The sequence below is a fragment of the Elaeis guineensis genome, chromosome 2, assembly GCF_000442705.2.
Source record: "Elaeis guineensis isolate ETL-2024a chromosome 2, EG11, whole genome shotgun sequence".
NCBI lineage: Eukaryota > Viridiplantae > Streptophyta > Magnoliopsida > Arecales > Arecaceae > Elaeis > Elaeis guineensis.
Window position 1 is genome coordinate 38,306,088 of NC_025994.2, and position 129,705 is coordinate 38,435,792.

The 129,705-nt window shown below is 42.6% G+C and overlaps 1 protein-coding gene across 2 annotated transcripts; it reads right to left on the bottom strand.

Annotated features, from left to right (window-relative positions):
- Positions 1-59,140: 59,140 nt before the first annotated feature.
- Positions 59,141-114,963, bottom strand: LOC105035030 (protein FAR1-RELATED SEQUENCE 5). Of its 2 annotated transcripts, none has more exons than XM_073251739.1 (5): positions 114,807-114,963; positions 112,365-114,642; positions 111,922-112,175; positions 60,416-60,563; positions 59,141-60,137 (listed from the first exon to the last, which is right to left on the bottom strand). In XM_073251739.1, exons 2-5 carry the CDS (start codon positions 114,490-114,492, stop codon positions 59,497-59,499), a joined length of 3,171 nt encoding a protein of 1,056 aa, XP_073107840.1. In that variant the 5' UTR covers positions 114,493-114,642; positions 114,807-114,963; the 3' UTR covers positions 59,141-59,496. The 2 variants fall into 2 exon arrangements, with proteins under 2 accessions (XP_073107840.1, XP_073107841.1); XM_073251740.1 differs by having other exon boundaries at positions 112,365-114,658; positions 114,807-114,961.
- Between the last annotated feature and the right edge of the window lie 14,742 nt (positions 114,964-129,705).

The following is a 129,705-nucleotide window of genomic DNA, read 5'->3' on the forward strand; positions in this document are numbered from 1 at the left end:
CCAAAACAAAACATCGACAACCAAAAATATAAAAATATGCAATGTTTGATTTTCTTTCTTTCCAAAGCTCATAGAGAGTTTTCTTTAAAATTGGTCTAATTAAAGCATGGTTTAATATATAACATGCCGTGTTAATTGCTTTCGTCCAAAAATATCTTGGGAGGTTGCTTTCACATAGCATAGTACGGGCTATTTCTTCGAGAGTTCTATTTTTTCTTTCTATTATCTCATTTTGTTGGGGTGTCCTAGGTGCTGAAAAGTTATAGTCAATATCTTTTTCATTACCAAACTTTTCAAAATCTTGATTTTCAAATTCAGTTCCATGATCACTTCGAATATTTTGAATTAAAAAATTTTTTCATTTATGACTTTTCGATAAAATTTTGAGAACACATGAAAAGTTTCATCCTTATGTGCCAAAAAGAAGACCATATAAAATGAGAGAAATCATCAATAATCATAAAGCCATATCATTTTTCACCTAGACTAGTAGTTCTAGTGGGTCCAAATAAATCTATGTGCAATAGTTCTAATGGCCTAGAAGTTGAAATAATATTTTTAGATTTGAGTGAGACTCTTGTTTGTTTACCCAGTTGGCATGCATCACAAATTTTATCCTTTTCAAAATTCAATTTAGGTAAGCCGGTAACCAATTTTTTTTTAATAAGTTTTGAAAGTGAATGCATGCTAATATGTGCAAGCCTATGATATTAAAGCCAACTAGTCTCATTAATCTTGACATTCAAGGCTACTAGGCATTGTATGTTTATTTTGGAAAGATCATTCAAATCTACCATATAGACATTACCATGTCTATGCCCAACAAATTTAATGCCTTCATCAATAGGACTAGTTACCATGCATAATGAAGATTCAAAAATGACTTTGTATCCTTTATCACAAAATTGACTGATGCTTAATAGATTATGTTTCAAACCATCTACTAATAAAATATTTTTAATATACTTGGAGAGAGTGATACCAATGTTACCTATATCGATGATCTTTCCTTTGTCATTGTCTCCAAAGGTGACCATCCCTCCATCTTTAGCATCAAGTGTGATGAATTGAGATTCATCACCAGTCATGTGTCTTGAGCACCCGCTATCAAGATACTATTTCTGATTTGTTTCATGGGATGCAAGACACACCTACATACAAAAATCAAGTTTTGACTTTAGGTACTCAAGTATTCTTGGGTCCTCTTTGGTTAGTTACAATGGTTCCTTTTGGAACCCATATTTTTTTCACATTAGAATTTTTAGATTTGTTAGAAAAATATGTATAGAATTTGTGTCCTACTTTACCATGTTTAAAGCAAGTAATATTTAAAAACTTGTTGCATGATGAGTTTACAAAAATATTTTTCAGAAGTTTTTATTTCTTTAAAGGGTTATATCTAAGACCGACTTTATCGTAAATGGCCTTTTGATTGTCAAGTACCATTTGAAGTTTATTTGAACTTAAAGTGAATTTTTCAACCATTGATTTTAACTTGACAATCTCATTTTTTTTAAGTTCAGATTTTTTTGAGACATGATTGATTTTTTATTTGAAATAATCTCATTTTTTTTAGTAAAGATTGATTCTTTGATTTTAATTCTTTGTTCTTTATCCCTAGCTTTTTTAATTCATCAATTAGATTATAAAATGCTTCATGAAGTTCTTCAAAGGTAAAGTCATTAGGAGTTTCAGTGTTTACCTCATTTTCATGTGCCATAAGGCACAAGTTGACTTGTTCATTTGAATCTTCTTCTTTGGAGCTTGACTCATCACTTCCACTCCATGTAGCCATCATAGCCTTTTTCTTGTACTTCTTGGGACTCTTCTTAAGTTGTGAACATTCAGACTTAAAGTGTCCTGACTTCTTACATTCATAACAAATAAGGGGTTGCTCCTTATCCTTCTCTTTGCTATATTCTCCTTTTATAGGTGGCCTCTTCCTCATTCCTTATCTTCTTTTCTTCAAAAACTTCTTAAACTTTCTAATAATGAGGGCCATTTCTTTATCCTGCTCTTCATTTTTATATCATCAGATTTCTCATCAAGTTGAGCAGTGGATTTAAGGGCGATTATCCTCTTCTTTTTGATATCTTCTTCTTGATATTGTTTCATGCTTAGCTTGTGTGTCATTAACGATCCTAGAAGCTCCTCCAAGGGTAAGATATTCAGATCTTTAGCTTCTTGGATTGCGGTCACTTTGGCCTCCCAAGTTCTTAGTAAAGACCTAAGAATCTTTCTCACGAGATCACTATTAGAATAAAACTAATCAAGATTTTTTAGACCATTAATAATATCAGTAAAATGAGTAAATATTTCAGTTATTGATTCATCATGCTCCATTTTAAAGAGTTCATATTTATGCACAAGCATGTTAATTTTTGATTTCTTCATTTGATTAGTTTCTTCATGAGTTACTTTTAATCTATCCCATATTTTTTTGGCTGACATGCATGTTGAAATATGATTAAATTCATTAGCATCTAGAATACAATATAAAATATTCATGGCTTTTGCATTAAGTTGAGTCATTTTCTTGTCAACCTCATCCCATTCTTTTTCGGGTTTGGTGATTCCACACCATCAATTATTTTAGTGGGTATATGTAGTCCATTTACTATGATACTCCACATATCATAGTTAAGTGCTTGAATAAAGATTTTTATTCAAGCTTTTTAATAGGTATAATTTGACCCATTGAAAAATAGAGGTCGGTTTGTGAACTGCCCATCGACTAGTGAAGCACCAACTTGAGTGGCCATAGATCTTTAGCTCTTTGATGGTTAAATCAAAGTAAGACTAGAGCACCGAGCTCTGATACTATTTGTTGCCCAGCTATGCAACTCAAGAGAGGGGGTGAATTGAGTTTTTAAAAATTTAAAATTAATTTAGAACCACAAAGATTAAGTAATAAAAGGCAAGTTAGTTGAAGTGAGTGATTTAAACAAAGTAAAGATATTAGATGCAAGAGTGTAAGAAGGAAAAGAAAATAAGATAGAGAACAAGTAAGCACACCACAAACAACTAAGATTTATAGTGGTTCGGTGCCAACCTTGTACCTACATCCACTCTCCAAGCTCCTACTTGAGAATTCAAATCTACTAAACCATATTCAACAAGAATACAATGTCGGTACCTCCGATTCTAGCTATCCCAAGCTAGAACACTTATTTTTCGGGTACAAACCAATCCAATACAATCCGATTCAAGATTCGGATCAACTTTTCCGTATTTTGAAATCCTTCCAAAATTAAAGATCAAGTCAAAACAGAGTATGTAAGTTAATCACACGAAAATATAAATTTGACTCCTTTAATGAGCAAATAAAACTTTAAATACACTTTACATAATAAGAAGGAAGCTTTTCTGATTTCTCTTAAGGTGGTTGAAGACTTGAATGAGCTCTTGAGGGGTTGGTGAACTTAAAATGAAAGCTTCTTAACTTCGAGAGAGCTTTTTGCGTAGGGCTGAATTGAATGCTTGAAATCCTCTTCAAAACCTTATTTTATTTCCTCCTTTAAGTGCCTTTTATAACTTCACTTGATGGTAGAGAGTAATCTGGATAGTTTTAGAGCCGTTGGAGATCATTAAATGAGTATTAAATATACCAAAATGAGCTGAAAAACTAACCGTTACGGAGTTTTTTCATCACAGGGGTCGACTCATAGGGTCGACCCATACACATGAGTTGACTCATGGGGTCGACTTCTATGGTACAGAACAAAAAATGACTGTTCTGTAATTTTGGCGTACACAGCAACAGAGGTCAACTCATAGAGTCGAATCGTGCACAGGGGTCGACTCATGGGGTCAACTCAATTGAGTGTGCCAGCCAAAAAATTAGCATGCTGTTCAGCTCCTTTTGACATGAGTCGACTCATGGGGTTGACTCAATTTTATAAACATGATTTTCTTTCAAAATACACATCCAAAAATATTGAGATTGCCTCCAAAAGATCACAAATCTTCTATTCTTGTTCTTAAGGCTTTCGAGTTAGGACTTGATGAAATTATGATTTTGCCCCTGAAAAATAATAAATTTTTTTTCAAGTTAAAATCATTAGTAATCTTCTCAAATGCTTTGTAATCATCAAAATCAATTCAAGAAGCAATAATATCTTAAGATTTGTCCACATTGAGCCATAGTGAAGTCCAAGATGACAAACGGAGTCCAATAAGTCCAACAACAGCCCAAACGGAGTTCAAATGGCAAACTTATGCATGGAGGAAGCTGAAGCAGCCTACGGGCCGATGGAGGCCAACGGTGGTGCAACCAGGCCTAGCAGCACAGCCCAGCATTCAGACGCACAATCGTGGCCCGGGCCCAAGTGGGCACACGAGCGGGCTGGCCCATGGGCGCATGCAACAGCATGTGTGGACAAGCCCAACATCATAAGGCTCATGCAGACCGATGGTTTATGGTGATGGGAGCATAGTCCACATGATGGGAAAGCTATTTCCTATGCACTTCTCACGATCCATGATGGATCGGATGCATTTCACATGCATTTCCCTGGGTGTTTGCATGATCTGACTGACAAGACTTGACCTGGAGCGGTGATCCAATGGCCAGGAAGCTTCAGGGGTGATCCAGCACTGTTCTGGAGGGATCTGGAAGTAGGAACATGTGATTGAATGGCTAGGAGGGCTTGCAGCATGGAGCAGACAGCATGCTTCTCTAGGATTTGGGTTTGGTGGCTATAAAACAAGCCTGAGGCCTGAGAAGGACTGGTAGAGAGAGCCATAGAAAACCATGTGGCACGGTGTGTTCGACCGAGGACCAAGAGCAGCAGCAAATCGAGAGGAGTCGTCAGAGAGCAGAAGCAGGGATGCTTCAGGCCGACTGTCAAACAGCAAACAACGGTCGCTTCAGAGGTTCAGGAGGTCTTCCTAGAGAGAGAGCTTTTGTGAGGGAGAACTTCTTGTAAGAGAGAGATTAAGTGTACGCAGGTTGAGGGTGCGATCTTCTTGTGTAATTTTTTTTTTTCATAGTGAAGCTTGCATGCCCTGTGGAGATGAGCCTTTTGGCTGATCTACATATTTGATTATTTTTGTTTTATTTCTTTTTTTCCTGCTGCGACGTGTAGTATCCAAAAAGTCCCATGGTGGTGGTGTCCTAGCCAGACATCTCCAACAGTCCAAAAAAAATTTGGATTTACCATGTGCTAGCATGGTTTCCTAAACCCAATAGGATTTCTCAAATTCAAACTCAATAGAACCTCATGAGCCCAATTGTATGATCCTAAATCAAATCTCTTATTTTATGACCCCATAGGTTTATTCTATCTAGTAGTAGGATATATCGTGATTTCTATCAACAATATCATTGAAACTCCTTTCAATGGGATGGAACCCCTTCCAATTCAGCTAGTTCAAGATTTATTGATCATCAGAATAATTTTCAATTGGTCCTACGATCCATCAATAACACCTAGCATTATGTAATGACAACCCAGTAAAACTAAATAGATGAACTTCTAGATGCAGTTGTCGTGTGGTCTGATTCTTCTATCATGAGTTTCGGTAAGACTTAGATCATGGATAACTCGTCAACCTAGTCTTGTCATATGTAAGATAAAATCAATCTAAGTTCTTAGTGAATTTTCATAGAAACTTCTTTTCATTATTCACACTTGCCATGGTCATGAACTTTTGAACTTAGTTTCATGATCCTCATAAGACTTCTTCCTAACTATCAGGGTTGATAGATCCCATACAGGTGCACACCTTATGAAAAAAATATTGGCAATTCTATGCATGTAATTTTAAAATTTTACAGCAGACCTTGATAGATTAAATAATTTAACCTATATTACATGCACAAGATCTAATCTAAACTACCATACCAAAATCTATGATATGGTTAAATATGAGATTAAGATCTAAAAAAATAAAAATCTGCATCGATCATATCGATGCTGTAGACTAGATCTAACCCTTAGATTAAATCAAACCTGATCTAATGAGTTTAGAACTCTTTGTCGAAGTGTGGGTTACTGATCTCTGTAAGTGTATTGGATAAGAGTTCATTGAGATTGCTCCCAGCCATATAAAAGTGTCTGACCTGTACAGATCGTCCACACAAAGAATAGATGCTGATCAGGCTCCTCGAAAGTACTAGCTCACAAGAATCTTTGAAGGCTGATCTTCTTCTTCTTCTTTTGATCTCTTAGATGCTCTAGAGAGGAAGAAGAATTAATGGAGGGAAAGAGAGGAAAGAGCTATGTAGAAGAAACAACTTTCAACTGATTCTCATATGGAGCATCCCAATTTTTGTCAATTTATGTGATGGCGTGAGAAAGAAATCAGATCTTTCTCATGCCAAGCAACACCTAAACATATAAAGGAAAAAATCATTTGGCGCCACCCATCTTTCCAAACAAAACACATCTCTTTCCTTCTTATCTTCTTATCTTTGTTTGGATCAAATTCAAATCAGGAAAGAGATAAGGTCCATGACTCATCAAGAGTGCTGCCCACCCCTCTCTGTGCCCTCCTTTCTCACACACAAAATTCTCATGCAAAAACTATTTTTGTGTTAAAGAAGTTGGCGTGGGACCTAGGGCTTGCGCAAGGGAGCGAGTCCTAGCTGGTTGGGACTCTTCATTTTCAATTTGATTCCAAACTAAATCAGATCTGATTTGAACCTAATAAGAGAAAGAAACCAAATCTAATTAGGAACACAATCACCTCAATAAATTCCTAACCAAATTAAGAATTAACTGAATTTAAGTCCTGATTAAATCAGGAACAAATTTTCTTTGCAATTAAGCTGGATCTAATCAAATCTAATCCATGTCAAACTGAATCCAATTCAATTAAACTTGATTCAAACCTTTTTGCTCAATCAAATTGAGTCAATTAGCAATCTAATTATTAATAAATTCTTTATTAACAGTGTTGGTGCAAAAATCCGCTTGCGCCAGAGAAGCTGGAGTCGAGGAAGTCGCGGTCGCTGTCGGGACCTGCAAAGGAAGTCTAAATCGAAGGTGGGGTTGCTCCGACAAGACCCTCCGACGCTCAAATCAGTTCTCTGCCTCAACAAGAATGGAGTGCTCGAACGGAGAATTTAGCAAAGTTTTTTAGATAAAAAAGATGAGAGCTCATAGAATAACGTATCTGGGGTCCCCTTTTATAGGCGGAGGGGGTAGTAGTCTGATAGCGACATCCGTAACCGTCTGGCAGTGAGCTGCCCAGGGTCAGGCGGAGTTTGTTGTGAGGAGTAGTGGAGTGGACCCGTGGCTATCACCGGGGTGTGCCACGTGGAGTCAGTTATGGGGAGTGGAGCGACGTTCGCTGTCGTGACTCATCATGGAGTGGTGGGATCGCACAGGATCCGCCGTGGGGAGTGGAGCAGTGTTGTCCGTTACTGTGATCTGCCAGGGAGTAATGGAGCCGCGTAAGGCCTGCCGTAGGGAGTGGGGCAGAATCGTGGCCGTTACTGTGGCCTGCCAGGGGGTCCAGACTTGTCGGTCGAAGTTCAGTTGGAGTCGGTAGTGAGGTCTGATATCCGTAGGAGTTTAGGCGAGGTCTACCTGCAGTTGAAGTCAAAGGCGAAGCCAGGCTCCCGTAGGAGGCCGGGCAAGGCTTACCGGCGGCTGATATCCGGTATCCGTAGGAGTTTAGGTGAGGTCTACCTGCAGTTGAAGTCAAAGGCGAAGCCCGGCTCCCGTAGGAGGTCGGGCAAGGCTTACCGGCGGCTGATGTTGAGGACGGAGCCCGGCTCCCGTAGGAGTCCGGGCGGAGTCTACTTACGGTTGAAATTGTTGGCGGAGTCCGACTCCCGTAAGAGTCCGGACGAAGTCTGTCTACGGCCGTTGGAGTCGAGGATGAAGCCCAGCTCCCATAGAAGTCCGGGTGGAGTCTCCCTGCAATTAAAGTTAAAGGCGAAGTCCGGCTCCCGTAGGAGTTCGGACAAGGCTTACCAGCAGCTGGTGTTGAGGATGGAGCCCGGCTCCCATAGGAGTCCGGGCGGAGTCTACTTGCGGTTGAAATTATTGGCGGAGTCCGGCTCCCGTAGGAGTCCGGACGAAGTCTGTCTGCAGCCGTCGGCGTTGGCGATGAAGCCCGGCTCCCGTAGGAGTCCGGGCGGACCTCCTGGAGCTGATTCTGCTGAGGACTTCGGCTGTGGATATTTTATACCCAACACCAGTCCCCCTACTTCGAGTTTGAATTTTGAACGAAGGAAGTACAGAGAGGGATGGGCACAGCCGAAATCGTCCCCTTGAATCCTGCGCACTGCCGCCCCCAGATATTTTGGCATTAAATGTGCGCGCGCTGGAGTCTTTCCGGATCGGGGCGACCTAAAGAGTCTTTTCGGAACTCCCGCTGAAACGTGATCCCAAGCGTTGCGCTACAGAAATTTGCGAACAGTCAATCCTCGATAGCGGCGAGTGGGACACGTGGCATGCACCAGTTGGCCTAGGGACACCCGCCATCATAACTGTGCTAAGATCCACTGGCTATTTAAACCCTCTACTCTTCCTTTGGGGCTCCATCCTGCCGAAAGGACAGCATATTTCTTTCGTCTGAGAGCCTAACTATTCAGCCACTTCCTCCGCACCAGCCCTCGCTATCTTCAGCCCCTCGATTCTTCTCTAAGGGGATCCCACATCATGCCCTCCACTCTGGAGGCCATCCTCGAAGGGATGTATAGGGTCTGGAGGAAGGCGAGGAGGAGAGCAGCGGCCGGTGAGTTCGCCGGTCATCAAGTGGCCGCTGAGGATCCCCGTCGTTTCAAAGGGGGCTCAAGGAAGAATTCCTTCAACAACAGGGGTTTAACAACGGGGGCCGCCGGTAAAGGTATTCTGTCCGAGAATTTCGGAGTAGCAAGGCGGGATGATATCGGTCAAGAGGGCAGAGCTGTCGTCACAAGCTGTGGCGGGATCCTTGATGTCGTCGTGGCCGTGGGACCAGAAGCGGTCGACGTCGATGGTGGGGCAGTAGAACTTGTTGCGGGGACGGTGGGAGTAGTGCATGCCAACCTTGCCGGAGCATTTTGGATGGCGGCTACCACGGAGTATTCGGTGATGATGCATATTTCTGGTGCCACCGTTGCCTCCAGGGTGACTCCGGTTCTTCTTGAAACAGGTCTTCGTCGCCGCTGCCGTTGCCCTTACCGTCCCCGAAAATCTATCCCATCCTTTTCCCCTGAGGTTGGGACTTCGGAGGTGGAGCGAAACAAGGCGGGGCGAAAGCCGATGAGCCCATCACACGTACTGGACGACGCGGCTGGGAAGAGAAGTTTGCAGCTTGAAGTGGCCTCCGGTGCATCCTTTCCAAACCGTGTTCGCGAGACTTGCAATGATGTATACATTTTTTTTTTTTTTGGGCCACCGGGTCTTGTAACGTACATCCTGTCAGTTGAAAAATGAAAAGGAGATTTTGTTACCTCGTCTGCATCTTGTATCGGGTAGTCGTCTGTCGAACTTCTTTATTCTTCTTTTTTCTCTCTTCCTTCTTTTCTTCTTTTCTTTCTCACGTCGTCCCAAGGTCGTCGATGGTCTCTTTTATTCATGTTGGATTGTTATTTGCCGAGCTCCTTTTCGACTTTTACGTCGTTTGAAGATACCTGGTTGTCATTTTCCCGTCAATGGCTGTGGGCTTGCTTGGGGCCAATCGGGCCTGGGGTCCCTCCTAGGGTTTGAGTTCGGGGATTCGAGCTTCTGTCACCCTAAGTAGGTTGTCCTGTTTTGTGTCGAAAACTTCCTCAAAAGTTGGGACTCCCTGTGGGAGCCCCCAGTCCTTGCGGTGACAGAGTTTTTTGTACCTCGATCGCTGTCCGTTTTCCAATCGTAGCTGTCATAGTCCATTGCCTTCCTTTTTCCTTTTCGCTCGGAGTTTTTCTTCGCTGAAGTCAAGGCGAAGTTCGGCTCCCGTGGGAGTCCGGACGGAACCCTCCTGTGATTGGAGTCACGGGCGGAGCCCGGCTCCCGTAGGAGTCCGGGCGGAGTCTTTCTGCAATCAAAGTTAAAGGCGAAGTCCGGCTCCCGTAGGAGTCCGAATGAATCTTACCGACAGTTGACATTGGCGACAAAGCCCGCTCCCGTAGGAGTCCGGGCGAAGTCCCCCTTGGGGTCGGAGTCGTAGGCGGAGCCCATCTCCCGTGGGAGTTCGGGCGGAGTCCGCAAGGGCTAATCCTGTTGAAAACTTCGATCGTGGGTATTTTGTACCCAACACTCTCCCCATCCGGTCTAAATGGAATCGGGCCTTCGACTTTGCTTTTCTCCCCATCCGGTCTAAATGGAACCGGACCTTCGACTTTGCTCAAGTTAGGGCGAGGTTCTCCTCCTGTCCCTAACAGGGCTGTGGGGGCTCATATGGGCGTTGTAAGGCCTCTCCCCCCATCCGGTCTAAACGGAACCGGGCCTTCGACTTTGCTCGAGTTAGGGCAAGGTTCTCCTCCTGTCCCTAACAGGGCTGTGGGGGCTCATATGGGCGTTGTAGGGCCTCTCCCCCCATCCGGTCTAAATGGAACCGAGCCTTCGACTTTGTCGGGACGACGTTTCTCTTTCGCTTCTGACACGGTTTGTGCGAATTGTTTAAAGACGTGCAGGTATGCAACCTTCAATTAAAATAAAGTTACTGGTAGTACATCCGTAAGTTTTCTGAGTTCCACGGTCGCGGGAGGTCGGCTCCTCCGAGTTCCTTAAGATAATAAGTTCCTAGCCGGACTACTTCTTTGACTTCATACGGTCCTTCCCAGTTTGGGGCGAGTTTCTCCCGGTCCTGAGGTTGCGAGACAGCAGCTCGTCGAAGTACTAGATCTCCTGCTTTAAAGGTTTTGTTCTTGACTCGGGTATTGTAATATCGAGCAACTTTCTGTCTGTAGGCTGCCATTCGAACCTGAGCTATCTCCCGTCTTTCTTCCAGCAAGTCGAGGTTGGCTCTAAGACCTTGCGAACTTTGATGTTCGTCGAACGCCACGACTCGTGCTGACGGGAGTTTAAGCTCGATTGGGATGACAGCTTCCGTACCGAAGGCTAAAGCGAAAGGGGTCTCCCCCGTAGGTAGCCTCTGAGTAGTTCAATACGCCCACAACACATGATAAAGTTCGTCCGCCCAAGTTCCCTTCGCTTTTTCAAGCCTTGTCTTAATCCCCTGCAAAAGGGTTCTGTTAGTCACCTCAGCTTCGCCGTTCGCCTGGGGATGGGCTACTGATGTGAAGTTGTGGGAGATGTTTAGATCTTCACAGAATTCGGCAAATTTTGCTCCCGCAAATTGTCATCCATTATCAGTGATTAGGGTTCTAGGCAGACCGAACCTACACACGATCGACTTTCAGATGAAATCTTGTACTTTTGCTTTGTGATTTTCGCCAGTGGTTCGGCTTCAACCATTTGGTGAAGTAGTCGATCGCTACAAGAAGGAACTTCCTTTGCCCAGACGCCATGGGAAAAGGGCCAAGGATATCCATCCCCCATTGTGCGAAAGGCCATGGGGCACTCAAGGGTGTGAGCTCGGTGGGGGCTGTCTCTGGACGTTGGCGTATCTCTGGCACCGATCACACCTTTTGACGTATTCAACAGAATCATGATGCATCGTTGGCCAGTAATATCCTTGGCGGAGCAGCTTGTGGGATAAAGATCTAGCCCCCAAGTGGTTTCCGCAAACTCCTTCATGCACTTCCCACAATGCGTAGTCAGCTTCCGAGGGCCAGAGACATTTTAAAAGGGGTAAAGAGTATGATCTCTTGTACAGTTTGCCCTCATAAAGGAGGTATCTCGAGGCTTGATTTCGGAGCTTCCGAGCTTCTTTCGCATCCTGGGGGAGGACTCCATCTCTGAGATAGATTATCAGTGGGTCGATCCAGCTGGGTTCGTGGTCGATCTCCATCACGGGCCGTGACTCCTCTGTACTCGGGTGCTTCAGAACTTCAAAGAGAACACCTTTGGGCAATTCGGCCAGAGCCAATGTTGCCAGCTTGGAGAGAAGGTCGGCTCTGGTATTCTCCATCCTCGGAATCTGTCTAATGTTGAAGCTGCCAAAGGCGGGAGTAAGTTCATTTACCTTCTCAAGGTATTTGGTCATACTGTCTTCCCGCGCCGCATAACTCTCGCCGACTTGTCCCACCACCAGTTGGGAGTCACTGCGCACCTGGAGTTGACCTATTCCCAGCTCTTTGGCGATCCTTAATCCTGCGATCAGAGCTTCATACTCCGCTCCATTGTTCGTTGTGGGGAACTCGAAATGCAGGGCGTACTCTGCGATGACTCCCTCCGGACTGACCAAGAGCAGGCCTGCACCTGCGCCCGACATGTTGGAAGATCCGTCCACATAGAGGGTCCAAAAGTGATCGGGGGGATTGGCTTCTTCGTTGGGGGAGTTTGGTTGAGATTTCAGGTCATTAGCTTTGCTTTGCTCAGGTTCGGCCTCCTCTGGGATGGTGCACTCGACTATAAAATCTGCCAGTATTTGGGCCTTTACTGCTGGTCTAGGTCTGTAGTTGATGTCGAATTCTGTGAGCTCGATCACCTATTTTGCCATTCTTCCGGAGGTGTCAGCCCGGTGCAAAACTGCCTTGATCGGTGGATCGGTGAGTAGCGTTACGGTGTGCCCTTGAAAGTAGGGTCGGAGCCTCCGAGCTGCAATCAATAAGGCGTAGGTCAGTTTTTCTAATTTGGTGTACCTGGTTTCGACGTCCCTCAGCGCGTGGCTAATGTAGTAGACTGGTCGCTGGACTTTCGCTTCTTCTTTGACGAAGACAGCCGCGAGGGCCATGGGAGAGACTGCCAGGTATAAAAATAGTTCCTCTCCGGGTTCATGCTTTGCCAACAGCGGGGGCGAGCTAAGGTAGCTTCTTAACTCTTCGAACGCCTGTTGGCACTCAGAGGTCCAACAGAAGTTCTTCGACTGCCTGAGGGTTTGAAAGAAGGGCAAGCACCGTTCGGCCGACCTTGCGACGAAGCGATTAAGAGTCACTATCCTCCCTGTGAGGCGCTGAACCTCCTTGATCGACTTTGGGACGGTCATCTCCTGGATGGCATGAATTTTCTCTGGATTGGCCTCAATCCCGCACCCCGATACCATGAAGCCCAGGAACTTCCCTGAAGTTACTTCGAAAGCGCATTTAGTTGGGTTCAGCTTCATTTTATACTTTCAGAGAGCGTCAAAGGTCTCCTCGAGGTCGGCGACATGATTTTTGGAAGACTTGCTTTTTACGAGCATATCGTCCACGTAGACCTCCATATTTCGGCCGATCTATTCTTTGAAGATTTTGTTTACCAACCGTTGGTAGGTTACGCCCGCATTCTTGAGGTCGAAAGGCATGACCCTGTAACAGTAAAGGCTGCGATTAGTGATGAAAGCTGTCTTTTCTTCATCTTCAGATGCCATTCTAATTTAATTATAGCCAGAGAACGCATCCATAAAGGTGAGGAGCTCATGGCCTGAGGTTGCGTCCACCAGTTGGTCGATTCTGGGAAGGGGGTAGCTATCCTTTGGACAAGCCTTATTCAGCTTTTTGAAGTCTATGCACATCCTCCACTTGCCGTTTTCTTTTTTGACCAGAACAACATTGGAAATCCAATCAGGATAATTGAATTCCTTAATGAATCCGACCTTGAGGAGCTTATCCACTTCCTCGGCTATCGCCTTCTGCCTCTCCGGGGCATGACTCTGGATTTTTTCTTTCATCGGTCGATGCTTTGGATCGATGGCCAGATGATGCTCCATGACTTCTGTGTCAATCCCCGGCATGTCTGCTGGAACTCAAGCAAAAACGTCCGCATTCCTCCGTAGAAAGTCAATAAGACGCGTCCGCACCTCCTCCCCCAGGTTGGAGCCGATTAGCGCCACATGCTCTGCGTTCCCATCATTCAAAGGGATTGGTACCAGATCTTCGATTGGGCCGCCCCTTTCTTCGGTGAGATCATCGTGAGCATCTAGTCCATCGACGGGACAGGGGTCAGCCTGATCGCTTCTTTGCAAAGCGATGTTGTAGCAGTGTCTGGCTAGGGCCTGGTCTCCCCGGACCTCTCCGATCCCCTGGTTGGTGGGGAACTTCAACTTCAAATGGTAGGTCAAAATGATAGCTCGGAGGGCATTGAGGTCGGGTCGGCCAAGGATTGCATTGTAGGCGGATGGCGCCTTCACCACCAAGAAATTCACTAGAGCCCTGGATTGCTTTGGGTATTGACCCGCGGTCACAATCAAAGCTATCATTCCTTCCGTCGGAACGGCATCACCGGTAAACCCCACCAGGGGGGAGCAAATCGAACTCAGATGACCGCCAAGAGCAGACATTCTTGAAAAGGTGTCGTAGAACAAGATGTCGGCCGAACTTTCGTTGTCGACAAGAATGCGACGGACGTCGTAATTTACTATATTCAAGGAAACTACGACCGCGTCGTTATGAGGGAATTGGACTCCCTGGGTGTCTTCTTCGGTAAAGGCTATGGGTTCTTCAATTTTTTGCCGCTTGGGGGATACAGATGGTATGTTGGTTGCCTCCCGCTGGGATCCCCCGAAATGGTGTTGACGGAATCCGATAGAGGCCGATCGTCCGGCCACTCCTTGTCGACGACCATAGCCGAAGGTAGTTGTGCGAAGGCCTCACGAGAAGACATCAGATGAGGAAAGGAGGAGTGGGTGCCGGATAAGATGACCGGAGGTGGATCCGCTGAGCGCTCCTTTAAGAACAAGGGTACTGCGAAGGCACGCGCCCTTCCTCTAGCGCCAATCCTGTTGGTGCAAAAATCCGCTTGTGCTGGAGAAGCTGGAGTCGAGGAAGTCGCGGTCACCGTCGGGACCTGCAAAGGAAGTCTAAACCGGAGGTGGGGTTGCTCCGGCAAGACCCTCCGACGCTCAAGTCAGTTCTCTGCCTCAACAAGAATGGAGTGCTCGAACGGAGAATTTAGCAGAGTTTTTTAGATAAAAAAGATGAGAGCTCATAGAATAACGTATCTGGGGTCCCCTTTTATAGGCGGAGGGGGTAGTAGTCTGATAGCGACATCCGTAACCGTCTGGCAGTGAGCTGCCCAGGGTCAGGCAGAGTTTGCTGCGAGGAGTAGTGGAGTGGACCCGTGGCTATCACCGGGGTGTGCCACGTGGAGTCAGTTACGGGGAGTGGAGTGACGTTCGCTGTCGTGACTCGTCATGGAGTGGTGGGATCGCACAGGATCCGCCGTGGGGAGTGGAGCAGTGTTGTCCGTTACTGTGATCTGCCAGGGAGTAATGGAGCCGCGTAGGGCCCGCCGCAGGGAGTGGGACAGAATCGTGGCCGTTACTGTGGCCTGCCAGGGGGTCCAGACTTGTCGGCCAAAGTTCGGTTGGAGTCGGTAGTGAGGTCCGATATCCGTAGGAGTTTAGGCGAGGTCTACCTGCAGTTGAAGTCAAAGGCGAAGTCCGGCTCCCGTAGGAGGCCGGGCAAGGCTTACCGTGGCTGATATCCGGTATCCATAGGAGTTTAGGCGAGGTCTACCTGCAGTTGAAGTCAAAGGCGAAGCCCGGCTCCCGTAGAAGGCCGGGCAAGGCTTACCGGCGGCTGATGTTGAGGACGGAGCCCGACTCCCGTAGGAGTCCGGGCGGAGTCTACTTGCGGTTGAAATTGTTGGCAGAGTCCGGCTCCCGTAAGAGTCCGGACGAAGTCTGTCTGCGGCCGTTGGAGTCGAGGATGAAGCCCGGCTCCCGTAGGAGTCCGGGTGGAGTCTCCCTGCAATTAAAGTTAAAGGCGAAGTCCGGCTCCCGTAGGAGTCCGGACAAGGCTTACCGGCAGCTGGTGTTGAGGATGGAGCCCGACTCCCGTAGGAGTCCGGGCGGAGTCTACTTGCGGTTGAAATTGTTGGCGGAGTCTGGCTCCCGTAGGAGTCCGGACGAAGTCTGTCTGCAGCCATCGGCGTTGGCGATGAAGCCCGACTCCCGTAGGAGTCCGGGCGGACCTCCTGGAGCTGATCCTGCTGAGGACTTCAGCTGTGGATATTTTATACCCAACAAACAGCAAAGTCCCAGTCCAGTGGGTTCTTCTCCAGAGTTCCAATCCAGTGAGACTCTTCACTAGAGTCCCAATCCAATAAGACTCCTCAGCCATCAAATCAGATCGAATTTTCTAATGTATGTGATCCCATAGATTTGAACCTAAGTCGGTAGCATAGGAAGAACTTTCTATACTAATTGATGTAACCATCTAGCAATGGGATCCGACGTCCAGATAGATTGAAAGATTGCAAAGTAATATTCTAGAACCTACTGGTTTATGCTTATTGTATAATTTATCCCTTTGACCCTAATGCTCAAGATAACCTAGGGTTTAACTATCAATCCTAAAATAGTCGACCACATTATATTTCAACCTTTCAAATCCATCACATGGATTATCCTGATCAAGATTTTACGAAATTAAAATACACTGATGCATTAACTCCTACTTATTCAGGAGGGTCAATCCCATCTTGACTCACGCACCGACTTGATAAGTACTTGATTGCATCTAGAAACCTTCCATCACTGAATTAAAAATTCAAATGGGCCAACACTAAAGTATAGTGAGTTGCTTACAAGTCACCATGGTGATCTCAGATCGGAGAGATACTTATATTCATATCCTTCGTGAGCTACTCTTGACAGCAGAGTACTCGATAATTGAACATGTTCAGTGCGAATGTATTCCTACATTCTACCTACAAGCCATACCAATGTCTCCACACTTATTGATTAAGAGGACAACTAATCCATATGGCATACAATGACCTATACTCGATATCACTATCGTCCTATTAATAGCATATCATTTGGTCGTGAATATATTTTAAGGACTATATAATAAATCTTCTTTTATCGATTAAATATAGCCCTAAAGACTTCATCACAACATAGGAGTTCAAATAAGATGGATAAAATATGATAAAAAAATCAAATAACTTTTATTAATAAAAATTTATATATAATTTATAAATATGAGCACAATCATCAATAGACTGACGATTGACTTTGGGACATAATTTTCTACAACTTTCACTTTGATTAAAGTCAATCGATATAGTATCATATACCCATCTTCGACTTATGATCATCGAACTCTTTGATTTCGAGAGTCTTAATAAATGGGTCGGTCAGATTCTCCTTTCGATCAATTTTCTGAAGGTCGACATTACCTCAATCCACGATCTCTCAGATAAGGTGGTAACAGTGCAGATATGCTTGGTGTACTGATGGGACTTCGACTCCTTGACTTGAGCAATGGCTCTAGTGCTATCACAGTATAACAGGACAGGACCATCAATAGAGAGTGCCACTTTGAGCTCGCTAATAAACTTTCGTAGCCACATAGCTTCCTTAATAGCATCAAATGCTGCAATATACTTTGCCTCACAAACAGAGTCAACTACGGTGTGCTACTTGAAATATGTTCAACAGATTGCTCCATTGTTCAGGATTAAAATATATTCTAACATACTCTTGCTATCATCATGGTCTGACTAAAAATTGGAGTCGATGAACCCCACTAGTTTCAAGTCAGTTTCACCATAAACAAGCCACTGGTCCTTAGTATTTCTCAACTACTTAAGGATGGTCTTTATGACCTTCCAGTGATTCTCTCCTGTATCAGATTGGTATCTACTCACTACCCCTAGTGAGTATGCCACATCTGATCTTGTATATGTCATGACGTACATTATAGAATTTAATATCAAAATATATGAAATTCTACTCATACGCTCTCTCTCTTGAGGAGTTGTCGGACAATCCCTCTTCGAGAAAAAAATTTTATGGCCTATCGAGAGATAGCCTTTCTTGAAATTCTCTATGCTGAGTATTTCAGCATGGTGTCTATGTACGTGGACTGAGATAATCCAAGCAACTTTTTCGATCTATCTCTATAGATCTTCATCCCAAGAATGTAGAATACTTCTCCCAGATCTTTCATAGAGAACTGAGACGATAACCAAACTTTTACTCCTTATAATGCAGGAATGTCATTTTTGATTAAAAAAATATCATCCACATACACAATCATAAAGTTGCTTACCCATATGTAAATGCAGGGTTCTTCTCCATTTCTAATAAAGCCATATGTTCTGATAATCTTATCAAGATGTATGTTCCAACTCTTAGATGCCTGCTTCAATCCATAGATGGATCTCTGAAGCTTGCACACTTTAGACTCATCTGTGGATTTAAAATCTTTAGGCTGTATCATATACACCTCTTCTTCCAGCACTCTATTTAGAAAAATAATTTTCACATCTATTTGTCAGATTTTATAGCCCACAAACATAATCTGAATAGATTTGAGCATTATCATAAGAGAACATATCTCGTTATAGTCAATACCATAATACTAACGATAACCCTTGACAATCAAATGGGCTTTATAGGTCTCCATCTCTCTGTCTGCATCCCTTTTTCTTTTGAAGACCCTTTTACACCCTATGGATTTAACCACTTCAGGTGGGTCAACTAATATCCATACATCATTGACCTTCATAGACTCCATTTTGAATTTCATGGCTTCAAACCATTTATCAGAGTCGAACCTTTGCATTACAACTATATAGGTGATCAAATCCTCATTGTTCTCATCAAGTTCAATAGGATCTCCATCTCGGATCAAAAAATCATAGTATTTGTCTGTTTGACGTGATACTCTATCGAATCTCCTTAATGGTGCCTGATAAGTGATATATTTTTATATTTATTTTAGATATTTTTAGTAATTTATGGTGCTAACATCTTCTTAAAAATCTATTTCATTAATAAATTAGATTTTTTTATAAAATAAATAATTTTAAAAAATAAAATTAAAGCATATTTATGAAAAATATATATTAATTTAATTAAAAAAATTAAGCACAAAAATAATAAAGAATTTTTAAAAAATTTAATACATATTTTTTTATTTTTAAATAAAAATTAGAGCAAAAATCAAGCCAAAATATCCTAAAAATAATTTTTATAGCCTTCGGTGCATGGTGGACCGACCACTCGGTCCATAAAGTCAAGGCACGATCCATCGAAAACATTTCATGATCCACAGGCGCGGTCCACGGCAGGTGGAAGGTTTTGCATGATCCGACAGTCCAAATTCAATCTGAAGCAGATCCGACAGTCCACATTATTTATAAACTGAAAGGAGGAAGGTTTTGCACGATCCCATGCTTGGAAATTGATCTGGAGGTTGATCCAACGGCTGACAGCATTTCCGACTTGGTTAAGGAGATAAAAGGCGCCATCCGATGGCTAGAATTCAATCTGAAGCACGATCGGATGGCTGAGAGCGAATCTGACCATAAGAAAGATTTAAACAGTGGTTTTTGATCAGATATGGGTAGTCCAAATGTAATCTAACAACCAGAATTAATTTATACGAGCATAATATATTTTTTAAGGGTTTTAGGATCCCTTTTATGATCAAAAAAAGGTAAAAAATTATCTATAAATAGGAGGTCTGGGAATAAGTGAAAGAAGAAAAAAATTAGTAGAAAGTCAAGAAAAAATTAAGAAAAAAATTAGATAGGTTTAGGGATCCAAGGGGTAGAAGAATTGAAGCTGGTTCGCTCTATGGAGTACGAAAGAAGAAGGAAAGGTCATCAACCATCTTTTCGATGAGGCTGAGCTAATCAACTTCAGATCTTTGTTATAATTTTATTTTTATTTTATTATTTTTTAAATTTTTTGTACTTAAATTTTTATTTTAATTAATATAAAGTTTATTTTCTGGTACTTTAATTTTTTATCTTTTATTTTTTGTAATTAGATGTTAAGATCTAATTAGTAGATCTTAGTACCAATTTATTTTATGCTCGTTAAATTTTTATTATTTATTTTTATTATAAGTAGATGCTATGATCTAAATAGTAGATCTTAGTATCAGATTTATTTTTTATACTTTTAATTTCTATTTTCTGACTTAAAATTGCTTTCTTCGAAACTTTATTTTCTTTGTCTAAAATCAAAGATTTCAAATCAAAATCCTACCTTCTCTGTGGCTTTGACCTGACTCACTACTTTTTATGTATTTTTAATTTTTATTGAAGTTGAAATTAGATTGATAATCATAGTGTCCTAACGACAACATCATGATCATATCAATTTTTGACGCCATTGTCGGAGATCATATCAAATTTTTGATGTCATTGCTGGGGAAGGTAATAATTTTAATATTTAATTTTTTAATTTTTTTATAAATATAGCTTACTAATATTTTGATTTTTTTTTGCAAAAAAAAATTAAAAATTAAAAAAAAAAGAGGTAGAAAGCTTCCACTTTTGCTTAGTGAGATCAATCCTAATCCTAACCCTAACTATTTTTTTAGTATTAATTACTATTTTTTTTAAATTAACCTAAAATTTATCCATATAAATCTAATAAAAATCATATGACAAGAATAGAAACTTAATTGTTAGAAGCATTCATCATCTTAGATTTTCTTTTGGTGATCGCTGAAGACAAGGTAAGCTTTCAATTTTGATTAGTTTCATGCACCTAATTTAGTTGCATAGAACTCCTTATTTGAAATTGATTGTGCATATTCATCTCAAATCAATTTAAGGGCAACACCCATAACAAGATAAGGTGAAAATTTTATTACCCTTTCTTAGTCCAAAAATAACCGACCAGCATCCCGCATTAACCCAAACCTAACTAAAATTCAATAGACATTGGCCCCTAGGATCAATTGAGTTCAATTTGAGTATTGTGGTGAAGTCAAGTACAGAGTAAGTTTGGACTCATACTTGAAACTGGTGTCTAAGGCTAGAGGTTATAAAGGCTCAGCCTAAATAGACTCATAGTTATTTAATTTGTTCTGTTAGCTTACCTGGCCAATCTAATTAGTGTCTAAGGCAAGCAACGGGGAGACCCCCACAACCTCACCTCTTACCTAGCTAGTTGAAGAAAGTGAGGACAAACCCAATTTGTATTTAGGCTAAGCCACTCTACATCGAACTGTTTGGTCTAAAAAAAATCATAGGTGTCTAAGTTTAATTGTTTGCTAATTTGATTACAATTAACACTTAACGACAACTAATTATCCTCATCTTTTGTCTTTAGGTCTAAGGCTTTCTTAAGGATCTCACATTTAGAACTTCTTTCGTTCTTTCTCCTTTTTTCTTTCTCCTTCTTCTTAAAAAAAATAAAAAAAAAAAACTCAATCACATATTAGGGTTTGCACTGGTATATGCATGGTATAATTTTTTTATTCTGACCTAGTTGAACTCAATTTTAAAATTGAACGGTTGATCCATATTACACCTAATAATCAAATGACTAGAAATCCTGAAAACTACCTAGGCAGATGAAGAAATATTTTATTCCTTCTACCTATAACCCATCGATATTTTCATCATTCTATGGGATTAAATAAACAGACTCTAATCCTAAGGCCGCTTTGAACCTGCTAGCCCAAAAATTAAATAAAGTCGACCTTCTTATAGATAAATGCCTAGTCCTAGATCTACAATCTCCTATGCAATACACACCATCTTTCAATTATTAGGAGATTTGTTCTATCTGTGCTAGCCAAGCCCATCATATGAGTGAATGTCCTACGACTGCATAATTTTTATCTTTTATCCAAAAATAAGTTCAAACTGCCCAAGATTACTCCAATCCTATCAATGATCTGTTCTTAAACACATATAATTAAGATTGGAGGAACCATCTTAATTTTTCTTAGAGACCCCAATAGACTCAGGTCCAGACCCAAATTCTTTCTATGTAAAATTTTCTGAATAGACCCTAATACCAACACTATGCCTATAATAGTGGTCAGCCTAGTCAGCCCATCCAGCCATCCTATTATAATCAACCATCATACACACCTCCTCAATAGACCAATCTAGCCGACGATAGGTTTAGCCAACTTCAACAAATGATTATGATCCAACAGCAATCCCTCGCCAAGCTAGAAGCACAAATAGGTCAATTAGCTGAGTTTTTATGAGGAGAAAACTAGGTCAATTGCCAAATGAACCAATACTAAATTTTAAAAATGAGCCACCCATCCACCAGCCATCTGGACCTAGTCATCAATCCAATGTCTCAATTAAGAATCCTGAATTTGAAAGTGACAATGCAATTTTTAAGCTTAAAAATAATAAGATTCTTAAGGACCCATATCAAGATCAGGTGAAAGAGACTAGTACTAATGCTAGCCAAAAAGAAAATTTAGAAGAAGAGGTTAGTACTGAGGTTAACCCAATAGAAGAATCCGAGTCTGAAATTGTTACTGATCTGAGTAAAACAAAGGAAAGAAGAGAGCAGATGAGTTACCCGAGATATATTCACCAAAAGTCTCTTCAGTCCTAGAAGTCGGTTCTTCTGCTCTAGAATCATCACCTCCTCTAGAACTAAAATTATCTTTGATCACATCTATGTATGCATGTTTAAAATCAAGTGATACCCTTTCAGCACCCACTACTTCAAACTCAACTCCTAACCTAAAAACTCAATTCATGAGCATTTTAGAAGAACAAATAGGAGAAATTCTTAACAAACAAGGATCTGTGAATGGGTTTGTGAATTATCTTCTTAATATTAGAAAAATAAAACTGACAAAAAATAAAATTATGAAATATTTTTTGAAGATTGGTATAAAATACTAAAATTTATTATAGATCATCTTCTTAAGATTGGCAATCCAAAACTACTTGAATTTGTCAATCCAATATTTGATATGGGGTAGGTGAGAGAATTGATATGGTCTGACTGAAGATGGTAAACTTAGCACTTTCTGGGAGGCAACCCAGCTTTAGCTTTTTCTTTTGCTTTTGCTTTCTTTTATATTTTATTTAGGTTAATTGAGTCTTACTTAGTATCTTTTGTAGGGATCTGAAGACAATATTGACTGAGTTGGAGAGAGAATCAATTTTGAAAAGATTTCAGGATTAGGTGACATCTCTCCTTTTCTTTCTCTTTATAAACACCCTTCATTTTTCTACTCCATTGAGGACAATATCGATTAAGTTGAGGGAAAGAATAATAAAATTTTTTGAATTTTTAAAATTCTCAAGTAAGTTAGTATTTAGCATTTAAGTACCTGATTACACTTAAGAATCGAGCTAAACCAAGTATTTTTTAAAAAAAATTGATGTACAGACTAGAGAGTTTGTGAGATATTGAAGGATCAAGTATTAAGAAAATCTAATAAAGAGTTAAGTTTAGAACTTAAATAATTTTTTTTGAGCATTTCTAGATTTTTCTACTAGTATCGAAGAAGAGTTTACTTCTTATAGGCTTGTATAGGATAACTATATTATTTTTTATATATTAAAAAAAAAAGAATTTTCAAGTACTTCATACTGAGTAATCGGGCCTCTTTGCCTAAGCAAGCATTGAGTTTCACATCAAAAGGTATGAAGGGCAAAAAAGCTTGTTATAAAGCTAGTTTTAACTCGTAGCCTGTTTGATTCGAGCAAGTAAGTCCGAGGGATATTCTATATCTAGTATCCTAAAGTCATCTGGTTTGGGATCATTAATTGAAAACTCGCTACATGGGTTAAATAGAAAACTTAAGGGATTAAGACATTCAATAGCAGTACAACGTTAAAAAAAAATCAATCAATAAATAAAGGATGAAAGTAACAATATACTTATCCATATGAAGGTTAATAATTTGGAGATAAAGGTAGGAATAATTAGAAAAAGTTTAAAAAAGATTTAGTGTTCTTAGCTTAACTCTCATATTGATTAATATTAATACCCCAATGACATACCTCACTCACGCTCTACTGAACATCAGTGGCCCTTTCAAAAATTATTTGGTAAAATTTAAAATTTTAAGTTAAATTAGTACTTAATTCTAAATTCTTTCTTTACTCGAGAATGAGCAAAGTTTAAATTAGAGGGTATGATAAGTGACATATTTTTATCTTTATTTTATATATTTTTGATAATTTATGTTGCTAACATCTTCTTAAAAACCTAATTTTATTAATAAATTAGATTTTTTTACAAAAATAAATAAATTTAAAAAAATATAAAATTAGAGTATATTTATAAAAAATAGATATTAATTTAATTAAAAAATTAAGCACCAAAATAATAAAAAAATTTGAAAAATTTAATACATATTTTTTTTATTTTTCAAGTAAAAATTAGAGCAAAAATTAAGCCAAAATATCTTAAAAAATAATTTTTATAGCCTTCGGTGCATGGTGGATCGATCGCTTGATCCATAGAGTTAGGGCACGATTCATCGAAAATATTTCACGGTCCACAGGCACGGTCCATGGTAGGCGAAAGGTTTTGCATGATCTGATGGTCCAAATTCAATCTGAAGTAGATTCGACGGTCCATATTGGTTGTCGGTTGAAAGGAGGAGGTTTTGCGTGATCCAATGATTGGAAATTGATCTGGAGGTTGATCCAATGGCTAATAGTGTTCCCGACTTGGTTAAAGAGATAAAAGGCACCATCCGATAGCCAGAATTCAATCTAGAGCACGATCGGATGGCTGAGAGTGAATCCGACCATAAAAAGGATTTAAACAGTAGTTTTTTATCTGGGTGGTCCAAATGCAATCGAACGGCCAGAATTAATTTATACAAGTATAATATATTTTTTAAGAATTTTAGGACTCCTTTTGTGACCAAAAAATATGAAAAATTTATGTATAAATAGGAGGTAAGGGAATAAGTCTTGAGAGAAAAAAAAAATCAGTAAAAAGTCAAAAAAATTAGAAAAAAAAAATAGATAGATTTAGGCACCTAAGAAAAAGAAGAAGAGAAGTCGGTTCGCTCTACGGAGTATGAAGAAAGAAAGAAAGGTCATCAACCATCTTTTCGATGAGGCTGAACTGATCAACTTTAAATTTTTGTTATACTTTTATTTTTATTTTATTATTTTTTTCAATTTTTTGTACTTAAATATTAATTTTAATTAATATAAAATTTATTTTCTTGCACTTTAAATTCTTGTTTTTTATTTTTTGTAATTAGATGCTAAGATCTAATTAGTAGATCTTAGTACCAATTAATTTTATGCTTTTAAATTTTTATTATTTATTTTTTATTACAAGTAGATGTTATGATCTAAATAGTAGATCTAAGTATCGAATTTATTTTTTTCATTTTTAATTTCTATTTTTCATCTTAAAATTAGTTTCTTCGAAACTTTATTTTTTTTTCTAAAATCAAAAATTTTAAATCAAAATTCTGCCTTCTTTGTGGATTCGATCCGACTCGCTACTTTCTACATATTTTTAATTTTTATTGAAGTCAGAATTAGATTGATACGGTGTCCTAACAACAACATCACGATCATATCAGTGCCTCTACAATAGATTTTGAGTTTGACATCATCAAATTTGATTCTATGGGCTCACTAGATTGTGTCAGTTCTACCTATTGCACTTCCTCAAGTTCAACCTTAGAGGTATTAATTCCTTCCCTAAGAAATTTTTTTTCCAAAAAGATCATCCTAAGGCTGACAAACACCTTTTGTCCATCAACAAGATAGAAATAATACCCCTTAGTTTTTTTGGGATACTCTATAAAAATATATTTGTCAGACCTGGCTTCGAGTTTGTCCGTTTTCAAATGTTCGACATAAGTCGGACACCCTCAAATCCTAAGGTGAGAGAGCACACTGGCTTACGTCCTGTCCACATCTCATATGGTATTTTCCTTACAGATTTACTAAGAACCCTATTAAGTACATAGCAAGCCAACTCAAGTGCAATCCTCAAAAGAAGATCGATAGACTAGAAAAGCTCACATGGATCGAACCACGTCCAACAGGATTTGATTTCTCCTTTCTGACACACCATTGTATTGTGGGGTTCCAGGAAGTGTCCATTGAGAGAGAATTCTATTCTTCTCAAGATATGTCAAAAATTTACCAGAAAGATATTCACCTCCTCGATCTGATCGAAGAGTTTTAATATTTTTTTTCAATTTATTTTTCTACCTCATTATGGAGTCATTTGAATATTTCAAACAATTCAGACTTGTGTTTCATCAAGTAGACGTACCCATACCTAGATAGGTCGTTTATGAATGTAATGAAATAATGGTACACTCCTCTGGCACTAGTGCTCATGGGTCCACATACATTAGTATGTACAAGATCCAAAATATCACTGGCTCATTTATCTTTTCCAGTAAAAGGTGACTTAGTCATCTTTTCAAGTAAACAAGACTCATAGGTTGGCAATAATTTATAATCATTGTCATAAAGCATTCCTTCTTCAGCTAATCGTTCATCCTGTTCTTATTAATATGACCTACCTACAATGTCAAAGGTAGGCATCCAAGACATCAACTATTCTAGGATGTTTATTAGACGTCTATATTATATTAGGCCTTAATACAACATAAATATTATTATTCAACTGTTCGCGCATCATAGTAACACCATTCAAAATGATAGCATAAAAATTTTTCTTTATTGAAATCTCATAATTTGCTTTGACCAAAAGGCTTACAAAAATTACGTTCAATAAGAAGCTAGGACAGAAATGACAATCACTAAGAATAATAGAATAAGAATCAAATACAAGCTGGATAATTTTTAAAGCTAGAACTGGAATTAATCTTTCATCTCCAACATTTAGAAATCTCTCGCCATTTTCAAATCTCCTACTAATCTGAAGTCCCTACAACAAATTATAAATGTTAATAGAACTATCAATATCCAATACCCAGATCATTATATCAAAAATTGAGAAGTTGCAAGGTGTTATCATATAATTACCTTGTCCAGTAACCAATTACTTCTTCTTCGACCTATTTGGGTCAAGGGAAGCTATGTATTGAGGAAATTCTTCTTCCAATGATCCTGCTTCTTACAATAGAAGCATTCTACCTAACTTTGGTCGGACTTAAAATTGGACTTCTGGGTCTGACTTTCAGTACTTTGCACCTTTTTTTTTTCTTCCCTTTCTTAAGGAGACAATATCCATCTGAAAAAGATCCTTCCACCGCATTCACTGTCTCCTTGTAGAGCTGGTGATCCTTCTCAAAAGTCTATAGCAACTCCAATAGACTGTGATAGTTAACTACAAATTTTGTCATTCAAAAATAACTGAAAAATGATAGATAGGATTCGGGTAGGGAGTTCAAGACCGCATCCTTCTCAAGCTGTTCGTGCAAGAAAAAATCGAGCTTGCTCAGATGCTCGATCTGCTTGATCATGTACAATACATGATCGATGACTGATGCTCCATCATTCGAGCATTAAAAATGGCACAACTGATCTTGTGCCCCTCAATATCATTGGGAGGACTAAAAGACTTGTTTAATATCATGAGCATGTCTTCTGACTGAACTTTCTCAAATTTTTGACTGAACTCGTCATTTATGGCAGCCCGCATTATGCAACATACCATGGTGTGGTTGTTGAGCAATTTAAAGTAAGTATCTCGAATCACACCACGAGCATTAGGAGCAGGCTCCTCAAGTGCCAGATCTGTAAGGACGTACAAGATCCGCTCATGCTTCAGGACTATTTTTAATTTTTGATATCAATTATCAAAGTTGGGTCCCATCAATTTTTCACTGTCCAACAATGATCAGAGCGATAAGTTTGAGGCCATAACTATATAAAAAAATAAAATCTAATCAGTATATTAATTAATTAAGCTTAAAGATATAGACTTAGTCTAAAGGTTCTCCCACTAATTTATACGAATTGATAACCTCTATCTCCAATTCAAAAAATTACCTTAATTCTTTAGTAGGTACTAGAATCCACACAGACTGCACATGAGTCCGACTTTGATCGACTCAACCATGTGCATCTATAGGTAGGTTCTTTAACCAATTATTTCAACAAACAATTTCTAGCAATTGATTTAGCCCCAGATAATTTTTCAATTGACTTTGGTCTTCCCTGCAAGCCCTAGTTAAGTCCAACCATTAACATGATCATACTCAGAAATCCAACTACCAAATGATCAGGTCCAACTTTGGTCGGCTAACCTGACCACTTGCTATAGAGACTCGAATGAGTCATCATATTATGAATGATAATTTCAATAGTAGATGAGCACCAGACCTTTGGGCCTCCAATGATCATCATACTAATGGACCCATTATCACCCAACTTAACGAGAGGCTATGATTTAGTTATCACCATAACAATCTGAGACTTAATAATTTAGAAGATTTAATTTATAAATTTAGAGAAGAGAAGAGATCAACCAGTAAACCACAATCCTCCCACTGATTTCACCAAGTCATTGAATTGGATTAATGTCATGCTGGTTGAAATGGCATCTAGATTAGTCACACTGATCAACCTTAATGGTATGGATCAACTCGAATCATTTAGCGGTCTAATCAAAATATAATCCACCAAATTAGCCAAATAAGTAAGATCGGTGGAAGGGTATGCTAAGCTTGACTTAGACACCATCAAAATGATTAGGTAAGCTACTTCTAATTAAAAATTATCGATCAAAATGCCAAACTTATCTTAGATACCAATTGATTAATTAGTTTTGATTTGACTAGCCTAATGACTCGGGTTCAACCTCTGAGCCACAATCAAGATCCATTTGGTCTAATCAAAGACATAGACTTGACCATCTACAACTATTATATTGATTCTAGAGAAATTCTGATTTAATCTAATTCAATATTTGGTTAGATTTAATCAATTTCTCTACATGATCCATTAACTCTTTAATTTTAATCTTAGATTTAACCCAATTAAGAGGATTTGATTTGAGCTAATCCATGCCCCCATGTTTTATGCAATGTCATTAGATCTTAAATCATAATTCTAGATCCAATCGATTCTACACTTAATTCTTAATTAAGTTTAGCATCAATATGGGTTTAGGTTAAGTTTTTGAAAACTATTTCTCATATAAATATTTTTACATTAAATCATAAAATCTTTTAGATCACATCTAAATTTTTCATGATTTTAAATTAAAATAATTTTAATTATTAAGATTAGATATTATTACTTTTCTTTACAACTTGTATCACATACAATAAATTCTAAGATTTCAAGATCTAAAGTTTTACAGAAAAGTAAGTTTTTCTTTTCATGTTCTTCTTCATGGGACCTCACAATGGCACCCCTACATGCCATAAAAGCATCTCATTGAATGGAAGGAGAGGGTCATATAATCCTACTTGCTCCTATGACTGGACGGTCTGATGATTATCCAATCGAGTACTTTGCTACTCAGACATCTAATCTAACATATACAGGACTGATCAAATATCAGATTTGAAAATAAAACTTATTTAGATCTAATCTAAATAACATAAAATTAGATCTAAATATATATGAAATCATATCATGTCGAATGAGACTCTGATACCAATTGAAAGAAATATTGACAATTCTATGCATGCAATTTTAAAATTTTACAGCAAATCTGGATAGATTAAATAATTTGACCTATATTACATGCACAAGATCTAATCTAAACTACCATATCAAGATCTATGATATGATTAAATATGAGATTAAGATCTCAAAAAATAAAAATCTGCATCGATCATATCGATGCTGTAGACTAGATCTAACCCTTAGATCAAATCAAACTTGATCAAACGAGTTCAGAACTCCTTACTGAAGCATGGGTTTCTGATCTCTGCAAGTGTATCGCATGGATAAGAGTTCTTTTAGGTTGCTCGCAGTCGTACCAAGGTGTCTAGCCTCTAAAAATCATCCATATAAAGAACAGATGCTGATCAGGCTCCTCGAAAGTGCTAGCTCACAGGAATCTTTGAAGCTAATCTTCTTCTTCTTCTTTTGATCTCTTAGACACTCTAGAGAGGAAGAAGAATTAATGGGGGAAGGGAAGAGAGGAGAGAGCTATATAGAAGAAACAACTTTCAACTAATTCTCATATGGGGTGTCCCAATTTTTGTCAATTTGTGTGATGGCGTGAGAAAGAAATGAAATCTTTCTCACGCCAACCAACACCTCAATGTACAAAGGAAAAAATTATTTGGCACCACCCATCTTTCCAAACAAAACTAATCTCTTTTCATCTTATCTCTTTATCTTTGATTTGGATCAAATTTAAATCAAGAAAGAGATAAGGTCCATAACTCATCAAGAGTGCCGCCCATCCCTCTCTGCACCCTCCTTTCTTATGCCCAAAGTTCTCACGCAAAAACTATTTTTGCATTAAAGAAGTTGGCATGGGACCTAGGGCTTGCACAAAGGAGAGAGTCACAGTTGGCTGGGACTCTTCGTTTCTAATTTGATTCCAAATAAAATCAGATTTGATTTGAACTCAATGAGAAGAAGAAATCTAATCTAATTAGGAACACAATCATCTCAATAAATTTTTAACCTAATTAGGAATTAACTAAATCTAAATCCTGATCAAATCAGAAAAAAGTTTTTCTTGTAATTAAGCTTAATCTAATCAAATCCAATCCAAGTCAAACTAAATCCAATTCAATTAAACTTGATTCGAACCTCTTTGCTCAATCAAATTGAGTCAATTAGTAATCTAATTATTAATAAATTCTCTATTAACAATAAAGTTCCAGTCCAATAGGACTCTTCTTCAGAGTTTCAATCCAGTGGGACTCTTCACTAGAGTCTCAATCCAGTGAGACTCTTCAGCCATCAAATCAGATCGAATCTTCTAATGTGTGTGATCCTATAGGTTCAAATCTAAATCGATCGTATAGAAATTACTTCCTATACTAATCGATGTAACTATCTAGCAATGGGATCTGACATCCAGATAGGCCAAAAAATTGCAAAGCAGCATTCTAGAACTTACTGGTATATGGTTATCGTATAATTCATCCTTTTGATCCTAATACTCAAGGTGACCTAAGATTTAACTGTCAATCCTAAAATAGTCAACCATCACATAGATTACTCTGATCAAGATTTTACTAAATTGAAATACACTGATGCATTAACTCTTACTTACTCAGAGGGATCAATCCCATCTTGACTCATGCACCGACTTGATAAGTACTTAACTGCACTCAGAATCTTTCATCACTGAATTAAAAATTCAGATGGTCTGGTATCAAACTATAGTGAGTTGCTTATAAGTCACCATAGTGATCTCACATCGGAGGGATATTTATATCCATACCCTTCGTGCGTTACTCTTGACAGCAGAGTGCTCGATAATTGATCATATTCGGTACAAATATACTCCTACATTCCACCTACATATCATACCAATGTCTTCGCACTCCTTGGTTAAGAGAACAACCAATCCATATGGCATATAATGACCTATATTCAATATCGCTATCATCCTATTAAGAGCATATCATTTGGTCGCAAACATATTTTAAGGACTAAATGATAAATCCTCCATTGTCGATTAAATATAGTCCTAAGAATTTCATCACAACATAGGAGTTCAAATAAGATGGACAAAATATAATAAAAAAGTCAAATAATTTTTATTAATAAAAATTCATATATAATTTATAAATATGAGCACAATCGTCAATAGACTGATGATTGACTTTGGGACATAATTTCCAACATCCTATTCCTATAATAAATCTACTACAGCCAACATATACACCTCAAGATTCTGTATGACTAGAAGATCGAGTTATAGTGTAGTCAAACTCTAACAACCTCATTTGAATAGCCGAAGCATCGCAAGTTAAAGAATTATTCATACTACTGCAGCATCGAGTATGTCACAACGAGAAGGTAGATATCCAAGTGACTACTCATGCTCATCACGTTCAGCACCTTTGTTCCCTAACAACTGGCTACACTCTCACTCAATATCTCCACACTATAGATTCAAGACTCATCTACCTATAAGGAAGCGATTGGTGCACCAACCTATTCAAATCGATCACCATCTCCGTGATGATCTCACGATCAGGAGCAGTTTATGAGTTAACCACCAATGATATATACCTTAAATTCTCAACTGTTGAAAATATATATCATCATCTTGTTAATTCAATGGATGATTCATAGACACATTACACAATATGAATAGATAAATAATTTTATTTTATTAGTAAGTTAGGATTACAAACTATCCTTAGAATGATTACATGTGTCGGTCTAATTAGCTTCTAGTACATATATCTAACAAGATGGTGGCACACCTCTAGGGTTTCACCCCTTAAGATATATAAGGCCTATCTTCACATTCAAAAATATCATATCAAATCATACTTAGGTAGTAGAAGTAAAAGTAAACTTCTAATTTTATTGATTTAAATAAAATATAGTTCACCAATGTCTCATAAAGTTTATTAACATAAATCAAGATCAAAAGTTATTTAAAAAAATATATTTTCTAAGATTCTAAGTTCCTCGCTACTCAATCCCAATCCCTATATGGTCTTCTGGACCTGAAAAAAAAAAGAAGGAATGAGCTTGATAAGTTATCGTTATCTTTGAGGGATAAATATATTTAAATTTTTTTCTAGACATAGTAATGGACAATAATAGATGCATAAACCAACATAATTTTAATTTCAATACATGGCATGCATAACAATAAAATTTAAAATCCTCTATCAATCTTTGATGACTATGACCACGATTAGTTCCATGACAAGGCCCAAAACAGATCAACCCCTGAATATAGAACATGCTATTCATGAGCATGTACAAATAATCAGCCACACTAGCTAGGCCGAGAAGAAAACTAGCTCTGATTTCCATGGCCAAGATTAACCCCATAATAAGATAAAGAGATTAATCCTGAAATCAAACACGTGACGCATCAATATGCCAGCGATTAGCCCTAACTAGCTAGGCCCAAGAGGACTAAATCTGTCAGCCATTAGTTCTGACTAGCTAGACCTAGAAGAAACTAGTATCAAATCATGTGGCCAATGATCAATCTGTTGGAAAAAGTAGACGATTTCATGTATGTATTTCAAAAATTTTTGAAACAAAATACAGCAGAAGATAATTAGATTAATTATATTAATCTAACATATATATGATCTAATCATCAAATCAACTTACTCTAGAATCTATGACATGATATGTTGCATATAAAATCTAAAAATCAGTACAGAATAAAATCTGCATACATACATGAGAATAGTAGATCAGATCTACACCTATCTGAGTTCAGAACTTGATACCTGAGTATGGATCGATGATCGCCGCTGCTGAGAGATATAGTAAAGATGATTCTTACTGGTTGCTCACAGCCGCACATGTATCTGACTTCTACAGAAAGTCCACTCGAAGCTCTGATCTGATCGATCTTCTTGGGAATGCTAGCTCGCACGAAGACCATCTTCTTGACTGATCTGGATCCTTTCTTCAAATCTCTAGAATATTTTCAGAAGATTGACTTCTGAAGGAGATGAGGATGTGAAAGAAAGATAAAAAAAAATAATTTCTCTCTTATTTTTTCTCTCTTTCCAAACCCTGAGGAATAAAACCTAAGAAACCTAGGTTTTGCGCACACCCCAGGAGAGGACTCTCCTCTTTATTTTCACCATGAACTCACACCCCAAAACCTCCTCAACATGGAGAACTCCTTCTCTGGTCTCTTACATGCACAAGAATGAAATAAAACTCCTTTTTATTTCAATGTGTAAGGAGATTGGGATGAAGAGTCTTAGAGATGTTGGACTCTTCCATAGTTGTCGCACTTTCACAATTTTTCATGTGAAATCAGATCCTAGTCTAATTTTTCATGATGAGAAATCTTATTTTGTTATACAAAATAATAAAATAAAATAAGTGGGTGCAAGGTCTTGTAGATAATGTCAAACATTATCTTTTATGGTATCTAATTTCAAATATCATTTGAACATACCAATTAAAATCTGATCCTACCCAAATTTGGATGTGAGATAGAGAAGGGAAAGGACTCTTTAGCATGAAAAAATATCATACAAAATAATTTTTTGCATGAAGAAATATGACATGCAAAGTGGGAGGCACAGGGGAAAAAGAGTCCAATCCTATATGGACTCTTAATTTTCTTATTTGAATCCAAACCAAATCACATCTGGTTTAGCACAAATAAAATAGATGAAACCTAATCTAATTAAATTTATAAATTTTTAATCAAATTTTAATCAAATTAAAAATTGATTGAATAAAAGTTCTGATCAAATCAGGAATAATTTTTCCTTAGCAATAAGGTCATCTCATAACCTAATCGGGTCAAACCTAATTGAATCTAATTCAATTAGATTTTATTTAATTATCTTTGCTCAATCAAATTGAGCTAATCAATAATCTAATTACTAATTAATTTTTTATTAATTCATTAATACTTGGTGAATAAATTTAGTGCAACTTTTGCATAAGATTAACCATCAATCGAATTGATGTTTAAGTCATTGAACGATTCTCAATCACTGATCAACCATATGATCAGTTAGAAATTTTTTTTAAGTGTGACCCCATAAGTTCAAACCTAAGCTGGCAGCACAAGAATAAATTTCTGAACCAATCGATGTAACCATCTAGCAATGGTGACCTGACATCCGGATAGATCGAATGATGGTGAAGCAACATTCAAGAATCTACTGGCGTATGGTTACCGTATAATTCATCTCTTTGATCCTAATGCTCAAGAAGACTCAAGATTTAACTGTCAATTCTAAATTAGTCATCCATATTATATTTTAATCTTTCAAATCTATCACATGGATTATCCAGGCCCAGATTTTGCTAAATTAAAATATATTAATTCATTAACTCCTACTAATTCAGAGGGGTCAATCGCATCTTGGCTCATGCACCGACTTGATAAGTACTTAACCACATCCAAAAATCTTCATCACTGAATTTAAAACTCAGTTAGTCTGGCACCAAAGTACAGTGAGTTGCTTACAAGTCACCATGGTGATCTCAGGTTAGAGGGACACTTATATCCATACCCTTCGCGAGCTACTCTTGACAATAGAATGCTCTGTAGTTGGTCACGTTCAGTAATGATGTACTCTTACATCTTACTTGCATGCCATACCAGTATCTCCACACCATTTGATTATGAAGACAACCAACGCATATGGCACACAACGATCTACACTTGATATCGCTATCGTCCTAATAATAGTGTATCGTTTAGTCGTGAACCAGTTTAAGGACTACACGATAAATCTTTCTTTATCGATTAAAGTAATCCTAAGGACTTGATCACAATATAGGAGTTCATTAGAAGATGTAACTTTATAATGAAAAGATCAAATAATTTTTATTATTGATCAATTCATATACAATTATAATTAGCACAATCGTCAAACGATTGGCTTTAGGATATATTTTCCAACAACTCTCACTTGGACTAAAGCCAAGCAATATAGTATCATATATCTATCTTCGATTTATCATCTCAGAACTCCTAGATATCGAGGCTTTAGTAAATGATTGGTCAGATTTTTTTTTTGCATTGATCTTCTAAAGATTGACATCATCTTGATCCGATTTTCTGAATAAGGTGGTAACGATGCAAGATGCTTGGTAAGCTAATGAGACTTCGGCTCCTTGGTACGAGCTATGGCTCTGATGTTGTACAATACAACATAACCATCATCGAAGGATGCCACTCTTAGCTTGCCAATGAATCTTTATAATCACATAGCCTCCTTGCAAGCATCGAATGCTGCAATACATTCAGCCTCATAAATTGAATTGACTATATTTTTCTGCTTGAAATTTTTTCAGCAAATTACTCCATTATTCAAGGTAAAGATGTATTCCGACACATTCTTACTATTATTATGTCCAACTAAAACTGGAGTCATACTGTACAAGTTTTAAGTCAGATTCTCCATAATGGAGTCACCAGTCTTTAGTATTTCTTAAATACTTAAGGATGACCTTCCAGTGATTCTCATCTGGATCTTGCAGGTATCCACTCACTATCCTAGTGAGTATACTATATCCGATCTTATACATGGTGTTCATGATAGAATAAATTTTACTCATAAACACTCTATGTACATAGATTGGGATAACCTAAGTAGGCTCTTAGATCTATCTTTATAGATCTTCATCCCTATGATGAGGTATGATTTTTTCAAGTCCTTTGTGGAGAACAATGATAACAGCGAAATCTTTATTCCTTGTAATGTAAAGAATATCATTTCTGATTAAAAAAAATTTATTCATATACAAAACAAGAAATACACTCACAGGATTATTAATCCATTTGTATTTGCAAAATTTTTTTTCATTCTTCATGAAGCCATGCATTTTGATCATTTATCAAAATACATGTTCCAACTCTGAAATATTTAGCACTGCCTCAGAGAAAATATCTCATTGTGGTCAATACCATAACGTTGACAATATCCTTAGGCAACTATACAGACTTTGTAGGTCTCCACCTTCTCGTCTGCGCCATTCTGATCTTATTGAAGATCCACTTACACTCTATGAGCTTTATCCTTTCTAGTGGATCAATGAGTGTCCATACATTATTAACCTTCATGGACTTCATTTCAGACTTTATGGCTCCAAACCATTAATTAAAGTTGAACCTTTGCATGGCATCCATGTAGATGATCAGATCCTTATTGTTCTCATTGAGTTCAACAAGATCACATCCCGGGCCTAGAAATCAAAGTATCTATCTGATGGACATGGTACTCTATCGGATCTCTTTAATGGTGCCTTTACAATGGATTTCGAGTTTGATCTAATCAAATATGATTTTATGGGTTCATTAGATTGTGTCAGTTCTTCTACTTATCAAACTTCATAAATTCTATATTAAAGACATCAGTTCTTTCACCAAGGTACTCTTTTTCTAAAAAGAATACCAAATAATTTTTATTCTTTAGCAAAGTAGAAGTTATATCCCCTAGATTCTTTAAGATTATCCTATAAAATAATACATATAGGACTAAGATCCAAGCTAATTGATCAGTAAATACTTGACATGAAACAAACACTCCCAAATTCTAAGGTAAGAGAGTATCGGCTTACGCCTAGTCCATATCTCATATGGAGTCTTTGTGATTGATTAGTTTGAAATCTAATTCAGAACATGACAAGTAGTCTCAAGAGTATAACCCTAAAAGGAGACTGGCAGACTTGTAAACCCCATCATAGATCAAACTATGTTTAACAAAGTTGATTTCAATAAGAGAGAATCCTATTCTCTTCTAGATATGTCAAAAATTCATGGAAAGGTATTTTGCTCCTTGGTCTACTCGAAGAGTTTCAATGTTCTTTCCAATTTTGCTTCTCTACCTTATTAAGAAATTATTTGAACATTTCAAATGATTCAAATTTATGGCAAATATGTTCATAGATTTAATATATCAGTATGTATTAGACTCAAAACATCATTGGCTGGTTCACCTTTTTCAGCAAAAGATGACTTGATCATCTTACTGAGGAGATAGGATTGATAGATTGACAATAATTCACAATCATTGACTTCGAAAAGTATCTCCTGTTGATCTTATTCTTGTTTATATGATCGAGCTTAAATTGCCAAAGGTAGGCTTTCATGATATTATCTAGTTTAGGGGGTTTGATTAATGTGTACATTACACTAACAAACTGTGACCTTTTGTAAATGCCATTTCTTTAGTTGTCCACTAGGATTTTGGCATCATTCATAATGATATCATAAAAATTATTAGACATAGTGATAATCACTAAAATGATATTGTTAGAATTGAAAATAGACTCAACGATTCCTAAAATCAAGATTGAAACATAACTTCCATCTTCAACATTTAGGAACCTCTTACTATTTTCAAATTTTCTACTAACCTGAAATCATTGCAACAATTTGCATGGACTTTTAATATCCAATACCCAGGTAGTAGTGTCATAGATAGAGAAATCACAAGATGTTATCATATAAGTACCTTATCCAATAATCTTTTGCTGATTTCTTTTTCTTAGCTTATTTGGATCAAGGGACTCTGTCAGACTAGGTTAACCTTAGACTCTTTTATCAGTTCGGGCTCTTCAACCCAAGCACGACTCTTTTGCACCTTCTTTTCTTTCTCGAAGGATTATTGCTCCATTGAAGACACATCTTCAGAGGTGCAAAAGAACTCCTTCAACATTTGAAAGATTTCTCCTACTGAGCATCATCGAATTTACAACTAAATTCATGTTCTTCGCTGCTCTCAAAAAGTAACATACGGTGATACAAACATTTAGCCACTTCTGATAAGTGCCTTTGATCACACAAGTGTGTTGGACGTGGGAACATTAGGTGCTGGATCTGTAATCATATATAAGATCCATTGGTGCTCTAGAATTATTTGCAACTTTCGATACCGTCTATCAAAGTTGGATCCTATAAATAAGTTACTATCAAACAATAAATGGAGCAATGGACACCTAGTCATAACTGAAAGAAAAATACAAGACCTCTATGTTTATGAATTGATTAAGCCTAAAGACTTGGACTTCAGTCTAAAGGTTCTCTCACTATTTTAGTCAAATTGGTAGTCTCTACCTCCAATCCAAGGAATTATCTTAATTTCTTAGTGGGTACTAGAATCCACACAAACTGCATACAGGTCCGAGGATGGTTCGATCAACCCATATGCACCTATGGGTAGGTTCTCAATCAATTTTTTTTAAATAATTTTTAGTAATTAATTTAGCCTCATATTTTATTTTAGTAGGTGATGGGCCTCCACTGAAAGTCTCAATTAGGTCAAACCATTAACATGAACCTACTCAGTGATTCTAACTAATGAATGATCAAATCTGAGGATGGCTCGATCAATCCAACTATTCATCAAATAGTACAATAGAATCATCATATGATGAATGATAATTCCATCATTTAGAGAGAACACCAGATGGATGGCGCCTGCAATGTCAATTAGAAATAATAAACCCATTATCATTCATCTTAATGGGAGGCTATGATCTAGTTATCATCATAACCAGCTAATTTTAGGGATCTAATAATTTAGCAGATTTAATTTATGAATTGAGAAGAGAAGAGATCAACCAGTAAACCATAATCTTTCCACTGACTTCACCAAGTCATTGAATTGGATTAGGGTCATGCTAGTTGAAATGGCACCTAGATCAGTCATACTGATCAACCTTAATGGCATGGGTCAACTTGAATCACTTAGCGATCTAATTAAGACATAATTCATCAAATTGATCAGGTAAGTGAGATTGGTGGGAGGGTCTACTAAGCTTGTCTTAGACACTATTGAAATGGTCAAGTAAGCCGCTCTGAATTAAAAACCATCAGTCAAAATGCCAAACTTATCTTAGATATCAATTGATTAATTAGTTTCAATTTGATCAATCTAATGATTCAGGTTCAACCACTGAGCTACAATCAAGATCCATTTGGTCTAATCAAAGATATAGACTTGACTATCTACAACTATTGTATTAGTTCTAAAGAAATTTTGATTTAATCTAATTCAATATTTAGTTAGATTTAATCAATTTCTCTACATGATCCATTAATTTTTTGATTCTAACCTTAGATCTAACCCAATTAAGAGGACTTGATTTGAGCTAACCCATGCCTCCATGTTTTATGCAATGTCATTAGATCTTAAATCACAATTCTAAATCTAATCGATTTTATACTTAATTCTTTATTAAGTTTAGCATCAACATGGATTTAGGTTTAGATTTAAAATAATTTTAATTTTTTATTTTATAAATAATTTATGATAAATGTTATGCAAAAATTTTCTATTCTGAAATTGAGTCGACTCAATCAACATTGAGTCGACTACACAAGAGGACTGGGTCAACTCAGTTTAAAACTGGGTTAGCTCAGTAATTATGCGAGCATGATTCAAGAAGTTTCATATCTAAAAAATCTTGCATAATTCTAAAATAAAATCAATCATAAATAATCTTTTAGATCATATTTAAAATTTTTATGATTCGAGATTTTATTTTCTCATGATTAAAATAATTTTAATCATATAGTTAGATGTTTTATTTTTCATACAACTTTGTATCACATACAACAAACCTAAGATTTCAAGATCTAAAATTTTGCAAAAAATAAGTTCTTCCTTTTGCATTCTTCTTCATGGGATCTAATCACATTGCACCCCTACACGCCATAAGAGTATCCCATCGAATGAGAAGAGAGAGCTTTTAAATCTTCTTGCTCGTATGACTGAACGGCCTGGTGATCAACCCAATCCAAGTACTTGCTAATCGAATCATCTAATCTAATCACATATAATATATGTTTAAATTTAGATCTAATTTAAATTACATCAGATCTGATCACAACCTTAGATCACATTTAAATCAGATCATAAATATTACATACAATATATAAAACTAAATTTTATTAAATATCAGCACAAACTAGGATAACCTATTCACTGTAAGGGGTAAACCCTACAGCAAGACAATCTTATATCAGTTTGTGCGATCAACCACTAATCAAATTCAGATCTAAGATATCACATATCAGATCTAAATAAAATTCAAATTCAAATTTAATATGCACATATAATATGTCATAATGAATCTGACTCTGATACCACTGTTGAAAAAATAGACGATTTCATGCATGTATTTCAAAATTTTTTGAAATAAAATACAGTGAAAGACAACTAGATTAATCATATTAATCTAACATATATATGATCTAATCATCAAATCAACTTATTCTAAGATCTATGATATGATATGTTGCATATAAAATCAAAAAATCAGCATAGGATAAAATCTACATACATACATGTGAACAGTAGATCAGATCTACATCTATCTGAGTTCAGAACTCGATACCTGAGTATGGATCGATGATCGTCACTGTTGAAAGATATGGTAAAAATAATCTTCGCTAGTTGCTTGCAGCCGCACATGTGTCCGGTCTCAACAAAAAGTTTACTCAAAGCCCCAATCAGATCGATCTTCTTGGGAGTACTAGCTCGCACGAAGATCATCTTCTTGACTGATCTAGATCTTTTCTTCAAATCTCTGAAATATTTTTGGAGATTGAGGATAGACTTTTAGAAGAGATGAGGATGTAGAAGAAAAATGATGAAGAAATTATTTTTTTTTTCTCTCTTCTCAAATCCTGAGGAATAAAACCCTACAAACCTAGATTTTGTGCACACCCCAGGAGAGAGGACTCTCCTTTCTTTTTTTTTCACCATGAACCCATGCCCCAAAATCTCTTTAATATGGAGAACTCCTTCTCTGGTCACTTACACACACAAGAATGAAATAAAACTCCTTTGTATTTCAACATGTAAGGAGGTTGGGATGAAGAGTCCTAGAGATGTTGGACTCTTCCATAGTTGTCGCACCTTCACAATTTTCATGCCCAAAAGAAATATGGGATGCCCCAAAACTTATTTTTCCACATGAAATCAGATCCTAATCTGATTTTCCACAGTGAGAAACCTTATTTTTTCACACAAAATAATGGAATAAAATAAGTGGGTGCAAGGTCTTGTAGATAATGTCAAACATTATTTTTTAGGGTATCCAATTTCAAATCTCATTTGAATATACCAATTAAAACCTGATCTTATCCAAATTTGGATGTGAGATAGAGAAGGAAAAGGACACTTTGGCATGAAAAAATCTCATACAAAACAATTTTGTGCATGAAGAAATATAGCGTGCAAAGTGGGAGGCGCAAGAGAAGGAGAGTCCAATTCTATATGGACTTAATTTTTTTATTTGAATCCAAACCAAATCATATCTGGTTTAGACCAAATAAAATAGATGAAATCTAATCTAATTAAGTTTATAAATTTTTAATCAAATTTTAATTCAATTAAAAATTGATTGAACCAAAATTCTAATCAAATCAGAGACAATTCTCTCTTAACTATTAGATCATCTCATAACCTAATCGGGTCAAGCCTAATTGAATCTAATTCAATTAGATTTTATTTAATCCTCTTTGCTTAATCAAATTGAGCTAATCAGCAATCTAATTGCTAATTAATCCTCTATGAATTCACTAACACTTGGTGAATAAATTCAGTGCAACTTTTGCATAAGATTAATCATCAATCGAATTGATGATTAAGTCCTTAAACAATTCTCAAGCATTGATCAACCACATGATCAGTCAAAAACTTTTTTTGAGTGTAACACATAGGTTCAAACCTAAATCGATAGCATAGAAATAAAATTTTGAACCAATCGATGTAACCATCTAGCAATGGTGACCCAACGTCCAGATAGGTTGAATGATGGCAAAGCAATATTCAAGAACCTACTGACGTATGGTTACCATATAATTCATCCCTTTGATCCTAATGCTCAAGGAGACCCAGGATTTAACTATTAATCCTAGATAAGTCATCCACATTGTATTTCAATCTTTTAAATCCATCACATGGATTATCTGGACTCAGGTTTTGCTAAATTGAAATACATTAATACATTAACTCCTATTAATTTGGAGGGATCAATCTCATCTTAAATCACGCATCGATTTAACAAGTACTTGACTACACCTAGAAACCTTCCGTCACTGAATTTAAAACTCAGTTAGTCCGGCATCAAAGTACAGTGAGTTGCTTGCAAGTCACCGTGGTGATCTCAGGTTGGAGGGACACTTATACCCATACGTTTCACGAGCTACTCTTGACAGTAGAGTGCTTTGCAGTTGGTCACATTCAGTGACGATGTACTCCTACATCTCACTTGCATGCCATACTAGTGTCTCCATAATATTTGGTTACGATGACAACTAATGCATATGACACACAACGACCTACACTTGATATCACTATCGTCCTAATAATAACGTATCGTTTGGTTATGAACCAGTTTAAGGACTACATAATAAATCCTTCTTTATCAATCAAAGTAATCTTAAAGACTTCATTACAACATAGAAGTTTAATAGAAGATATAATCTTATGATAAAAAAGATCAAATAACTTTTATTATTCATCAATTCATATACAATTATAATTAGCGCAATCGTCAAACGATTAACTTTAGGACACATTTTCCAACACAATCATGTTGACTAGGCTTAGATCATAGTCTAACTAGAGAATTTTTTTCATAACCAACATACTCATTTTCATAATATAAATTTTTATATTTTATTTTTGAAAGTGAAAGAATATTTTTCTATTCAAATATTCATGCAAGTATAAAATCATGGAACATAGAGGTGTCATCATATTTAAAATTTACGAACATATCAAGTTAAGACTATGCTTGATCTATGATTTTGAATTTCATAAGATATGTATTTTTTCCAAACTTTTAATTTTTCTAAATACTATATTTTTTATATAATTCTTAAATTAAAAAATATAAAAATTTGTTAGGTAAAAAAAAATTCAAAGATAAATGAAACTTACAGTCGATCAGATCCAAAATTTTACTCTCTTCACAATCCAATGTCTAGATCCAATGCTCCTCTAGTCTAAATCAAATCCTTGGATCAGGTCAATTTCATTAATCAATAGAAAATTAGACAAATCAGGTTCGGTCTAGTCAACCAGTAGAGATACAAAGGAAAGAGTAATCAAGGTTTGATTTATTTGATCTAACATGACCAACAAAGGAAGGAGAAAGATGCTCAACCAAGGCTAAGTAGATTTTTAGACTGGATCCTATTTGATTTAGGTCCAATTAGGGGCTCGAACTTGGCGGTCTGAGTTGGTCATCAAGAGATCAATTTAGATCTAATCAAATTAGATCTTGATCAAATTCTCTCTCTTTCTCTCTCTCTCTCTCTCCTAATTCTCTCTCTCCCTCTCCCTCTCATCTTTCTTTCTTTTTCCATCTCTCTCTCTCATTCCCTCTTTCTTCTGCCCAAGATGAACTAGTGGCTTTCTTAAGGGAGAACAAAGGGAAGAAGAAGGGGTGGGGTTGGTCGTGATGCGACCAAGGCAATCAAGTAGTGGTGGCGCAACCAGAGCACTGGTGCTAGTGGGGTTCAGCAGTGTACAAAGAAGCCAAGAGAAAAGAGGGGTGTTGCCCTATGTGGCCTTGGTGGCAGCATCCCAAACCAAAGCAAAATAGGGGAAGGGGGAGACTCACTGGAGATGGCGGTGGCGATGGGTGGATCAAGGGTAAAATAGAGTATAGGGAGAAAAAAGAGGGGTTTTAGGCCATGGAACTTCGCTATGGCGGCACGACGACCATTGAAGAGGAAGAAAGGAAGAAGGCTCGATGCTGATCAATCGCAAACAATTAAGGGGATTTAAAAAGATTTTGAAAAGGATTTGAGTGGGAATAAGTTTGGCTCAACGACAGATCATGCCGACTATTGCAGCGACCCTAACGACCAATGGCCGTTCATATTAGCCTCGAGGAGTCTCTATCGACCACTTCTCCTTGACCTTATCACGTACATGGTGGGAGCTCAAATTATGGATTGCAGATGCAATTCCTCTGTTTCGACTCTCTCTCACAATTTTGGATAAAGTTGGCTAGGATCTGCCGACGTTGGCTGAAGCAGCTCAATTGAGCCATATTTCACATCACAGATAGCATTTTGCTATTTGTGCAGATGAATGGATGACAAAGACTTTAAGATCTATGCATGCAGATAGATGATTGAGTCCTAATAACTTTGAGATCTATGCTGGCAAATGAATGGCAAAACATAACGTGCTTTAAGATCTATACAAGTGGATGAATAATGAAAATGGGATGCTGTTGGTGCAAAAATCTGCTTGCGCCGGAGAAGCTGGAGTCGGGGAAGCCGCGGTCGCCGCCGGGACCTGCAAAGGAAGTCTAAACCGGAGGTGGGGTTGCTCCGGCAAGACCCTCCGATGCTCAAGTCAGTTCTCTGCCTCAACAAGAATGGAGTGCTCGAACAGAGAATTTAGCAGAGTTTTGAGATAAGAAATGAGCTTAAAGAATAACGTATCTAGGTCCCCCTTTTATAGGTGGAGGAGGCAACGGATTGATGGCGACGTTTGTAACCGTCTGGTAGTGGGCCGCCCATAGTCAGGGGAATTGATTGCGAAGGATAGTGGAGTAGACACGTGGCTATTGTTACGGCCTGCCACGTAGAGCCAGTTGCAGGTAGTGGAGCGGCGTCCGTGGCCGCTAGCTGTCAGGGAGTAGTGGAGTTGCGCAGCACCTGCCGCAGGGAGTGGAGCAGAATCGTGGCCGTTGACACAGCCTGTCAGAGAGTAATGGGTCCGCCGCAGGGGGTGATGGAGCCGCACGGAATCCGCTACAGGAAGTGGAACAGGATCATGGTTGTTATTGTGACCTGCCAGGGGGCGGACCTGTTGATTGAAGCTTGGCAGCGGTCGGAGTCCGACCTCTGTAGAGGTCCGGAAGGGGTCCTCCTGTCGGTTGGGGTCGTGGGTGGAGCCCGACTTCTGTGGGAGTCCGGGCGGAACCCTCTCGGAGCTGAAGCTGCGGGCGGAGTCCGACTCCCGTAGGAGTCCGGGCGGAGTCCTCTGCAATCAAAGTTAAAGGTGAAGTCCGGCTCCCGTAGGAGTCCGGACAGAGCTTACCAGCAATTGATACCGAGGTGGAGCCCGGCTCCCGTAGGAGTCCGGGCGGAGCTGTTCTGTAGCTGATGTGGAGGCGAAGCCCGGCTCCCGTAGGAGTCCGGGTGGAGCCATTCTGTAGCTGATGTCGGAGGTGGAGCCCGGCTCCCGTAGGAGTCTGGGCGGAGCCGTTCTGTAGCTGATGTCGGAGGCGGAGCCCGCTCCCGTAGGAGTCCGGGCGGAGCCGTTCTGTAGCTGATGTCGGAGGCGGAGCCCGACTCCCTAGGGTCCGGGCGGAGCCGTTCTGTAGCTGATTTCGGAGGCGAGCCGGCTCCCGTAGGAGTCCGGAGGAGCCGTTCTATAGCTGATGTCGGAGGCGGAGCCCGGCTCCCGTAGGAGTCCGGGCGGAGCCGTTCTGCAGCTGATGTCGGAGGCGGAGCCCGGCTCCCGTAGGAGTCCGGGCGGAGCCGTTCTGTAGCTGATGTCGGAGGCGGAGCCCGGCTCCCGTAGGAGTCCGGGCGGAGCCGTTCTGTAGCTGATGTCGGAGGCGGAGCCCGGCTCCCGTAGGAGTCGGGCGGAGCCGTTCTGTAGTTGATTCCGCTGAGGGTTCCGGCTGTGGGTATTTTATACCCAACACCAGTCCCCTACTTCCGAGTTTGAATTTCAAATGAAGGAAGTACAGAGAGAGATGGGTACAGTCGGAACCGTCTCTTCGAATCCTGCGCACTGCCGCCTCCAGATATTTTGGCATTTAATGTGTGTACGTCAGAGTCCGCTTTTTGGTGAAGGTGACCTGAAGAGTCTTTTCGGAACCCCCATCGAAACGCGATCTCCAAGCGTCGTGCCCAAAAATTTACGAACGGTCAACCCTCGATAGCGATGAAGGGGATAAGCGCAACACGTGGCACGCACCAGTTGGCCCAGGAAGACTCGCCGCCATAACTGCGCTAGGATCCGTCGGCATTTAAACCCCCTAGTCCTTTCATGGCTTCATCCTAACGCCCTTCTTTCGCCTGAGAGCCTTGCTTCCCTCGCACCAGTCCTTGCCTTCTTCAACCCCCCAATCCTTCTCTGAGGGTTTCTACACCATGTCCTCTACCCCGGAGGCTGTTCTTGAGGGGATTTTTAGGGCTTGGAGGAAGGTGAGGAGGAGAACGGCGGCCGGTGAGAATCTCCATCGTTTTAAAGGGGGCTCAGGGAAGAATTCCTTCAACAACAGGGGTTTAGTAATGGGGGCTGTCGGTGAAGTTATTCTGTCCGCGAATTTCGGAGTAGCAAGGCGGGGTGATACCGGTCAAGAGGGCAGAGCTGCCGTCATAAGCCATGACGGGATCCTTGACGCCGTCGGGGCCGAGGGACCGGAGGCGATCGGCGTCGACGGTGGGGCAGTGGAACTTGTTGCGGGGACGGTGGAAGTAGCGCATGCCGACCTTGCCGGAGCATTTTGGGTGGCGGCTGTCGTGGGGCATTCGGAGATGAGGCACATCTCTGGCGTCGCTACCGCTTCCAAGGTGACTCCGGTTCTTCTTGAAACAGGTCTTCGCTACTGCCGCCGTTGCCCTTACCTCCTCCGGAGATCTATCCCATCCTTTTCCCGCTAGGGTTGGGACTTCGGAGACAGAATGAGGCGAGATGGGACTAGAGCTGTTACACGCACTGGAGAACGCGATCGAGAAGGACAGAGATGGGAAGAGGAGCTCGTAGCTCGGAGCGGCCTCCGGTGCACCCTTCCCGAACCGTGTTTGCGGGGCTTGCGATGACGTGTATCTTCTTCTTCTTTTTTTCCTGACCCACCGAGTCCTGTAACGTATACTCTTGTTAAATGAAAAAGAGATTTTGTTACCTCGTCTGCATCTCGCATTAAATAGTTGTCTGTCGAACTTCTTCATTTTTCTTTCCTTCTCTTCGTCTGCATCACATCGTCCCAAGGTCGTCGACGACCTCTTTTGTTCATGTGGGGTTGTCATTTGCCGAGCTACTTTTCGGTTCTTACGCCGTTCGAAGATACCCGATTGTCATTCCGTCGACGGTTGCAGGTTCACTTGGGGCCCTTCGGGCCCGAAGTCCCTCCTAGGGCTTGAATTTGGGGGTTCGAGCTTCCGTTGCCTTCGGGCACTGTTTGCTTTCCTTTTTTGCTTGGGTTTTTTCTCTGCTGAAGTCGGAGCTAAGTTCGGCTCCCTTGGGAGTCCGAACGGAGAAGCCCTCCTGAAGTTGGAGTAGCCTGGCTCTCGTAGGGGTCAGGGCGAAGTCTTCCTGCAATCAAAGTCGTAGGCAAAGTCCGGGTCCCGTAGGGGTCTGGACAAGGCCTATCGGCAGTTACTGTTGTCAGCGGAGCCCGGCTCCCGTAGGAGTCCGGGCGGGGTTGTCCGGTGGCTGATGTCGGCGATGGAACCCGACTCCTGTAGGAGTCCGGGTGAAGCCTTCCTTGGCGTCGGAACCCGGCTCCCATAGGAGTCCGGATGAAACTTTTTTTGGCATCGTGGATGGAACCCGGCTCCCGTAGGAGTCCGGGTGAAGCCTTCCTTGGCGTCGGAACCCGGCTCCCTAGGAGTCCGGATGAAACCTTCTTTGGCTCGTGGATGGAACCCGGCTCCGTAGGAGTCCGGATGAAACCTTCTTTGGCGTCGTGGATGGAACTCGGCTCCCGTAGGAGTCCGGGTGAAGCCTTCCTTGGCGTTGGAACCCGGCTCCCGTAGGAGTCCGGATGAAACCTTCTTGGCGTCGTGGATGGAACCCGGCTCCCGTAGGAGTCCGGGTGAAGCCTTCCTTGGCGTCGGAACCCGGCTCCCATAGGAGTCCGGGTGAAGCCTTCTTTGGCGTCGTGGATGGAACCCGGCTCCCGTAGGAGTCTGGGTGAAGCCTTCCTTGGCGTCGTGGATGGAACCCGGCTCCCGTAGGAGTCCGGACCTTTCATTTTGCTCGAGCCGGCGTGAGGTTTTCCTCTCGTTATCAGCCTGGCTTGTGGGGGCGCGTTAGGGCGCTGTAAGGCCTCTCCCCCATCCGGTCTATAAGAACCGGGCCTTCGACTTTGCTCGTGTCAGGGCGAGGTTCTCCTCCTGTTCTTGACATGGCTGTGGGGGCACATTAGGGCATTGTAAAGCCTCTCCCCCCATCCGATCTAAAGGAACCGGGCCTTCGACTTTGCTCATGTCAGGATGAGGTTCTCCTCCTGTTCCTGACATGGCTGTGGGGGCACATTAGGGTGTTGCAAGGCCTCTCCCCCCATCCGATCTAAAAGAACCGGGCCTTTGACTTTGCTCAAGTTAGGGCGAGGTTCTCCTCCTGTCCCTAACAGGGCTGTGGGGGCACATTAGGGCGTTGCAAGGTCTCTCCCCCCATCTGGTCTAAAAGAACCGGGCCTTTGACTTTGCTCGAGTTAGGGCGAGGTTTTCCTCCTGTCCCTAACAAGGCTGTGGGGCACATTAGGGCGTTGTAAGGCCTCTCCCCCCATCCGGTCTAAAAGAATCGGGCCTTTGACTTTGCTCATGTCAGGACGAGGTTCTCCTCCTGTTCCTGACATGGCTGTGTTTTTGGAGGGATCATATCCAGTCATAATACATCCACGCTAGGTGGGAGGGGCACGTTAGCTAGAAAGAAAAGTAGATTCAAGGTGAAATAGTAAGTGATACATTTATAGTTTTCCCGCTTCTCCTTGAGGCCCTCCGGTGATGGAGTCGATGGTCCCGATGGGAGGCCGGTCCCCGGGCTGCTCCTCCCTTTTCTGCAGTTCAGGCGATGGGAGGGCTCTTGGCCGGTCTCCTCTACCCTCAGGCCTGCGGTGGATGAATCTGTCGAGTCGACCTCGCCGGATGAGCTCCTCGATCTCGTCCTGGAGCTGGATGCATTCTTCGGTGTCGTGGCCGTGGTCGCGGTGGTAGAGGCAGAACTTGTTGGGGTTCGCTTCCGGAATGTGTGCGCATCCTCTCCAGCCTAGGGAGCTGCTTCCTGACCTCCATTAATACTTGGGCCTTCGAGGCGTTGAGGGGGGCGTAGTTACGAAATCTCCTTGGTGGGGAGCCCCGCCGAACCCTGCGGTCCGGGCTTCTCTGCCAGCGTGCCCGGGGTGGGGTATGGGCGCTCTTATGTCCAGGAGGGGATCGGGAATACGGCCGGGCTTCCTTGGTCCTTTTCTCAACTGCGGGCTTACTCGAATCTCCCGCTTGACGCTCCCTCGCTGTCTCTTCGTCCTTTATTTTGAAGGCTTCTTCCGCTCGGGCGTATCCTTCAGCCCGAGCCAGTAAATCGGCAAAATCCCTGGGGTACTTCTTCTCCAGGGAGTACAAAAGATCGTTCTTCTGCAGGCCACCTTTCAGGGCGGCCATGGCAACTGATTGGTCCAAGTTCCGGACCTCTAACGCCGCGATGTTAAAGCGGTTGACATAGGTCCGTATGGACTCCCCTTCCCTCTGCTTGATGTTGATGAGGGACTCCGAACCCTTTCGGGGATGTCGGCTGCTGACAAAATGGGCCACAAATTGGTGGCTCATTTGATCGAAGGAAAAGATGGTACCCGCTTCAGAGCCGAGTACCAGTTCCTCGCTGCTCCCTTCAAAGTAGACGGGAAAGCCCGGCATAAGATGGCATCAGGAGCGCCGTGAAGCAGCATCATCGTTCGGAAGGCCTCCAGATGATCAACCGGGTCCGACGTCCCGTCGTAGCTTTCGAATGGGGAAGCTTGAAGTTCGGCGGGATTGGTTCCTGCATAATCATTTGGGAGAAGGGAGGATCAGTGCAAATATCCTCACCGTAGGCGGGGGGCGCGTGGCGGAGTTCTTCAATCCGCCGGTTCATCTCCTGGAGCCTCCGGTCCAGAAAATCCTCTCGACCTCGAGTCTCGAGGATCTTTTGGCAGAACGGGGGCAGGGATCTTCCAAGGGTGGAGTCGTGATCCGATTGAGGGCTCTCTACCCTCGAATTTGCCTTCCCGGGAAGGACGGGGCGGCTAGCCCAGGTGGCCCGCCCCACCGTCGGGTTCTGGCATTCCGGATATGCCCCTTCCGGATGCGCCGACGCCTGTGGTTGCTGCTGCTGCATTGCTTGTACGGCTTCGTTGAGGCCTTTGACCTGCTGTGCCAGCAAGTCAAACTGCTCCGCGCCGACCACCGCCGTCGGAGGGGGAGGAGGAGGAGGCTGAGAAACTGGAGGGGAGGCCGGAGCCTGAGATCTGGCCGCGGAGGCCGTAGACCGCCGGGTGGACGCCCTGCGCGGAGGCATCGAGTGTCGATCTCGCGAAGGGAGATTAGGAGTGGGTGACGGAGAGACGGTCGGAGGTGGCTCCGTTGAACACTCCTTTAAGAACAAGGGTGCTGCGAAGGTTCAAGCCCTTCCTCTAGCGCCAATCCTGTTGGTGCAAAAATCTGCTTGCGTCGGAGAAGCTGGAGTCGGGGAAGCCGCGGTCGCCGTTGGGACCTGCAAAGGAAGTCTAAACCGGAGGTGGGGTTGCTCCGGCAAGACCCTCCGACGCTCAAGTCAGTTCTCTGCCTCAACAAGAATGGAGTGCTCGAACGGAGAATTTAGCAGAGTTTTGAGATAAGAAATGAGCTTAAAGAATAACGTATCTGGGTCCCCATTTTATAGGCGGAGGAGGCAACGGATTGATGGCGACGTTTGTAACCGTCTGGTAGTGGGCCGCCCATGGTCAGGGGAATTGATTGCGAAGGATAGTGGAGTAGATACGTGGCTATTGTTACGGCCTGCCACGTAGAGCCAGTTGCAGGTAGTGGAGCGGCGACCGTGGCCGCTAGCTGTCAGGGAGTAGTGGAGTCGTGCAGCACCTGCCGCAGGGAGTGGAACAGAATCGTGGCCGTTGACACAGCCTGTCAGAGAGTAATGGGTCCGCCGTAGGGGTGATGGAGCCACACGGAATCCGCTACAGGAAGTGGAACAGGATCATGGTTGTTATTGTGACCTGTCAGGGGGCGCGGACCTGTTGATTGAAGCTTGGCAGCGGTCGGAGTCCGACCTCCGTAGAGGTCTGGGAGGGGTCCTCCTGTCGGTTGGGGTCGTGGGTGGAGTCCGACTTCAGTGGGAGTCCGGGCGGAACCCTCTCAGAGCTGAAGCTGCGGGCGGAGTCCGACTCCCGTAGGAGTCCGGGCGGAGTCCTCTGCAATCAAAGTTAAAGGTGAAGTCCGGCTCCCGTAGGAGTCCGGACGGAGCTTACCAGCAATTGATACCGAGGCGGAGCTCAGCTCCCGTAGGAGTCCGGGCGGAGCTGTTCTATAGCTGATGTCGGAGGCGGAGCCCGGCTCCCATAGGAGTCCGGGCGGAGCCGTTCTGTAGCTGATGTCGGAGGCGGAGCCCGGCTCCCGTAGGAGTCCGGGCGGAGCCGTTCTGTAGCTGATGTCGGAGGCGGAGCTCGGCTCCCGTAGGAGTCCGGGCGGAGCCGTTCTGTAGCTGATGTCGGAGGCGGAGTCCGGCTCCCGTAGGAGTCCGGGCGGAGCCGTTCTGTAGCTGATGTCGGAGGCGGAGCCCGGCTCCCGTAGGAGTTCGGGCGGAGCCGTTCTGTAGCTGATGTCGGAGGCGGAGCCCGGCTCCCGTAGGAGTCCGGGCGGAGCCATTCTGTTGCTGATGTCGGAGGCGGAGCCCGGCTCCCGTAGGAGTCCGGGCGGAGCCGTTCTGTAGCTGATGTCGGAGCGGAGCCCTGCTCCCGTAGGAGTCCGGGCGGAGCCGTTCTGTAGCTGATGTCGGAGGCGGAGCCCGGCTCCCGTAGGAGTCCGGGCGGAGCCGTTCTGTAGCTGATGTCGGAGGCGGAGCCCGGCTCCCGTAGGAGTCCGGGCGGAGCCGTTCTGTAGCTGATGTCGGAGGCGGAGCCCGGCTCCCGTAGGAGTCCGGGCGGAGCCATTCTGTAGCTGATGTCGGAGGCGGAGCCCGGCTCCTGTAGGAGTCCGGATGGAGCCTCTGTAGTTGATTCCGCTGAGGTTCCGGCTGTGGGTATTTTATACCCAACACCAGTCCCCCTACTTCCGAGTTTGAATTTCAAACGAAGAAAGTACAGAGAGAGATGGGTACAGCCGGAACCGTCTCTTCAAATCCTGCGCACTGCCGTCTCCAGATATTTTGGCATTTAATATGTGTACGTCAGAGCCCGCTTTTCGGTGAAGGTGACCTGAAGAGTCTTTTTGGAACCCCCGTCGAAATGCGATCGCCAAGCATCGTGCCACGGGAATTTGCGAACGATCAACCCTCGATAGCGATGAAGGGGATAAGCGCGACACGTGGCACGCACCAGTTGGCCCAAGAAGACTCGCCGCCATAACTACGCTAGGATCCGTCGGCTATTTAAACCCCCTAGTCCTTTCATGGCTTCATCCTGGCGCCCTTCTTTCGCCTGAGAGCCTTGCTTCCCTCGCACCAGTCCTTACCTTCTTCAGCCCCCCAATCCTTCTCTGAGGGTTTCTACACCATGTCCTCTACCCCGGAGGCTGTTCTTGAGGGGATTTTTAGGGCTTGGAGGAAGGTGAGGAGGAGAACGGCGGCCGGTGAGAATCTCCGTCATTTTAAAGGGGGCTCAGGGAAGAATTCCTTCAACAACAGAGGTTTAGTAACGGGGGCTGTCGGTGAAGTTATTCTGCCCGCGAATTTCGGAGTAGCAAGGCGGGGTGATACCGGTCAAGAGGGCAGAGCTGCCGTCATAAGCCATGACGAGATCCTTGACGTCGTCGGGGCCAAGGGACCGGAGGCGGTCGACGTCGATGGTGGGGCAGTGGAACTTGTTTCGGGGACGGTGGAAGTAGCGCATGCCGACCTTGCCGGAGCATTTTGGGTGGCGGCTGTCGTGGGGCATTCGGAGATGAGGCACATCTCTGGCGTCGCTACCGCTTCCAAGGTGACTCCGGTTCTTCTTGAAACAGGTCTTCGCTACTGCCGCCGTTGCCCTTACCGCCTCCGGAGATCTATCCCACCTTTTTCCCGCTAGGGTTGGGACTTCGGAGACAGAATGAGGCGAGATGGGGCGAGAGCTGTTACACGCACTGGAGAACGCGATCGGGAAGGACAGAGACGGGAAGAGGAGCTCGCAGCTCGGAGCGGCCTCCGGTGCACCCTTCCCGAACCGTGTTTGCGGGGCTTGTGATGACGTGTATCTTCTTCTTCTTTTTTTTCCTGACCCACCGGGTCCTGTAACGTATACTCTTGTTAAATGAAAAAGAGATTTTGTTACCTCGTCTGCATCTCGCATTAAATAGTTGTCTGTCGAACTTCTTCATTTTCCTTTCCTTCTCTTCGTCTGCATCACGTCGTCCCAAGGTCGTCGACGACCTCTTTTGTTCATGTGGGGTTGTCATTTGCCGAGCTACTTTTCGATTCTTACGCCGTTCGAAGATACCCGATTGTCATTCTGTCGACGGTTGCAGGTTCGCTTGGGGCCCTTCAGGCCCGAAGTCCCTCCTAGGGCTTGAATTTGGGGTTCGAGCTTCCGTTGCCTTCGGGCACTGTTTGCTTTCCTTTTTTGCTTGGGTTTTTTCTCTGCTGAAGTCGGAGCTAAGTTCGGCTCCCTTGGGAGTCCGAACGGAGAAGCCCTCCTGAAGTTGGAGTAGCCTGGCTCTCGTAGGGGTCAGGGCGAAGTCTTCCTGCAATCAAAGTCGTAGGCAAAGTCCGGGTCCCGTAGGGGTCTGGACAAGGCCTATCGGCAGTTGCTGTTGTCAGCGGAGCCCGGCTCCCGTAGGAGTCCGGGCGGGGTTGTCCGGTGGCTGATGTCGGCGATGAACCCGACTCCCGTAGGAGTCCGGGTGAAGCCTTCCTTGGCGTCGGAACCCGGCTCCCATAGGAGTCCGGATGAAACCTTTTTTGGCGTCGTGGATGGAACCCGGCTCCCGTAGGAGTCCGGGTGAAGCCTTCCTTGGCGTCGGAACCCGGCTCCCGTAGGAGTCGGATGAAACCTTCTTTGGCATCGTGGATGGAACCCGGCTCCCGTAGGAGTCTGGATGAAACCTTCTTTGGCGTCGTGGATGGAACCCAGCTCCTGTAGGAGTCCGGGTGAAGCCTTCCTTGGCGTCGGAACCCGGCTCCCGTAGGAGTCCGGATGAAACCTTCTTTGGCGTCGTGGATGGAACCCGGCTCCCGTAGGAGTCCGGGTGAAGCCTTCCTTGGCGTCGGAACCTGCTCCCGTAGGAGTCCGGGTGAAGCCTTCTTTGGCATCGTGGATGGAACCCGACTCCCGTAGGAGTTCGGGTGAAGCCTTCCTTGGCGTCGTGGATGGAATCCGGCTCCCGTAGGAGTCCGGACCTTTCATTTTGCTCGAGCCGACGTGAGATTTTCCTCTCGTTATCAGCCTGGCTTGTGGGGGCGCGTTAGGGCGCTGTAAGGCCTCTCCCCCATCCGGTCTAAAAGAACCGGGCCTTCGACTTTGCTCGTGTCAGGGCGAGGTTCTCCTCCTGTTCCTGACATGGCTGTGGGGGCACATTAGGGCGTTGTAAAGCCTCTCCCCCATCCGGTCTAAAGAAACCGGGCCTTCGACTTTGCTCATGTCAGGACGAGGTTCTCCTCCTGTTCCTGACATGGCTGTGGGGGCACATTAGGGCGTTGCAAGGCCTCTCCCCCATCCGGTCTAAAAGAATCGGGCCTTTGACTTTGCTCAAGTTAGGGCGAGGTTCTCCTCCTGTCCCTAACAGGGCTGTGGGGGCACATTAGGGCGTTGCAAGACCTCTCCCCCCATCCGGTCTAAAAGAACCGGGCCTTTGACTTTGCTCGAGTTAGGGCGAGGTTTTCCTCCTGTCCCTAACAAGGCTGTGGGGGCACATTAGGGCGTTGTAAGGCCTCTCCCCCCATCCGGTCTAAAAGAATCGGGCCTTTGACTTTGCTCATGTCAGGACGAGGTTCTCCTCCTGTTCCTGACATGGCTGTGTTTTTGGAGGATCATATCCAGTCATAATACATCCACGCTAGGTGGGAGGGGCACGTTAGCTAGAAAGAAAAGTAGATTCAAGGCAAATAGTAAGTGATACATTTACAGTTTTTTCGCTCCTCTTTGAGGCCCTCCGGTGATGGAGTCGATGGTCCCGATGGGAGGCGGTCCCCGGACTGCTCCTCCCTTTTCTGCGGTTCAGGCGGTGGGAGGGCTCTTGGCCGGTCTCCTCTACCCTCAGGCCTGCGGCGGATGAATCTGTCGAGTCGACCTCGCCGGATGAGCTCCTCGATCTCGTCCTGGAGCTGGATGCATTCTTCGGTGTCGTGGCCGTGGTCGCGGTGGTAGAGGCAGAACTTGTTGGGGTTGCGCTTCCCGGGATGTGTGCGCATCCTCTCCGGCCTAGGGAGCTGCTCCCTGACCTCCATTAATACTTGGGCCTTCGAGGCGTTGAGGGGGGCGTAGTTGCGAAATCTCCCTGGTGGGGAGCCCCGCCGAACCCTGCGGTCCGGGCTTCTCTGCCAGCGTGCCCGGGGTGGGGTATGGGTGCGCTTATGTCCAGGAGGGGATCGGGAATGCGGCCGGACTTCCTTGGGCCTTTTCTCAACTGCGGGCTTACTCGAATCTCCCGCTTGACGCTCCCTCGCTGTCTCTTCGTCCTTTATTTTGAAGGCTTCTTCCACTCGGGCGTATCCTTCAGCCCGAGCCAGTAAATCGGCAAAATTTCTGGGGTACTTCTTCTTCAGGGAGTACAAAAGATCGTTCTTCTGCAGGCCACCTTTCAGGGCGGCCATGGCAACTGATTGGTCCAAGTTCCGGACCTCTAATGCCGCGATGTTAAAGCGGTTGACATAGGCCCGTATGGACTCCCCTTCCCTCTGCTTGATGTTGATGAGGGACTCCGAACCCTTCCGGGGATGCCGGCTGCTGACAAAATGGGCCACAAATTGGTGGCTCATTTGATCGAAGTAAAAGATGGTACCCGGCTTCAGAGCCGAGTACCAGTTCCTCGCTGCTCCCTTCAAAGTAGACGGGAAAGCCCGGCATAAGATGGCGTCAAGAGCGCCGTGAAGCAGCATCATCGTTCGGAAGGCCTCCAGATGATCAACCGGGTCCGACGTCCCGTCGTAGCTTTCGAACTGGGGAAGCTTGAAGTTCGGCGGGATTGGTTCCTGCATAATCATTTGGGAGAAGAGAGGATCAGTGCAAATATCCTCACCGTAGGCGGGGGCGCGTGGCGGAGTTCTTCAATCCGCCGGTTCATCTCCTGGAGCCTCCGGTCCAGAAATTCCTCTCGACCTCGAGTCTCGAGGGTCCTTTGGCAGAACGGGGGCAGGGATCTTCCAGGGGTGGAGTCGTGATCCGATTGAGGGCTCTCTACCCTCGAATTTGCCTTCCCGGGAAGGACGGGGCGGCTAGCCCAGGTGGCCCGCCCCGCCGTCGGGTTCTGGCATTCCGGATATGCCCCTTCCGGATGCGCCGACGCCTGTGGTTGCTGCTGCTGCATTGCTTGTACGGCTTCGACGAGGCCTTTGACCTGCTGTGCCAGCAAGTCAAACTGCTCCGCGCCGACCGCCGCCGCCGGAGGGGGAGGAGGAGGAGGCTGAGAAACTGGAGGGGAGAACGGAGCCTGAGATCTGGCTGCGGAGGCCGTAGACCGCCGGGTGGACGCCCTACGCGGAGGCATCGAGTGTCGATCTCGCGAAGGGAGATTAGGAGTGGGTGACGGAGAGACGATCGGAGGCGGCTCCGTTGAACACTCCTTTAAGAACAATGGTGCTGCGAAGGTTCAAGCCCTTCCTCTAGCGCCAATCCTGTTGGTGCAAAAATCTGCTTGCGCCGGAGAAGCTGGAGTCGGGGAAGCCGCGGTCGCCGCCGGGACCTGCAAAGGAAGTCTAAACCGGAGGTGGGGTTGCTCCGGCAAGACCCTCCGACGCTCAAGTCAGTTCTCTGCCTCAACAAGAATGGAGTGCTCGAACGGAGAATTTAGCAGAGTTTTGAGATAAGAAATGAGCTTAAAGAATAACGTATCTGGGTCCCCCTTTTATAGGCGGAGGAGGCAACGGATTGATGGCGACGTTTGTAACCGTCTGGTAGTGGGCCGCCCATGGTCAGGGGAATTGATTGCGAAGGATAGTGGAGTAGACACGTGGCTATTGTTACGGCCTGCCACGTAGAGCCAGTTGCAGGTAGTGGAGCGGCATCCGTGGCCGCTAGCTGTCAGAGAGTAGTGGAGTCGCGCAGCACCTGCCGCAGGGAGTGGAGCAGAATCGTGGTTGTTGACACAGCCTGTCAGAGAGTAATGGTCCGTCGTAGGGGGTGATGGAGCCGCGCGGAATCCGCTACAGGAAGTGGAACAGGATCATGGTTGTTATTGTGACCTGCCAGAGGGCGCGGACCTGTTGATTGAAGCTTGGCTGCGGTCGGAGTCCGGCCTCTGTAGAGGTCCGGGAGGGGTCCTCCTGTCGGTTGGGGTCGTGGGTGGAGCCCGACTTCCGTGGGAGTCCGGGCGGAACCCTCTCGGAGCTGAAGCTGCGGGCGGAGTCCGACTCCCGTAGGAGTCCGGGCGGAGTCCTCTGCAATCAAAGTTAAAGGTGAAATCCGGCTCCCGTAGGAGTCCGGACGGAGCTTATCAGCAATTGATATCGAGGCGGAGCCCGGCTCCCGTAGGAGTCCGGGCGGAGCTGTTCTGTAGCTGATGTCGGAGGCGGAGCCCGGCTCCCGTAGGAGTCCGGGCGGAGCCGTTCTGTAGCTGATGTCGGAGGCGGAGCCCGGCTCCCGTAGGAGTCCGGGCGGAGCCGTTCTGTAGTTGATTCCGCTGAGGGTTCCGGATGTGAGTATTTTATACCCAACAGATGCTTTAAAATTTGTGTTGATAAATGAATGATAAAGAACAACTTATATAAAGTAAGAGTATTTTTATCTTTTTTCTTATTCTATTAATAGTATTGGGATCCAGATAGATGGCTGATGATATTACAACAAATTTAAAATTTTAATGACTAATTGGTACATTTTAAATTGTTAGTCCAAGTATAAATGGTCCAAACCAGAGCGGGCATCTCTGTAATTACAATATGAAAAATGCAAAGTTGATATTGCAGTTATTGGACATATAGGGAGGTACTTGCGAATTCATGCGAAATACAGAGGATTTTTTTTTTACGCTTGATAAAATGTGAAAGTAAAATGGCTTATTGACTGTTAGGGCTATAACATATAATGGTTCAACCTGAACAGAGCTAAACTTGGGGTTTAACAAAATCTAGTTTCAATTGAGAAGAAACCACTCTTGGAACACACCCAAGTTATAGCTGATTGGATTTTGGATCAGCCCAAGGTAACCCAAATGGGTCTAAAAAACTAAAGGGGAGCGAGTCTGAATTTTATCCCGAAAGACCTAAAATCCTTTATTTTAAAATATAAATTTTATTTAAAATATTTTTGGAATCAATAGAAATCACAAAACCATAACTACAGGTCTGGAAGGTTGAGTTTGAATTCTCACTCATTTCGCTTCCTGATGAGATTGGTGCAACCGTACTGTTGCCTCATTGAGCATGGCTCTAACAAGAGGCCCACTGCTCCGGGCTGCAAGGTCACGTGCCCATCTGCGATGATAGAGATCATGAACGGTTGATGCTGCGCAAGTTCCAGTTAGGCTGGAGATACGGACATCAATCCAACGAACTGGTAGGACTACATTCTAGTCTACTTGCACGATTGACTAGGTTTCAAAATCCAAAAATAAAATGGAGTGGTTGCATCCATGCCTAAATAGTTTGTGCCCAAATAGTTGGTAGAAGGCTGGATGATTGTAGTATTCTTATTTCCATTTGCTTGACCTAAGAGGTACGTTTTTTACAAGAGGGGTTAACAGCTGAAATGTTACTCAATAACATCCAAATGAAAAGGTGCCTTCCCTGGCTTCTCCCCATTGGTTCCTTTGATGCCAGTGGGATAGGGCAAATTTCCCATTCCACATTATCATGCCACTTGTAAATTTGTAGTGACATACCAGGTATTTGGCAGTAAATACATCTTGAAACATATCCCTATCCAAGCCATGGAGAACAGCCTAAAATGGCAACTGGCACCATAAAACTAGGGAGTTATTGCCAAATACAAGTCACTAGGTTCCACCATAATCCGGGCAAATAATATGCCTAAGTTACAGATCTGATGAGCACAGAAAAATCTGTATAACTATGAACAGTGATAAGCATTCAATATTCACAATGTGAAGCTTGGACCAATGAAACGAAGAAAAGAGAGTGAGAAGAGAACCGAATTTGGAACCTTCCCTGCACAAGGGGTTAGTAAGCAGTCAGTGAGAGATAAACAAAGAGTTTTAGCAGCAAGCTTCTCCGAGCATGAGTAGAAAGGATTTAAAAGCCCCTAGACGAGCATCCTTTTGGCCAACTTGTTCAACAATTCAACCTCCAAGTCACCCTGCTGCCCAACTCACACCAGGCCCTGCACCTGCCTCGGCATCGGAAAATTCCTTATCGTCCTCTGAATCTGTGAACTCCATTGCTCCTTCCTCCAATGTCTGGTCCTCACTGTCACCATCGGTTGCCATTTCATCCTTAAACTCCTTGTGAAGGACTGCCTGGCCACGTAAGTTTCCTGCCTCGCATGATGTCATGGCTCCACCAACACCTCCTTGAACTTGTTTCTCGCCCAGCAAGACCACATTAACTGTGTCACTTCGATCAACTGGCACAAAATGAACATTGGCTGCATGCCGGCCCAATGGTTTTGGTCCAAGAGGTTTTAAGCTGCTTGGCGAGAGCTCCCCTGCTCTGATATGGATGGCATTTTTAGACTGTACAGCTTTGATAATTGAAGCAGCATCAGATGGGGAGGCAATTCGGGCCCCTGCAGCTAGGGCAGCAGCACGAATCGAATTTGTGGCAGCTGAACGTAATCTTGATGGGTCCTCAACTGTTTCTGGAGAATCAGGTGCTCCATCTGGTGTTCCTGTATGTGACTGCTGTGCTGCTACCAGGTGTGGAGCCAGTTGCAGTTGATGCAGTGCTGGTGAAGTACTGTCAGAACAATGTGTACTGCTTGAATTTGATGGGGCTGTATCAGTTTTAGAATACAATTAGTACTTGCTAGTTTAGTGTCCAGAAGCTTGTGATCGCTGGTGTAATGTAAAGTTTGAACAGCAGAGAATTCTGAACAGCTAAGCAGCAAAATAGAATAATAGAAATTTTTAAAAAATGATATTATGCTTAATGGTAGTTAGATGCAGCATTGCTAGCATAAGAAAAAAGTCAAAAGCAAGAAACAGGAAACAGAAGTTGAAACATGTTTCAAAACTTCTTGGAGAAAAGAAGCATGGGGGTTAACAGTACCACCTGAAGATGCAGCTGTTAAATTGGTCACCAATGGCACACAAAATGCCATTGGAACTGCTACAAGTTGCATTGATGAACCTGAACTTGCAGTATTGCTGCCACCGCCTGGACTGGCATAGGAATGTCCTACCTCAACCAAATTCAGTACCTGAAGATTTAATCAATAATTAGTCTCCAAAGAAACATTATAGTTCGATAGAAAAATGATGATGATAGAAAAGCTTACAGAGATAGAAGTTAATATTAATGTGAAGGAGTATTTTGCCAGGGGAACATAATAGTAACCAGGTTTTTTGTCAACTGAAAGCTTCGATGTTATCAAACAGAAAATGGTATTATAGAAAAATTACCAGGTTGAAGATCATGCGTAAGTTCTGAAATTAGGAATGACTCCAAAAAGTTCTGAAACCTCTCATGGCTTGACAAGGCAAAAAAGATGGGGTAGTAAAAAGATAATATGACAAGCAACACCTCTTGGACATTCTGCATACATGTTAAACCATACTAGCGATATTAGATTAAGGGTTCATGAATAGGTAGTATGTGAACATGGAGAATAAATCTGATGCAGTTTTTACACAGGTACAGTCACACTGTCCTAGTTGCATGGCATTACCGACATGGTCACAGTATGTATACCCCATGAATTAAGCCAGTTGGAGGATGGCTATCATGTGGTTTATTGCAAATGTAAACCAAAATGGATTCATTAGTCATCTCAAACAAGAGGAAGTACCACCATCCTATTTTTCCAACAAAGTTGCCCTTTCATGAAAAATTTGTTCTCTCTTTCTCTCTCCCTCACTCTTCAAAAAAGTGAAGGCATATATGCAGCAATGGATTCAGAAGTATCTTAGTATTATTGGTTGTTAATAAAAGATGAGCATAACACAACATCTTGGTCTTGGACCTTGAAGAACCCAAAGTTTGGTATGACTGCACTCAGATTCATGGGTAGAAGATAATAATGGCCGATTGGGAGCACCAGACCTTGCCTCCCCCAGTGAAGAGTCATATTCCTTAGCATTTTTCTGGAAGCAAGCTTAGCTAGTGGAGAAGTGGTGGATTTGATAAAAGAATTTGGGCTTTCTTTTTTGTTTTCAGATGTTTCTATAGGACCTCTTAAATATTCTAACACAATTAAGTTAAGAGCACCAGGGAATAGCAGGAAATAACAACAAACCCCATGTTGATAATTGGTAAACATTAAAATACATTGCATAAATATTCCAAAATACACTGTTTATAAGGTAAATATAGAGAGCAGAAAAAAAAACAAGACCGAACTGCATACAAAGACATTCACAATTTTACATATGATAGCATACTGGCATATATAGAAATTTTTATTTTTCAAGATGCCTGAGGTTTCTTCTCATTAACCATGGATTTGGTTGGTCCTCTGATACATTATTAGATGGAAGAAACTAGTCCGGAAAGAACTAGTAATTGCAGACTCGCCGGAACTATGAAATATAATATATAATTATGGTCATCAGGTATCATTAAGAGAGTTACTTATGAATTATCACTAATTTATTTTTTAAAAAATAGTCCTGACCCTTTTATCAAGCCTTGCCCCAACTCTTTGGGATTGTCTTAATGAATTCTTATCTGAAAGTAATTCCTAACGTATATTGAGAATTTCTTTCCCAGTTTTAACTTACGTTTATGATAGTAAACCTAAAATCAATAGTCACGTTTTCATCATCCAGGCTGAGATCAACATCAGAAATGTTATGCATAAAGAATTAAAAAAAAAAAAACATATATCAGGAAACAGGTAGCCAAATACAAATCCGAATATATAGGCCAAGAAATGGATGGCACATGTTGCCACTAAACCCGGTGGCAATGCATCTAGAGATCGGTCAAGCACCTCAAAGGGTGTAACCCGCTTGCAACAGTTGACAAACCTACAAAAAAAATCCACTCGCCAGGGTGTATCGGGCGGAGGACCCTCCAATACTTAGGTCAGCTAGAATTTAAAGAACAATTGAAGGAGAAAAGAGAATAGGAGTAGTGTATTTGCTCTAGAGTCGAGCCTTTACCTTAGTCCCCTTTTCTACCTCTTTATATAGAGATAGAGCCGTAGGCTGGCACGCCAGCATCATGTAGGTCATTAGGGCCTGTAAGGCCATGATCTAATAGGCCACTGAAATTTGCCCACTAACCTGTAACCAAAAAATTGTTAGTCATAGATGTCAGCAGCGAGTCATGCCTGCAGATCAGATTTGTTAGTCTCGGGAGTGGAAAACTGCTTCGGACTCAGAAGTGGGAGGCGAAGTGGGGGTTATCTGCTATCTGACCCAACCTCCCCTCGAATCATAGCCAGCCACAAGTCGTGCTCACGTTCTGAAAGTTTCTAAGAGATTCCAAGGATCATCCATGTAACCGAATAGGCATATGACCCAAGATTGGCATAGAACCGAGGCTTTGCCTTAAGCATAATTGCACCCGTGCAGATCATTGAGCATCGTTTCCTGCCATCGGTTGGATCCCAACCTCGAGGTCAGTAAATGACCAATCCAAAGATCAGATAAAAGCTGATGATGTAGCCCCGCTTCACTTAGGATTTTTGGATCTTTTCTTGACATCTGGGAGTAGTTAGCTCTATGGTTGGTCATCGATCACCGATTTGAGCTCTTCTAAGAACATTTATTCCACAATTTGTGATAGAGCGGATCTTGGGATCTCCATTAATACATCTCTTCGCCATTCTCACAGCAATTATGAGGAATGGAGAGTCCAAGGCGCCACAACATAATGGCTTGGAAAAGGAAATCCGGGGATTACCTCTAGATATATCGAAGTCTGCCATGTGTTGGACATCGATAGGCTCTGCATTGTACTTACGGATTGACCTAGGTGGTTTATTTCGAAAGCCATGTAGTAAGAAATTGTGCGATTTTGGGGCCTTGTTGCGCGTGGCCTTTAATACTTGTTAGGATTTGACGCCTCGAGATTCAGCCCACATTGAGCCCACAGCGAGGTTCGCGGCGAAAAACGGAGTCCAACGAGACCAAGATCACCTGAAACGGAGCTCGGATGGAGGAGATACGAGCTTTCGAAGATGGCACGAAAACCGAGGCGGCGGAGGATTGCCGGCGACCGGCGGCGGACGGCAGCGGCACGGCCGCAGGCGGCGGCGCGCGACCCAGGCCCGCGCGCGGGGGGCCCTGCGGCCCAGGCGGGCGCGCGGCCCAGGCGCACGCGGGCGCGCGGCCCAGGCGCACGCAGGCCCGCGCGCAGGCGCGGCCCAGGCCCGCGCGCGCGGGCCGGCCCAGGCCAGCGGGCCTGCTGGCCCTTGCCCCGGTCCACCGTGGACCGGGTGGTCCACGGCGCGGTCTGCGGACCGCGTGGGCGTTTCCCACGCGTTTCTCGCAGTCCACGGTCCTATTTCGTGGACCGAAGCGCGATCTAAGGGTCGAGGACGCTCCCGGTCTTGATCCGACGGTCAGGAGGGTTTTTTGGTTATGTTTAGGATTCCTAATCACTCTCTAACCTATGTTTAAGGCTTTAAAAAGCCTGAGAACGAACAGTAGAAGGGAGGGGTTCGGGTTTTCGGTTTTCTCGCCGCCGTACGAACCGTGGAGAGAGAGAGAGGCGCGGGTGTGCTGTGAGAGAAGGAGCAGGAGGCTCCTGGACAGCGGTCGCCAGGCTCTTCAGGGGTTCAGGGGGGTCTCAAAGAGAGAGAGAGCTTTTGTGAGGGAAACTTCATGTGAGAGAGAATTGGGTGTACAAGGGTTGAGGGTGAGGTCTCCTCTTGTAAAATTTTCTTTTCATAGTGAAGTTTGCATGCCCCGTGGAGGCGAGTCCTTTTGTGGCTGATCCACGTATTTTGATTGTTTTTCCTTTTGTTTTGTTTCTTCTTTCTTCCTGCTGCATCGCGTGGTACTAAAAGGATCTTGGGAGGTGGTGTCCTGGCCAGACATCCACCCAACAAGTGGTATCAGAGCAAGGCGGTACAAGGACGCAGATTGCAGTGGTGGTGAGCAAGACTGAAGATGGAGAAAACAGGAACAATCAGGATGGAGATCAACAAGTTTGATGGTAAGAGCAATTTCTCCTTGTGGCAGGCAAGGGTGAAGGACGTGCTCATCCAACAGGGGTTGATCGAAGCTCTCTTGTGCGATGAGAAACCGACCACCATGGAGGTGCGAGATTGGAAACGGCTACAGATGCAGGCGGTGAGTACCATCCGCATGTACCTGGCGGATGAGGTGGTGATCCATGTGCTGAGCGAGACTTCCCCGACGGTGCTGTGGTCGAAGCTCGAGGAGTTGTACATGGCGAAGTCTCTCACCAACACTCTTTTCCTCTGGAGGCAGTTTTACCAACTGCGGATGACTGAGGGACAGAGCGTGCAGGAGCATCTGAGCCACTTCCAGAAGATCCTCACCGACCTTCTCAGCGTTGGCGAGAACGTTGAGGAGAAGATCAGGGCGCTGGTTTTGCTGGCATCGCTTCCTTCTTCGTACGAGTCCTTGGTGACTGCTCTTCTAGTGGGGAAGAGTACTATCAAGATGGACGAGGTCACCGCGGCAATACTCCAGAACGAGGTTCTCAGGAGGGAGAACCCAGCTTCGAGCTCAGGTGTCGATAGCTCAGCTTTGGTGGCTTCTGGAGGTGCAGGAGGCGGTAGACGGAGCGACAGGAGATCGCATCGAGGGCGGTCTAAGTCCAGGAGGGACTTGAGCAAAACCAGGTGTTACCGGTGTGAGGAGTTGGGGCATCTAGCCAGAGATTGCCCTCAACTGAAAAATCGGACGGTGGCTGCTGTAGCGACGGCCGGCAGTGATTTAGATGGAGATGTCTTCGAGATATCTGACGAGGTATCTACTTCTTCCCAGCAGTGGATATTAGATTCTGCATGCCCCTATCATGTGTGTTGCAGAGAGGAGCAGTTTGACTCCCTGGAGAACAGTGAGAGCACTGTATATCTGCCGAATGGATCGAGCTGTGCGATCAGAGGCATTGGGACGGTCAGCTGGATGACACATGACGGTGCAGTGAGGAGATTGGGGGAGGTCCGATACATACCCGATTTCAGGCGGAATCTTATCTCACTTAGCAGACTGGATTCGAGAGGCTACAGGACGGTAGCTGGTGGAGGAATCCTGAGGGTGCTACGCGGCGATAGGATTGTGCTGGAGGGGAAGAAGGGGAGCAGAGGACATTATTACCTGGCAGGGAGCCCAGTGCAAGGTGGAGCATCGAGAGCCAGGTGGAGCCCAGAGCGAGGTGGAGCTCTAGGAGGCGGATCGGGCACGAGACAGGAGACTCGGGAGGACGAGAGGCGACGTCGCAAGGTAAGATTCCTATTGCCGCAGGATGATGCCCCGAGCAGGTCTCAGGTCAGGAGGAGCACAGCATACGACGGAGATGGGATCGAGCAGCCTGGCTCGACTCCCATGTTTGCCCATCCATGATCAGCAGGCGATTGCCCCAGGGCATGGGGGCGAGGAGATCCAGAAGCTCTCGGAGTTTGAAGGAGGCCGAATATCGAGTCGAGGTGGAGATTGTTAGGATTTGACGCCTCGAGATTCAGCCCACATTAAGCCCACAGCGAGGTTCGCGGCGAAAAACGGAGTCCAACGAGACCAAGATCACCTGAAACGGAGCTCGGATGGAGGAGATACGAGCTTTCGAAGATGGCACGAAAACCGAGGTGGCGGAGGATTGCCGGCGACCGGCGGCAGACGGCAGCGACGCGGCCGCAGGTGGCGGCGTGCGGGACGCGCGACCCAGGCCCGCGCGCGGGGGGGCCTGCGGCCCAGGCGGGCGCGCGGCCCAGGCGCACGCGGGCGCGCGGCTCAGGCGCACGCGGGCGCGCGGCCCAGGCGCGCGCAGGCCCGCGCGCAGGCGCGGCCTAGGCCCGCGCGCGCGGGCCGGCCCAGGCCAGCGGGCCTGCTGGCCCTTGCCCCGGTCCACCGTGGACCGGGTGGTCCACGGTGCGGTCTGCGGACCGCGTGGGCATTTCCCACGCGTTTCTCGCGGTCCACGATCCTATTTCGTGGACCGAAGCGCGATCTAAGGGTCGAGGACGCTCCCGGTCTTGATCCGACGGTCAGGAGGGTTTTTTGGTTATGTTTAGGATTCCTAATCACTCTCTAACCTATGTTTAAGGCTTTAAAAAGCCTGAGAACGAACAGTAGAAGGGAGGGGTTCGGGTTTTCGGTTTTCTCGCCGCCGTACGAACCGTGGAGAGAGAGAGGCGCGGGTGTGCTGTGAGAGAAGGAGCAGGAGGCTCCTGGACAGCGGTCGCCAAGCTCTTCAGGGGTTCAGGGGGGTCTCAAAGAGAGAGAGAGCTTTTGTGAGGGAAACTTCATGTGAGAGAGAATTGGGTGTACAAGGGTTGAGGGTGAGGTCTCCTCTTGTAAAATTTTCTTTTCATAGCGAAGTTTGCATGCCCCGTGGAGGCGAGCCCTTTTGTGGCTGATCCACGTATTTTGATTGTTTTTCCTTTTGTTTTGTTTCTTCTTTCTTCCTGCTGCATCGCGTGGTACTGAAAGGATCTTGGGAGGTGGTGTCCTGGCCAGACATCCACCCAACAATACTCAATTCCCAAAATGGTATTTTGCCGGAGGAGACGATTGGGGCACCTTTTCGTCAAAGGTGCGGCTTCCAAGGCCATTAGGATCGTGGCATTTAGCGCACAACCAAGGCAGTGGCAAGGTGCGCCCCCGTTCGCTTCCTTTATAATAGGAGAGACTTATTGTCTGAAGTTAAGTCTGTCTCATTCAGCTTTCATGATGTCGCCATTGCAGTCTTCCACCAAGGGTCCAACGGTTGCTAGCATCCATCTTTCCATGAAGGGGTTTTCTCCGACCCTCCAATCGGCTGCAGGTCGTCCAGAGGGGGCACACCTGTAAGCGAAAGCTACTGAAGTTCCAATCATTCCAACAAGAAGCTACTGAAGTTCCAACCATTCCAACAAAGGCCAATTGTTGATTTTCATTGTTGTTAAAGTTCCATCATCCTAGTGTGGTCTTGGTGGAGGATGCAGCAATTCATGCCAGCTGTTGATTCCGACAAGGAGCGAACGGCTGGTTAAGGGGTGTTCTCAGCATCGAGCCCCCCAAAAGGTCTTGAACCTTTTTGGAGGGCAATCTTTAGCCCCCGAGATGACTTCTTGGAGTTTTCCGAAGGAATATCTGAGAGATGGATGGGTTCTCGAGGAGGAAGCCTGCTATGCCATTCCCAATATCCTTCGGTGCGGACCAGCAACTGCCAAAAAAAATTTCTCTAAATGAACATCATCAAATGCTCTGCGAACGAGGTCTGACTTTGCCGTCATGCCCAAGGATGTTGACCAAGCAGTATTATTTACTCTCTTTCTCATTGTAACAGACTTTATTCAAATGAAGTCGACTTGTATTGAACTTTCTTTGAATGAAATGAACTCGAACTTTATTTGAATGAGATGACTTTCTTTACTGTCTCTTATGTTGAACGATCTTTGGTCTTCGGGATTGATCATTTGTTTGTTCGGTGTGGTCGTCGGCTTGGTAAATTGATCGAGCTACCGATGAAGTAGGATTCTCGATTCAGATATAGGTTCGAAGGCATTATATCTAAAGTTGCAGCATCCAAGGCCAGTCCTTGACGATGGATTTTGTCTTCGCTAAGTCGATGACATCATCTTTTATCTGATCACTCGTGTTCCCAGGAAGACACTATGAGGATTTATCCGAGATCGATATGAGGTCGCTTTATGATGGTATTCTTACAAGTCGCTATTGTCATCCTTGGTCTTCACCCGACTCGACTGAGGACAAAGAGCGTCGGTCGACTAAGTCGATGACGTCATCTTTTATTCGATCACTCTGTGCCCAGGAAGATAGACGAGGATTTGTCCAAGATCGATGTGAGGTCGCTTTGTGGTGGTATTCTTATCGGTCGTTATCGTCGTCCTTGGTCTTCGTCCGACTCGACTGAGAACAAAGACTGTTGTTCAACTAGGTCCCGAGAATTCTCGACATAGAATCGAGGTGGATAATCTAGGAGATTCTTCTTGATACTGATCCGAGGTTGAGAATTCGAGAGGCTGCCTTAACAGTTGGTTGCCCTCCACTCCTGGTCCCAAGGTGGTCTTGCCATTTCAGGCGAAAGCGATAACCTCATCATCGTACTGACTCCGATCCTCGATATCTCTCCAGAGAGTTATCTTGTCGGTCGCCCAGCATTTATTGTTATCTTGAAAAGGGATGCCTGGACATTTCGTTGTTTCATGAGCCATACGGCTATAATATGAATGAGTAGAATGAAGCATCGTGTTGTCTTTATTTCGGTCGATTACAGGATCGCCCTTGAATCAACCGCAATCTCCCAATGTCGAAATACTATTGACGATGGATGGTTCCCAAAAATTCTGTCCTATATGGCATCATCATAGGGTATGTTGCTACTGAAATCGATCGAGATCAGAAGACAGACACCTTGCACTCGTGCAGGGATGCTAGCGCTGGAGTGACCTGCAAAATAAATCTCAAACCGAAGATTGTGGCTCCAATGAGGACCCTCCGATGCTCAAGTCAAAAAAACAGAGAACAAAAGAGCAGCAACAAGTTCTCTGAGAAGGATTTGATTGAACTTACCTGGATCCTCGAGGCTTTGGTTGTTTATATAGAAGGATGTCGGACAGCTGGATTGCTAGCTGTAAGATTGTACGATCCCAAAATTGCTGGATCATTGATCATGCCAAATCAGACGAGATAATTCAGACCTTGATCGCTCCCGTGAGATCAAGAAAAATGGTTATGCCAAATCCTATCTATTCAAGATAGACAGCTGTTGTGCACGTTGAAGAAATAAATCGACTGAGCCGCTCATATACAGATTAGACTTCGGGGTCGCCTCAGCTCAGCATGGAGATGGACTCAGCTTATACGGCGATGATCCGAGAATTTGAGATGCCTTATGATGTAACGCTAATCCGAGGTGCTCATGGTAACCACCGTAATACTACCCCCTACTTCTAAGTCTGAGAATCAGACGAAAGAATACTTCAAAAGTGCCTCGGATCCAATGCCATACGCTTCTACCTTCACCCTGTCTTCTGCATTTAAAGCGTGTGACGTCAGCCTAACACGATTGACGCGGACGGACATAACTGATGGGACCACTCAGACGACGATCTCTTCGAGATTTTAATTACTTTGCGATGGCTTTTCATTTTCTTTCTCCTTTAAATTTGTGCTTTAAAGGCACAGATAGTCACAGATCTACAAAGGTACCCATAGATTTTTTTTGGTGCTGATTATTCATCGCGATTCCTTGGAGCAAGATGGATTCACAGCGCATGAAGAGACTTGAGCAAATTCTGATTCATAGGAGGTAGGTCATGGTTTCGATTGCTGAAACAGGACCCGCGATCAAGGAAAAACACGCCGCTCCTACCATTGAACCCACGGCCCTACCATTGGAAGCCATGATGTAGGATTCTCTAGAAAAAATTTTAATCGATGGGGCACCGACGGAGATAGCACCGAAAATAAGCACCGAGGAATGCTCCGAAAAAGATCTGACTGAGGTAGTGCGGATGAAAGAGATCGGCAACCTAGAGAAGGATCTGACAATGATGATAGAGACTAAGGGATCTCTGGAGATGGCGACTCCTGCTAGGTGCTTTCTTGCATCCACTTCTCATGCGGGACCCTCAGATTCGACCCCTCATGCTCCATCCACAGAAGAGAGCCTCCAATCCACGGCGGAGTACTTGAGGAACCTCCTACCACCAGCCAAGAGGTTGCTCCTCAACTAACAAAGAGGGGAGAAGCGATCTGCCAATGCTTTAAGATCCCTGGTGCATATGGATCAATGTTTGGCGAGGCTTGCCAGTTCCAACCTCGATGTTCCAACGATGAAGGAAGAGGTTGACTTACTGAAGTACATATTAGAGCATCTGGAGAAGGATAATGCTGAGCTGGCCAAGGAGCTCAGCTTTACAGAGGAGGCTCTTCAAAAGGCTCAGGAGTTGATTCTCTGTCAGGACGAAGAACTGCGATAGACTGAAAGACAGATTAAGACCCTTGAATAACAAAAATCTAGGGCCGACAAAAGAGTTGAAGATCTCGAAGGGTGGATTAGAACCCTCGAGAGGCAGAGGTCTGAACCTGAGAGAGATTGTCGTCGGATCCGTGATGACTTGGAGCATCTGAGGACACTTGAAATGAGTTCTTATCTTGAAACTCGCTCACGAAGGAGCCCCAGTGGTGGTCTATCCAAGAAAGCCAAAACTTCTGAAGGAACGAGCTATGGAAGGAGAGCTCCTCGAGGAGACGGATGCTCTACTTCCAATAGAGTTTAGACCCCCTCAGAGCCGTTCTCAGGAGTCCAGGAGATCGGATCGGAGGTGGAGCACCTGAAGAAGAGATTGGAAGAGAGAAAAGTAAATCATAAGCTTCTCTGGAAAAAATTTATAGATCAGAAGATTTTACTCAAATGCATTGAAAGCAGGAGAAAGCAGCTGGAGAAGAAGGGCTAAGATCATAGCCCAAGCTGGCAAGGCGGCATTCTTTGCGAACTTCGAGAAGTGCAAGTCCAATGCCCAGATGCACCTTCCTGCTGACTTCATCAAGCATCTTCAGATCGATTGTTTGGACGAAGATTTACAGATGGTGTCGTCGGATAATTGATCGAGATTTATAACGACGTCCTACTTTTCGGATGAGATGGACAAGATCAACGCAGCCATCCAAACCGAAAGCATCATTAGCACCAAGGAATACCATCCCGTAGACGACCGCCCCGGCAATCCCCTTGAAGAGTGATTTATGCCCTCTTCTTTTTTATTTTCTATGGTCCGAGGCTCCTGATCTTGTAATAGAATCTTTATAAAAACAGATGTATTCCTCTTTTTTTTTTATGAATACGAATCATACTTTTAAATATGAGAATCAAAATTTTTAACATATGCTCGACCCCTGACTGTAACTATAAAATTTGATTAGAGTAATAGCCTAGACGATACTTAGCCTATATTATGCTTCAAGCAAGGCTCGAACTGAGCTGAAATTGATGAAAATCCGAGCAAGTTCCAACTATCATACAGATTTTGAAAAGACTGAAATTTGAATTGCATCCGCGTGGGAGGAATTGGCGCATGTTTGCACATTCCTTCAAAAGTGGCATAAAGTGTGATTCGCCTATCATTGACATTAACTACCATATCGGCGGCAGCAATCACATCCATTCGCAGTCTCCACATGTCATGCATACCCTACTCCTCTGTCGATGCACATCTCCTGCAATTAATACACCAATGGAAGGCGGCTTTTGAAGATCCCATTCAAGTCTAAGGTTATTTAAAATCATCAAATAGAACGAGATGTGGACCTCATAAGTTCTGGTTATCTTCTCCTGCTGTGAGTTCTTCTATTCTTCACCCTTTCACGGCTTTCCTACACGAGATAGAGATAGCCACCATGGAGCTTGGCTTTGCTCCACTGGGCTTCAGATCAGAGTTGACAAAGCGGGACATAATCATGTTGCATGAGCAGTATCAAATACCTCCCACATTCTAACTTGAAATTTCGGGACCGGACGATTGAGTCTGCACTATCCGTCTTCAGGGCGTATGAGCTTCTATGAGTGCTTCCGGACTAAACTGAGGCTTCCTCTCCATCCCTTTTTTGTGGCACTCCAGTATTTTGAAATATCGCCGTGTATGGTTGTGCCGAATGCGTAGCGGCATATCTGCGGCTTCACCGTGGTGTGCGTGCTGGCTGGGATTGTGCCAAATATCGCATTTTTTCATTTTCTCTTCAGCCTCAAACGGCACCCAAACTCGTGCAGGTGGTGGTACATGACTCCACGGAAGGACGGCTTCCGTTTGATATTTTCGGATATGCCTTCCGCCGTGCACGGTTGGAAATCAAGGTTTCTCTTCGTCTCACAGACGTCAGATAAAGACTAAAATTTTACGACCTGGGATGAACCCCAGAGACTGCACTTAAGGAATCTTCAATGAATAAGAGCCTGGAGCAGGAGGTGGTAGCTCTGCGGAGCTTCAGAGTTACAGAGTTGAAAGAGCTGCTGTCGGCTCGCGGTTTAATGTCGGTATCAGCCAAATCGCTCGTCAAGGTACGCGAATCAACTATCTTGATCTTAAATCTTCTAGCTTTGTTCGTCTTACAGTTTGATCACCATGGTCGCAGAGCTGCATGCTGGGAAGAGCTCGAGCCCACCAGAGGAGAAAAACTCTGCGAAAAAGAGGTGCCAAGTCTGCCACCGGGCGAAGCCTTCAGGCCAAAGTCGGAGATACCACACAACCAACTTCGAAGGTTTGGGAGTCTGAACCAGAAGGTCATGAGATTACGCGGGTGGAAAGCGGCTTGCCTACCACCTCAGCTACTGTAGGCTACTGGGTGGGCCGCGCAGATCAAAGTCTAAAGGAGGTGATTTTGAGCCAACCCGCTCCTCTCAGCTCACCGACCCGACCAGCTTCACCCACAGTTGAATCTTCCTCGGATGAGACACCAATCGAGGTTGTCGGCACGTCTAAAACTGTGCCAGTCGGACTGAAGCTTGAGGCCTTAGTGATGAGGGATCCCACGTTGGCGAGCGAGCTACTTTTTGGACTGCTCCCTGCCAATGCGAATGAACTGCTGGACGTTCCTCGGAGGGCGATGAGGAGAGGAGCCGTGGATTGCCTCATCCTGATATGTTGGAGCTTTCTTATTTAGCACTTACTGTATGCTTATTCATTATGAATTTTTCTTTACTTATCAGATCACCCATTACTTGAACGGGTACATCGAAAGCTCCCGCGAGCTGACCAAAGAGGCGAAGAAGTCTGGGCTTGAAGTTGAGATGCTCAAAAGAGCAAAAGAGAAAGCCGAGAAGTTGGAGAAATCTCCATGAAAGCCGACGCCACCGAGAGGAGCCGAAGATGCTAAGACGATGCTGAGGAAGACTGTTGAGGAAAATTCTCAACTGCTGGACAAAGCAGCAGAGTTCAAAGCTCAAACGAAGAGGAACGCGGCCGCTAGCGAGAACTCTCGTCTGCAAAAAGAAATAAAAGAACTGAAGGCCCGACTGGAGACGGAGAATCGAACAGCCGAGGCTGCTGCTAAGGCTGTGAAGGACATCCGAACCTCAGAAGAATATGAGAAAGAAATAGCTGAATATTCGACCGACGCCTATGATGCTGGGAGGCAGTCTATCCGAACCCGAGTCACTGTCAAATATCCAAGTCTGGACTTTAATTTCTTGGATGAAATCTGAGATCCTACCGTAGTAGATTTCTTAACGGCCGACACCTCAGCTCCAGACGCTGTCCTATAATTTCTGTATTTTTTTTCGTGTTTTAGGATCATTGTAAGAAAACTTTGAAAGGAATAAAATGAGTAGAATTCTTTGTCATACTTCTGCTTCGTGAACTTACTCATGCCGATCTGAGGCAATTTAAGTGAACGATAACCTCATTCTACTCCCTTAAATGTGGATGATTATGAAAAATGACGGTTGGTGACTCACCTGATAAGGTCATGCTTGGGAGACGACATGGGGTCTATGAAGATGCACCACATGACCACATTTTGTTTTGCGAAGCGTCACAGGAATTTATTCCCACTCCGAAGGAGGCGCGTCATTAACTGCTGGGTCATTAACTTCTGGAAAGCATCGCTTGACGATTGATGTGGTTGCTAGTGCTTATAAATAGGGAGCCAGAGAGCAAAGAGATCTCTACCCCTCCTGTGGCAAGAAGTCCCCTTCTCTACCTGTTGCCATGTCGTTGCCTTCGGATCTGCCACCCTTAGAGTTAAGCAATGGGTGAGAGAGTGAAATGCCATCGCAAGGGATGCCCGCCGGAGATACTTAGCCCGTGAAAGGGAGAGAGCTAGACGGACCGATGCATCCACTTCTAATGGGGCTCCTCCCTTGCCTCTTGCAACCAAGCTCCCCCCTCAGCTTGAGCACACCCCGCCTGCAATTCGAGAGTGCTGCATTGCAGAGTTTTGAAATTCTATGATGCTCCAGAGGGAGATGCTCGACGTTGCCACCGCCATCTTCATCTAGGACTTCGATGATTGTAAGACCCGTCTACTGAGAATAATGTTGTATCTAGAACTTCACAGCATACAAACTGACGGTACCGATGAAGAGGTGGAGACCTCGACGGATGAAGATTGAAGCAACTCACCCAGATAGTGAGAAGTCCTCAATGGATGAAGATCGAACCAACTCACCTGGCCAATCCGATGCTTCAATTGCAGCGGGACATCCCTTCTCATCTCCTCTTATTTTTCTCTTCTTCTACTATCTTCCTCTTCTTCCTCTTACCTTCCTTATTTTTTCTCTTGTTCGTAAGACGGTGCTTGGAGCAATCATCCTTTAAAGTGTTTGAAACACCAGCCTTTTCTTTGTAAAGTGTTTGGAGCGTCGACTTTTTAATGAATAAAAAGGAATGCTTTATTTTGAAAGTCGTTTTGTTTCCAACTTTAAATTTGCATCTGTGAACTTTGTGAATTTTGCTCGACTCAGAGAAAAACACAAATAGATGCTCAGATCAACATGAGAAAATGCTCAGTGCTCAACTCAGCATGAGTAAAGTTCTAGGTAGCTCAGCTTTAGCATAGATATACTTAGGACAACTGCGATTGAAGTGAACATATTTAGAGCAGCTTAAAACAACTTGAATGTAATCCGGCCGTTCATGAACCTGAGACATCATAATAATTATCTCAACACTACCCTCCTACTTCTGAGTCTGAGACAATACCTCAGACAGGAGTACTGTTAAGGTAATGCCTCTGGCCGTACGTTGTCCATCTTTCTATTCTTATGAAGAGGCTATGTCGGCAGCAAGCTTGTGCCTATAGCATCTATGGCTCTTCAATGGTGTTCCGAGGGTCTGATTAGTTATCCCTCCAGAGATTCTCTCAAAGATCTCCCTCCATTTCTCACGTGACTCGGGCTCTGCAGAGGTCTGGTAAGTTAGCCCCCACGAGTGACATTGTGTGCATGCAGAGTGATCTTGTGCCTACAACATCTAGCACTTTTCGTCTTCATGTGAGAGTGTGTGCCAACAACGAGCTTGTGCCTATGGCATCTTACGCTCTCGACAGCATTTTGAGGGTCTGATTAGTTATCCCTCTAAAGATTTTCTAAAGGTCTCCCTCCACTTCTTGTACGACTCAGACTCTGCAGAAGTCTGGCAAGTTAGCCCCGCCTCGAAGTCATCGAGATCTTCCCGACGATCTAGTAAGTTAGCCCTTACGAATGGCATTGTGTGCCTGCGGCGATCTTATGCCTACGGCATCTAGCACTTCTCGTCTTCGTGCGAAAGGCAGTGTGTCAGCAGCGATCTTATGCCTACGGCATCTTGCACTCTTAACGGTATTCTGAGAGTCTGATTAGTTATTCCTTCAGAGGTTCTTTAAAGATCTCTCTTCGTTTCTCGTGCAATTCGAGCTCTACAGGGGTCTAGTAAGTTAGCCCTGCCTCGAAGTTGTCGAGGTCTTCTCGAGGGTCTGATTAGTTATCCCTCTAGAGGTTCTCCAAGGGTCTTCCTCCGCTTCTCGTGCGACTCAAACTCTGCAGGGATCTGATAAGTTAGCCTCACCTCGGAGTCGTCGAGATCTTCTTGAGAATCTGGTAAGTTAACCCTCAAGTGGCGTTGTGTGCCTACGGCGATCTTGCGCCTACGGCATCTAGCACTTCTTGTCTTCACGTAAGAGGCAGTGTATGCCAGCGATGAGCTTGTGCCCACGATATCTTGCACTTTCAGCGACATTGTGAGGGTCTGATTAGTTATCCCTTCAGAGGTTCTCTAAGGGTCTCCCTCCGCTTCTCGTGCGACTCGAGCTCTGCAGGAGTCTGATAAGTCAGCCCCACCTTGAAGTCGCCGAGATCTTCTCGAGGGTCTGATTAGTTATGCTCCAAAGGTTTCCTAAGGATCTCCTGCTTCTCGTGTGACTCAGACTCTACAAGAGTGTAAGTTAGCCTCATCTCGAAGTCATCGAGGTCTTCTCGAGGATCTGATAAATTAGCCCTCACGAGTGACATTATATGCCTGTGGCGACCTTGTGCCTACGGCATCTAGCATTTCTCATCTTCGCACGAGAGGCAGCATGTGTCAGGAGCGAACTTGTGCCCCCAGAGGTTCCCTAAGGGTCTCCCTCCGCTTCTCGTGCAACTCGAATTCTGTAGGGGTCTTGGTAAGTTAGCCCCACCTCGAAGTCGTCGAGGTCTTCTCGAGGGTCTGATTAATTATCCCTCCAGAAGTTTCTTAAGGGTCTCCCTCCGCTTCTCGTACGACTCAAGTTCTACAAAGGTCTGATAAGTTAGCCCCACCTTGGAGTCATCGAGATCTTCTCGAGGGTCTAGTAAGTTAGCCCTCCAGAAGTTCCTAAGGGTCTCCCTTCGCTTCTTGTGTGACTCGGACTCTGCAGGGGTCTAATAAGTTAGACCCACCTCGAAATCGCCGAGGTCTTCTCGAGAGTGCTAAGTTATCCCTCTAAAGGTTCCCTAAGGGTCTCCCTCCACTTCTCACGCGACTCAAGTTCTGCAGGGGTCTGATAAGTTAGCCCCATCTCGGAGTTGAGGTCTTCTCGAGGATCTGGTAAGTTAGCCCTCGCATTAGTTGATCGTAGTTATAGTTCAGGATCTCAAGTATGAGGCAACTCCTGGAGAACTCGGATGCCTATCACAAATTGATGGCCCTGTAAATTTTATTTTCATGGAAAGTAATTACATCATTAGTAATATATGCCGAGATTCACTAAGCTCCATGGTCTGAAAATTGGAGTCCCATCAAATTGCTTTAGCCTATAAGTTCTTGGGTATTCCACTTCATCCACTCGATAAAGATCTTCAGTTGGGCAATAGCCCTCCTAGCACTTGCTAAGGCCGTGAGATTTTGGCTCGCCGTAGCATCAGATCACCAGATCAAAGTTGATCATCAAACAAAAAGATCTGCATTTTTCTGCAAAAGATTAATTAGTTGGCATTTCCTTACCTCATCTAGATGTGAGCCGATTTTCACCATCCGGCCCGGATTCTCCTTCCCCAACAGGACATCTAAAGGATCCTCAGTTGGTCAAAAACTTCATCATCAGTGGTAACTTAAGACGTCAGCTTTCAAAGTTCAAAGGCTAGAATGATCGAGGATGGCGTTGTAAGCCGAGGGACTCCCCTGATTCAGACAATCCCCCAGTAATCATTTGCATTTCTCCTCGGATAGGTCGCTCTTCTTTTGCCATTTGCCCTCTGACCTGCTGCCATTCCTGTCGTGCTGGTGCTTGCTGCAGCTGAGGCAGAGGGAGAGGCTGCTGAGGCAAAGAGGGCGACTGCTGAACTCTCAGAGCTTGATGCTGAGGGACACTCTCCAGACAAAATGATTATGTCGCTCTCAGAGCTTGATGCTGAGGGGCCACTCTCCGGACAAAATGATTCTGCCGTCCCTATCTGACAAGCCTCTCGATCTCGTCGCAAAGCAGGTAGCAGTCTCTAATATCGTGATCGTGGTCATAATGGTAAAAGCAGTATTTATTCGGATCTCGACGGCATTCCGACCTTGTTCTCATCAGTCGAGGCTCAGGTAACTCAGGCCCCATTTGTAACAACACCTCTCTTCGAGGAACAGTTAGAAGCGTGTAGCTATTGTACTGTCCAGAAGGTGATGGTTGCCGAACTCTTCTTAGACTTCGAGATCGACGATTTCGATCCCCATTATTCCACCTCAGGGGTGGGGACCAAAACTGCTGGCCTCTTTTCTCCTCTCGCTTGGATGGCGCTCCTTACTAGATCCCATCGCGGCTGAACCGACAGAAGTATCATCAACAAAGATCTCTTCCATGCAGATATATTTCTCTGCACAGGCAAGCATATCTAGGAGATCCTAGGGATAAGTCTTAATGAATGACTTTTTCAGATCATTCTTCAACAGACCACTCATCATTGCAGCTATCGCGGTCGACTGATCCAGATTTTGGACCTCCAGGGTCGTCACGTTGAATCTATTCATGAAAAAGTAGATTGACTTGCCCTCCTTTTGCATGATGGTATGAAGGTAGTCGGACCGCTTTTGCTGTCGCCGGCTGCTGATGAAATGATCGATAAAAGACCGGCACAAATCTTCAAAAGAATGGATAGACACCAACTTGAAACTCAAGTACCACTGCCGAGCGGCCCCCTTAAGGGTTGGAGGGAATGCTCGACAGAGAATTGCATCCGATGCTCCCTAAAGGAGCATGACTGCCCTTAAGGTCTCGACATGATCGACGGGATCCGTAGTCCCATTGTAGACTTCCAACTGAGACAGCTTGAAGTGCAGAGTGGTTCCTGCACAATTCTCGAGATGAAGGGCAGCTGGCTGTTATACCCTTCGCAAGGCAACACCGAGGAGCTATTATTGTTGAGGGTCATTCCTATTTTCTAGCCCAACTGCTGGCCGAGCTCCTGAAACCACCTTTCAAAATCAACTTCACGGACAGTACCAGCTTTGAAACACAGAGGAGATCGACATCCCAGGGTTGAGTCATGACCCGATTATGGGCTTGAAGATCACCGCCTGGCCGACTGCTGGGTCTTAAGACGACTTTGATGAGTCAACCTCCTCTCCGAACTTCGAGCCGCCTACGGCTCTGGTTGAGGTGGTGGCCACAGAGCCGCAGTCAAAGCAGAATTTTGTGAGGGCACCGCTGCAGAAGACACAGGCAGCACCACCAAGAAAATTGCATGACGCACCGCTGTAAGGAGTGTAGGGACAACCTGAGGAGGTTGTAGTGCTAACTGGAAGGGTGTGAGAAAGGTTTGGACCGCTTGGATTGCGATCGTCAGATGTTGAACTTGTTGAAAGAGCTGATCGAATTGGTCGGCCGTGACCGACACCGACTGAGTCGGTGGAGGGATGACCGATTGAACTGGCGGAGAAATTTTCGATGCCAGTGATTGGACTTGACTGTCAGCTTGGCTGGATGTCTGTTGGGAAGCAGCGGCATTGAAAAGTTGGAAAGATGTCCGTCTTGGAGCCATGGATGCAAATGTAGGCCCTTCCTCTATCTGTTGCTGCTGAAATCGGTTGAGATCGAAAGACATCCACCTTTTACTCGTGTAGGGATGTTGGTGCTAGAGTGATCTGCAAAATAAATCCCAAATCAAAAATTATGACTCCGACGAGGATCCTTCGACGCTTAAATCAGAAAAGCAGAGAACAAAAAAGCAGCAACGAGTTCTCTGAGATGAATTTGATTGAACTTACCTGGATCCCCAGGGCTCTATTGTTTATATAGAAGGATGTCGGACAGCTGGGTTGCTAGCTGTGAGATTGCACAATCCTGAGATTGCCAGGTGGTTGGTCATGCCAAACCGGATGAGATAATTCAGCCCTTGATCGCTCCCACGAGATCAGGGGAGACGATTACGTCAAATCCTATCTATTTGGGATAGACAACTGTTGTGCACGTTGAAGAGATAAGTCAGCTGAGCCGCTCATATACAGATTAGACTTCGGGGTCACCTCAGCTCAGCATGGAGATGGACTCAACTCATACGACGATGACCTGAAAACTTGAAATGTCTTGTGATGTAACGCTGATCCGAGGTGTTCACGGTAACCACCGTAACAGGGTACATATGGTAAAAAATCAAAAGATCCATCGACGTAGATTATGCAACATGTCAACATCGATGGAGGGAAAGAAAATCAAGGCTTCAATCATATTCATCCAAATAGGGTATATATAGCTATCTCCCTTCTTCCTTGTTACTCTTTTCCTTCTCCGTAAAAGTTCTACTACAATTGAGAGGGAGCTTTCTATTCCCCCATTCCTTCTGATTTTGCGATTGTTCCAATCCTTTTCTCGTTATTCCTATGACTTATAGAGGTAATCTTCTCCTTCCCCCTCTTTTTCATTTTTGCACTTCTCTTTCATAGCATTTCCTTTATTTTTCATTGTCGTTCTCCTCTTCTTGCCTCTTTTTCTTCCATTCCAATATCGAGTCTTAGGAGTGGGTCCAAAGAGCCATTTGAGGGATCAAGGTTCTCAACCTCCTCACCACTAGGAGATGTCTGAGGATTTTTCTTTGTCATCTACCAAAGCAGGTTCCTCATCCCATCCCAGATGTTCTCGGCTCAAAGATTGAAAAGTCCGATCCTCAAGCACTTCTCAAACCTGAGAAGCGAGTCCCCGCTAATCAAGTCCGATTTGGCATAACTTCGGGATTTGTATCATATCCTACAGCAGTACCAGCTATCAATTTCGGATCCAAAAGGTCGGATGACCCTCACTCGAGAGGATCGCATCGCCATTTATGAGGAGTTTCTTAAGTTTGGACTATGTTTCCCTCTTCATCCATTCATCTGTAACATATTCGACCTTTATCCGATCGTCCCCATGCAACTCGCTCCAAACTCCATTCAGATTCTTTATTCCTTTGTCATCCTTTGCAATATCCTTCACATTTTCTTAAGATCATCTCTCTTTCAAGCTTTTTTTATCCCCAAAAAAATCCTCGAAAAAGAGATTGGTGGTACTTCAACCCCCAACCCCATCGCCAATTCATTATTGGTTTTCCTTCTTCCATCCATGGGTGGAAGAATAGATTTTTCTTTGTCTCGACTAACCACTCGTGCGGCTTCAGCTACATCTGGGCCGAGTCCAGTTGGTTGCCGAATAGAAATGATACGGTCCTTGACGAGAATCAAGAAGATTTCTGACCTCTACTCGGTATCAAGGTGCCCCCTCAGCATCAGCTATTGATCGAACAAAATCTATATGACATCGGACTAAGTCTGATTAATTCCATAGGTATAGCTTTAGTTCCTCTCTTCGTCTTTCCCACAGCATCCATCTTTGGTGTTATTTAATTAACTTTCTTGCTCAATTTTGCAGTCATGAGGCCCTTTGCTGAGATGATCCAGAATGCCGCAAAGAAGAGATCGGGGTCCTCCCGAGGAGATTCTTCTCGAGGGATCTCGAGTTCAAAGAAGCAGAGGATCGAGGCTAGGAGCCTCCCGATGCAGAGGGTGGCCCCTACATCGACCAGAATCACCTCGCCTCCGCCAATGCTGAGATTTCGGGCATCAAGCTCAGCCCCAACTGACACCGACGACGATCTCATAATCATTGCAGCTGCTCCCACTAGTGCAGCCCCACCAGCATCCTTAGAGCCAGGGCCAATCCAAGCTCTTGCTTCACTCATCCGACATTCATCCATGCTGGAATCTTCCACTGTTCCTGTCGATCCATCGTCAGGCATGATCCGAGGAATGGCGCCTCTACCTTCTTCGAAACCCGCTGACCACCCTCCCATGGACTCATTTGAGAAGGGTTTTATCACCTTTGGGATGAGTCCAAACAAGCAATTCTTCCATCCACAACCCTCAGCTTGTCCAAGATCTAATGAAGATGATCTTGCTGCCAGCTGACTGGGAGGAGAGGAAGGCTCATCTTGTAGATGAGATCATGTCTTCTTCTTGCACATCATTTCTCAAGATAAGCTTGCTTCACCTTTCTTCACTTTTTGTCAACATCTTGATTTTTTAACTTAGCCATTCTCCTTTGCTTTTTTACAGCTAATACATGATATAACTATCATGCACGAAGGACTAACCAATTTTAACTAGCTCAGTCATTCTTTGGAGAAAAGGGCCTAAACCGCCGAGGCTCGAGGGGTAGTTGCCGAGAAACTCCTCAAGGCTGTTGAAGAGCGAGAAAAGAAGATTAAGGGGGCTCGGCTTGTTGTCGAGCCCGTTGCTAGTCGGGAGAGGGTGGCCATGCTTGAGGCTCAACTGGTGAAGGAGAAGACCATCACCGAGCTCGAGAAGGAGCTCAACCTTTGTGAGCTAGCCATCACGGCATTGGAGGAAAAGTAGATTGCTGCTAAGGAGGCCACCAAGGCTGCCGAGGAGAAGGCAGCAGCTACCCAGGCTAGTGCCAGAGATGCCACCACTCGAGTGACTCCTAGAACATTACTGAGGAGATTGCCGAGGGGCCAGTGGAGAATTCCAACTTGGCTTTGACGACTGCAAGGCTCAAGTCGCTCGATTGTACCCTGACCTCAACTTGAGCAAGCTCAGAGCAACAGACGAAGCCGAGAAAGATCTCGAAGCAACTTTGGAGCAGTCGGAGGTGGAGCCAAAGCCTAAGCCCATTGCAGACACTGAGCCCCCAACTACTCGCACCAAGGTGGTCGTTGATGCCTCTATTGAGGCTTAGATTTTTGTTTTTTTTTTTTTTTTTTTTTGCTTTTCTTTTAAACTCTTGTAGTGAAAGTGGCTTGTAATGAAGCTTTTCGTTAATGAAAGATCTACCTTTTGATCGAAGTATTCTTCTACTTTCATTTTTTTGTCACTCACTTCCTATTTCATGCAGCTGACCTTTTGTCTCTTCCGCAGGTGCCCATCGACTACAATCAGTCCAAAGCTTCCATGGAGGAGATCCGAGAAGTTGATGCTCAGGCGACAGCTACCGAGGAGGCAACCAAGGAGATGAAAAACGCAGCAGATGAAATAAAGGGGCTGCTGAGAAGGTAGCTCGGCTCAAGTCCAAGATCTTAGCTACCACAGAAAATCCGATTCCCTCACATACCCAGTTGAGATGGAAAAATCGGTAGTAGGAGAGCTCAGGAAGCACTTTAAGGATACAATCGAAGTAAACAGGTCAACAATGAGGGAGCTCCATGAGATTTTCGAGAACATTATTAAGATGGAGAGGTCGGTGGCAAAGGAGCTCCAGGAGAAAGTTAAACTGGTCGAGAAACACGCTGCCATAGAGAGAATCAAAACTCTAGTTGAAGACATACAAATTTCTTGGTGGGCTTACGGCCTCAATTTTGAGGAATGCAAGTCCATGGTCCGGTAGTTTCGTTCAGCCAATGTCCACCTTCTGTTTCCTCGGATGTTAGCTAGGACAGTCAATCCATGATGTGGTTCCTCCAAGAGTTGAAGATGTTGCCACTATTGTATTTTTATTTTTTGTTCTCAGGATACCCCTGAGCTTATAAAACAATTTTCTTTTAGTGATGAAAGCCTCATTTTCATCGCCACTCATAGTGTGCCCAAAACTTCTTGATCGAGTCAAGTTATTTCTAAATCATGTAGCCGGAATTTCTCCGAGTAGCCTTAGTTATGAAAACTTACAGTTGGATAGATGTCGTGATCGATTTATAAAAAATTCAAGTATCATGGTCGGGCACGCCAATTTTTACGGTCGGAATTTAAACGGTTTCTTTGGTAGGACGTCAGCCATCTATTACTTCTGATATTGCGATCGAGTATCAGCCAATCGTTATTTTTCACACACGGTCGGATGTCAATCGACCATTATTTTTTACATCGTGGTCGAATGTTAGTCGACCATTATTTCTGATATTTTGGTCAAATATCAACCAACCATAATATCATATATTTTGGTTAGATATCAGCCGACCAATATATTTAATATTATGGTCAAGTATCAACTGACCAACTTGATCAGATTTTCACCAAATTTCATGTAATGACTTATTGGTCCAACCATTGTTACTCAAATGGACGACCTTTTTCGCAGTCAATTTTCCTCGAACAAAAAGCTATATGTAAATAAAATGTTTCATTATATAATTATTTAAAGCAAAACTTACTAGTACATCCAAAAGTTTTCGATATTTCAAGTGTGGAGAATTTGAGAGCCATCAAGGTTCTCAAGCTTGTATGCTCCCCGTTTGAGTACCTCCTTGACTTTGTAAAGATCTTCCCAATTCAGAGATAACTTCCCTTGTTTTGTTGGTTTAGAAATTTCAGCTCGCCTTAAGATGAAATCTCCTTGACGAAAAGCCTTAGGCTTAACCCGAGCATTGTAATAATGAGCCACCCGTTGTTAATACACTGCCATTTTAAATCAAGCCCCTTCCTAAATTTCCTCAATCAAGTTGAGGTCGGCACATCGCCGATCTGAATTACTTGACTCATCATAGTATTCCACTCTTGTATGTGAAAGACCGATCTCTACAGGAATCACTGCCTCCGTTCTAAATGCAAGGTTGAACAGGATCTCTCCCGTCAGGATCCAAGTGGTTCCATAGGTCCAAAAAATGCTACACAACTCTTCCACCTAAAGTCATTTAGCCTGATTTAGTCCTGCTTTTAAACCTTGCAAGATTGTTCTGTTCGTTACCTCGACTTCTCCATTTGATTGTGGATGCCCCACTGAGGTAAGTTTGTGAGTAATGTGGATCTCTTCATAGAATTATTTGAACTTGGGATTGCCAAATTATCGTCTATTGTCTATGACAATGACTTGTGGCAATCCGAAACGGCAAATGATTGATTTCCAAAGAAAATCCTCGACCCACTTGAAATAGTCAATTGCCATGATGAGGAACTTCTACTGTCTAGTCGCCTATGGGAATCGATCAAGAATATCAACTCCCCATTGGGCAAGAGGCCACAACGCCATATGATCAGGATCAACCGACTTGTAGGTTGCCTTTGAATATTTGCATATCGTTGACATTGATCACACTTTCGAACTAAGTCCATTGCATCCTGCAGCATCGTAGGTCAATAGTATCTTTATCATAGCACTTTATAAACCAACGAATTGTCCCCCAAATAATTCCTACACATGCCCTCATGCACTTCTCAGAAGGCATAATCGACCTCGGAGGCCGAAGGCATTTAAGTAGAGATAAAGACAATGACTTTTTTTACAATTTTTCCTCCAAAAGCACATATCGAGATGCCATGCGTCTCAATTGCCATGCTTCTGATGGATTGCTGGAGAAAACTCTATTTACCAAGTACTTAACGATAGGATCGATCCAACTTGGCTCTTGTTCAACTGGTAGAACTTCCTCCACATTGTGGATGCTCGGTTTCTCGAGGTGTTCTATATACACCTTCCCTAGCCCGTCATACCCTGAGGTGGCAAGACAGGATAGAGCATCTGTCCGAACACTCCGACCTTAAAATATAAGCGGTTTTAAGAAGTCAAAGGCCAATTTCAAGACTTATAGCTTTTAAAGGTACCTCGATATGGTAGAATCCCAAACCATGTATTCACCTCAGACTTGTCCAAGCACAGCTGTGAGTCGGTAAAGGCTTTCAACCTTCTTACCCTAAGCTCTTTGGCCATTCTTAAACCAACCAGTAGAGCTTCGTATGCAGCTTGATTGTTTGAAATGTCGAAAGAGAATCTGAGAGCGTACTTAGTCACTACTTCCAAAGTGATCAAAATAAGCCTCACTCCGCTCCCTCGGGAGTTAGATGTGTCGTCAACATGTAGAATCTAGACAAGCTTGGAGGTTTGCTCGTCAGATCTATCCATAGTCTTTGTCCTTGGAGATGATGCATTTGGCGATGAAGTCGGCCAAGATCTGAGTTTTCATTAACAGTCGAGGACAATAGGCAATATCGAATTCACTGACTTTGATCGCCCACTTCACCATTCTTCCCGAGGATTGGGTCGCTGCAACAAGACTCTCAACTGTTGGTCGATCAAGACTACAATCGAATGCGCTTGAAAATAGGACCTTAGTTGTCATACCGAGATGATAAGAGTGTAGACCATTTTTTCCATCCAAGAATACCTCATCTTAGCATCGTCTACGACTCTGCTTACATAGTAGATTGGCTTTTGCACTCCCTTTTCATCATCTCGACTAGGACCGAGCTAACCGCCTCTACAGAGGCAGTGAGATACATATATAGAGTTTCTCCTACACGAGGCATTGATACCAACGAAGGCTTCTTGACATTCATTTGACAAGATAAAGTCTTTCATACGTTGAAAAAATTTGAATGGGAGGCATTTTTCCATTGATTTCGAAATAAATCGGCTAAACGCCGCGATATGCCCAATCAAGCACTAAACTTCTTCCTTCGAGGTTGGATGTTTCATGTCGAGAATAACCTGTATTTTCTCTAGATTGTCGTCAATTCCTCATCTCGTAATCATAAAACCAAGAAGCTTATCCAAAGTAATGCTAAAGGCGTACTTACTTGGGTTTAGCTTCATCTGATGTCGCATCAATGCATTGAACACCTCCAAATCATTTATGTTTTGATCAACCTCAACATTTTTCACCAACATATTGTCAACATAAACATCCATATTTTGACCAATTTGTCCTTAAAAACTTTGTTAATAAGTCATTGGTAAGTAGCCTCGATGTTCTTGAGCTCAAATGGCATGACCTTGTAGCAATATAAACCCTTCTCAGTCATAAAGGTTTTCTCCTCATCCTCGAGGACCATCCGAATCTGATTATATCCGGAAAAGACATCCATGAAGCTCAGCAATTTATGCCCCGAACGTCGCATCCACTAATTGATCGATTTTAAGAAAAGAAAAACTATCCTTGGGGCAAGCCTTGTTTAAGTCGGTATAGTTGATACAAAGTCTCCACTTCCTATTGGCCTTTTTAGCCATAAGTACATTGGCCAATCACTCTAAATAGTGCACTTCCCGGATAAAACCCACAGCCAATTGCTTATTCACCTCTTCATCGATAGCTTACTGTCTCCGAAGCAAAGCTCCTCTTCTTCTGTCGAACAGGTTTATATCTCAAATTAACATTTAACTCATGAACGATCATCTCGAGGGGGATTCCTAGCATGTCCAACACTGACCAAACAAAGATATCTGTATTTCTGCATAGAAAATCTAGAAGTCGATCTCAGAATTCAACGATCAACGATGATCCAATTTGCACGGTCTTTATCGGATTTTCATCTTTAAGTGGAATTGAGATCAATTGTTCGGCATGTTCGTCTCAACTTTTCTCATCCCACAAACCAACCCCTTGATTGGGAATATCTCTCACCACTTTTTCCCTTGGATCATCACCAGGAAGCATTGCCAAGCAAGCTATTGATTTTCCTGCATTTCGCCCACTCCATTCCTCATCGGAAAATGGACAAGAAAGTGATAAGATACAACCACTAAAGAGTACTTCAATCCATGTCACCCTACCATCATGTTGTAGATCGAAGGTACCCGAACAATGTGAAAAGTCAGTTGTGTAGCGGCTTGTCGAGGCTCCTGACCTACAATGAATGGGGGGTCAATGTCTCCTTCCACTTTTATCGAGTCACTAGAAAATCCTATTAACGGGATGTTAACCCTCCTTAGTCGATCCTAGATAATTTCATTCGAAAGAATGCAACATAGAATAATACATCAACAGAACTTCCATTATCTACCAGAACTCTTTTTACATCACAATTTACTATTGTCATAGAAATGACAGCAGTATCATCATGAGTTTTGTTAGAATCCCATGAATCTCAAGCAAATATGACAGAATAAACCACAATCATATTGATCTCATAGAATCAAGCCAAATAGAATAGAATCAAGGCAAGATCTCGACAATCAAGGATCAACTATAATCTCGACAAACAAAAAAATCTATCAAGAAAAATTTATCATAACAGCGGTACTATCTTTGAATATTCTCCTCTGATTTCTCTCCTCTTATTGTGTATATTCTATAATTGTTTACTATTTTTGTACAGCCACACTTACCACTTTTATATAGTCATACTTATCATTTTTTGTGACTTATTGTATTTAATTATTGACCCATACTTAGAGAAAAAACAACAAGATTACATTTTTCCTCATGGTATCAAAGCTCTCGTCCTTAGGCCTTTTCTTCTTCGTCAACCTCCATTGCTGAGTTATCGATCTTCATCACCGATTGTTCTTGGTCGTGCCTTTATTGCCGATTAGATCTTAGTTATCTCTGCCTTTGCCATTCATCTGATTGTTTCTTCTTTTGATTTTTTTGTTTTTTCGATCTTTTAAAAAAGTCGAAAACCTCTGAAACTGTGACCAGTAATTCTACTGGACTAACTGTTGGATCTTTACCGAATGGAACAAATGAAGAGCTCCAAAACATGAATCCTTCCTATCTACTTGATGGGAAGAATTATCTCCAATAGTCGCAAATTGTTAAGACATTCCTTAAAGGGAGAGAAAAACTTGATCATTTGAACGAGGCTGGACCTAGTGCTGATGATCCAAAGTTTTTCATATGAGATGAGGAAGACTCGATGATCATATCCTGATTGTGAAATTCAATGCAACCCAATATCAGTAAGAACTGTATGTTTCTTCCTATTGCTAGAAATATATGAAAAATGGTTCATCAAACAGACTTCAAGATGCAGGATGCCGCTGTAATCTATGAGAACAAAACAAAAATTTCAATCACCAAGCAAGGTACTCTTTCGGTTACGGAATATTATAACCTGAAGAATGATTTTTGGCTTGAATTGGACTATTATCAAAATATTAAGATGCTATGCAGTGAGGATACCAAAATCCTTTTGAGTTTGGTGGAACGTGATCGGATATTTGAATTTTTTGCAGGACTTAATGTGGAGTTTGATCAAGTTAGGGTTCAGATTCTTAGGAAAGAACGACTGCCATCACTGAATGAAGTATTCTCCATCATACGTGCTCAGGAAAGTCGGCAAACTGTCATATTGGAATCACAAGCTTCTGAAGGCTCAGCTATGATCTCTACGAAGGCTGTGGACGGAGGAAATAAGTCTCATAATTTTGGATAAGGGTAGAATGATAGAACCATTGAAAATCATTTCTCTAAACAGTCCAATCGAGATGGACTTTGGTGCACCTATTATAAAAAGTCCTGACATAAAAAAAAAAAGAAAAAACTATTTCAAGCTTCATGGGAAAGCACAAGTCTTGGAATGAAGGATTTAAAGGACAGCACAGAAGTCGAGCCAACTTCACAAATAAGGTATTTCTCAAGAAAAATCAATCGCTAATGGTGATGAATTCAAAGAATTCAATAAGAGATTGAAAAACTACGAGATTTTTTTAAATCCTTCTCTAATTCATCTAGCTCGTGTTCATTGACTCAATCTAGAAATAAGAAAATTATTATTACTGATGGTTCTCTTATAACCATTACAGACCAAGGCACCATAAATTTGACTCATTCCCTTTCTCTACAAAATGTGCTCCATGTTCCTAAACTATCCACCAATCTTATTTTTATTCATCAACTTATCAAAGACTTAAACTGCCGGATAACCTTTTTTCCCACTCATTGTCTTCCAGGACCAAATTACATGGAGAATGATTGGATTTGCTAAAGAACAGAATGGACTCTACTATCTTGAAGAAGTCAATGATTCTATGGATAAAGGTACTCGATTAACCCCCTCCTACTTTTCACAAAGTGCTCCTTCCATTAATTCTGGCTCCTCAAACAAATTTGAAATTTGGCTTCACCACTTTCATCTCGATCATCCACTTTTTCAGCTGCTCAAGATCATGTTTCCTTTACTTTTGAAAAATATTGCTGTTGAAAGTTTCCATGGTGACACTTGAAATTGCTAAACATCATCGTGTCATTTTCTTTGAGTAATACAAAGTCTTTTCAACCTTTTTCCTTAGTGCATACTGATACTTGAAGCCCGTCTAAAATTCCTAACTTCACTGGGGCTAAATGGTTTGTCTTTTATTGATGACTGTACTAGACTACATGGCTATATCTAATGAAGAAGTCTGAAGTAAGCAATATCTTTTCCATTTTTCACAACATGATAAAAACTCAGTTTGTAATCTTTATAAAACGAATTAGATCTGATAGTGCAAGGAATTACTTTAATCACTCTCTCTACTTTCTTTCAAAAAGAAAATTATCCATGAGTCTTCTTGTGTTGACACACCCCAACAAAATGGGATGATTGAGCGAAAAACTAAAAACTTAATGTTATCCGAACACTTCTAGTTTAGTCCAATATTCCAAAAAGATTTTGGCGAGAGATAGTCCTAACAGCAACTTACTTGATAAATAGGATACCCTCTCGCCTCCTAGGCAATAAAAATCCAATTCAGATATTATCAGAACCTTATCCTGAGTTTCATTTTTCCAATAACCTATCACTTAGAGTGTTCAGATATGTCTCCTATGTCCATGTTCACCAACAAAATAGGCACAAACTCAATCCTAGAGCTTTAAAGTATATGTTTATGGGATACTCAAATATCAAAAAGGGCTACAAATATTATTATCCTTCAATCTAAAAGGTGTTTATCTCTATGGATGTTACCTTTAATGAAACTAAATCATTCTTTCAACCTTCACATTCCTATCTTTAGGGAGAGAATTCAAAAGAAGAAACGGAATGGGGAGGATTTCTCCTGAGTGATTTCGGTGGTACTCAATTGCCTTCTACTTTTTTGCCTCAGACATCATCTTAGCTGTTCTCTGTTTCTTGCCAACCTACATCATCTCAATCATCCTCTGTTTCTTGCCAATCTACATCAAAATCTAACATCACTGTCCAGGAAGGGTACCAGTAGCAACCAAATCCGAAACCATCTAAACTACTACAGTATTCAAGAAGAAAGAAGCCTATTTCAAAATTGATACAAATCCACGAGTTTGAACCAGAATCAGATAAAGAAACTATTCTCCCTTCTTTATCAACAAGTGTAATCCTAAAAAATCTACCTCTTAAGATTTGGACCTACCAATTGCTTTAAGAAAAGCCATCAGAAAATATATCTAACATCCAATTTCACAATTTATGTCCTTCCATAAACTATCCCCACAACACAGAAGTTTCCTCACTATCCTAAATTCAATTGACATCCTTAAGACCATACAAGAGATATTGAAGGATAGAAAATGGGTACAAGCTATGAAAGAGGAAATGAATGCATTAGAGAAAAATAAGACATGAGAGGTTGTTACTCTACCTAAAGAAAAACAACCTGTAGGATGCAAATGGGTTTACACAATGAAATATAAAGCTGATGGATCTTTTGAGAGGTACAAAGCTAGATTAGTGACAAAAGGATATACTTAAACTTATGGGGTGGATTATCAAGAAATCTTTATCTCTGCGGCAAAGATGAACACTGTACGGATATTACTATCCCTTGCTGCTTTGTTTGGTTGGTGTCTACAACAATTTAATGTTAATAATGCGTTTCTGCATGGAGACTTGGAGGAGGTTTTCATGGAGCCCCCATTCAGATTTAAGGAAAATTTTAGAGCAGATAAGGTCTATCGGTTGAAAAAAGCACTGTATAGCTTGAAACAGTCTCTTAAAGTATGGTTTGGAAGATTTACAAAGACCATGTTGAAAATACGATACAAACAAAGCCAAGGAGACCACACGCTATTTATGAAACATTCAATTAAACGTAAAGTTACAATTCTACTAGTGTATGTAGATGATATAATTGTGACTGAAAATGATACAATTGAAAAAAAAAATTCTTCAAAAACATCTGGCTCAAGAGTTTGAAATCAAAGAATTTGAGAAGCTGAAGTACTTTTTAGGCATTGAGTGGCATACTCTAAAAAGGACATTTTCATATCTCAAAGAAAATATGTGCTAGACTTTAAAAAAATAAGAAATCTCGACAGCAAGGCAGCAAGCACTCTTATTGATCCGAACTATAAAATAGGTAGGACAAAAGGAAGCAGTTGATAAAGGAAGATATCAAAGACTTCTTAGAAGTGTTGCTGCTCGTTACCACTGAGTCGGAAGGTGAATGCCTGGTCCTTGCACAGGGAATGCTGAAGTGACCTGCAAAAGAAGTCCGGACAGAAGGTTTTCGCTCCTGTGAGAACTTTCCGACGCTCAAATCAAATTCAGAGAACAAAGAAAGCAGCCACGAGTTCTCTGAGAGAGATGACTTCACTTACCTTGGTCCTCGAAGCTTTGGTGATTTATAAAGAATGTCGTCAAACAGCTGGTTGAACAGCTGTGAGATCGTGCAATCCTGAGACTGCAGGATTGTTCAAGATGCCATAGCGGACGAGATATTTCAGCCATTAATCACTCCTACGAAATCAGGAGAGTTGGTTACGCTTGAGCCCATCCACTCAGGGTGGACAGCTGTAGCACATGCCCGAGAGTTGATCGGCTGAGTCTATGAAAGCTGGTCGAGACAAATAATCCGTGAAATAGACCAGAGGTAAATAACTCTGCTCTACGTACCTCAGTTCTGTGCTTGGATCGGCGACTGCATGGACAGCCCGCTGATCAGAGGTATCAATAACAACATACCAAATCCGAAGCATTCAAGATACTCCCGTAACACTATCCCCCTGCTGAGTTTAAAAATCAGACAAAAGAAGTATCTCAAATGATTCCTCAGATCTGGGGATGTGCGCGCTCATACTTCCATACACCCCCTACATTTAAGTTTGATAACGTCAACCTGATGAAGAACTATCACAAACGACCATGATTGATGGGACCACTCGGCTGGCAGTTTTCTCGAAGGTTTAATTCCTTAAACGGTGGCTTTCTATCTTCTCTTTTGCCCTCCTTTTAAATTTGGCCTACAAATGTGCCAAAAGAAAATCACAAGCTCTTTTCTGCTCTAGATTTTTGTCGAGACTCCCAGCAGATTCCCAATGACAGAATGAAGAATTCGATGTTTGTGAAAAAGCTCGAATTGAGATTGGCCCAGAAAAGGCAAACCAAGGCTCCACCGACTGGTCCTCCATCTCCGACGGGTGGCAATATCGGGACTCCAGCCACCAAATCGACTTCTGCGGCTGCGGGAGATGTGAATCCTCCTTCAGTCGTTGAATCTGTGGTCCCCCTTCCGGAGGTTGCGACGGAAGCCTTACCGAAAGAGATTCCGGTGAGGGAGATCTTGACGGAGGAGACTCCAGCAGTGGAGATCTCGACGGAGGCTCCAACGGAGGGCACACAAGTGAAGGAGCCTGTTAGCAATCCGAGGGAGGCTTCAGTGGCCGTAATAGAAGCTAAGAATCCTTCGGAGCAAGCAATGCCCACTGCGTATCTTCTTCTTCCGATCGCTTCTCAAGCAGGTCCCTCACAGCCTGTGCCTGCTGCTCCGTCCGCGGCGGAGAATCTCAAATCTGTAGTGGAGTTTTTAAGAAACTTTCACCTGTCGAAAAATTATTCCTTGAAGAACAAGGGGCTCTGCAACGACGGATGGCAAGCGCCCTCAGGTCCCTTACCCAAGTAAGAGATTTCTCAGATCTCTCCTTCCTATCTCCTGTGACTTGCAGCATCTAATAGCCTTGATACTAATTTTGTGAAGGTTGGGCATCATCTGGCCAGCTTCGTTGGCTCTACTTCTGATGCATTTGCACTGGAGCTTACAGCAACAAGAGAAGAGATTGACTTGCTGAAGTACCAGTTGAGACAGGCAGAAAGAATCAACTCCGAGCTAACCAGAGAGCTCAATTCTTTTGAGGAGAACATTCAAAAAGTCCGAGAAACAATCAACCATCGTGATGACGACATTAGAAAGGCCGAAAGGAAGATTGCAGATCTCGAGAGGCGAAGGTCTAGGACCGAGAGGGACTGGCGCATGAGCTCATGATGACATAAAGCGCCTGAGGAGAACGTTCGGAGGACTGAAAGGCCACGACTACTCCGAGGCTCATTCTCAAGGGAGCCCAGTAGAGGCTTGACAAAAGGGCCAAGATCTCGGATAGGGCCAGCCACAGAGAAAACACCTTAGAGGGATGGAGGCTCTGCCTCTAAAAAGACTCAAATATCTTCGGAGCCATTCAGACCTCAAGTCGAGCTTCAGGTAGCTCTCTCAGAAACAGAACACCTGAAAAAGAAAGTTAAGGATAAAAGGAAAATGACAGCTCTTCTTCATGGCCGACTCGCAGACTAGGAGCATCTGATCGAGAAGGCTCAGTGGAGGGTGGATCGACTGGCAAAGAGAGGGATTGAGATTATAATCCAAGCCTGCAAGTCGGCATTCTCCACTGACTTCGAGAGGTACAAAGCAATGATCGAGCCACATCTTCTTACTGCGCACGCAGAGCTTTTGGAGGCTAATCTCTTGAATAAAAGTTTGAAGGCTATAATAGCAGACAGTATCGGAAGATTTGCTAGAGCATCCCAGTACCTTGTTGAGCCGAGCAAAGTCGATGCAGCCATCTAGACTGAAGAGGTTGCCGACAGCAAAACACGTCGTCCCAAAGCGAGTCGTGCCAATGGTGCTCTGAAGAAGTGATGTGTTTTCCTCTTTCTTTTTTTTTTAAACCTGAACTTTGTAATCATGTTGGATGCAAATAAATAAAGTTCATCTTTGTTAATAGCACTCGATATTTGAATGGATGCGTAAACCATATTCCGAACGACATAAGCCGTATTCCGAGCTAAACTAAGTTTAGCTAAGTTTAGCTATAATAATAAGATACGATCCAAGCCATACCATTTGTACCTGTCAGATTCTGGGGGGAATCAGAATTCAAGCCGTATCCATGTGGCGGATACTGCCGCACATCCGTATGTCTTTTCAAAAGTGGCACAAAGTATGCCTTACTTGCTACCATCATTAATTGCTATATCGACGGCAGGAGTCACATCCCGTCAAGTGCTACCACGCATCGAGCATCCACTTGCACTTCGTCGATTCAGATCTTCAATAATTAGTTCTGAAGATATGAATCGCCTGGAGATGATTCGATCTCCGAGTCTATATAAACCCCCGATGAGAGAGCCTATTAGGGTTACCGACTATTTTTTCTTTCCTTGGTCACCTATTTCCTTCCGTCATCTTCTGCTTTAGAATCTTTTTGTTTTTCCTATGAGGGGAATGGCTTCTAGGAACTCCGACTTTACACCACTGAAATTCTAGTCTGAGCTGATGGAGAGAGACATGGTTCTGCTCCACAAGCAGTACCAGATTCCTCCAGGGTTCCAATTGAAAATCCCAGGGCCAGACGATCGAGTCTGCCAACCTCCAATGGGCTGGATCAGCCTCTATAAAGAGTGCTTCCAAGTTGGGTTGAGGCTCCCCCTTCACTCCTTCTTCGTCGCTTTCCTCCGATTCTTTAAGATATCACCATGTTCGGTGGTACCTAATTCATGGCAGTACATCTATGGTTTCACCGTGTGTGCATGCTGGCTGGGATCAAGCCCAGCATCGTGCTTTTTCGCCTCTTCTTCAGCCTCAAGAGGCATCCAGAATCCCGTGGATGGGTTTACGTGTTGCTGCAGAGAGAAAAATATCCAACCGCTGATCCAAGATGCCCCGACCGCTGTCCATGGCTGGAAGGAATGCTTCTTTTTTCTCCTAGATGTCCGGGAAAGATTGAGGGTTCGTCGCTTGGGACGAACCTCAAGAAGCCGTACTGAAAGAGCCCACCTTGGACCAGCGCCTGAGGTAAGAAACAAAGACCTTGTGCGGCTTCAAAGTTTCAGAGCTGAAAGAGTTGCTTTCTGCTCAGACATTGTTCAACATCGGCATTAGTCAGGCCAACCCTTAAGGTGCACACAGGTTGCCTGCCCTAGAGCCTCATGTCCTGGCTCCTTTTACACTAACCACCCAATTGCTTTAGTTGCAAAGATGGAGCTGAGCCCCCACAAAAGGATGAAGAAGACCAAGAAGTTGGAGAAGACAGCCCATCAGAAAAGCATGGCCGAGCCCATTGGTGGCTGGAGCATCCGTAGCAAGGCTGCAAGTTCTCCTATGCCGCCAGCTTCCAGGTTAGGAGATCTTGAAGATCCTGAACCTCTTCAAGTGGACGACTTCAAAATTGTGAGGGTCGGCTCGCCGGTTGCCTCAACTTTCGAGGAGGTAGCTCTGAGCCTGCCAGCCCCTCTGAGCTTGCCAGCGCTGCCAAACCCCCGAGCTATTGACTCTTCCCCTGAGGAAGTGCCAGTCAAGACAGCTAGAACTTCTAGGATTGCACCAGCTGGAGTTTCTGAAACCACGCCCGCTGGACTGGAGCTAAAGGCTTCAGCCTTAAAAAATTACAAGCTGGCGCACGAGCTCTTCACTGGAATGCTCCTCCCAACTGACGCATGACTAAGCTATTAGCCGTGCCGTGCAGGGAGATAAAGAAAGCGGCCATGGAGACCGTCATCCGGATAAGCCAAGATTTCTGTAGTCTTATTCAGTTTAAACATGTACTTACCAAGCCTTGCTGATAAAAAGATATCTTTTGGCAACTCATCTATTATCTGAATGGGTACATGGAGAGTGCCCATGAACATTCGACCGAAGCAAGAAAATATCAAGTCGCTGTCGAAATGCTCAAAGCGACAAAAGACCAGGCCTTGAGGGAAGCTAGGGGGGCCACCATGAGGGCTGACGAGGCCACTGGAGGGCTGAGGACACCGAGAATGCCCTGAGAGGAGCTGTCGAGAAGAATCATCAACTAATTAGCATCCAAGAAGCTCAGGCGGCAAAAATAAAAGAGCTTGAAACTCTCTTAGAGGAGAGTAAGGCCGCAGTCGAAGCAACAGAGAAGAGGGCAGCTGAGGCTGCTTCAAAGGCCGCTGCGGACTTTCGGATGTCAACTGAGTACGAAGACGAGAAGGTTGAACTTTCCGTCAACATCTACGATACCGAGAGGCAGTCGGTCCAGGACAGAGTCACTGCCAAATATCCAAAGCTCAATCTGAACTTTTTGGATGAAGTCTGGGATCCCACTGCAACTGACGCGCCTGCAGCGAACGCCTCTGCTTCAGATTCCGCCTCTTAAGCTTAGGCTTTCCTCTTTTGCTTTGTACCCAGACCTTCCAAGGTCGTTGTAAAAACTTCCATTGTAAACATTTTGCAAAGAATGAATGCATAAAGTTTGTTCATTTTCTTACTTTCTACCTTTCACTTGCGATTACACATTCTTATTCAGCACGTAAGCTAATTTAGGATACTTGGCTCCATGATGAACTTAGTTCCAATCGTAGCAAAGAGTGTTCCGAGCAAAGAAACATCAATAGTAGCCAAGTTGATTTTAAATTAGGGTCAATCAAGGATAATTGCGCACTCATGCCGATCGAAGGCAGTTGTTTGCGCTCGCCGATCTGAGGCAATTATTTGGGTGGCATCTTTACCTCGCACTTTTCAGTGTGAGTAGTCATGGGGAATGACTCCTACTAACTCTTCCGATAGGATAACGCCTGGGAAGGAATGCAAGGCCTGTAAGCGTACGCCACATGGTCCTGTATTGATCCATGAAGCATCGCTTGGATTTATTTTTAATAGTGGAAAAACACACCATTTATCGTTTGATGGACAATCATGTTCCTTCGAGCTTATCAACTGACGGTTGAAGTGGGCACTGACATCTATAAATAGAGACCGAAGGCCAGTTGAACCCTATCTTTCATCTCTCTCTCCTTGCAGAAACTTTACTTTCCTTCGTCGCAATGGCACCACCTCTGTATCCACCCTTGTCAGCAATCAAGGCCAGGATAAAGGAGCAGAGGGCCTTTGTGAGAGTGGCCCGGGAGAGATCAGGGACTAGGCGCATCGGACCGTCTTCCTCTCGCGGAGCGCCCTCCAACCTTCGGGCCCTGCCGCCTTCTGAGAGTGGATGTACTCGCCGTTTGGATGGATTCCGCCCAATATCCAAACACGCTGTGCTGAGGAATCCCAGGCCCCTGCGGAGTTCGAGCAGACCGTCGACATTGCTGTTGCCTTCTTTATCTTCGGTTTTAAGAATTGTAAAGCCCGTTTGCTATCGATAATGCCGTATCTGGAGCTCCAATTCCTTCAATTTGGGAACAGCGACGAAGAGGTGGGGGCCTTCTCATCAGATGAGGACTAAGCCTCCTCATCTCCTCTCTTCCCTTTCTTTTCTTCTCTCTTTTTTTTTTGTAAGGTGGCGCTTCAAGCACCAGCACCATCTTTTTTCTGTAAATATTACTTTTTTTTGCAACGCGGCGCATCAAGCGCCATCTTTTTTCAATAAATATTTGAATGGAAAGAGATTACCCTTCCTACTATTTGCATGCATTTTATTTATGCATGCGTATTTTTCACTCAACACGCAGACGCTAGCCCTGACTTACGGAACTTAGAGTTGTCCCAACCAGTAAGGTATACAATGCCACTCCGACCTTAAGGATTTTAGATAAATCCAGCCTGATTTAAAGGACCAAACTTTATCATGAAACCATAGCCAAACTATCCCGAGCCGAGGGTCTTGATGGCATTGGTCCCAATCAAAAGGATCTTTCAAAGTCAATAGATTGAAGGTAATTATTCGAGCAGCACCCTTGCTCTGCTCGAAGATGTGGGCGGCATTTTTGCTCTGCTCGCTGATGCGAGCGGCATTTTGCTCTGCTCTTCATACGAGCAGTATTTTTGCTCTGCTCGCTGATGCGAGCGGCATTTTTGCTCTACTCTTCATACGAGCGGCATTTTTACTCTACTCACAATTGAAGGCTGAGGGTCCTTTCGATTAGCCCTCCGCTTCTCGTGCGACTTAGGCCATGCAGGGATCTTATAAGTTAGCCCTGCTTCTAAATCGCCGAGATATTATCGTCGATTATAGATCGAGGGTCATATAAGTTAGCCCTCAGGAGATACCTTTTGAATCTCTCTCCGCTTCTCACGTGACTTGGACTTAACAGGGATCTTATAAGTTAGCCCGCCTCAAAGTCGCTGAGGTATTGATCAATTTTTAGACCATTCTTATGTACAAACAAGAATTGATAAATCTAAAACTTCATGTATGTGATAATAAGATGTTACAACATCCTCATTGATAATACACACGGAGGTTGACCGAATTCCACGGCCTAAGAAGTGGAGTGCCATCAAACTGCTTCAGCCGATAGGTCCCAAGGTGCGCTACTTCATCCACCTGATAAGGACCTTCCCAATTAAGTGATAACTTTCCCTGCTCAGTGGGTTGATACCTCAGGTCGCCACAATACCAGGTCGCCAGCTTGGAACTCCTTAGTCTTGACTCGGGCATTATAATACTTGGCCACTCTCTGGCGATAGACGGCCATCCTCACAGCAGCATGCTCCTGCTTTCTTCGATCAAGTCAAGGTTAGCCCGGAGCCATACTGAGTTTGTGTCTTCATTATATTCTTTCACTCTAAGGGATGGGAGCCCAAACTCCATAGGAATGACTGTCTCAATCCCAAATGCAAGATTAAAAAGAGTCTCACCAGTTGGGAATCTCTGAGTGGTTCGATAAGCCCACAGCACATGGTGAAGCTCATCTACCCATGACCCCACAGTCCAATTTATTCTGGCCTTCAAACCCTGCAAAAGAGTTCTGTTGGTTACCTCTACCTCTCCATTTGCCTGTGGATAGCCTACCGAGATGAAGCGATGCTCTATTCTATGCTCTCTGCAAGATTCACGAAGTTGAACACCACTGAACTGTCTGCCGTTGTCCGTAATCAGTACCCTTGAAAGATCTTAGCGGCAGATGATTGACTTCCACATAAAGTCCTTTATTCTTGCCTCGGTGATGCGAGCAAAGGGCTCAACCTCGGCCTATTTTGTGAAATAGTAGATGGCCACCAAGAGCAACTTGCGCTAACCTGATGTGAGAGGGAAGAGACCAAGAATATCCATACCCCACTGAGCAGGTGACCATGGGACACTGATTGGAGTCAGAAGCGTTGCCCACTGGTGCTAGATGTTGGAGTTTCTCTGGCACCGATCGCACTTCCTGACAAAGGCACTTGCATCTTGCTACATTGTGGGCCAATAGTATTTTTGTCTAAGGATCTTATAGGACAGGGACCTATCCCCTAAGTGACTTCTGCAGATTCTTTCGTGGACCTCCCGCAATGCATAATCAGCCTCGGACGAGCATAAGCACTTTAACAGAGGTAGAAAAAATGATCGCTTGTAGAGTTTGTCATTATACAGGATGTAGCGAGCGACTTGCTTCTTTATCTTTTGAGCCTTCCTATGATCAGACAGTAGTTCTCCTGACTATAGATACTTTAACAGGAGGTCGATCCAACAGGATTCTTCGTCAACTTGCTGGACAACAAGAGGCTCCTCGAGGCTCGAGGTTTTTAGTACTTCAAAATAGATCCCTTTTTTCAGGTCAGCCAACAGCAAGGCTGCCAACTTAGATAGTGCATCTGCCCTGGCGTTTTCCATTCTAGGAACCTGTCGAATGTCACAACACAAAAAGACTAAGATTAAATCCTTTACTTTTCGAAGATATCTCTTTATATTCTCCTCTTGTGCCTCATATTCATCCTTTATGTGTCCCACCACCAGCTGAGAGTCACTGAAGACCTTTAGATGCTGGGCTCCCACTTCTTGTGCCACCTTTGAGTCTAGCAAGCAGAGCTTCATATTCTATCTCATTGTTGGTGGCTGGAAATTCAAAGCGCAATGCATATCCCACAACATCGCCTTCAGGACCGATTAAGATCAACCCGACCCTAGCTCCAGAAGCATTGGATAAGCCATCGACATGCAGCATCCATAACTCCTCAGAATCAGATTCTACGTCTGCCTCATTCCTTGAGCTTTCGCCAGCTTCTGAGCCCTTGCCAGCTCTTAGCCTTCTCCATCTTGTGAACTCTGCTCATTTGGGATGGTGCATTCCAAGATGAAATCCTCTAGCACCTGGGCTTTGATGGAAGATCTCGAACGGTATTGCACGTCCAATTCGGCAAGTTTAAGAGCCCACTTTACAATTCATCTCAAGATATTTGGACGGTGGAGAACAGCCTTGATCGGTTGGTCAGTGAGCAGTACAATGTATGGACCTGAAAATAAGGCTAAGTTTCCTTGCCGTGACGACCAATGCAAAAATCAACTTTTCTAGCTTTGAATATCTATCTTGACATCATAAAGGACTTTGTTGGTGTAATATATTGATTTTTGAATCCATCCTTCTTCCCAAATGAGAACTGCGCTGATCGCCATTGGAGAGATAGCGAGGTACAACAACAGTTCCTCACTGAGTTGAGGCTTAATAAGCAACAGTGGAGAACTAAGATATTGCTTTAACTCCTCAAACGTCTTTTGACATTCAATAGTCCATTGGAAGTCCTTTAGCTACCTGAAGATCTGGAAGAATGGAAGATATCTCTCGACTGATCTGAAGACGAAGTAGTTGAGCAAAGCGATCCTGCCAGTGAGACGCTGCACCTCCCCAACTTTTCTCGATGGAGTCATCTCAAGAATTGTCCTGATCTTCTCGGGATTCACCTCGATGCCTCTTCGCGAGATCATGAATCCAAGAAACTTTCTAGCAGTAACTCTAAAGGCACACTTCACTGGATTCAACCTCATCTGAAATCGACGGAGGGTATCGAAAGTCTCTTGGAGGTCAGTAATGTAGTCTGGGACTATACGGCTCTTAACTAGCATATCATCTATGTACGCCTCCCTATTGCGGTCGAGTTGATCTTTAAAGATCTTGTCCACCAGCCATTGATAGGTAGTCCCTACATTTTTCAAACCGAAGAGCATCATCCTGTAACAATAAAACCTACGGTCAGTAATAAAAGCTATTTTCTCCTCATCTTTAAGTGCCATTCAGATCTGATTATAGTCGAAAAAAAAATCATGAAGCTAAAGAGCTCATACCCAGAAGAAGCATCCACCATCTGATTTATCCAAGGCAATGGATAGCTATCCTTAGGACAAAACCTACTCAGGTCGATGAAGTCGATGCACATGAGCCACTTTTCATTCACCTTTTTTATCAGGATAACATTCACCAGCCAGTCCGGGGATATTGCTTCTCTGATAAAACCAACTTTGAGTAATTTATCCACTCTCGGATATGGCCTTCTGGTGCTCCAGAACGAAGCTTCATTTTTTTTGTTTCACCAGTCGGCAGGTTGGATCCACCTTTAGGTGATGGGAAATCACCTTCAAATCAATGCTGGGCATGTCTGCAGCCGACCAGACAAAGAGATTTGCATTTTTCTACAAAAAAGCAATTAGCCGGCCATTTGTTACCTCATCTAGGTGTGAGCCGATCTTCACTGTTTGCCGGAGATTCTCTTTCCTCAGCAAAATTTTCAGAAGATCCTCGGACGGCTAGGCTCGTTCATCTCGAGCATCCAACCCAATAGGAAGTTCAGGTTGGACCTCTGCTTGGGATGGCTGGCCTTCTGCTTGAAGTTTGGCAACAAAACACTATCAAGCCATGGCCTGGTTGCCTCTGATTTGCTCTACTCCATTCGGAGTTGAAAACTTCATCATCAAGTGGTAGCTCGACACCACGGCTTTTAGAGTCCACAAGCTTGGACAGCCAAGGATTGCATTGTAAATGAAGGGAGCTTGACCACCAAGAAACTGACTTGGATCATCATCCGTTTTGGTGCAGTACCCACTGCAATGGGCAGCCTAATCATTCCCTCCACGATCACGAAACCCCCCAGAGAAACCCTGAATCAAGGTATCAAACCTACTTAGCTGATTTGGTGTAAAGCCCATTTGAGCGAAGATAGAGAAATACAAAATATCAACTGAGCTTCCATTATCAATGACTACACGATGCACATTAAAATCAGCGACATTCATCGTTACAACCACCGCATCATTGTGCGGGGCAAGCACACCCTCTGCATCCCGCTCAGTGAAGGTAATAGCATCTTCATGCTCATCTTCGAGCCTCGACTTCACCTCCGGAAGCTCCACCAATCCGAACAACCCCCGGTTATCATATGGATTTCTTCTCGGATGGGTCAATCTTCTACTGTCGCATGTCCCCTTGTTTTCTGCCTATCCTGCTGCATCGATACCAGCTATGATTGAGGCAGAGGAACGATTGCTGAGGCAAAGAAGGTGGTGTTGAGCTTTCGAAGGTCGACGTTGAGATGCCGTCCTCCGAATGAAGTGATTCAGCCTCTCCTGCCTGACGAGCCTTTCAATCTCATCCCAGAACTGAATGCAATCTTCAGTATCGTGACCATTCTCCCGATGGTAGAAGTAATATTTATTTGGGTCGCAGCGACGCTCTGGCTTCGTCCGCATTTTCAGAGGCTCAGGTAGCTCGGCCCGTATCTCCATTAGTACCTCCTCCTGGAAACATTCAAAGACGTGTAGTTAGTATAATGCCTAAAAGGTGAGGATTATCGATCCCTTCTCTGAGGACTTTGAGATCGATGATTTCGGAAACCCCCATTCTTCTGCCTCTGGAATGGAGATCGGGAGCGCTGGCGAGTTCTTCCCTCTCACCTTGGAGAATGCTCCTTACTCTGCCCTTTCACCATAGAATAGGCAAGGATCTCTTTTGCAAAAGCCTCTGTGCGGGCATACTTCTCCGCACGGACGAGCATGTCCGGGAAGTCCCAAGGATAAGTCTTAGTCAACGACTTTTTCAAATCGTTCTTCAGTAGGCCATCCATCATTGCGGCCATCATAATCGACTGATCCAAATCGCGGACTTCCAGTGTTGCCGTGTTGAAACGATTAACATAGGCACGGATCGACTCAACCTCCTGCCTGATGGTGTGAAGGTAATCGGACATCTTCTGCTGTCGTCTACTGCTGACAAAGTGACCGACGAAAGACCGGCACAGCTCCTCAAAAAAATGGATGGAAGCCCGCTTCAAGCTTGAATACTACTACCGAGCCGCCCCTTTAAGAGTAGGAGGAAACGCTCGTAGAGGATGGCATCAGATGCCCTCTGGAGGAGCATTACTATTTTGAAGGTCTCCAGATGATCGATGGGATCAATGGTCCCATCGTAGATCTCAAGCTGGGACAACTTGAAGTACCGAGGGAGTGGATCCTGCACTATTCTCGAAGCGAAGGGTGGCTCACTATTGAAACCCTCATAGTGCTGTACCAAGGAGTTATTGTTAAGAGCATTCTCAATCTTCTTATTTATACTCTCATCGAGTGTCTGAAATAGTCTTTTGATGGCAAGATCTCGAACGGTGCAGGCTTCGGAATACTAGGGAGAATGATGACCAAAGGTTGAATCATGCCCTGATTGTGGACTAGGAGATCGCCGCCCGACCAACCGCTGGACCCTAGGATGGCTCTGGTGAGTTTGCCTCCTCTTTAGGCTCTGAGGAGGTGCACGCGCTTTGACTGTAGTGGGGTCACCACCACGGGAGGCGCCGATGGTGCTGCCGAGAGAATCGTCGTTTGCACTGTCGAGGAAGGTGCAGGGGCAACCTGAGTAGGTTGTGGCGCCATCAGCGGAGGCACCAAAACAGTCTGGACCGCTTGAACAACGGCCATCAGATTTTAAATTTATTGAAAGAGCAGGTTGAACTGGTCCACCGTGATCAGTGCTGGCTGAGCTGGCGGAGGAGTCACCATCACTGGTGGCTGCGCTTGGCTAGCAACTTGGCTCCCTGCCTGACGGGAGGCGGTGGCATTGGAGAGACGAGATGATACTCATTTTGGTGGCATGAATTTGCGAAAAGTAGGCCCTTCCTCTATCTATTGCTGCTCGTTACCACTAGGTCGAAAGGTGGATGCCTGATCCTCGCGTAGAGAATGCTAGAGTGACCTGCAAAAGAAGTCCGAACAAGAGGTTTTCGCTCATGCGAGAACCCTCCGATGCTCAAATCAGATTCAGAGAACAAAGACAGTAGCCACAAGTTCTCTGAGAGAGATGACTTCACTCATCTTGATCCTCAGGGCTTTGGTGATTTATAAAGAATATCGTCGGACAACTGGTTGGACAGCTGTAAGATCGTGCAATCCCAAGATTACAGAACTGTTCAACATACCATAGCGGACGAGATATTTCAGCCCTCAATCACTTCCGTAAAATCAGGGGAGTTGGTTACGCTTGAGCCCATCCACTCAAGATGGATAGCTGTAGAACGTGCCCGGGAGCTGATCGGCTGAGGCTGTGGAAGGCTGGCCAAGGCAAATAGCCCGTGCAACAAACCAGAGATAAATAGCTCTGCTCTACGTACCTCAGTTCTGCACTTGGATTGACGACTGTGTGGATAGCCCGCTAATCAGAGGTATCAATGACAACATGCCAAATCCGAGGCATTCAGGATACTACCGTAATAGGAAGATTAATTTATCTCTCCCATATAAGGCTGGATATAGCTTACTCAATGAGTTTGGTAAGTCAATTCATGAATGATTTGAAGGAGAAACACTTGCAAACAATTTATAGAATTCTTCACTATCTCAAAGCCACACCAAAAAAGGAGATTTTGTTCCAGAAAAGAAAAGAACTGACTCAAAAGCCTACACAAATGCGGACTATACAGGATCTCAAGTGGATAGAAGATCGACGTCCAGCTATTGCACTTTCTTGGGAGGTAATTTGGTAAAATAGAGTAAAAAGTAGAATATAGTTGCAAGATACAGTGCTGAAGCCAAATTTAGAGCTATTGCTCATGGAATTGGTGAACTTTTGTTGCTGAAGATAATTCTGGATGATCTCAGAATTAGAAGAGAAGGAACTATGAGATTGTATTGTAACAATAAATCTGCTATCAATATTGCACATAAAACTGTTCAACCTAACAGAACTAAGCACATTGAAATAGACAAACATTTTATAAAAGAGAAACTGGAGAGTGGCTTGATTAGTATTCTTTATATGACATCAAATAGTCAGCTGGTTGATGTTTTAAATAAGGAACTATCTATAACAAGAGTTTAAAAAATTACTAGCAAGTTGAGAATGGAAGACATCTACTCATCAGCTTAAGCAGGAGTGTTGGAATCCCACGAATCTCAAGCAAATCTGACAGAATAAACCAAAATCATATTGATTTCATAGAATCAAGCCAAATAGGATAGAATCAAGGTAAGATCCCAACAATCAAGGATCAACTATAATCTCGACAAACAAGAAAATCTATCAAAAAAAATTGTCACAACCCACAATACTATCTTTGAATATTCTCCTTTGATTTCTCTTTTCTTATTGTATATATTCTATAGTTGTTTACTATTTTTGTACATCCACACTTACCACTTTTGTATAGTTATACATATTATTTTTTGTGGCTCATTGTATTTAAATATTGATCCATACTTGAAGAAAAAAAAATAACAAGATTATATTTTTTTCTTAAGTTTGAACTTCTCGCATATCATCATCAGAAAAAGAAATAGCATTATCACCCCACTGCCTCTTCGGGGGGCGCTCCAAACACTACTTCCCCAGGATCCACACCTCCAGAATCATATGAATCACACTAGTCGTCGATTGATTACTTGTTCGTTTGTCGGCCTGTAGCCGAACTAACTGGTCGGTTGCTATCCAAACTTCCCAATCATGAACAAACTTTTTGAGATAGCCACACCATATTAGGGCCTCTATCTCGTCCTTCAGTTGAATGCAGTCCTCTATGCCGGATCCGTGATCATGGTGGAACTGACAATGCTTCTTGCAATCACATGCTGTTAGTGGGGCCTTCATAAGTCAGAGCCTGTGGAGGTACTTTTGTCCCTTAATCTCCATGAGAATTTGTTCATGGGGGACCGAAAGGGGAGCGTAATTATCGAACTTATAGGCCGAATTCCTTGACCTAGGGCATGATCGTCGCAGGGGGCTTCCTTCTCGACACGAGCTCTACTTGGCTCTTTCCGAGCTCATTTCTTTTTAGGAAACCTTCTTTCTTTGGCTTCTCGCCGATTCATCGCATCCTCCTCGACTCAAGCATACTTTAGTGCTTGGACGAGGAGCTTGGAGTAGGATTTCGAAAACTTCTTGTCCACGAAGAAAGTAAGGCTAGATCTTTAAAGTCCCTACTTCATGGCCGACATGACAACTATTTCATTCAGGTTGTAGATTTCCAAGGTGACAGCATGGAAGCGCACCACATAATCCTTCAGAGATTCTCCTTCTCATTGCTGAATCGAGAAGAGATTGTCCGAGTTCTATGACTGCCTTCTGCTATTGCTGAAAGTACACCACAAATTGCTTCTCTAGTTATTTGATATCTGACTAGAGATCCGAGTTGACTTCTTATGAGTCGCTGGAAAAGCAAGACAAAAAAGGGCAGTAGGCACACCTTGAATCATCATAAGAGCTTTATAGCTCTCAAAGTGGTCAAGTGGATCCGAGGAGCCGTCATATGGCTCCAATTGTGGCATTTTGAATTGAGACGGAATTGATTCTTCCATAATCCTTCTAAAGAATAGAGGACGGGTGTTGAATCCGAGGACATCCACCTGACCTCTAATGTTCTCCTGCAGCTTAGCAAATCATCGATCAAGCTCTTGAAGCTTTCGATCATAGTCGTCCAATCGACAAGAATCGCTATGATGTTGCGAGTACCCTGATTCGAGTCTTCATTAGACAATCCTGAAGGAAAGCAGTGCCATTTCCACCACCTCAAGCTTTGAGGACGAGGGATAGTTTGCTGGATTAGAGGATCCAAATGATGAGACTGTTGAGTAAGCTAAGATCGTCGGTGGTGTCGAGTAAGAGTCTGCACTTGCTGCATTCAAATAGCAATTTGTTGCTGGTCCGCTACTATGACAAGATAGGAAGGGCTAGGTTCAGATTGTGGACTGGTCATTTGTCCCATAATGAGGAACACGGACCAAAATTAGCAGAAGCATTTTGCGTTTGCATCCTCGCTATTTCCTCCTTCGGAGTCGATTTCCCTACCCCCTACCTGGCGTGCCAATCTGTTGCTACTAAACCCCAATGGCAGCACATCCGAAGATCGATCAAGCCCCTCAAAGGGTGCAGATCGCTCGCAACGATCGATGGACTTGCAAAAAAAATCTACTCGCCAGGGTTTGTCCGATAGGAGACCCTTTGATGCTTAAATCGGTCAAAATTTAGAGAACAGTCAAAGGAGGAAAGAGGAGAACAGGAGTAGAATATTCACTCTGGAGTCGAGCTTTTACCTTAGGATCTCATTTTTTTCTCTCTTTATATAGAGATAGAGTAGTAGGCTGGCAAGCCAGAATCTAATAGGCCGTTAAGGCCTATGAGGCTATAATCTGATAGGCCACTGAAATCCATCCACTAACCTGTAAATCAAGATTGTTAGTCATGGGTGCCAATAAGCAGTCATGCTTGTAGATCAGATTTGTTAGTCATCGACGTCAGCCGCAAGTCATGCCCACATTTTGAAAGTTTCTAGGAGATTTCAAGGATCGTCCGCATGGCCGAATAGGCCGACGGCCTAAGGTCAAGGTAGAATCGATGCTCTGTCTTAAGCATATTAGCATTCGTGTAGATCATTGAGCATCATTTCCTATTGTCGATTGGGTCCCGACCTCGAGGTCAATAACTGTCCAATCCGAATATCGGCAAAAGCCAGTAACATAGCACTGCTTCGCCTCCGATTCTTGAATCTTTCCCTGACATTCGAGGTGGTCTCGCTGGGTCATCAGTAAATGCTTGACTGCGACCCGAGGAGGAGAGGTTGGGTTGGATAGCGGATAACCCCCACAACAGCACATGATGTGAGAATCACACCATACTCCAAGAGAAATAATACTAGCGATGAATTGAATGGCCCTGTCTCTTTTCTATTTTACTATAACTAAAGTTATACTTCGGATAGCTTAATATAGCAAGCAAAGGAAGTAATACAAGAACAAGATCTCTCATACCTACATGGTGTCGTAGAGTATCGATAGGAATCAAAAATATATTCCATTAGTAAACATAAAATTATCCGAATCTTAATAGGTCCACCCCAAGGTCATACCATCCAACCCCATTCACATGCATTCTACTGCATCATGATTTTCATGAAAAAAGGTAATGAACGACCTCATACAATGGAACATCTCCTGGTTTCTCTCCATTCAGACCTTAGGCATACTATATAAAATACCTCCTAGAGGTGTTAATCTTCTTATCAGAGTTAGCATGTGAATACCTTCTATAGTGAAATTTTCTATAGGATAAGTATGATCTATGCCGAGTAAGACTGCACCCATTTCTCAAGCTTAACCAATTAGGTCAAAAATGATAACTATCAAATAGCAACTCATGATCAATATGAAGTATACTCTATATGTGAAAATAATTAACATGCTAAGTTAATTTTCAGCTTAATTTATATAAGTAGAGACATCAGTGAGTCAAAAGCCATGGCATAAAGTATATCTAGAATTAAAGTAGCATAGCTTATGAACATACTAGTCTACAATTGTAAATATGTCCTGCTGTTGAACAAAAGAACCTACAAATCTAACTAAAGAAAAGCTTAAATTTAGTATGTTCATGTAGGTTCCAGCCAGAAATCTTAGATGGACTCTAAAATGCAATATTAATAATTTTGAAATGTTTTTGAATTGATTTATAATGATCTTTTGACTTTTTTAAAAAAAATCACATAGGTTCATATTAAGAGGCCAAAGCATGCCAAGCCTGGACTAGAATTTGGTTTTTCACAGCTCAGTTTCCAGAACAACCAATCATTTTTGAATTGTTCTTCCTCTTAAAAATATTAAAGAAGACAGGAAAATGCAAAATGAAAGCAATACTTCATGTTGGTTAAATTGAGAGCATTGGGAACATGTTGAATTGGTTCATGGATAAATTTGTAGACTAAATTAGCCCTAAGTAGCCTAAGAGCAAAATAAGCTACAAACAAGCATCATTCCTAGGAGATGCCAATATGAAGCAACTAAGAGTGTGGACTTTAAAGGGTATGATCAACTTTGGATGACATACTGACACATCATGGACACTATAGGTTAATCATGAAAGGCATAAAAGTTACATTTCTTTAAAAAAAAAAAAAAGGAGATCTGGTTTTGAAATAATTCCATCCTAGATTCCATCCTTAACATCAGCTCTAAAAGTGGATTGCAAACTTTTAGGACTAAGAAACAGAACTAGCAAACTGGAAATGATTTTAAACAGGTTTTCTCCTCTTCCATGGGTACCCTTGGATGAGATGCATTTTTATTTTTTCATCAAAATGCTTCTTGTTATCTACAATTTTAAGTACTTGTATCCTTGCTCAAGAAATATTTTGGCATAACCACCAAAGCTGCTCTTGGCAGTGATATTGAGAGATCACAACCAAATCATCTGGCAACAGTGTGTTTGATATAACAGGAAGCAGATGTTTCTCTTGAAAACTGAACATGACAAAAATTAAAGTGTTCCCATACTTGCCATTACAGGAAACTGATTCAAGAAACAATACAAAATGAGAAAGAGAAAAATTGGTAGAAAGAGATCTTAATGCAGGAAACAGAAAACATGACCATAAATTAATCAAAAAGAATAATGAAAGCACATCAAAAGGTATAGAGACCACAGAGCAAATATTAGCAAATCAGTTTTAAGTCTGTGTTCCCACAGGTTTCTTAAGTTGTATTTAATTTGGAAACAGCTAGAAGCTTAATTTATGGGTATTTATGTAGAAACTTCTCTTTTTTTAGTTTTGACTCTCTTCATAGAAAAAGAAACAAATAGAAGGTCATGATATACCACAGAAAAAAGGGATGGTTTTATCAAGGCCATTACAAAGAAATTGTAATTTAGTTATTTTTCTCATTCTTTCTTCCAATCCCCTCCTTGCTACGGCCTTCAATGCTCACCTGTTGGTAGCCAAGTTCCTAGAAATCTCCGTTCTTTCACAGTTCAAGTTTTGGAGCATCCCAAAAGAATTGCCTTTGTTTCCTAATTCAGTTTCCCATGGAACTCTTAGTTGAGCAGGAAAATGGTTAAGTCACATGGAAACTTCTTCAGAAAGCCAAGTGTACCATGATTGATAGAGGGGTCGTCAGTTCCTTCATATATTCTATTTCGTTTCTTAAAGAAGAGGACTAACAGTCGCAATGTGATCCAAGGACCAAGCTGCAACCAATTGACTCCTAACATCCAGTCTCATGGTGTCTCGATAGTTGATCGATTCAAATGCTTTCACCAATATCTCAGGAAAATTGTTACATGCATAGTGAATAAGAAGACAATGTGACTCATCCATTTTCTTTGGAGGTATACAAGATAAATTAAAAAAGAAGAAATGAAAATAATTCATTGATCGCAAGATAACCATGAACATCTTAAACTCCAGAATACATAGGACCTTTGTTCTAGAGGATAAAGATACTAGAATAGGTCTGACTTTCAATTTAGAGGAAAAAGGAAAAATAAGAAGATACAAGAAAGGCTTAAAAAGCCTCTCCGCATCTAGGTGTGGTATGTTTTTCTAGGCAGTGAGAGACATCCAAACGAAGCCTTCTTGATCTTCTTATAATAAAGGCTGGATATTCATTTTCCATAATAACCTCCCCTGGGTAGTTCTTTACATAAATAACTAACCTTCTAACTTGTCGATAGTTTTCTCCAAAAGTAACTTCCTTTGGTGGTTAATTCTATGGACAACTTCAAACATCTTGTGCATTGCTTTTGTATGTATGACAAGTTGCCAAACATAGTCTCTCAAAATGCCAATATACAAATAAATAAATAATTTAACCAAATCTTGGTTAATTCCTCATTATTAATCATTAATTATAGTTTGACACCTGGGGAAAATAGATAAAACCAAAGACTAAAAATGGAAAATAGATGACTAAAAGATTATATTAGACACAATGGAAAGTCATACTTATCTCCATTTATAAATAAATGGAAAAAAATGAAGAAAGCAAAGCCATTTAGAATGTGTTGTAAGATTTATGTATTTGCTTAAGCACATATTTGACAACCAGCAAAAACCCAGAGGCATCTACAGCAGATCTAATTGTAGCAAAACATTGATGCACACGTAAACATGATCCAAGGGACTCAGATAAGCAACATATTTGGTGTGATTATTTTAGGATTCATAGGTGCAACCATTACCAGTTATCACCAAGAGTTGCTATTTGAAGTGCAAGTGGCTTAACATGCCTAAGTGTAGCATGAAGGCTTGAACGGAACAGAAAGTACATAAAGGAAAATAAGATTTTTTTGGGTGACAAGGAACCTGAGGTAGCTGAGATGCAGTTCCTGCAACTTTGGGATCTCCTTTTTGGACGCTCACCAATGGAACAGTTAGCATTAGAGAACCATTTTCATTCAACCCAGCAGCAGGTATTGTTGAAGGGTACAGTTGTCTCTGGGTGGTAAGTGAAACAGGTAAATTCACACCTTGCATACAATGAACCAGGTGGTGGTCATTGGTAAGGGTACGGCATGCCTGGCCATCAGTTGTAACTAAAACCAAAGGAGCTGCTGCACCTACACAATTTGGGAACCCAGAATCACTTGATAAACCAGGAGAAACTAAGACAAAATTAATGGGCTGTTGCAAATATAGAACTTCATCTGATGAGAGCGTTTGTTTGGCTTCCTGTGGTGGTATTGTCTGTTTTATTTCATTTGAATTTATCCCTTTAACCTTCAGATCTTTTTCATTTAATGCCTTACCATTCTCTTTGTCGGTACTTCTTTTAGGAAAAGCACCTTGGCACCCAACTTTCCCAACATTTTTCTTTGCTGCAGTAACCTTTTTTGCAGCCTCTTGTAGAGCTCGTATTGCTACATTGTAAATAGCCATAGATGTTGCCCCATCCTCTGCAAACTTAATAGCTTCACGACATAAACTATTGTAGCGCCAGGTGAGCGATTGTTGGCAATCTTGGCTGTTACTTTGGGAATCATCTTTTTCTTCATCCTTTACTACCCTTTGATTTATTCCAACAATGCCTTCATCCTTAGCATTTCTTGTCCACCTTTTTAAAATGTAATGAGATGGGAGCATATTAACACCCAATTCACTGAAGACTGTTAAAATATGTCTACAAAGAATGCCTGAATATTCAAACATCTGACAGCTACATGTTGCAGTAGTTTCAGATGAACTAAACTCAACAATATATGCTTTATGTTCTTCCTCATTCTTTCTTACATTATATATGCTCATCTCTCCATCCTTGGTAATTTTATCTGCTGTATATCTACATGTTTCAATCAACTCTTCTTGAAATATTTTGAATATTTTCCTTGTGTATAGCTCTGCTGCTTGCTTTTCCATTGATGATGATGATGTCTTAAGATTTGGCAAGGAGTAAATCGTATCAAAATCTGCTTTCACCTCCTTCTCGTACCAACTATCTAATGCCTTTTCATACTGCTGAATAAACATTTGTGCATCAGTCTGTGCATTTATATACCCTTCAAAAAATGAACTTCTGCTTTCACATTGTTGGGCTGAAGTCATTTCTCCAAAGAATGCATTCCTCAAGTACACGGGAACCCACTGATGGCGGCAACCATAAACTGATTGAAGCCACTCATTATCTCTAAGGTCGAACCTAGCCACAAGACTCCTCCAGCTTGATTCAAACTCATCAATTGTCTCTGTCATGTTAATACTTTTAAAAAATTCCTCCTTGAAAGAAGGATATGCAAGAAAGACATGCGACAGTTTATCCTGACTTTCTTTCCAGATGTGCCACTTGCAAATTCGATGCTGTGTATGGGGAAATGCGCGTGCAACTGCAGCTTGTATCACTCTGTCTTGTTCTGAGATAATTGAGGTGGGATGTCGTCCAGACATTGCCGAATGCAACATCTCAAAAAGCCAGGTAAGTGAAGATTCAGAGTCATCCACAATCAGTGCACAACCAAACAGCACAGGTTGCCGATGATGATTAACTCCCGTGAATGTGGCAAAGGGTATTTGGTACTGATTCATTTTATACGATGTGTCAAAGGTGATGACATCTCCGAAGTGTTTGTAAGCCATTCTTGATCTTGCATCAGCCCAAAAAACATTACCCACACTCCGATCCCCATCAAGTTGCCGTGTGAAAAAGAAGCCAGGATCTTCAGCTTGCATGTGCTTGATATACTCTACAATACCTGAAGTTCCTCTTCCAACGTTGGTCTTAGGAATCATTTCACCATAACATGTTTTGGTCTGATGGGATTCTCCTTTAATTGCCAGCATTTCACTGCCTTGAACTGCTCTTGCTCTTTGGAAATCATTCGCAGCTCTCTTCCCACTCTCAGATAGAAGCCTATGAGAACGGAGGCAATGCACTCGGCTTGGGGCCATGAGAGCATGGTTATGTGCCTTCTCAAGCCTCGAAACTATCCACCTCCCATTCTCCTGCTTCTTCACTCGGATCATTGCCTTACAACCGACTCTTGAGACAGCCCGCGTCCGCCTCGGCTTCCCTTCACCGCAGGGGTCCTGCTTGGAGCGGTAGGTCCGGAAGCCCTCTTTGGCGCACACAAACTGCCGGGAAGTGATGGACCCATCACGCCTGGAGCGATGGAAGACACTGATCCTGGTATTGAACCCCAGACGGCGAGCATAGCTGTTGTAGAAAGTCCAAGCATCCTCCTCGGTGGCAAACTCCATGCCTTCAAAAGGTTCAATTTTGGCGTCTCCTCCCTGGAACATGACAACCGGGCTCGCCGGCATTTCCTTGCCCTCACCGCTGCTGCGTTCCACGACCAATTCCAGCCCGTAGTCCATTCCATCGCTGTCTCTGTGGCCCATTTCCGTCTCCATTGATTCACCACCACAGCTGATGGTACCCTCCATGAATCAAGTTGGCACCTTTTCTTACCCACACGAGAAGAAACCAGATTTTTCAGCCATTACACATAAAAGCCGGAAGAAACCAAGAAGATTTTCAAAGATGTGAATCTCGTATCTCTCCATTGAGAACCCAAATCGCATTTTTCAAGATTCCTGTTTCAAGAATCCACTGGAACAGAGGTTAACCATATTGTGCTAACCTTAGAAAAAGGTAACCCTTACACTTTCTCTACTTGAGAATTTGAGAATCGTGAAGGAATTCTACCAAAAAAAAAGGGGGGGGGGGGGGTGGGGGGTGGGATAGATAAAAGACTAACCTTTTTTTCCTTTATCCTCCACCTTTTACCCGGCTTCTTTTCTTCACCATTGTCTCCTTGGGAGCACCCTATTGCTGAGAATTGGGCGAGGAGAGAGAGGAGACTGCTGAGAAGAGAAGGCGACCGGCTGGAGCGGTCCAGTTTCACCGGGCAGGATCTCCCCTTGGCACAATAGAGGTGGATGGGTCCAAGGTCCAGTGGCACCATAGCCACCCCTGCGTTCTGGATAGAAGCTGGGCCTCCGCCATTGGACATTGGGCCAGGCCTGGTTAGGTTTGGGACGGTTTGGACCTGGATTGTGATGCTCCATGAAGCATTTGCTGGACTCGTGACTAAAGTAATTCTTTGTGCACCGCATACGGTGCAACAGGAGCCCACTATCCCATAATATTAGGACATATAGCATATTTAGATACGATAGATATTTATTTATTCAATTTTTTTTAATTTTTAATAAAAAAATATCTTTTTTATAAAATAAAAAATAATAGTATTATTATTTTCTAATATCTTGTATGATTTTCTATAAATATATATAACATCTTGAATGGTGTATATGATTTTTTATATCTTTATAATATTCTAAATAATATATATAATTTTCTGATATCTTATATTATTTCTTGTAAATATATATAGCATCATGAATAATATATATAATTTCTTAATGTCTTAAATAATTTTTTATAAATATATATGATATCCTGAATAATATATATGAATTTTTGTGAATTGATACTAGATTGAAAAAAAAAAACTCATGAACGGATTGCCAGGGAGCATCTAAAAATTTTTCTATAATAAGCTATCAAATATTTTATCTTTTACCTAATTCGCAATAGAATAGGGATCAAATTCCGAAAGAATTCTGAATCCAAAGTCTCGCAAAAGTTTGAACATACAAATCCTCTACTTCACACGTACGTCAAGCTTCATAGGAAAGCAGGATGAAGCCACAAATTTTCATATCTTCTCAAGATAGTAAATAAGGGAGGAAAAAGAGCCTTGGTGTGATACCTCACACTTGGAAGTTGGGATGCCAAGGGCTTTCCACCAAGTGAAGTGGGATGCCCAAATCCACATGCCAAGAGAGAGGGACCGGTTCCTTCTCTTGCATACCTCCTCTCTCTCTCTTTCTCACCTTAGCATACAATCCAATTGTTGTTGTTTGATGGTTAGAGGTCCTCCCTATTTATATATAATTTTTCATGACCCAATAGACTAGGAGTCCTAATTCAAATCAGTTTTGAATTAATCTTTCTCTTATTTAATTAGAAATCCTGTTTGAGATAGGATATATGCCTAACTAGACACCCTCATGCATCCACGCCTACACCCAAGTGTGGGATGGCAACAACCAACACCCCACCCCCTTTAGGTCGGCCATGAGGAGAGAGTCCCAGCAAAAGTGGATTCTAAGGATCCAATCCAAATATGGATCAATTAGATCAATTTAAATCTGATTCGAATCAATTTCGAATAGATTGTCTATCCCTAACTGTTTAGGATTTAGAACCAAGTCTAACTTAGATTTTCAACCTAATTAAGTCTAATTAAATGAGATATAAACTGAAATTAATTAATACGTAAATCCAATCTCTCATAGACTCCTTGGATTATAGATCAAATCTTATTCATCTCCAAAATTGAACCTGAATCTCGTATCTAGTGCTAGCTAGACATAGTCAACTGTTTAATCCTGTATGATCCATAACTTAATTCTTAATCAAGTTAATCTATTTATTTAATCAAGTCATGTACTTTCAAATTGAATATATAAACTTAGGTCAATTTTTTCCTACGTCGCTTGACTTTGTGCGTGACTCCAAAGGTTCAAACACTAAGCCAGTAGCACAGAAACTATTTCTTGTACTAATTGAAACTACCATCTAGCAATGATTCTCGATGTTCGGATAGGTCGAATATTTACAAGATAATATTCAAGAACCTATGCATATGGTTACCACATAATTCGTCCCTTTGACCCTGAATGCTCTAGGATGATCTAGGATTAGACTGTCAATCCTGAAGGATCATCCTCATTGTATTCCAATCTTTCAAATCGATCATATGGATTACCTTGATCAAGATTTTACTCAATTGAAATACAGTGATGCATCAGCTCCTATAATTCGGAAAGATTAATTCCATCTTGATCCACACACAGACTTGATAAGTATTTGACTGTACATAGTAGCCTTTCGTCACTGCATTATAAATGCAGATAATTTGATACCAAAGCATAATGAGTTACTAGCAAGTCACCATGATAATCTTAGGTCTGAGAAACACTTATGCCCATATACTACGTGAGCTGCTCTTGATACTAGAGTGCTCAGCAGGTGAGTCACTTGTTCTGTGACGATGTACTCCTACATCTCACTTGTATGCCATACCAATATCTGCACACTTCTTGGTTAAGAGGATAACTAACCTATATAGCACACAATGACTTTTACTCGATAAATGTCATTATTTTTTAATGACGTATCATTTGATCGTGAATATATTTAAGGACTATACAATAAATTCTTTTTATCAATTACTTTATCATAATACAAAAGTTCTAATAAGAAAAATATAACTTTATAATGAAAAATACCAAAACAACTATTATTCAATGATAAATAATTCATATACATATTACAAAATGAGCACAATCATCCAAACAATTAGCTTTAGGACATATTTTTCAACAACTCTCATTTGAACTAAAGCCAATCGAGATAGTATCTTATACCCCATCTTTCACTTGTGATCATCGAACTCTTTGATCCCGAGAGCTTTAATGAAGAGGTCGGCTATATTCTCCTTTCCATCAATCTTCTGAAGTTCGATGTCATCTCGATCCACGATCTCACGTACAAGATGATAACGACACAAAATATGCTTAATATACTGGTGTGACTTTGGCTCTTTCACTTGAGCTATGGCTCCAGTGTTGTCATAGTACAACAGAACAGCACCATCAACTAAGGGTGTTACTGCAAGCTCGGTGATGAACTTTCGCAACCACACTGTCTTTTTTGCAGTATTAGTGCAGCAATGTATTCTGCTTTGCATACAGAATCAGCCACAGTATATTGTTTGGAACTCTTCCAGCATATTGCTCCTCCATTTAAGATAAATACGTAGCTCAACGTGCTTCAGCTATCATCATGATCTGACCAAAAACTGAAATTAGTATATTCTACAAGTTTCAAATCAGTATCTCCATAGATAAGCCATTGATCCTTAGTATTTCTCAAATACTTAAAGATTGTCTTCACAATCTTTCAATGATTCACATCTAGATCAGACTGATATCTACTCACTATCTCTAGTGAATAGGCTACATCCAATCTCCTACACATCATGGAGTATATGATAGATCTCACTATCGAAACATATGAGATCCTACTCATACGCTCTCTCTTATGGGGTTGTCAGACAATCCTTCTTAGAGAGAGTAATTCCATGGCCTATCGGAAGATAGTCTTTCTTGAAATTTTTCATATTGAATCGTTTCAACATAGTATCGATGTATGTAGATTGGGATAATCCAAGCAACCTTCTATTAGCAGATGTCATTTACATACAGTACAAGAAAGATGACTATAGAATAGTTAGCCCATTTGTAGATGCAAAGCTCTTCTCCATTATTAACGAAGCCATACATTTTGATTACCTTATCAAACTGCATGTTCCAACTCCTTGATGTTTGTTTAAGTCCATAGATAAACCTATTTAGTTTGCACACCTTAGATTTGTCTGTGGATGTGAACCCTTCAGGTTGTATCATATATATCTCTTCTTCCAGCTCTCCGTGAAGGAAAGTAGTTTTGAAATCTATTTATCAGATCTCATAATCTAAGTGTACTACTATTGCAAGTATAATCCGGATAGACGTGAGTATTACTATAAGTGAGAATGTCTCTTCATAGTCAATGCCATAACATTGTCAGTAATCCTTAGCAACTAGACAGGTTTTATAGGTCTCCACCTTTTCGTTCACTCTTCTTTTTTTTTTTAAAAAATCCACTTGCACCCTATGAGTTTTATCCCTTCGAATGGGTCAACTAGTGTCCATACACTATTGATTTTCATGGACTCCATCTCAGATTCATGGCCTCAAGCCACTTCTGGAAGTCAAGTCTTTGTATAGCTTCCATATAGATGATTGGATCCTCATCGTTCTTATCTAATTCGATAAGATCACCATCCCAGATCAGAAAATCGTAGTATCTGTTTGGTTGACGTGATACTCTATCGGATCTCCTTAATGGTGCCTCTATAAGCTCCGAATTCAATTTTTCAATCAAATTTGAATCTGTGTGTGCCAGTTCTTCTATCTCATAAACTTCACCAAATTCAATTTTACTAGCATTAGTTCCTTCTCCAAGGAACTCCTTTTTCAAAAAGATTGTCCTGTTGCTAACGAACACTTTTTGTTTTTCAATGAGGTAGAAGTAGTATCCTTTAGTTTCTTTTGGGTACCCTATGAATAAATATTTATCGAACTTTGATCCAAGCTTATCTGTCTTTAAACACTTGACATAAGCTAGATGCCCCAAACTCTAATGTGTGAGACCACCGACCTATGCCCCATCTATATCTCATATGGAGTTTTATCGACAGACTTACTCGGAACCTTATTTAGAATATAGTAGACAGTTTCAAGAGCGTATCCTCAAAAAGAGATTAGCAGATTTGTAAATTCATCATGGACTGAATCATTTCTAACAAGGTTTGATTCCTCCTTTTAGACATCTAAATATATTGTAGTGTTCTAGGAGGGGTCCGCTATGAGAGAATTTTATTCTCCTCTAGATATGCCAGAAAATCACTGGTGAGGTATTCACCTCCTCAGTTTGATCGAAAAGTTTTAATACTCTTTTCAGTTTATTTTTCTACTTCACTACGAAATCATTTAAATATTTCAAATGATTTAGATTTGTATTTCATAAGGTAGATGTACCTATACCTCGATAGGTCATCTGTAAATATAATAAAGTAATAGTATCCTTTTCTGGCACCTATGTTCATAGGTCCACATACATCACTATATATTAGACCTAGAACATCATTGGCTCATTCATCTTTTTTTTTAAAAGGTGACTTGATCATCTTATCAAGTAGACAGATTCACAGATCGGTAATGATTCACAATTATTAATTTCAAGGACACCCTCCTTGATGAACCTGTCTATCCTGTTCTTATTCATATGACCCAGCCTACAATGCCCAAAGGTAGGAATCGCTGATATTATCTATCCTAGGATATTTGTTTGATATGTACGTTACACAAACAAACTGTGATAATATATATATGTCATATTTTAATTATCCACGTATAATTGTAGTATCATTCATAATGATATCACAAAAATCATCATTTATTAAAAGTTTAAAATCAAATTTGGCCAAAAGGCCTACAAAGATAACATTCATAAAAAAAGAAGGATAATAATGATACTTATTTAACATGATACTATTAGATTTGAAAACAAGCTGTATAGTTCCTAAAGCTAGAACTAGAACTAAGCTTCCATCTCCAACATTCAGAAACCGCTCACTTTCTTTAAATTTTCTATTGATCTACAGTTTCTACAATAAATTATAAGTATTAATCAGACTTATGGTATTTAATACCCAAGTAGTAGTATCACAAATAGAGTAATTACAAGGAGTTATCATATAAGTATCTTACGAAGCAACTGATTGCTTGTTTCTCTTGTTCTTTGGCCTATTTGGATCAAGAAAAGCTATGTATGCTGGATAATTTATTTTTCAATAATTGTAAAAAAAATATTCTGTCTGACTCTCGTCGATTTTCGACTTTTTGCTCTACTTTGACTTTAGATCGGTGGCATGATTTTTCTACACCTTTTTCTTCTTTCCTCTCTTAGAGGAACGATGACCTGCAAGCAAACCTCCCACTACATGCACCGACTTCTTTTGGAGCTGATGGTCCTTCTCAAACCTCTACAACAATTCTAGCAAACCATGGTAGTTTACTGCAGACTTGATCATTCTATAATGACTCAAAAAGCATAGATAAGATTTCGGTAGTGAGTTCAATATAACATTCTTGCCTAATTCCTTATGTAACGAAAAGCTAAGTTTGCTTAAGCATTTAATCTACTTGATCATGTATAATACATAATCAGTGACTGATGTTCCCTCTCGAATATGGGTATTAAACACAGCATAGGAGGTTTTATGTTTCTCCACATCCTCAGAGGTACCGAAGGACTCATTCAACATTTGAATCATATCCTCTGATTGTGCATCCTCGAACTTATGGCTAAATTCATCATTCATAGCTATCCTCATAATGCAACGCACCATTGTGCGGTCACTGAGCCACTTCAAATAAGTATCTCTCGCAGCACGAGGTACATGGCAATAGGTTCTTCAGGTGGTGGATATTGGAAATAGTGTCCTAAAGCCAATCGTCAGCCTATTGACGATTGTGCTCATTTTTGTATATGTACATAAATTATGAATTAATAAAAATTATTTTGATATTTTTTATCACAAAATATTTCATCTTCTAATGAACTCCTATGTTGTGGTGAAATCCTTAGGACTATTTAGACTCGATAAAGGAGGATTTATCGTTTAGTCCTTAAATCTGTTCATGACCAAATGATACGTTGTTATCAGGGACGGCAATGTTTATCAAGCATAGGTCGTTGTGTGCCATATAGATTGGTTGTCCTCTTAACCAATGAGTGTGGAGATACTGGTATGGCATACAGGTGAGATGTAAGGGTACATCTGCACTGAACGTGACTGACTCCGGAGCTATTTCTGCTGTCAAGATTTGCTCCGATGGAATATGGGTATAAATGTTCCTCCGACCTGAGACCGCCATGGTGACTTGCAAGCAACTCACTGCACTTAGGCACTGGACTACCTGAATTTCTAATTCAGTGACGAAAGGCTGCTGGGTGTAGTCAAGTACTTGACTTGTCGGTGCGTGTGTGAAGATGGAATTGACCACTCCAGCTCAGGAGCTGTATACAGTCATGTTTCAATTTAGCAAAACCTTGACTAGGATAGTCTTTGTGAGGAGTCATAGGACTGTTTAAGTTGAGCACGATTCAGATGATCTAATCAGGGTTGACAGTTTAACCCTGAGTCGTCCTAAACATAGAGGTCAAAAGGATGAATTATACAGTAACCATATTCACGTAGGTTCTGAGTGTTGTGATTGCGACTATTCGATCTATCCGATCATCGGGTACCATTACTAGATAGTCACTTCGATTAGTACAGGAATTGATTCCTGTGCTACGGACTTAGGTTCGAACCTACGGGGTTACACACATTAGAGGTTCCTATCTGATCTGATGGCTGATGGCTGATGAAGAGTCCTAATGCTTGTGGACTATGAGTCATATGTATCTGAGACTCTGTGATCGAGAATCAGGATTCTCTGATCACGAGTCCCACACATTTTGGGTACCGGGTCAAGAGTCCCACTGATTTGGGACTCTTCAATTAGGGTTACATATCGATGAATTTTGATGCTCGATTTGTTGAGAATAGTGTCCCAAAGTCAATCGTCAGTCTGTTGATGGTTGTGCTCATTTTTATATTAGTACATGAATTATGAATTAATAAAAATTATTTTGGCATTTTTATTACAAAATATTTCATCTTCTAATGAACTCCTATGTTGTGGTGAAGTCCTTAGGACTATTTAGACTCGACAAAGGAGGATTTGTTGTTTAGTCCTTAAATCTGTTCATGACCAAATGATACGTTGTTACCAAGGATGACAACGTTTATCAAGCATAGGTCGTTGTGTGCCATATAGGTTGGTTGTCCTCTTAACCAATGAGTGTGGAGACACTGGTATGACATACAGGTGAGATGTAAGGTTACATCTACACTGAACGTGACCGACTCCGGAGCTATTTCTGCTGTCAAAATTTGCTCCGATAGAATATGGGTATAAATATCCCTCCGACCTGAGACCGCCACGGTGACTTGCAAGCAACTCACTGCACTTAGGCATTGGACTACCTGAATTTCTAATTCAGTGACGGAAGGCTGCTGGGTGTAGTCAAGTACTTGACTTGTCGGTGCGTGTGTCAAGATGGGATTGACCACTCCAGTTTAGGAGCTGTGTACAGTCGTATTTTAATTTAGTAAAATCCTGGTCAGGGTAGTCTTTGTGAGGAGTCACAGGACTGTTTGAGTTGAGCACGATTCGGATGATCGGATTGGCAGTTTTATCCTGAGTCGTCCTAAACACAGAGGTCAAAAGGATGAATTATACAGTAACCATATTCACGTAGGTTCTGAGTGTTGCGATTGTGACCATTCGATCTATCCGATCGTCGGGTACCATTGCTAGATGGTCACTTCGATTAGTACAGGAATTGGTTCCTGTGCTACCGACTTAGGTTCGAACCTACGGAGTCACACACATTAGAGGTTCGTATCTGATCTGATGGCTGATGTAGAATCCTACATATTTGGGACTCAGTGATCGAGAATTAAGATTTTCTGATCACAAGTTCCACAGATTATGGGTACCGGGGTCAAGAGTTCCACAGGTTGGAATTTTTCGATCAGGTTTACATATCGATGAATTCTGATGCCTGATTGCCCATCAGATTTAGACTCAGTATTTATGAGAAGTTTAATTAATGATTTGATTGCTAATTAACTCAATTTGATTGAGTAATTATTTTTGGATCAAGTTCAATTAAATTGGATTCAGTTGGGTTTGACCCGATTAGGTTAAGAGTTGACCTAATCGTCGAGATGGTTTGGTCCTTGATTTGATTAGGGGTTGGGCTTAGTCAATTCCTGATTTATTTAGGATTTTATTGAGCCTAATTAAGCTTAATTAAGTTGGGTTTAAATTAGTCTAATTGGACCTAACTTATTTGGTTCAATTAGGTTGGTTTAAATAATTAAACCACCTTGACCCAATCTCCATGCGTCACCTCACTTCCATTGCACCCATTTGGATTCATGAGAAGGAACTTCTCATGAATTTTTTCCTCACGTCAAGCCCTCTCCAGTCCCACTTTAATGTGCTAAATGGATGGATAAGGATGATTGGTTGGCCATTCAAATTCAAAATAAAGTTTGAATTTGAATGGGCAATCAATCTTTGCACCTTATCCCTTTTTTTATGCCCTATTTATTACATGAGAAAAGATTTCTCATGAAATCACTCCATACACAATTTAAGCCATGCCTCACGCCTTTAGTGGATAAGGGATGAGTTGGGTCCATTTGAATTCAAAATTTGATTTGAATTCCAATGTGCAATTACTCATCTTTATCCTTTTTTTTGGATAAGACGTTTGACGTTGTTATAAAAGGAGGAGAAGAGTGGGGCATGCAAGAAGAAGTTTTTGAAGAAAAATTCTGGGACGTGAGAAGTCTTGTGCATGAGAAGGAAGTTCATATCCTTCCAAGAGAAAAAGAAAGAAAAGAAATAAAAGTGGGTGCAAGGTTTTCGGTGAGTTCCCTAGAGTTTTAGCCTGGGGTTCGAAAAGTGAGAAAGTGAGCTACGAGTGTCATGAGCCCACAAAATCTCTGAGAGATCTTCAACATCCTCTCAAGCATATCTGTTGATGATTTGAAGCATCCGAAGAATCAACAGACATCGATCGAAAGAGTTCGATCAGCATCCACCGTCAAAAGGGCTCTACAACGAGCTAGCACTCGTGAGGAGTCGATCAGATCAAGAGCTTCGTGTGGATGATCCACAGAGGCCAGACATACTGTGTGGCTGCATCGAGATAATCAGACTCTCCCGATGGTGATTAGATTGCGGCGATCTACTACCCGCACAAAGGTATTGTGTTCTGAACACATTACAGTAAAGTGTTTACTGTTCGAATTTGAATTTCAAATTTAAATGAATGCATGCTATATATCATATTTAGATCCTAATGTAGGATAAATTTATGTTAATTAATTAGATTAATTAATATCTTTTCACTGTAAAATCATAATTTTGAAAAAGTTTTAAAATTACATTTTACCCCTGCACTGAATTTTTCCATAAATGGTATCAGAGCGGGTTCTTAGATATGGTATATATATTTGCATGCGTAGATTAAGTTGTAATCTAAAAGTTTAAATTTAAAATTTGAAATTCAAAATTTGAAATTTGAATTTTGAAAGTTGTTCGAAATTCAAAATTCAAAAATTTGAAATTCAAAATTTAAAATTTAAATTTTAAAATTTAAAATTTGAAATTCAAAATTCAAAAATTTGAAATTCAAAATTCAAAATTTGATTAAAATTTTAAATTTAAAATTCAAAATTTAAAATTCAAAATTTGAAATTCAAAAATTTGAAATTTAAAATTTGTTTGAAATTTGAAATTTAAAATTTGAAATTTGAAATTTAAATTTAAATTTTGAAATTGGTATATTTAGATATACTTGATTCAAGTAGCAAGTAATCGAATTGGGTTGGTTGCCATGGCCGTCCGATCATAGGAGAAAAGTAGGATTTAAAGGCCCTCTCCTCTCATTCGATGGGATCTCCTATGGCGGTAGGGGTGCCGCTGTAATTATATCCCATGCAGATGAACAGCGAAAGAAATTAATTGTAAAGGTTCAATTATAAAATTTATCTGAATGTGTTAGATTAGATCTAAGAAATATTCATGATTTATTTTGATTGAGTTATTTTCTGTTATGTAATTAGCAATAGGATTGCTATTTATAAAATGTGCTGATCTATTTATGAAATGAGTCAACATATTTGGTGAACAGAAAATAAAACCTTTCAAATTTGAAAATTATTTTCAAAATGCCAAATCCTGACCCATCAGCCCAAATACTTAATTAAAAGAATTAAGTGTTGTCTAGTAGGTCTAGAATTGTGAATTAAGACCTAAGACAATTGCATAAACTTGTGGATCAATGGGTTAGATAGATTAGGTCCATAATTAGGTTAGACCTAAGGTTAGCTTAAAGAAATGGACTAAATTAGAGTAATTGATCAAATCTAATCAAAAGTTGAATTAGATTAGGTCAAGGATACTCTAGACTCAACTCCAATAGTTGTAGTTGAATGGGTCCATATCTTTAACTAGACCAAGATGGACTTAATTTATGGCTACGCGGTGGAATCCTATTTAATAAGTTGATCAAATTAAAACTAATGAACCGGTTGGTGTCTAAGGTAAGTTTGGCATTTTGACCAGTGGTTTTTAAGCGGGAGCTACTCGCAGTGATTCGATCTCTGACGAGTTAATAATTTATCCCCACCACTGATCTCACTTACCTGGCCAACCTAGTGAATTAGGTTTTGATTAGATCACTTGATGATTAGGGCTCATCCATGTCATTAGGTAAATCAGTTTGACTGATTTAGGTGCTCCTAATGCCAGCTTTAATTAAATCTTTTTTAATCTGTCTTGGTGAAGTCAGTGGGAGGATTGAAATTGACTGGATATTTTCTTCTCATCTATCCTTTAATAAAATCCTCAAAAATTATTAGGTCCCTAAAAATGATTAAGTTATATTGATAACTAAGTCATAGCCTCCCATTAAGTGAGTGATAATGAGTCTATTAGTTTAATAATCATTGGAGGCCCAAAGGCCTGATGCTTATTGACTAATAGAATTATCATTCATAATATGATAATTTGGTTTGAGTCTTTCTGATGGTGGTCAGATTGACCGGCCAAAGTCGGGCCGATCATTTATTGGTCCGATTCACCAAATCAAATCATATTAATGGTTGAGCCTAACCAGATCTTTTCAGTGGAGGCCAAAGCCTACTGATTAGGTTCTGGGGCAAAATCAATTACTAGAAGTTGTTTAGAGAAATAACTAGTTATGAACCTACCTATAGATGCACATGGGTTGACCAACCAAAGTTGGACTCGTGTGTAGTCTGTGTGGATTCTAGTACCCACTAAGGAATTAAAGTAATTCCTCGAATTAGAGGTTGAGGCTACAAATTCGTAAAAATACTGGGAGAAACTTTAGACTAAAGTCTAAGTCTTTAGTATTTATAATTTATGTACTAATAGAGGTCTGATTTTCTTTATGCAGCTATGGCCACTACCCTATCCCTCCGATTATTATTAGATAATGACAAGCTCATGGGACCTAATTTCGATAGCTGGTATCGAAAATTAAAAATCGTCCTTGAGCATGAGCGGATCCTTTATGTAGTAACGGATCCGGCACCTGAGGAGCCAGCCCCGAACGTTAGAGTGTCGGTCCGAGATACTTATCAGAATTGGCTCAACGACTGCACCACCGTTCGGTGCATTATGCTGGCGGCAATGAATGATGAGTTCAGCCGCAGGTTCGAAAATGCCCAGCCACAGGAGATGCTTCAAATGTTGAACGACTCCTTTGGCACGCCTGATGACGTTGAAAGGCACAAAACTAGTTGTGCCATTTTCAATGCTCGGATGAGGGATGGAGCCTCAGTCACTGATCATGTACTGTACATGATCGAAATGATTGAGCGCCTAACTAAACAGGGCTTTCCCCTGCACGAGCAGCTCGGTAAGGATGCGATCCTTAATTCATTGCCCAAGTCCTTCCTCTCCTTTCTTACTCATTTTCGGATGACAAAGCCTGCAGTGAACTACCATGGTTTGTTGGGGTTGCTGCAGAACTTTGAGAAAGATCACCAGCTCCATAAGGAGTCAGTGAATATTGTGGGAGGGTCTTCTTCTGGTCATCGACCCTTTAAGAAAGGGAAGAGGAAGAACAAGAAGAAGAAGAATAAGAAGGTGCAGCTGCATGCTGGGACATCTGCACAGGGTCAGACCAAGAAATGCAAGCCCGACCAGAGCCAGGCGGAGTGCTTCTTTTGCAAGAAGCAGAGGCACTGGAAGAGGAACTGTCCTCTATACATTGCTTCCCTGGATCCGAATAGGCCGAAGAAGAAGCAAGGTACTTATATGATAACACTTTGCAACTTTTCCATTTATGATACTACTGCTGGGTATTGGATACCGGAAGCTCTTATCATATTTGTAATTCGATGCAGGGTCTGCAGGTCAGTAGGAGATTTGATGAAGGCGAGAGATTCCTGAACGTTGGAGATGGAAGCAAAGTTCCAGTTCTAGCATTAAGAATCATGAATCTTATAATCAATTCTCGAAATGTAATTCTGAATGAATGTCACTATTGTCCAAGCTTTTTATTAAATATTATTTCTGTAGGCCTTTTGGCCATGAACGGTTATCAATTTTTAATAAAAAAAAATATTTGCAATATCATTTGAATGGTGTTACAATATTTGTTGGACAACTTAATAATAGAATTTACTTTCTATCACAACCTGTTAATGTGGTTCAAACTTCCAATAAACGCCCTAGAATAGATAATGTGTCAGAAGTCTACCTTTGGCACTATAGACTAGGTCATATCAATAAGAACAGGATAAACAGGTTGGCTCAAGAAGGAATTCTTGAAGTAGGTGATTGTGAATCACTTCCAACCTGTGAGTCCTGTCTTCTTGGTAAATGATCAAATCACCTTTTACTGAAAAAGGTGAGCGAGCCAGTGAACTCTTGGGTTTGGTACATTCTGATGTATGTGGACCCATGAGCTCAAGTGCAAGAGGTGGATATTTCTACTTCATAACCTTCACAGACGATCTATCGAGGTATGGGTATGTCTATTTAATGAAGCATAAATCGGAGTCGTTTGAAATGTTCAAACTATTTCGAAATGAGGTAGAAAACAAATTGGAAAGTGTATTAAAACTCTTCGATCTAATCGAGGAGGTGAATACCTTTCCAATGATTTTCTGACATATCTTAGGGAGAATGGGATTCTCTCTCAGTGGACTCCTCCTGGAACACCACAACATAATGGTGTATCTGAAAGGAGAAATCGGACCTTGTTGGATATGGTTCGATCCATGATGGGGTATGCTGGTCTGCCGATCTTCCTCTGGGATATGCACTCGAATTGGCTTGTTACCTTCTAAATAAAGTTCCGAGTAAGTTTGTAACCAAAATGCCACATGAGATATATGGATAGGATGTAAGTCAGTACTCTCGCACCTTAGGGTTTGGGGGTGTCCGACTTATGTTAAACTTTAATTACGGACAAGCTTGGACTTAGGTCTGACAAGTGTAATTTTATAGGGTACTCAAAAGAGACCAAAGGGTATTACTTCTACCTAGCTGATGAGCAAAAAATGTTTGTCAGCCTTAAGGCAATCTTTTTGGAAAAGGAGTTCCTTGGTGAAGGGACTGTTGCCTCTAAGGTCGAACTTGATGAAGTTCGGCAGGTGGAAAAACTGACATAAGTTGCTGAACCAGAACTAGATTTGGTTAGATCAGATCCGGAGCCCATTGTTCAAGCACCCTTAAGACGATCTGGTAGAGTACCACATCAACCGAACAGATACTATGGTTTCTTGTTCCGGGATGGTGATCCTATCGGACTTGATGAAAATGATGAGGATCCGATCACCTACATGGATGCAATGCAGAGACTGACTCTGAGAAATGGCTGGAGGTCATGAAATCGAAATGGAGTCCATGAAGGTCAACGATGTGTGGACATTGGTTGACCCATCCGAAGGAGTAAAACCCATAGGGTGTAAGTGCATCTTCAAGAGGAAGAGAGGCGCAGACGGAAAGGTGAAAACCTATAAGCCCGTCTGGTTGCCAAGGGATATCGTCATGTTATGGTATAGACTATGACGAGACGTTTTCTCCTGTGGCAATTCTCAATCTATTCGGATTATGCTTGCGATAGCTGCCCATCTGGACTATAAATCTGGCAGATGAATGTGAAGACAGCTTTCCAAAATGAAGAGCTGGATGAAGAGGTGTATATGATACACCTGAAGGATTCCATCCATAGATGAGTCTAAGGTGTGCAGGCTACAGAGGTTAATTTATGGACTTAAGCAGGCATCACAGAGTTGGAACATATGTTTT

Excerpts from the sequence above, each read along its gene's own strand:
- LOC105035030 (XM_073251739.1), bottom strand. The coding sequence starts at position 114,492 with ATGGAGGGTACCATCAGCTGTGGTGGTGAATCAATGGAGACGGAAATG. Across the intron at positions 60,564-111,921 it reads CTGCATCTCAGCTACCTCAG|GTACTGAATTTGGTTGAGGT; the intron begins GTTCCTTGTCAC and ends TTAAATCTTCAG. Across the intron at positions 60,138-60,415 it reads TTTAACAGCTGCATCTTCAG|CCCCATCAAATTCAAGCAGT; the intron begins GTGGTACTGTTA and ends AAACTGATACAG.